Below are 123,254 nucleotides of genomic sequence, written 5' to 3' on the forward strand. Positions count from 1 at the left end.
TGGAGGGGGAGGGGAGGACTGGTGGTGGGTGGAGGGGGGGAGAGGGGGGAGGGTGGGGGGGGAGAGGGGGAGGGTGGGGGGGGAGAGGGGGAGGGTGGGTGGGGGGAGAGGGGGAGGGTGGGTGGGGGGGGAGAGGGGGAGGGTGGGGGGGGGTGGGGGAGGGGGAGACTGGGGGAGGGGGAGAGACTGTTGGGGGGGGAGAGACTGTGGGGGGCGGAGACTGTGGGGGGGGAGGGGGGAGACTGTGGGGGGGAGACTGTGGTGGGAGGAGAATGTGGGGGGGAGGGGGAGACTGGGTGGGGGGAGGGGGAGACTGGGTGGGGGGAGGGGGAGACGGGGGGTGGAGAGACGGGGGGGACTGGGGGGGGAGGGAGAGACTGGGGTGGGGGAGACTGGGTGGGGGGGATGGGGGAGACGAAGGGGGGAGACTGGGGCAGGGGAGTCTGGGGGGGAGGGGGAGGAGAGGGGAGACTGGGGGGAGGGGGAAGAGTGGGGAGAGGGGAGACTCGGGGAGGAGAGGAGAGGAGAGGTGGGGAGGGATGTGGAGTGAGAGACGGGCTAGAAATTGAGGAGAAGTGGGGAGAGACTGGGATGGGGAGAGGGTGAGAATCAGGAGGCAGCGGGGGGGTGGGGGGGAGGGGCGAGAGGCTGGGAGGAGTGGGAGAGACTCGGAGAGGGGGGAGGCTTGGGGGGGATTGGGGGAGGGGGGAGATATTGGGGTAGAGGAGGGGAGAGACTGGGGAAGGGGTTGAGATTGGTGGAGAGACACTCAGGAGCCGGGGGGAGACTGAGGAGCTCGGTGTTTTGTGGATTATTTTTATAGGGTTTGGTGTTTTGGGGGATTATTTTTATGGGGTTTGGTGTTTTGGGGGATTATTTTTATGGGGTTTGGTGTTTTGGGGATTATTTTTATGGGGTTTGGTGTTTTGGGGCATTATTTTTATGGGGTTTGGTGTTTTGGGGATTATTTTTATGGGGTTCGGTGTTTTGCGGATTATTTTTATGGATTCGGTGTTTTGGGGATTATTTTTATGGGGTTTGGTGTTTTGGGGATTATTTTTATGGGGTTTGGTGTTTTGGGGATTATTTTTATGGATTCGGTGTTTTGGGGATTTTTATGGGGTTTGGTGTTTTTGGGGATTATTTTTATGGGGTTTGGTGTTTTGGGGATTATTTTTATGGATTCGGTGTTTTGGGGATTTTTATGGGGTTTGGTGTTTTTGGGGATTATTTTTATGGGGTTTGGTGTTTTGGGGGCTATTTTTATGGATTCGGTGTTTTGGGGATTAATTTTATGGGGTTTGGTGTTTTGGGGATTATTTTTATGGGGTTTGGTGTTTTGGGGTTTATTTTTATGGGGTTTGGTGTTTTGGGGTTTATTTTTATGGGGTTTGGTGGTTTGGGGTTTATTTTTATGGGGTTCAGTGTTTTGGGGATTATTTTTATGGATTTGGTGTTTTGGGGATTATTTTTATGGGGCTCGGTGTTTTGGGGATTATTTTTATGGGGTTTGGTGTTTTGGGGTTATTTTTATGGGGTTCGGTGTTTTGTGGATTGTTTGACAGGGTGTGAGGGTTGTCCATGTGGAGATAGTTAGTGACTCTCCGACAAACCGGTTGTGAAGTGTGTGGTTCTGTGACAGGAGCTCAGCGATGTGTTTCTGCTTGAACACTGACTGGGCAGAACTCTCTCTCTCTCTCTCTCTCTCTCTCACAGTTAACCTTTCATCAAACAATTGTTTTGCAACCCGCCCCTGTGTCCTGTGTTGGACCTGTGACCCCTGTGTGATGTAACATGATTGTGCAATCGGCTCTCCAAGCCGTGCCCTGTGGTAAAGTCAATCTAGCCTGATATCAGGATGAGCATATCAGCAGCGATGTGAGATAGGGCTGGAGATTTAATCCAGTAAAGCTGATCAGTTGGAGGCTGGCACTGCAATAAATTGCTTCACTCGTTCCCTTCTGAGCTGCCCTCCACGTTAGAGCAGCCCCACAGGACGTGCTTCATTGTCATGCACCCTGCACTCTTGTCAGGAAAGCAGTCACTGGCGACCTTTCCCAGTACCATCACCGCAGGACCACTTGCTTTGGGCCGCAACAGCTCTGCCAACAATTGTTATTAAAGCATTTAAACAGGACCGTGTTAAAGGGCTCCTTTAAAACCCATGCTGTCCTATTTGAAGTTGGAGAGAGCGGGAAGGAGAATGGAGGGTGATCCTGTGCCAACCTGGGCAGATCAGGGAAACATTGGTGCGTCTCGATATGTACAGTGTGAGATCCATGAGCTTGCCCCTCAGGACTATCCATGGCGTGTGCTGCTTCTCCTGTCGCTGGCCAATGAGGAGGTGGGTCACAGCCATTTATGGGTAGATAGCAGAGTCATCGCTGAGCTGCAGCTGCTCAGTGAGTGGTCCTGGGTGTGAATCAGTCTTTCTCACAGACACAAACTGCTTTGGATTTCTAAAATTCAACAGCAGCAACTTGCATTTATATAGCGCCTTTACTACCATAAAGCGTCTCAGGGTTCTTCATGGGAGCATAATTGAACTGAATTTGACCCTGAGCCACATCAGGAGATATTCGGGACAGGTGACCAACAGCTCAGACAAAGAGGTCGGTTTTAAGGAGCGTCTTAAAGGAGGAGAGATGGGTGGGGGGGAATTCCAGAGTTTAGGACTCAGGCCTGGCCGCCATTGGCGGTGAAATGAGAATCAAGAATGCTCAAGAGGCCAGAATTACAGAGAATATATGGCTCAGAAACAGGCCATTCGGCCCATCAATTCATGTTGGTGTTTATGCTCCACTGCACTCTCCCATCTTTTTTCCTCTAAATCTATCACCATCATATCTATTCCCTTCTCCACCAGATGCTTGTCTAGTTTCCCCTTCAATGTATCTATACTATTGGCTTCATCCACTCACTGTGGTAGCCAGTTCCACATTCTCACCACTCTCTGGGTGAAGAAGTTTCTCCTGAATTCCCTATTGGATTTCTTGGTGACCATCTTATATTGATGGCCTCTAGTTCTGCTCTTCCCAACGAGAGGAACCATTCTCTCTCTATCCACTCAATCAAAACCTTTCAGAATTTTAACGGTCTCTATTAGGTCACCCCTCAGCCTTCCTTTATCAAGAGAAAGGAGAGCCAGCCTGTCAATCCTTTCCTGAAACATATACCCATGTATTTCTGGTATCGCTCTTGTAACTCTGCACCTTCTCCAGTGCCTCGACATCCTTTTTACAATACGGTGACCAGAACTGCATATGCAATATTCCAAGTGCAGTCTAACCAAGGTTTGATACAGGTCTAACATTAACTTTCCTACTTTTCAATTCCACCTGTCTTATCAACAGAGCCTAATGCTTGAGTTGTTTCTTCATGGCCTTGCCTAACCTGTGGTACAATTTTTAGTGATTGGTGTATTTGTACTCCGAAATCCCTTTGTTCTTCTACCCCATCGAGATTTTTATTTTCTAAGAAATATGCGACCTCGTTTTTTTTAACCAAAGTGTAAAATCCCACATTTATCTTTGTTGCAGTTCATTTGCCAATTATTTGCATGTTTTGCAAGTTTGTTAATGTCCTCCTGTAATTATTGCAGCCCTCCCCTGAATTGACTATCTCGCCCTGCCGTCCTCCTCCAGCTGACTCTTACCTGGAAATGTAGAGCTTGTGTTTTTGATTAGATTACGTTAATTGAGGCGTTGCTGGACCAGGAGCCAGTGTAGGTCAGTGAGCAGAGCAGGTGATACATGAACAGTCCTAGCTTCTCCAATCTCTCCATGTAACTGAAATCCCTGGTACCATTCTAGTAAATCAAATCGAGTAAACCTTTAAGGGAGTGATTGCAGCACCCTTGCTGGGGCCTCCCGGTGTTTTATAAAGGTTTAGCATAACCGGACAAAGCCAAGTTCGGGCAACACTCGACATGGGTCTCTCTCTCTTAAATCCACCCTCTCTTGCAGCCAATCTTGCTCACACCCCCTTTTAAAGAAGCATGCCCTGCAGAGAGAGCCCCATGTATAGGCCTTGCTATAAGCTGTCCTGGTGGGGTTTGTGCTATAAATCGGGGGGCGTGTGAATGTGAGGGGCCCGCGATGGACAGACGGTTATCACTCTGTTCAGGGTTCCTGTCACGCCACTGATTTCATTATCTCTAATATATTTTTCTCTCTCTCCTCCTCCCTCCTGCTTGGCTCCTTTGCGTTGTGTGCAGTTGGCCATGTCTCCATCAGGTAAGAGTCATTCATCACCCATCAGCTCTGTGCTTCTGCCTGCTTTGAGTTTAGCTGCATTCGATTGGGAGACAGCTCCCCACGAGGTCCCCAGTCCCTGGATCTCTTTGCCCTGACACAGCGACAGCAGCCCTTGAGTTGCTGCTGGGGAACCCCGACACTACCTCACCACACTGCCCCTGCTTAAGGTGGCAGCGGGCGGTCACATTTCACTGTGCTCAGACTGAGGGCTCCTTTAGTTGACGTGTAAGTCAGTGCCTTTGGGGGAAAATTGACAGTGGAGGTGATCTCAAAGCCAGGGTCTGACACAGCATCAAACCCCTGACCAAACCCCTGTGGCACATTCGATTAGTTTCTGGATTGCACAACCATTCGGTGAATGTACCGAGCCTTTCTCGACTCTGACAAGGTTTTAATGCAACATTCACGCCACACAAGTGTCAGGCGATGACCATCTCCAACAAGGGAGAATCCAACCATCTCCCTTTGACATTCAATGGCATTTCCATCGCTGAATCCCCCACTATCAACATCCTGGGGGTTACTATTGACCAGAAACTGAACTGGACCAGCCATGTAAATACTGTGGCTACAAGAGCAGGTCAGAGGCTAGGAATCCTGCAGTGAGTAACTCACCTCCTGACTCCCCAAAGCCTGTCCACCATCTACAAGGCACAAGACAGGAGTGTGATGGAATGCACTCCACTTGCCTGGATGAGTGTAGCTCCCACAACACTCAAGAAGCTCGACACCGTCCAGGACAAAGCAGCCCCGCTTAATTGGCACCCCATCCACAAACATTCACTCCCTCCACCACCGACGCACAGAAGCAGCAGCGTGTACCATCTACAAGATGCACTGCAGCAACTCACCAAGGCTCCTTCGACAGCACCTTCCAAACCCACGACTGCTACCATCCAGGAGGACAAGGACAGCAGATAGATGGGAACACCACCACCTGGAAGTTCCCCTCCAAGTCACTCACCATCCTGACTTGGAAATATATCGCCGTTCCTTCACTGTCGCTGGGTCAAAATTCTTGAACTCCCTCCCTAACAGCACTGTGGGTGTACCTACACCACATGGACTGCAGCGGTTCAAGAAGGCAGCTCACCACCACCTTCTCAAGGGCAATTAGGGATGGGCAATAAATGCTCACAGCTCAGTCATGAATAAAGAGTTCAGGACTGTCTCTTGGTGAAGCTCAGTGTTTGCTACATTATGCAAATATAAGAGGCATCACTGAGAAATAGCACCCGTTCCAGGTTGAGTCATTGTGGATATTCCCCCCGTGGCCCCGAGTGAGTGTATGAGGTTTGCTGTTCACTGTGAACCTCCAGATTGCAGCATTGTTATTGATGAGTGAGGCTAGAGGTCACTGGGCGAGTGTGGAGTGCTGGAACCCCCTCAGCCAGTGTGTGTGTACTGTTTTAAAACACTTACAGGTGGGAACAGTGTGCTGGGGGTTTCAAACATACTGTCCATTGGAACCCAGAGCTGTAGGTATCAGACGCACTGATCTAGGGAGTGCTGTACCCTTACTGAGAGAAGCTGTGTCGCTCCAGATGTCCCAAGCTCTCTTCACCTGTTCAGTTTTCCAACAGATGGAACACAGGGTCTGTCAGACTTTCTGGACTGATTTTGATTATCCGAGAGGTTGGAGAGGAATTTTCCAGAGGGGTTTTTCCCATTTATTGGCCCTGGGTTTCTTTCTCCCCTCCCAAGAGTTTGATGAGAGGGTGGGTGGGTGAGTGAGTGAGTGGTGTTAAGTGTGTGTGTTTGTGTTATAAAAGTTTAAAATGAGGATGCTCCAGCCATCCCGAGTGTGACAGACGGACACGATGGAGCAGATTTCCCTGCCCACAGCTGTGCTGCTTATGAGGTTAATTGGGTTATTGAATCATAGAATAGTTCCAGCACAGAATGAGGCCATTCAGCCCGTCGTATATGTGCTGGCTCCCTGCAAGAGCAACTCAGCTAGTCCCGATCTCCTACTTTTTCCCCATGGGCCCGCTAATTTCCTTCCCTTCAGATAATGGCACAATTTCCTTTTCAAAGCGACGATTAAACCTGCTTCCACCACACTCTCAGGCAGTGCATTCCACATCCTAACCACTCGATTGACCCTGTCTCCACCACACTCTCAGGCAGTGCATTCCACATCCTAACCACTCGATTGATCCTGTCTCCACCACACTCTCAGGCAGTGTATTCCAGACCCTAACCACTAGATTGACCCTGTCCCCACCACACTCTCAGACAGTGCTTTCCAGATCCTAACCACTCAATTGACCCTGTCTCCACCACACTCTCAGGCAGTGCATTCCAGACCCTAACCACTCGATTGACCCTGTCTCCACCACACTCTCAGACCGTGCATTCCAGACCCTAACCACTCGATTGACCCTGTCCCCACCACACTCTCAGGCAGTGCATTCCAGATCCTAACCACTCAATTGAACGTGTCCCCACCACACTCTCAGACAGTGCTTTCCAGATCCTAACCACTCGATTGACCCTGTCTCCACCACACTCTCAGACAGTGCTTTCCAGATCCTAACCACTCATTTGACCGTGTCTCCGCCACACTCTCAGGCAGTGCATTCCAGACCCTAACCACTCGATTGACCCTGTCTCCACCACACTCTCAGGCAGTGCATTCCAGATCCTAACCACACAATTGAACCTGTCTCCACCACACTCTCAGACAGTGCATTCCAGATCCTAACCACTCGATTGACCCTGTCTCCCCCACACTCTCAGACCTTGCATTCCAGATCCTAACCACTCGATTGACCCTGTCCCCACCACACTCTCAGGCAGTGCATTCCAGATCCTAACCACTCAATTGAACCTGTCCCCACCACACTCTCAGGCAGTGCTTTCCAGATCCTAACCACTCGATTGACCCTGTCTCCACCACACTCTCAGACAGTGCTTTCCAGATCCTAACCACTCAATTGACCCTGTCTCCACCACACTCTCAGGCAGTGCATTCCAGATCCTAACCACTCAATTGAACCTGTCCCCACCACACTCTCAGGCAGTGCTTTCCAGATCCTAACCACTCGATTGACCCTGTCTCCCCAACACTCTCAGGCAGTGTTTTCCAGATCCTAACCACTCGATTGACCCTGTCTCCACCACACTCTCAAGACAGTGCATTCCAGATCCTAACCACTCGATTGACCCTGTCCCCACCACACTCTCAGACAGTGCATTCCAGATCCTAACCGCTCGATTGACCCTGTCTCCCCCACACTCTCAGACCGTGCATTCCAGATCCTAACCACTTGATTGACCCTGTCTCCCCCACACTCTAAGGCAGTGCTTTCCAGATCCTAACCACTCGATTGACCCTGTCCCCACCACACTCTCAGGCAGTGCATTCCAGACCCTAACCACTCGATTGACCCTGGCTCCACCACACTCTCAGACAGTGCATTCCAGATCCTAACGACTCGATTGACCCTGTCTCCACCACACTCTCAGACAGTGCATTCCAGATCCTAACCACACAATTGAACCTGTCTCCACCACACTCTCAGATAGTGCATTCCAGATCCTAACCACTCAATTGAACCTGTCCCCACCACACTCTCAGGCAGTGCATTCCAGACCCTAACCACTCGATTGACCCTGTCTCCCCCACACTCTCAGGCAGTGCTTTCCAGATCCTAACCACTCGATTGACCCTGTCCCCACCACACTCTCAGACAGTGCATTCCAGATCCTAACCACTCAATTGACCCTGTCTCCCCCACACTCTCAGGCAGTGCTTTCCAGATCCTAACCACTCGATTGACCCTGTCTCCACCACACTCTCAGGCAGTGCATTCCAGACCCTAACCACTCGATTGACCCTGTCTCCACCACACTCTCAGGCAGTGCATTCCAGACCCTAACCACTCGATTGACCCTGTCTCCACCACACTCTCAGACAGTGCATTCCAGATCCTAACCACTCGATTGACCCTGTCTCCACCACACTCTCAGACAGTGCATTCCAGATCCTAACCACACAATTGACCCTGTCTCCCCCACGCTCTCAGACCGTGCATTCCAGATCCTAACCACTCGATTGACCCTGTCCCCACCACACTCTCAGGCAGTGCATTCCAGATCCTAACCACTCGATTGACCCTGTCTCCACCACACTCTCAGGCAGTGCTTTCCAGATCCTAACCACTCGATTGACCCTGTCTCCACCACACACTCAGGCAGTGCATTCCAGATCCTAACCGCTCAATTGAACCTGTCCCCACCACACCCTCAGGCAGTGCTTTCCAGATCCTAACCACTCGATTGACCCTGTCTCCCCAACACTCTCAGGCAGTGCTTTCCAGATCCTAACCACTCGATTGACCCTGTCTCCCCAACACTCTCAGGCAGTGCTTTCCAGATCCTAACCACTCGATTGACCCTGTCTCCACCACACTCTCAGACAGTGCATTCCAGATCCTAACCACACAATTGAACCTGTCTCCACCACACTCTCAGACAGTGCATTCCAGATCCTAACCACTCGATTGACCCTGTCTCCCCCACACTCTCAGACCGTGCATTCTAGATCCTAACCACTTGATTGACCCTGTCCCCACCACACTCTCAGGCAGTGCATTCCAGACCCTAACCACTCGATTGACCCTGTCTCCCCCACACTCTCAGGCAGTGCTTTCCAGATCCTAACCACTCGATTGACCCTGTCCCCACCACACTCTCAGACAGTGCATTCCAGATCCTAACCACTCAATTGACCCTGTCTCCCCCACACTCTCAGGCAGTGCTTTCCAGATCCTAACCACTCGATTGACCCTGTCTCCCCCACACTCTCAGGCAGTGCTTTCCAGATCCTAACCACTCGATTGACCCTGTCCCCACCACACTCTCAGACAGTGCATTCCAGATCCTAACCACTCAATTGACCCTGTCTCCCCCACACTCTCAGGCAGTGCTTTCCAGATCCTAACCACTCGATTGACCCTGTCTCCACCACACTCTCAGGCAGTGCATTCCAGACCCTAACCACTCGATTGACCCTGTCTCCACCACACTCTCAGGCAGTGCATTCCAGACCCTAACCACTCGATTGACCCTGTCTCCACCACACTCTCAGACAGTGCATTCCAGATCCTAACGACTCGATTGACCCTGTCTCCACCACACTCTCAGACAGTGCATTCCAGATCCTAACCACACAATTGAACCTGTCTCCACCACACTCTCAGACAGTGCATTCCAGATCCTAACCACTCGATTGACCCTGTCTCCACCACACTCTCAGACAGTGCATTCCAGATCCTAACCACTCGATTGACCCTGTCTCCCCCACACTCTCAGACCGTGCATTCTAGATCCTAACCACTTGATTGACCCTGTCCCCACCACACTCTCAGGCAGTGCATTCCAGACCCTAACCACTCGATTGACCCTGTCTCCCCCACACTCTCAGGCAGTGCTTTCCAGATCCTAACCACTCGATTGACCCTGTCCCCACCACACTCTCAGACAGTGCATTCCAGATCCTAACCACTCAATTGACCCTGTCTCCCCCACACTCTCAGGCAGTGCTTTCCAGATCCTAACCACTCGATTGACTCTGTCTCCCCCACACTCTCAGGCAGTGCTTTCCAGATCCTAACCACTCGATTGACCCTGTCCCCACCACACTCTCAGACAGTGCATTCCAGATCCTAACCACTCAATTGACCCTGTCTCCCCCACACTCTCAGGCAGTGCTTTCCAGATCCTAACCACTCGATTGACCCTGTCTCCACCACACTCTCAGGCAGTGCATTCCAGACCCTAACCACTCGATTGACCCTGTCTCCACCACACTCTCAGGCAGTGCATTCCAGACCCTAACCACTCGATTGACCCTGTCTCCACCACACTCTCAGACAGTGCATTCCAGATCCTAACGACTCGATTGACCCTGTCTCCACCACACTCTCAGACAGTGCATTCCAGATCCTAACCACACAATTGACCCTGTCTCCCCCACACTCTCAGACCGTGCATTCCAGATCCTAACCACTCGATTGACCCTGTCCCCACCACACTCTCAGGCAGTGCATTCCAGATCCTAACCACTCGATTGACCCTGTCTCCACCACACTCTCAGGCAGTGCTTTCCAGATCCTAACCACTCGATTGACCCTGTCTCCCCAACACTCTCAGGCAGTGCTTTCCAGATCCTAACCACTCGATTGACCCTGTCTCCCCAACACTCTCAGGCAGTGCTTTCCAGATCCTAACCACTCGATTGACCCTGTCTCCCCCACACTCTCAGACCGTGCATTCCAGATCCTAACCACTCGATTGACCCTGTCCCCACCACACTCTCAGGCAGTGCATTCCAGATCCTAACCACTCAATTGAACCTGTCCCCACCACACTCTCAGACAGTGCATTCCAGATCCTAACCACTCGATTGACCCTGTCTCCCCCACACACTCAGACCGTGCATTCCAGATCCTAACCACTCGATTGACCCTGTCCCCACCACACTCTCAGGCAGTGCATTCCAGATCCTAACCACTCGATTGACCCTGTCCCCACCACACTCTCAGGCAGTGCATTCCAGATCCTAACCACTCAATTGACCCTGTCTCCCCCACACTCTCAGGCAGTGCTTTCCAGATCCTAACCACTCGATTGACCCTGTCTCCCCCACACTCTCAGGCAGTGCTTTCCAGATCCTAACCACTCGATTGACCCTGTCTCCCCCACACTCTCAGGCAGTGCTTTCCAGATCCTAACCACTCGATTGACCCTGTCCCCACCACACTCTCAGACAGTGCATTCCAGATCATAACCACTCGATTGACCCTGTCTCCCCAACACTCTCAGACAGTGCATTCCAGATCCTAACCACTCAATTGACCCTGTCTCCCCCACACTCTCAGGCAGTGCTTTCCAGATCCTAACCACTCGATTGACCCTGTCTCCACCACACACTCAGGCAGTGCATTCCAGATCCTAACCACTCAATTGAACCTGTCCCCACCACACTCTCAGGCAGTGCTTTCCAGATCCCAACCACTCGATTGACCCTGTCTCCCCAACACTCTCAGGCAGTGCTTTCCAGATCCTAACCACTCGATTGACCCTGTCTCCCCAACACTCTCAGGCAGTGCTTTACAGATCCTAACCACTCGATTGACCCTGTCTCCCCCACACTCTCAGACCGTGCATTCCAGATCCTAACCACTCGATTGACCCTGTCCCCACCACACTCTCAGGCAGTGCATTCCAGATCCTAACCACTCAATTGAACCTGTCCCCACCACACTCTCAGACAGTGCATTCCAGATCCTAACCACTCGATTGACCCTGTCTCCCCCACACTCTCAGACCGTGCATTCCAGATCCTAACCACTCGATTGACCCTGTCCCCACCACACTCTCAGACAGTGCATTCCAGATCCTAACCACTCGATTGACCCTGTCCCCACCACACTCTCAGACAGTGCATTCCAGATCCTAACCACTCGATTGACCCTGTCCCCACCACACTCTCAGACCGTGCATTCCAGATCCTAACCACTCGATTGACCCTGTCCCCACCACACTCTCAGGCAGTGCATTCCAGATCCTAACCACTCAATTGAACCTGTCCCCACCACACTCTCAGACAGTGCATTCCAGATCCTAACCACTCGATTGACCCTGTGTCCACCACACTCTCAGGCAGTGCATTCCAGATCCTAACCACTCGATTGACCCTGTCCCCACCACACTCTCAGGCAGTGCATTCCAGATCCTAACCACTCAATTGACCCTGTCTCCCCCACACTCTCAGGCAGTGCTTTCCAGATCCTAACCACTCGATTGACCCTGTCTCCCCCACACTCTCAGACCGTGCATTCCAGATCCTAACCACTCGATTGACCCTGTCCCCACCACACTCTCAGGCAGTGCATTCCAGATCCTAACCACTCAATTGAACCTGTCCCCACCACACTCTCAGACAGTGCATTCCAGATCCTAACCACTCGATTGACCCTGTCTCCCCCACACTCTCAGACCGTGCATTCCAGATCCTAACCACTCGATTGACCCTGTCCCCACCACACTCTCAGGCAGTGCATTCCAGATCCTAACCACTCGATTGACCCTGTCCCCACCACACTCTCAGGCAGTGCATTCCAGATCCTAACCACTCAATTGACCCTGTCTCCCCCACACTCTCAGGCAGTGCTTTCCAGATCCTAACCACTCGATTGACCCTGTCTCCCCCACACTCTCAGGCAGTGCTTTCCAGATCCTAACCACTCGATTGACCCTGTCCCCACCACACTCTCAGACAGTGCATTCCAGATCCTAACCACTCAATTGACCCTGTCTCCCCCACACTCTCAGGCAGTGCTTTCCAGATCCTAACCACTCGATTGACCCTGTCTCCCCCACACTCTCAGGCAGTGCTTTCCAGATCCTAACCACTCGATTGACCCTGTCTCCCCCACACTCTCAGGCAGTGCTTTCCAGATCTGAACCACACCCTCCACTTATCTAGCCTATCTACACAACTGAAGCCCTTCATCCCAGCATGAAACTCAAAGATTTATAGAACAGGATGAGGGCCGTTCAGCCCATTGTGTCAATCCTTGCTGAAAGAGCTATCTAGTCTAATCACACCTTACAGCTCCTGCTCCCCGTGGTCCTGCAGGTTAAAGCATTTCAAGTGCATATCCAAGTAATTGTTCAATGTGATGAGGGTTTCTGCCTCTCCCACCCTTTCAGACAGAGAGCTCCAGATCCCCACCAGCCTCTGGGTGAAAATAATTACTCCTGAACTCATTTCTAATCCACCAAATACTTTCAATCTCTACCCGCTTGTTGCTGACCCTCTGCTCAGGGAAATAGGTCCCTCTTATCCAATCTACCTAAGCTCCTCATAATGTTATACACTTCAATTAAATCTCCCCTCAGCCACCTCTTTTCTAAGGAAAACAACCCCAGCGTCTCCAATCTTTCCTCATCGCTAAAATTCTCTAGTCCTGTCAACATCCTGTGTAAATCTCCTCTACCCTCTCAAGTGATCACATCCTTTCTGTACTGTAGTCCTGACCCGTACACAGCACTCTAACTGTGGTCTAACTAGGGTTTTATACAGACCTAGCATAACCTGCCTGCTCTTATATCCTGTTCCTTGGCCAGTCAAACAAAATATCCCACATTCCTTCCCTTCATTAAAGGAAGATCATGTTTAACTAACTTGTTGGGGATTTTTGAGGAGGTAACAGAGAAGGTTGATTTGGATTTCCAAAAGGCATTTGATACGGTGCCACACAACAGACTTATAAGCAAAATTCTAGGTCATGTAATAAAAGAGAAAGTGGGCACTTGGATAAGAAATTGGCTGTGTGACAGGAAACAGAGAGCAGTGATAAATGGTTGTTTTTCAGATTGGAGGAAGGTTTGTAGTGGAGTTCCTCAGGGGTCAGTGTTGGGATCCTTGCTCTTCCTGATATATATTTATGACCTAGACTGGTGGGCAGGGCATGGTTTCCAAATTTGCAGATGATACGAAGATTGGAAACGTTGTCAACTGTGATAGGGAGATAGACATATTGTTGGATTGGGCAGACAAGTGGCAGATGAAGTTCAATGCAGAGAAGTGTGAGGTTATTCGTTTTGGCAGGAAATATATGGCGAGACGGTATAAAATAAAGGGAGACTCTCTAAAGGAGGAACAGAGGGACCTCAGTGTATATGTACATAGGTCATTGAAGATGGCAGGGCATGTTGAGAGAGTAGTTAATAAAGCATATAGTACCTTAGTTAGGCTTTATTAATAGGGGCATTGAGTACAAGAGTAAGGAGGTCATGTTGAACTTGTAGTTAGGCCTCATCTGGAGTACTGTGTCCAGTTCTGGGCGCCATACTTGAGGAAGGATGTGAAGGCAATGGAGTGAGTACAGAGGAGATTCACAAGAATGATTCCCAGGATGAAGAACTGTAGCTATGAGAATAGATTGGAGAGGTTGTGACTGTTTTCCTTGGAGAAAAGGCTGAGAGGCGACTTGATGGAGGTATTCAAGATCCTGAGGGGTATGGACAGGGTAAATAGTGAGAAACTGTTCTCACTCAAGAGAACATCAAGAACTAGAGAGCACAGATTCAGAATAATTGGCAAAAGGGGTAAATGTGATGTGAGGAAAGGTTTTATTCACCCAGAGGGTGGTTGGAGTCTAGAACAAACTTCCTGAAAGGGTGGTGGAGGCAGGTTTGATCAAGGTATTGAAAAGGGAATTGGATTGCTACCTGAAAAGAGAGAATGTGCCAGGTTACGGGGATAAGGCAGTGGAGTGGGACCAGGTGGAATGTTCTTTCAGAGGGCCAGTCCAGACTCGATGGTCCGAATTGCCACCTCCTACACTGTAGAGATACTGTGATTTAACCACCTTATCTACCTGTCCTGCAACCTTCCGGGATCTGTGGACATACACTCCAAGGTCGCCCTATTCCTCTACACCTCTCAGTATCCTCCCATTTATTGGGTATTCCCTTGTCTTGTTTGTCCTCCCCAAATACATGCCCTCACACTTCTGCAGATTGAATTCCACCCGACCAATCCATCAATATCATCCTGCTGCCTTACAGCTGCCTCCCGCGACACCAGCCACTGAAAACTTCTTAATCATGCCCCTAACGTTTAAATCTAAATCATTGAACCAAGAACAACAAGGGACCCACACTGCAAACCTTTTCTGCACCATCTCTGAACTCTTCATGTCCTTCCTAAAAATGCAGTGCTCAGAATTGGACACAATGCTGGGGCTGAGGCCAAGCCAGTGTTATAAAGGTTCACCATAATAATTCCTTGCTGCTACTTATATTGCCTTTTCAACCACTTTCTCAACCTGTCCCTTCGCCTTCAATGATTAAGGGGAGTCGGTGGCACGGTGGTAATGTGACTGGACTAGTAATCCAGAAGCCCAGGCTAATACTCTGGGATGCGGGTTCAAATCCCACTGACAGCTGGTAGAATTTTAATTCAATGAATAAAAATGTGGATTATAAAGCTAGTCATACAAATTGGGGGCTCGAGTCGGCCCCTCGAGGCTGTTCAATAAGATCATGGCCTGAACTGATTGTAACCTCAACTCCTCGTTTCACTCCTCTACCCCCGTTCACTCTCTTGTTATCAGGAATCTATCTCGCTCTGCCTTAAAAAATATTCAAAGACCCTGTTCCTCAAAAGGTGGTGGAAGCAGAGTTCCAAAGGCTCACAACCCTCTTGAGAGAAAAAATTTCTCCCCATCTCTCTCTTAAATGAGTGACCCCTTATTTTTAAACGGTGACCCCCTAGTTCTAGAGGAAATATCCTTTCCACATCCTGTCAAAACCCCTCAGGGGTTATAGTTATAGGGGTTATATGTTATAGTCTCAGTCATGGTGACCATGAAACTATCATCGATTGTTGTAAAAACCCATCTGATTCACTAACGCCCTTTAGAGAAGGAAATCTGCCCTCCTTACCCAGTCTGGCCTACATGTGACTCCAGACCCATAGCAATCACAGAATCACACAGTGCAGAAGAGGCCCTTCGGCCCATCGAGTCTGCACCGACACATGAGAAACGCCTGACCTACCTACCTAATCCCATTTACCAGCACTTGGCCCGTAGCCTTGAATGTGGTTGACTCTTAACTGTCCTCTGAAATGGCCGAGCAAACCACTCTGTTGAAGGGCAATTAGGGACGGGCAACAGATGCTGGCCTTGCCAGCGACGCCCACATCCCATGAAAGAATGAAAAAAAACTGTATGCACATATACCCCCAGCTTTAGAATTGTGACCTTTATTTTCTATTGCTTCTCCTTGCTCTTCCTCTCAAAATGAATCATTTCACATTTCTCTGCATAAAATTTCATCTGCCACTTGTCCACCCGTTCCACCGACCTGTCGACCTCCCCCTGAATCGATCACTTTCCTCCTCACAATTCACAAAGTTTCTTCATTTGCAAATTTTGAAATTGTGCCCTGTGCTCCCAAGTCTGGATCAAGAAGAGCACTGACCCTCGTTCCAACCCCTGGGAAAGCCCACTATATACCTTCCTTCAGTTCGACAAACAACCATTCGCCACTACTCCCTTGTTCCTGTCACTCAGCTAACTTGGTATCCAGGCTGCTACCGTCCCTTTTATTCCATAGGCTTCAACTTCGTTTAGCAAGTGTTTGGAAGTCCATATACACCACATCAACTACATTACCCGCATCAACCCCTCTGTTACCTCATCAGAAAAACTCAAGTTAGTTAGACATGATTTGCCTTTAACAAATCCATGTTGGTTTTCCTCAATTAATCCACACTTGTCCGAGTGGATGTTAATTTTGTTCCAGCTTATTGTTTCTAGAAGCTTCCCAACCACCGAGGGAACTAACTGGAGCGTAGTCACTGGGCTGATCTTTATGTTCTTTTTTTTTGTGAATATGGGTGTAACATTTGCAATTCTCTAGCACCATCGCTGTACCTAAGGAGAACTGAGAGGTTTTGGTCAGCGCTTCTGCAAATTTCCATCCTTCCCTCAGTATGCTTGGATACATCTGAGCTGGTCCTGGTGATTTATTAACAGCCAGCCTTTCTAATAACTCCTCTTTATCAATTCTAACTCATCCAGTATCAAAACAGCCTCCTCTTTCACCACAACCTGTGCAGCAGCATCTTCCAAGATAAAGACAGATGTAAAGTATTCATTTAGCACCTCAGCCATGCCCCCTGCCTCCATGTGCAGATCCCATTTTTGGTCCCTAATCGGCCCTACTCCTCCTTTTACCACCCTTTTACTATTCATATGCCCATAGAAGACTTGTAAGATTCCCTTTTGTGTTGGCTGCCAGTCTCTTCTCATACTCTCTCTTTGCTTCTCTTACTTCTTTTCACTTTCCCCTGAACTTTCTATCTTCAGCTTGGTGTCCACTCGTATTACCAACCTGACATTTGTCATGTGACCATTTTCTGCTTCATCTTACTCTCTGTCTCCTCCTTCATCCAGGCAGTTCTGGATTTGCCTATTCTACCTTTCTCCTTCATGAGAATTGACTCTACCCGAGCCATCTGCTCTTCTTGATTCCAATATATCTGGGCCAGATCCGCCCTCACCCCACTGAAATTGGCTCTCCTGTAATTAATTATTCTTCCTTTGGATTGCTCCTTATCCTTTCCCATAGCCACCCTAAACCTTTGACACAATGATCACTGACCCCAAAATGTTCTCTCACTGACACTTGCTCCACTTGGCCCACCTCATTCCAAGAACCAGGTCTAGCAGTGGCCCTTGTTGGACTGGAAACATACAGTTGTAGAAAAACTTCCTGACTACATTACAGGAACTCTTGCCCCTTTCTTTCCTTTACAATACCACTATCCCAGTCCACATTCAGATAATTAAAGTCCCCCATTATGACTGCTCTCTGTAATTTCCCTGTGAATTAGCTTCTCTATATCTTTCCCACTAGTTGATGGCCTGTAGAATGCACCCCATAGTGTAATGCCAGCTCTATTGTTCCTTGGCTTTATAAATAGATTCTGCCCTTGACCCCTCTGGGACATCCTTTCTCTAGCACTGCAATATTCTCCTTATTCAATACCCCTAGCACCATCGCTGTACCTAAGGAGAACTGAAAGGTTTTGGTCAGCGCTTCTGCAATTTCCATCCTCCCCCTTTCCTGAACACCTTGCATCCAGGAATATTTAATACCCAGTCCTGCCCTTCTTTGAGTCAGGTCTCTGTTATCGCCACAACATTGTATTTGCCTAGGGCTACCTGTGCCTGTAACTCCCCAGTTTTATTTATCACACTCCACACATTCGCATACATCCACAGTGACCCTGGTTACACTGACCCAACTAATGCCTCACTATTTCTTACTGCCTCTCCCGGTCCTCTGGGCATCTTGTTTCTCCTCTCTTAATGTTACCCCCTGGCTCCCACACCCCTGCCAAATGTGGGTAGGGAAAGGGGATAACTCTGATGGGTGTGTGGAAATGCTCAGAGTCTATCGGACACCACATGTTCAGGTGTTCACCCCCAGCGCTGGGTCGAGCCTCGCACTGTCTGCAAGAGTCCGAGTCTACATTGAGTGGAGGGAGTAGGAAAGTGGAAGCAGCAAACTTGGCAGTGAATGCATAAGCCTCATAAACTGTATCTCTTAATCTTCCCAATGTGTGTTTTCAGTGGCTGGAGATGAGACCCAATCGACAAGAATGTCCTGTCTGCAAAGCCGGCATTAGTCAAGAGAAGGTCATCCCCCTCTATGGGCGAGGCAGCAGCAGTCAGCAAGATCCCAGGTAAATGCTCACTGCCTCCCTGCCCTTCATCATCTGCAGCTGGACGATGTAACATAGCGAAGGAACGTAAAGCAGAGCGTGACCCAGGCCTTAAAGAGACAGCTGCTGTCTGTCGGTGGTGAAGCCAGGCGTAGTGATTGGGCTGCAGGGATTTTGCGTGTGAGGGCCACGAGCTATTAGACTCTGCGAAACCCTGAGTTTGAGGTGAAGGCATTTCAGTAAGCATTAGATTTAGCGCATTGAGATAGGAGGAGGGTGAAGAATAAAGCACTAGAGAAGCTGGGGTTGTTATCCTTAGAACAGAGAGGGTTAAGGGGGAGATTTGATCGAAGCATTAAAAATCGTGAAGGGATTTGGTAGAAGCTGTTCCCGCTGGCAGGAGGGTCTGTAACCGGAGGGACACGGACTGAAAGTAATTGAGGGAATAAAAACGAGTCTCTTTTTTTACACAGCAAGTTGTTGTGATCTGGAAGGCGCTGCCTGAAAGGGCGATGGAAGCAGATTCAACAGGAACTTTCCAAATTGAATTGGATAAATACTGGAGGGGCTGTGGGGGGGCTGGTGGAGAGAGCAGGGGGAGTGGGACTAATTGGTTATTTCTTTCAAAGAGCCAGCACGTGCATGAGGGGCTGAATGGCCTCCGCCTGTGCTGTATAAGAGTTGGTGAGAGGATGAGAGTGCCGCTGGGTTCAGGAGGGGTGGGAGGCAGTTTCAATGCTGGGAGAGATGGAGGGGGGTGAGGGTTCCACGGAAGATCAGAGGAGGAACTGTGGAATCATCTGTTGGTTGGACTTTGGAAGAAATTAGTTAGAAGGTGACACTGAAGGAATCCAGATGTAATAAGATGAGTTTTAAGATTGAAGAAAGTGATTATCCTGTGAGGTAGGGAATAAAAATTAAAAGCAGAGTTCATCTGCTGGACAAGGGTTCAGAAGTTCATAAACGTGCTTGGGCATAATTATGTGCTCGAGGACACCGACTTCCTGTGGCATAGGATATGGTAGGTGATCTGACACAAGAATAACCTTGACTTTTAAGGATGCCCCCCACACCAATCGCTTGTCAGCTGGAACCCGGGAAACTGAGCTCTAATCTCGAGACGATTGTATAGCAAGGACGCTGACACCATCTGCATCACTCAGTACCCTGTTTGCCAAAGGATGTTGACTAGAACAAAGGATGTTGTCCAGCGTTAGCGCTCACGAGATGGCTCAGCTGTTTCACAGTATAAAAATTGAACACAGTAGGATTTTTGGAGTTGTTGGATTCACTCCAGTGTGTCTCTCTCTACTGTAGTGTAACGACAATAATGACCCCCTTAATTGGGATCAAGGTATCTCACTAGACTCTGTAGCTTTCTACTTGGGGATTTATGGTAAATGCTACTTTAAATGTTGGTGGCTATCTTAAATATCTCTCTGTAACATTAATAAGAAATTGTCAGAATTTCTAACAATTCTGTTAGAAACAAGAATATACTTTCTCTTCCTACAACTGTCAATGTTGTGATTGAATTACCATCAGATGTAAATTGCATGAATGGTTCTTTAATCAACTCATATAATTTAGAAAATATTTTCTCTCATACAATCTTCTGTATGAAGAACCCACCTCTGTACACTGTTCAGTGGAGAGGTACATGGTTGAGGAGAGATGTCTGGAGTCTTGTAATATCTTGGTTGTTATAATCTAGCTAACACGTGTTAAAAAGGCTGTCGGGAGGATGGTAAAGTTCTCTGGTGGTTCCTTTCCTTTGTTAGATCCGTTCTTCAGACCCATTTAAGTGACTGTGGAGCCTGTCTTTCCCAACCTTAGTGAGGGTGGTCATCCGAGGAATACACCTGATCTCAAAAAAGGGACTAGGATTATAAGCCACTTCAGCACATGGTCATGTTAGAGAGAAGGTGCAAACCGAGTGATGGTTTGCTCCCCAAGCTTGCCTGACTCTCCTTGCAGGGTTGGGTGGGTTTGCTATTGGAGAACCGTGTCTCTGTGCTCCACTTGTACCCTTGCACTGCTACATGCGGAGTGGTTCCCATTATAAAATTACCTTCTCTTCACTTTCACAGATTGAAGACTCCACCCAGACCACAGGGACAGAGAACAGAGCCAGAGAGTAGAGGGGTAACACAACAACTGACTCCTTTTATGCTGTTCTTGTTGTTAAGTGACTTCTTACATAAACTATATATTCACATTGCCTCATTTACTGAAAATGGCTTTGATTTTTTGATTAACCATCGTGTATATCCTTCTGTTACCTGTGTCTAAACTCGCACTAAGTCCCACTCCCCTATCACCCCTGTGCTTGCTGACCTCCATCGGTCCAGCAATGTCTCGATTTTACAACCCTCCTCCTTGTTTTCCAAATGCCTCCATGTCCCCTCCCTACCTCTGGAATCTCCTCCTGACCCACAGCCCTCCGAGACCTCGGTGCTGCTCTAACTCTGGCCTCTTGTGCAGCCCTGGTTTTAATCTTGGATCGTGTGGAAATTGAGAGGGAAGGAGCCACGAGAAAAACTGGCTCGGCATCGAATGGACAAGTCGCCTGGTCCAGGTGGCTTACGTCCAGGCTGCTGAAGGACGTGGGGCGTGGAGGTAGCCGAAGGGCTTTCCATAATCTTCCAACTTTCCCCAGATAATGGGAGAAGGTGCCAGAGGGATTGGAGAGTGGCAGATGTGACATTCCAATTCGAGAAAGGACGTAAGGACAGTCCTAGTAACTCCAGGCCAGTCAGTTTAACACCAGGTTTCAGAAACAATAATCGAGGTAAAAATCAACAGGCACTTGGAGAGGTTTGTGTTAACTAAGCAGAGCCAGCATGAATTTGTCCAAGGCAGGTCAGGTCACGCGTGACTAATCGTGTTGAATTTTTGATGAAGTAAAAGAGAAGGTTGATGAAGGGAATGCAGTTGATGTTGTCTGTGTGGATTTTGAGAGAGCTTTCAACAAAGCACCACATAAAAGGATGGTTAACAAAATTGGAATAGGCGGGTCAGCTTAGATAAAAAGAATTGGCTTAAGGACAGAAAACCGAGTTGTGGCAAATGGAAATGGCTATTTTCAGACTGGAGGGTGGTAGACAGTGGTGTTCCCCAAGGGTCAGTGCCAGGACCACTGATTAAAGACACGATGTATTATTAGTTTATATATTATATTTTATATAGGTATATTATACAATTTGGATATTGGAATCCAATATCAATCCAAGCACAAGGAGACAGTGGTGTAGTGGTAATGTGACTGGGCGAGTAATCCAGGCTAATGTTCTGGGACGTAAGTTCAAATCCCATGGAATTTAAATTCAATTAATAAATATGGAATATAAAACTAGCCTCGTTAATGGTGACCGTGACGACTATCATTGATGTTGTAAAAACTTTTCTGGTTCACCAACGCCCTTTAGGGAAGGAAATCTGCCGTCCTTACCTGGTCTGGCCTACACATGACTCCAGACCCACAGCAACGTGGTGGGGGGGGGAAAGGAAGTAAAATTTCACAATTTGCAGATGATACCAAATAGTGAGGATGATGCGAATCACCTTCAACAGGACATAGGCTAGAAGAACCAACAGTCAAACAGCAGCAGGAATTCAGGACAGAGAAGTGTAAAGTGATGCATTTTGACAGAAGGGATAGGAAGAAGCGATAGAGACTGAATGTCACAATTCTAAAGTGTGTGCAGGGACCTGGAGGTGTGTGTGCATCGGTCTTTGGTGGCAAGACATATCGAGGGAGTGGTTAGCAAAGTGTAGGGGGTCTTAGACTTTATAAACTGAATATTGAGCACAAAAGCAGGGAAGTTCTGCTGAATGTTTACAAAGCCCTGGTTAGGCCCCAACTAGAATATTGTGTCCAGTTCTGATCACCACCATTTAGGAAGGTTGTGAGGGTCCTTGGGAGGGTGCGGAGGAGATTTCCCAGAATGATTCCAGGGATGGGGGGATTTTAGTTACAAGGTTGGGCTGGAGAAGCTGGGATTGTTCTCCTCGGAGCGAAGGAGATTGAGGGGAGGTTTGATTGAGGTGGACAAGATGGGACAGGTTTAGACAAGGTAGACAAAGAAAAACTGTTAGAATTAGCAATGGTACAAGGCCTGGGGGACACAGATTGAAGGTTTTGGACAAGAGGTACAGGGGGATGTGAGGGTGGGGGGAGTGGAGACGATGAAAGGTTTCTAAAGGAAATTGGACGGGTGCTCGAGGGAAATAAACCTGCAGGATTAGGGGGATCGAGCAGGGGAATGGGACTGACTGGACTGCTCTACAGGGAGACAGCATGGACTGGATGGGCTGAATGGTTTCCTTCTGTGCTGTAAATTGACTATGTATGTACGATTGTACTGTGTCCCCTCTCCCCCTGGGCGTTGTCCTTTATCCATAGTTACTTCCCTGGGGGCTGTGCTCTGTTCCCTGTTCCCCCACTGCCCAACCCATGTAGACTGTCAACCCAGTGTCGGTTAATCCCCCCTCTGTGCTCCCCAGGTAACTGTGGGTTTCCTGTGGGCCCCAGCAGAATGAACTTGGTGTGATTTCTTCTCCTTGGCTCCGACAGGGTTTCCAGGGATTTGGAGACACCGGATTCCATATGTCTTTTGGGATCGGAGCTTTTCCATTCGGATTCTTCACCACGGTCTTCAACTCGAGTGAGAACAGACAAAGAGCGGGTGAGTGGGTGGGAGAGAGAGAGAGAGAGATAGAGAGAGGGGGGGTGCATTTAACCTCGAGAGTGATGGGGTTGGGGAAATGCTGACGAAGCGATCTGTTAAAACGCCTGGGAAGCCACGACCTACCCCTCTGTCCGATCTCCATGGTGTTTCCAGTCCGATTGATGCTGGCTACATCAGATAGCCATTCAGTTCTATTCACCGCTAATCCTGCAGTGTTAGATTGAAACAAATGCACAAAATGGAACCGACCTGTTCAGATAGGGTTAGAAAGCACCCCCGCCCCCCTCACCCTCTCCTCCCACACGTATTTTGCAACCTCAAAGGTGGAGAGGTTTTCCTGATATAGATGAAACAATGGGCGACTAAATTACACTTCTTCATGGAGCACCAGTCAATCTCTTTGATCCTGGTATGTTTTTATCAAAAATGTCACCCCACGACCGAGCGATAGATTCTATCAACAGAATTCCAGTCATTGGAGCACATCTGCTGAATGAAATGTAGGTGATTATCCAGAACTCCGTAGGTCAGGTGATAAAGGGTTATTAGAGTCCTGGAGAAGGAGAGAGGGGGAGATGGTCACCGCCCGGGGAGGGAGAGGGGGAGACGTTCACTGCCCGGGGAGGGAGAGATGGTCACCGCCCGGGGATGGAGAGAGAGGGAGACGGTCACTGCCCGGGGATGGAGAGAGAGGGAGATGGTCACCGCCCAGGGATGGAGAGAGAGGGAGATGGTCACTGCCCGGGGACAGAGAGAGGGAGACGGTCATCGCCTGGGGAGGGAGAGATGGTCATCGCCCGGGGACGGAGAGAGGGAGACGGTCATCGCCCGGGGAGGGAGAGATGGTCATCGCCCGGGGAGGGAGAGATGGTCACCGCCCGGGGAGGGAGAGATGGTCACCGCCCGGGGAGGGAGAGATGGTCACCGCCCGGGGAGGGAGAGATGGTCATCGCCCGGGGATGGAGAGAGGGAGAGATGTTCATCGACCAGGGAGGGAGAGATGGTCATCGCCCGGGGAGGGAGAGATGGTCATCGCCTGGGGACAGAGAGAGAGGGAGATAGTCATCGCCCAGGGAGGGAGAGAGGGAGACGGTCATCGCCCGGGGAGGGAGAGATGGTCATCGACCGGGGAGGGAGAGAGGGAGACGGTCATCGCCCGGGGAGGGAGAGATGGTCATCGCCCGGGGAGGGAGAGAGGGAGTCGGTCACCGCCCGGGGACGGAGAGATGGTCACCACCCGGGGACGGAGAGATGGTCACCGCCCGGGGACGGAGAGATGGTCACCGCCCGGGGACGGAGAGATGGTCACCGCCCGGGGACGGAGAGATGGTCACCGCCCGGGGACAGAGAGATGGTCACCGCCCGGGGACGGAGAGATGGTCACCGCCCGGGAAGGGAGAGATGGTCACCGCCCGGAGAGGGAGAGAGGGAGTCAGTCACTGCCCGGGGACGGAGAGATGGTCACCGCCCGGGGGCGGAGAGAGGGAGAGATGGTCACCGCCCGGGGAGGGAGAGAGGGAGACGGTCACCGCCCGGAGAGGGAGAGAGAGGGAGACGGTCATCGCCCGGGGAGGGAGAGATGGTCATCGCCCGGGGGCGGAGAGATGGTCACCGCCCGGGGAGGGAGAGAGGAAGAGAGGGAGACGGTCACCGCCCGGGGAGGGAGAGAGAGGGAGATGGTCATCGCCCGGGGAGGGAGAGATGGTCATCGCCCGGGGACAGAGAGAGATGGAGATAGTCACTGCCCGGGGATGGAGAGAGGGAGACGGTCACCACCCGGGGTCGGAGAGAGAGAGAGATGGTCATCGCCGGGGATGGAGAGAGGGAGACGGTCACCGCCCGGGGACGGAGAGAGAGGGAGATGGTCACTGCCCAGGGAGGGAGAGAGGGAGACGGTCACCGCCTGGGGAGGGAGAGAGAGGGAGACGGTCACCGCCCGGGGAGGGAGAGAGAGGGAGACGGTCACCGCCTGGGGAGGGAGAGATGGTCATCGCCGGGGACAGAGAGAGAGGGAGACGGTCACCGCCCGGGGACGGAGAGAGAGGGAGACGGTCATCGCCGGGGGAGGGAGAGAGAGGGAGACGGTCACCGCCTGGGGAGGGAGAGATGGTCATCGCCGGGGACAGAGAGAGAGGGAGACGGTCACCGCCCGGGGACGGAGAGAGAGGGAGACGGTCATCGCCGGGGACGGAGAGAGAGGGAGACGGTCACCGCCCGGGGACGGAGAGAGAGGGAGACGGTCACCGCCCGGGGAGGGAGAGAGAGGGAGACGGTCACCGCCCGGGGAGGGAGAGAGAGGGAGACGGTCACCGCCTGGGGAGGGAGAGATGGTCATCGCCGGGGACGGAGAGAGAGGGAGACGGTCACTGCCCGGGGATGGAGAGAGAGGGAGACGGTCATCGCCGGGGACGGAGAGAGAGGGAGACGGTCACCGCCCGGGGACAGAGAGAGAGGGAGACTGTCATCGCCGGGGATGGAGAGAGAGGGAGACGGTCACCGCCTGGGGATGGAGAGAGAGAGGGAGACGGTCACCGCCGGGGACGGAGAGAGGGAGACGGTCAACGCCCGGGGATGGAGAGAGGGAGACGGTCATCGCCCGGGGACGGAGAGAGAGGGAGAGACGGTCACCGCCCAGGGATGGGGCTGGCAGCTCTCGTTGAGTTGCAGAGCTGAGACTCGGAGCTCAGGGAGAAATATTGTGTGATTTCTGCCCTTTTCTCCACTTTATTCTCAGATAATGACCGACAACATCCCACCAATGGCGGCGTGGACTGGGAGAGCTTCTTCGGGGCAAACCGGGACAACAACAGCAACAACTGGGACTCCCTCTTCCTCTTTGTTGCCATTTTCTTCTTCTTCTGGCTCCTCAGTGTGTGACTGGCTGAGACGATCTGCGTATAAATGTGGGCAGTGATTTCGTGCACTCAATTGGGGGTTCATACTGATCAATAAATGCCTAAAGCCAACCAGAAAGATCCCTCCCACCCACACCCCCCACTCTGTCTCTTTCCTGTCACACTCTGGTCTCGGCTAAAGAGTTTCACTTGTACATACTTTAATAAATGCTACTCTACACTCCGGTTCCTGAGCAGATACACTGTCACAGGTGCCTGGTGACGCACAGCTTGCAGGAGTTAGAGCCTTGATTTCTGTGCGTTGCTGGTGCCAGTAAATGAAGCAGTCTCCTCTCTGGGAATGTATTTTATTGGTTCATTCGCACTCTGCTCTCCCTCTCCTGCTCACCTCCAGTGCAAGCCAATCAGCAAATGCCGTCCCAGCTTCATTTCAGGAATTCCCGATGATGTGTGGGAGACGGGAAGCGGGGAGTCCATGCAAAATGGCAGGATGCTCCTCCATCCGTTAAATGTCCTTCCCAAAAACAGCTTGTCTCTCTCTCTGCCTTGCGCTCTCCCTCCTCCTCGCACTCTGCCTCGCATCACGCTGTGCCTCGCCCTCCCTTCCCCCCCCCCCCCCCTCCCCCCTCGCTCTGCCTCGCGCAATCCATAAGAAAAGTCAAAAGATACAATGGAATTGCAGCCCATTGGCTTCGGTTGGCTGTGAAGAGGTGGGAAAATAGAGTAATGCAACATTCCCAATGCCGGGAGTGGCATTCCTTAACTGTGCATGTGAGTGAGTGTGCATTAGTGACTGTTGGGGGATATTCCCTAACTGTGCGTGTGAGTGAGTGTACGTGCGTGTGTGAGTGAGTGTACGTGCGTGTGTGAGTGAGTGTACGTGCGTGTGTGAGTGAGTGTACGTGTGTGTGTGAGTGAGTGTACGTGTGTGTGTGTGTACGTGTGTGTGAGTGAGTGTACGTGTGTGAGTGTACACGTGTGTGAGTGAGTGTACGTGTGTGTGAGTGTACATGTGTGTGAGTGTACGTGTGTGTGAGTGTACGTGTGTGAGTGTACGTGTGAGTGAGTGTACGTGTGTGAGTGAGTGTACATGTGTGTGTGTACGTGTGTGTGTGTGAGAGTGTACGTGTGTGTGTGTGTACGTGTGAGAGAGTGAGTGTACGTGTGTGCGAGTGAGTGTACGTGTGTGCGAGTGTACGTGTGTGAGAGTGAGTGTACGTGTGTGTGTGTGTGAGTGTACGTGTGTGTGTGAGTGTACGTGTGTGTGTGTGTACGTGTGTGAGTGAGTGTACGTGTGTGTGTGAGTGTACGTGTGTGAGTGAGTGTACGTGTGTGTGAGTGTACGTGTGTGTGTGTGTACGTGTGTGTGTGAGTGTACGTGTGTGTGTGTGTGAGTGTACGTGTGTGAGTGAGTGTACGTGTGTGAGTGAGTGTACGTGTGTGTGTGTGTACGTGTGTGTGAGTGAGTGTACGTGTGTGTGTGAGTGTACGTGTGTGAGAGTGAGTGTACGTGTGTGTGAGTGAGTGTACGTGTGTGTGTGAGTGTACGTGTGTGAGAGTGAGTGTACGTGTGTGTGAGTGAGTGTACGTGTGTGTGAGTGTACGTGTGTGTGTGAGTGTACGTGTGTGTGAGTGAGTGTACGTGTGTACGTGTGTGTGTGTGTACGTGTGTGTGTGAGTACGTGTGTGTGACTGCACGTGTGTGTGTACGTGTGTGAGTGAGTGTACGTGTGTGAGTGAGTGAGTGTACGTGTGTGTGTGAGTGTACGTGTGTGTGTGAGTGTACGTGTGAGAGAGTGAGTGTACGTGTGTATGAGAGTGTACGTGTGTGTGTGAGAGTGTACGTGTGTGTGTGAGAGAGTGTACGTGTGTGTGTGAGAGTGAGTGTGCATGTGTGACTGTGGGGGGGATATTCCCTAACTGCATGTGAGTGTGCGCGCATGTGTGACTGGAGGAGGGGGGGTGTTTCCTAACTGTACATGTGTGAGTGTGACTGTGGGGGGGGATATTCCCTAACTGCATGTGTGAGTGAGTGTGCACGTGTTACTGTGGGTGGTGGGGGGGCATCTCAGATACAAAGTGAGACCTGATTCATTTGATTGAATCTGTAACTGCTGATGAATCTTGCTCTGTGATCAATCTGTTTCTAAGCTGTCAATGATTGACTTGTACCCCACCCCTGCTCTGTCTTCAACACTTCCCAGTCAAGAGCCCAGTGTGATGGGCTCAGGTCCCTCTGTCCCATTTAACCATGGCCTTGCATCTCCCTGAATTGGCTGAGACAAGAATTGAATTGAATTGTGTTTGAATCAAGGCTGATCTTTTGAGGGGCATTAAAGAGAAATGCATTGTTTCCGGCTGGGTCAGATATAACCTCTGGAATTCCTCTGGGCTGTGTGCAGAGCTGTTAGCCCACTTAATTTAAAAGGGCGAGGGAGTTGGCGGGGGGAGCGCCACTGTTGCCCAGACAGCAGGACCTGAAATGTGATTTAGAGGGGGAATTAGCCAGTGTCACTCTTATTGTGTTTAGTAATAGTGTTCTGGTATCACTAGTACTGCCTTTGTACGTGTCCTACTGGAGTCTGGCATTTACACCGTACTAACACTGGGACTAGCCCATTATGCAAATGCAGTAACTTCCTTATTTAAAAACTTGGTTAAAAATCTCCCATTCTGTGAAGATAGCCACTGAGGGTCCCCTAATAATTGTGAGAGAGAGAGAAAAGCAAAGGAATTATTTGGAGTAAGACTTTTCACACATTCCAGTAAAATCTTACAGAACATCAGGGGGGAGAAGATGAAATAATACCCAGCTTCACAAATTTAAGAGTCTGATATTATCATTCGGCCCATCTGTACACACCGAGTGTCTCCTCCAATTTGCTAAATCATTCCAGATTCTTGTCCTCACTGCTGCATCTCTTATTGGCCTGTCTCCCTTACTCACTTAGCAGGTACGATAGTGGTGTTTAAGAGGCAGCTTGACAAATACATGAATAGGATGGGAATAGAGGGATACGGACCCCGGAAGTGCATAATGTTTTAGTTTGACAGGCAGTATGATCGGCGCAGGCTTGGAGGGCCGAAGGGCCTGTTCCCGTGCTGCACTTTTCTTTGTTCTTTGTCTTGCAGCAGCATATACAAAACAACCAGGTCACCTCTCAGTTACTCCCTCTCAAGACCATCAAGTCCAAATGCCTCCAGTCTTCTGCCAACTGCTAAATGATATTTCACTCCTGTTATCACAGGAGCGCGGAGCCTATCACAGCATTCGGATCCCATTTTGTTTCAAACGGTATCTAACACAGAATTCTCGTAGCGCCGAATGAGGTTACGCGGCAGAGGGTTCTTCTGATTTCTTTGACCTGAGACCCGTGGAAAGAAATTTTTATGGGGGGGGGTTCAGTCCATTGCCCCTTCATACCTGTGGTTCAAGCGTTGACCAGAGGGGCAGGATGAAGGCTTTCCTGCTTTCCCCCACGACTCAAACCAGTTTTAATTGAGATTGTTCAGTGTTCACAGCGGCTGTGTCCCTCTGATGGGGTGGGGTGGGGTGGGGTGGGGTAGAAGGCCACAGTGTTGGTGCAGTAACATTTACATTTGCAATATCTGAACTGGAAAAATGCACAATGTCCCACATCTGAAAAACACTAAGCTGCAGGAAATGGAATGGAGTCCTGACTGGGTCAGCACTTGGAAAGCAGATATTATCAATGGTTATTTTTGAAAAGAGGCAAAATGCTGATTGGCCTGTTCTGAAGTTGTTGACGTCCTTGATTTACCCCCCTACCCGCCCCAAAGGGATTCATGTGCATGTTACCCAAATCTGGAAGAGGGCTGGACAGTAACCATTCCTGTAATGAGTAGCATATCCCCACCTTCAGCAGATGATGTGATCCCAAGGGGGGAAGAGTCATACCCTGAGCAATGTCCCTTCATTAAAACCATGTGTCTGCAGTGTGAATAGGGAGTGATTAGGGGTTTGCAGAACATCTTGTTGAGCGATTTTGCAGAGTGAGTTTTTTTATTCTACCAGATTGTTGAAAGTGAGCAAAGATATTCCCCAATCCACATACTCTCTCGGTGAAAGGTGTAACATTGTCAGCCTTCAAAAGCTGTCTTAGAGCGTTTAAAATAGATATAATCCAGTAGTTGTATCTGGTGGTTGCTAGCTATTCAATCATTAACCAGCATTCTCTGCAGAGGGTCACAGTCTGATCTCTCAGGGTCCCTGTATTGAATTAAGCATTAATCTATTCTAACAAGAGTTGACGTATTATATTTATTGCTAATAGAAAACCATGTTAGGGAAGAAGGAATGAAACAGGAAAAGAAACTCAAACCACAACCCCCAGGAGTTGGCTGCTATGTTGCCATCTCTTGTTCCAGGATCTTCTGAGCAGTTAGGCAGTCACAGAGTCTGAGAGAGGGGCCTGTGCTCTCTTCCAAATGATTGTGCACCTTTTCCCAGCTTTGTAACTGGGGATTAAGAAGGCTTCCTATAAACCACCACCACAATTTGGAATAGTTTGTAAAGCAGCAGAGATATATTCCATCCAGAACAGTCACTTCCAAGTATACGACACAGAAACAGACCACAGCCGGTCTATTCAGGGGTTCTTACTCCAGACAAACCTCTTCGCACCCTGCATTCATATCCCTCTGTCCCCTCCTGTCGTGTATGCACAGGCCTCCCCTTAAACGAATCCAGGCTCTTATTCAATCACACCGTGTGGCTGAGTGTTCCTTATTCCCACTATCTCTGAAAATCAATTCCGTCTAAATTTTGTAACCTGTTGGTTATGTTTATATTTATGCCCCTTGGTTCTCGACTCTCCCACATCTATCAAAAGCCCTTCATAATTTTATAGGCTCTATACCTGGTGACTTCTGCCTTCTCTTTTCTAAAGAATCCCAGCTTGTTCAGCCTTTGTCCTGGTCTGCACTTTCTCCATTACATCTCTATCCTTTTTGTAATATGGACACTCAGACTGCACACACAGTAAGTGTTCCATATGAATTTAACATTAACTCCCTGCCTCAGTATTCTGTTCCTCCTGAACAAACACCAGTACCGTTGGCACTTTTTATTTATACATCTGTCGTCCCCAGACTGGTTTGTCCACTGGACTGAAGGTCATGAACTGTCCTGACCACCCCCGGATAAGGTGAGTTGATCTCAGCCAGACTTTCTCCAGATGATTAGGGTCTTCCCCTGCCGCATACCCTCTTCCCCCTCCCTCACTCCAGCTGTCAGACACAGAACAAATCCTGCCTCTCAAGGAGCTGCGGGGGAGGGGGGTTTGACGGGCTGGAAGGGTAAATGACCAGTCTTGCGAGGGGAGGGGAGACATGCACTGGACAGCGGGGTAGTTTCTGCCCCAGGTGTGCTCTACTTGTAGGGTATGCACCATGACTGCATTCTGATGCTGCTCAACACTTTGGGGCACATTAAATGGGGAATAAAAATGCCTAAACTGCAAAAGATTCCTGTACATTATTGTAATTTGAGTTGATTTAACTAACTATAGCTAATACTGATCTATTTAGTATTTGAATGTAGCACATTGTGGCATCCGAAATAAATGGATCTTGATGATTATGAAACTGAGATACTCAATGGGCCATATTTTTTCCCTACAGATTATGGGTAGTGGCAGGATTTGATCCTGCATGGTCCACTCTCTCTTGCATCAATCCCGTTCGAAGGGTTCCCTAGACAGACAGGAGTGGGGGGAGGCGCTCTGCTTCTGTCCCTGACCTCCCGAACAAGGTAATCTGCAGAGCTCCTTCTCCACTCTAGCCAGGGCTGTGCACTGTGTTCCACCACCCACAAGTGAGGAACAGTTCTGGGGCAGAACTTGATCAGAAGGACCCAGATGCGAGGCAAAGTCCCTCTGCCTCCAGGATGAATTGCAGCCTCACAATCACAGAATTGTTACGGTGCAGGAGGCAGCCATTCGGCCCATCCTGTCTGTACTTGCTCTGAATGACCAACTCCCCCTCGTACTTCCCCCATGCACATCACTGCTCTTTGTTCTGAGCTGCAGGGTGAGATGTTGAATAGTTGGGCTCCGAGTTTATTGAGTGATGATTTATCATGGTGGTTCTCGAGCTCTTTTTATCAAACTGTCTCCTCTAGAAATGGATTAGAAGTCACAGCCGAGCCCCTCACCCATCTAAATAAGTACAGCACATGACGAGAGTTTCATCATGCTTAAAGAAAACTGGTGCTTACAGATATCAGTGAGATGGATGTGCGCACAAAGCCGAGTTAAATACCTTGAACCCTCTCTGGAACAAAACTGAACTTACCTGATGCCCACCACCAGCCTCGGGAACAGATGGTGTGTGTGTGCTGCTCTCACCACTCCCCTCCTAGAGGAGTGAGCCAGCCCACTCTGCACTATGTGGTATCTGTCCTCTGCTCCTGCCTCCAGCCACCCAATTACTTTGCAGGTCCAGATTTTGTGAAGCACTGAGCTCTCCTTAACCAACACAGATTTGAGTATTCATTTTATTCATCATTAAAGTCAATTTACAGAAAATATGTGTACAGAACACATCTCGAAGCACTGATCAAAACTATTCAATTCTTGGGCTTGCTAAATCGTCAAGATTGAACAAATCAATTCCAAGATCAGCACTGTTGTTCAAAAGAAGGGGAATGGAAATTCCGCCAAAGGATATTACTGATAGCTTTGGGAAGCTGAACAGTTGGGCTGAGTTTTAATCTAACAATTCCCACAGGGTGAAGTGGAGTGGGGTCTGTTTTACTGCACGCTGAAGTGATATTAAAAAGGATGAACCGCTCAGAGATCGAATACCAGAGGCTGGTGTTCAACTCACCTCCGAGACGAATCAGCTCATGTTTTCAGATATTCGGACACAACCAAGACCAGGGATTTTCCTGGCAACAGATCGCTTCTACCTCAGGAGGGAAAGTCGTGTCCCTCCTCGATCAGACGAGCACAATCCTTACTCTGACCTCTCATTAGAAAACAAACTACAGGTATCAATACAGTACAGGCATCACACGGAGCCCAGTGGGGGCACTGGCAGCTGACTCATTGGGTTTATAAAGGCATGGGGAGGGGCTGTGGACAGGAGAGAGACACAGCAGTACAATGGGGAAATTGGAGATGGTAGGCAAATGCCCCACATTACAGGGATATGACCAAGAATGGAGGAGGGGGTGGGAGAAAGGGGTGAGGAGGAAAAGGATAAAGAAAAAGAGCCAGCAAGAGAAGATTCTATGCAGACATATTTTCAAGAGACTCAGATTTAGCTTTAAATGTTAACAGGTTCTCCAGATTTGAAGATTTCAGGTTTCACTCAGTTGACGAGGTCTGAAAGCCCTGATAGTGGATAGACTCTCTTATGATAAACTAGCTGTACAGCAATATCACAACTCAAACCAGCAAAACTCAAAATCAGATGAAGGAATTTGCTCTTTTACAGTTCTGGCTCTGCAGTGCAGTCAGCAGTTGAAATGAGCAGGTGAAGTGGAGAAGGCGGACATACACACACTGTCCCTCAGCCCTGATCTAGCTGGCGATACAGTTTAATGGTTATTAACTGCACTTCAGGATCCCCACTCCAGAGATCCAGAGCTTGGAGCATACTGTTCAATGCTGCCTTCAATTCTCCTTGCTCCATCTGCACTTTGCCACGTTTCACCAGCCTCTCATATTCACCCAGTGTAGGCTCTGCCTCTTCACCTGCTGCACGTGTATCGATCACAGTCAGTTGTGCTGGAACCTTTGTGAAGGTCTCCAGCTGTTCATCAGAGCCAAGTTCTGGATCGAACGTTCCAGATTGATCTTCGCTGCTCCCAGCCTCTTCATTGCTCCCTGTCACCATTGAGCTGCTCGACTCAGAGACTCCCTCATCACTGCTGGCCACTCCCAGCTCCAAGCTCTGCCTTTCAGGCGTTGCTTCTTCCACAGATCTACCGTCCGCTTGACTTTGGCTAGGCTCAGCGTTCTGCTCACCTGTGCTTTCCTCTCCATCGCTCTGGCTGCTTACATTATCATCTGTATCACCACCATCATCATCAACACGCAGGGCACCCATACTGCCAGGGGGGGCCTCATCCATGTCCTCCACATCGTCAAGAACCTGGCAGATTAACGAACGCCTGGAAGCCACTGAGTGATTTCCACTTCTGTTCAGGAAAGCTGGAAGGGGTGAGTTTAACTCTTTAGGGGTGGAAGTAGCAGCTACATTGAAAGCTTTCAGAATCGGACTGGTCACAAACTGACGTGGGGAATTCTCTGGGGCACTGGGAGGGTCGAGGTCACCCTCAGTTTCCTCCTCGCTGTCACTGCCAATCATTCTACCTTGGCATTTCTTCCAGGGCTGGAAAACTTCGGAGCAATCCCCTTCCACGCTGCTGGGAGACTCGGTGCCCGGAGACACAGGGACCTTACCAGGCTGCTCGACAGGCCAAGCTGCTTCCATGTTGCCTGGCTGGATCTCTATTAAAGAACTGGAAGAGTCTTCCATCAGGAGTTTGGCTTCAGCCGGCTTGTCAGAATCCAGATTCTCCCCCTCTTCCATAGTCTCTTCCAACACCAGATTGAAATCAGCTTTAAACAGGGCTTTGGAGCCAGGAGAATTAACCTCAGAGGTAGACAGCTCTGCATCGGACTCATCACCTTGGCCCTCGGTGGAAAGCTGCTGCTGCTGCTCTAGGCTATTTTGAAGAGCCAGGGAGAGTTTGCCACTCGAGTCGGGTAACTGGCACACAGCAGATCCGAGGTCTGCAGTAAGAGAGTCACCTCCACCACCACCATCCTCATCCCTGGTAGTATGGGTGTCACTAGGTGACACGGAGCTGTCCAACATCACCACGCTGTCACTTTGCTCCTCTGACTCTATCGGCAGCTCAGCTAACCTGCAGCTCAGGTTAAGCACCTCATCAGCCATCTCTTGGTCGACTGGCTGTGTTAAATCCACCATGACTGGAGGGTAGGGAGGAATGCAGTTTTCAGTCAATACTGGGAACATGCTGCTGGTAGAATCTGGCTGTGGTCTTGTGGTTCCTTCTCCTCTGCCTGCAAGAGCAAAAACAACAAACCCCCCCCCAAGGTGGTTGAATTAAAAACAAACACACATTTTAAACAAACTGCTCACAGGTTTCTCTTGGTAACATAGCTACTGAGAGAATGAATACTGTTGCTTTGGGATTCTTCCTTTTAAGAAAAAGAAAACAAGTTTGCATTTCTGTAGCACCTTTCCTGACTGCAGGACATCCCAAAGCTCTTTACAGCCAATGAAGTACGTCTGAAATGTAGTCACTGTTGGAATTTCCCACAAAACAGCAATAACTGGATAATCTGAGCGGTGGCAGTAGAGGGATAAATATTAGCTCAGGAAACATCTTAATCAAATCTCCTCTCAACCTTCTCCAAGGAAAACAGTCCCAACTTTTCCAATCTATCCTCATAACTATAGTCCCTCATCCCTGGAACCATTCCCATGAATCTTTTCTACATTCTCTCCAATGCCCTCACAGCCTTCCTAAAGTGCGGTGCCCAGAACTGGACACCATACTCCAGCAGGGGCTGAACCAGTGTTTTATAATACAGGTTTAACATACTTGCCATGTTTTTTTACTCTATGCCCCTATTAATAAAGCCTAGGATATTATATGCTTTATTATCTCTCTCTCAACCCTGTCCTGCCACCCTCAATGATCTATGCACATATACACCTAGGTCCCTCTGTTCCCCCCTTTAGTATTGTACCCTTTATATTGTCTCTCCTCTATCTTTTCCTGCTCAGAACTGTTCAATCGGATCTTTTACATAAGAAATAGGGCCAGGAGTCGACCCTCGAGCCGGCTCCACCATTCAATAAGATCACGGCTGATCTTGTGTTGCGATTTCCACATTCCCATCTAACCCCGATAACCTTTGATCCCCCTGCCTAACAAGAATCTATCTACCTCCACCTTAAAAATAGTGACCCCGCCTCCACCACCCTCTGAGGCAGAGAGTTCCAAAGTCTCTGTCCTAAAAGGGTGACCCCTAATTTTAAAACCGTGCCCCCTAGTTTTGGACTCACCCACAAGAGGAAACATCCTTTCCACATCCACCTTGTCAAGGCCGTTCAGGATCTTACGTCAATCAAGTCACCCCTCACTCTTAAACTCCAGTGGAAACAAGCCCAGTCTGTCCAACCTTTCCTCATAAGACAACCCACTCATTCCAGGTATCAATCTAGCAAACCTCCTCTGAACCGCCTCCAAGGCATTTACCTCCTTGGCTGGCAGATTCCCCCTGGTTGGGAGAAAATGATTTAGCAAACAGGAGTTCCATGACCAGGGCTTTAGTTGGGAGCTGCAGTGCAGACCAAGTGGCATGTGTAACTGTTCCTGTCATCTGGCCAGTCAGAGTCAGGAGTTAGTGTTTATGAGTGTGTATTTACAGGGAGCTGCTTCTGCATTGGTTGTGTCTGCATCACAGACTGACACCCATATTGTGCCAAAATTTTTGAACGTGTGATGATGGTCAGATAAATCTGTGTCGATTGAGGGATAGATATTGGCCAAGACACCAAGGATAACTCCCCTACACCCACCTGCGAGGGCAGATGGGGACCTGATTTAATGTCACATCCTGTGACTCCCTCAGTACTGGCACTGTAATAGTGCACTATTCCCTCAACGCTGCCTCCGACAGCACATCACTCCTTCAGTGCTGCATTGGGAGCGTCAGCCTGCACTTTGTACTCAAGTCTCTGCAACAGGGCATGAACACATGAGTTCTGACTTGAAGGTGAGAGTGCTACCCACTGTGACTATATATTGGTCAGTAAGGTGCGCAGAGTCAGGAGACTACGCCTGAGTGAGACAGAGACTGAGTGAGTAGCAAACTAGGTACATGTGGGAATTCAGTGCACGGAGTAAAGAGATGCTTTAAGTAAGCTTTATTGCAACTCATAAAATGTGTTAAATATTAGTCAGATTTATCAGTACTAGTAAGGTTTATCAATAGCTGTAAGGTTTAGATAGTTAAGGCCAAGTAAAATAAAGTTAATATAAGTAAACCAAAGTAAAATAAAATGAATGTAAGTGAATTAAAATTAAGACATGGCAGGGCAGCTCAGTCACGTGGAATGCGTGTCCTGTAGTATGTGAAAGTCGTGGACCTAGATGGCCACATGTACAGGAAGCATCACCAGCTGCAGAAACTGGAACTCCGGGTTTCGGAGCTTGAGCAGCAGCTGGAGTCACTGTGGCACATGGATACACGTTCAGAGAGGTGGTCACGCCTCAGGCTAGGAACATGCAGGCAGACAAGGAATGAGTGATCACCAAACAGTCCAAGAGAACCAGGTAGGTAGTGCAGGAGTCCCCCAAGATCCCACCCACTAATCAGTTTTCTGTTTTGGATACTGGTTGGTTCCTTGGAGGAGTGCAGTCAGAGCCAAGTTCGTGGCACCAGCTGTGGTGTTTGAATCATCTCTCTCAAGACCAAAGTTTTCTTTTACAAAATGGAAGGACCTGGCATGATCTGGACATCTGGACGTTAACCTGAGTTTTCTTTTTAAAAAAAGGTCATAAGTTCACCTGAGAACTGTCAACAAGCAGGCCTCTTCCGAGAAATCACCTGACCAATTTGGTACTTGAGTTGTTTGTTTTGAACTGCAAAGTACTTTAATTGATGAAGCTGGGAGACAAAAGAGGCAATCACATGGGAGAGGGGGAAATAAATTTAAATTGTGAATCTGCTTTTTTTGGAGGCAGTCTTATTGGAAAACAAGCTGAGAAAGGAAGGCTCCTTCTCTCTACCTTGTCTAAAACTGTGTGTGGCTATCAACCTGCAGCCAGAGAACCCTGAATGTAACTAGTCTGCATTTGGACCTGAGAAGCCGAGACCAGCGATGAGAACTTCCAGACGTCCACCGGGACCAGCGTCTCCACACGAGACAACTCCAGGGCGACAGCGTCGAGACCCTGTGGCCTTTATCCTTCATTTTATAATGCCTATCCTCCAAAGCCCATCTCTGCAGAGAGACTCTGTCCCTTGTTTGTCTGCATGTGTGCTGGGGGAATTCTTTAGGAAGAAATGGACAGTTATACTTCCCGATTACAGTTGTGTTTTAACCGGTACAGGCAACTTGTTTAGAGAAGTTGTGTTTTAAAATAAATGAATCATTCGGAGTTTTTTGAAAGAAGCCTGGTCAGAGTCTCTTTTCTTCTTGGTACTAGAGGTATAGGTAAACAATTGGCCATCCCAGTGAGAAAATTAAACATTTAAATTAATGGTATGGCCTGTGGAGTAGTGGGGCTGGATAATTTACACACTCCTTCCATTCCGGACTTAACAACAGGAGGGGAGGAGGAAGAGGGGAAGAGCAGTAGCGATGGTGGATTTGTTAGAGGTATAGATAGGCATTTCTGTGGCCGTAGATGTGACTCCAGGATGGTTTGTTGCCTCCCTGGTGCCAGGGTCAAGATGTCACGGTGTGGCTGCAGGACATTCTTCTGGGGGAGAGTGAACAGCCAGAAGTTGTGGTCCACGTTGGTACCAATGACTTAGGTAGGAAGGGGGAGGAGGTCTTGAAAGGGTAGGAAGGGGGAGGAGGTCTTGAAAGCTGATTCCAGGGAGCTAGCAAGGAGACTGAAAAGCAGGACCCCTAATGCAGTAATCTCACGATTACTTCCAGACCCACCTGCTAATGAGCATAGAAACAAGAGAATTGAGTGATGGAACACATGGCCAGAGAACTGGTGTAGTAAGGTAGGGCAGATTTCTGAGGCATTGGGACCGGTTCTGGGGCAGGTGGGACCTGTAAAAGATGGACGGGCTGCATCTTAGCAGGACCCAGATTAACATCCTCACAGGGAGATTCGCTAGTGCTATTGGGGAGGGTTGGGAACCTGAGAGGGAGCTCAGATTCAAGGGAAGCAAAACTGGTAAAATGAAGTAGAAAAGTAGAAAGCAAAAATAGAAATAAAAATAGCTGGAAAAACTTAGCAGGTCTGACAGCATCTGTGGAGAGGAAGACAGAGATAACGTTTCGAGTCCGTGTGATTCTTCATCAGTTTACTGCCAGACCTGCTGAGTTTTTCCAGCAATTTTTGTTTTTGTTTCAGATTTCCAGCATCTGCAGTATTTTGCTTTTATTTAAGCAAAAAATAGAAGACTGACAAAGTATAGATAAGCATCAAATAGGATCAGAACAGAGAACAATGTTAAAAAAACTTGATGCCTTGAATTCACAAATTGAGGTAAATGAGTACGATTTAATTGCCATTACAGAGACGTGGCTACAGGGTGACCAAGATTGGGAACTGAAAATCCAAAAGGATATTCTGCATTTAGGAGGTATAGACAAAAAAAGGGGAAAGGGGCGGGGCAGAACTCTTAATAAGGGACGAGATCAGTACATTAGTGAGAGAGGATCTTAGATCAAAGGATCAAGATGTAGAATCAGTTTGGGTGGAGCTAAGAAACAGCAAGGGGCAGCAAACATTGGTGGTAGTTGTTTATAAGCCAAACTGTAGTGGGAGTTTGGACACGGTATAAAGCAGGAAATCAGAGTTGCATGTAACATGGGTAATGCAGTAATAATGGGCAACTTCAACTTACACAGACTAGGTTAGCCAAATCAGCACTAATGCTGTGGAGGAGGAATTCCTGGAAAGTGTACGAGATGGGTTTCTGGAGCAGTACATTGAGGGGCCAATTAGGGATCGGGTTATGTTGGATTTAATGTGTAAAGAGAAAGGGCTAATTAATAACAAATAGTGACCCTAATATGATAGAATTTCACATTAAGTTGAATGCGATATAGTTCATTATGAAAGCAGGGTCTTAAATCTGAATCATGAAGGTATGAGGGGTAAGTTGGCTACGATGGATTGGGAAAATACACAAAGATTTGACAGTTGACAGACAATGGCTAGTATTTAAAGAAATACTACACAGTCTACAGCAGATATTCTTCCCTCAAAGGCACAAACACCCAAAGGGAAAGGTAAATCAACCATGACTAACGAAAGAAGTTAAAAGATTGCATTCGATCAAAGGAAGTGGCTTATAAGGGTCCCAGAAAAAGTGGCAAGTCTGAGGATTGGGAGCAATTTAGAACCCAGCAAAGAAACTGGGAAAAAGAGAATGTAAATGCAAACCAGTGAGGAGCATTAAGGCAGACTGTAAAGGTTTCTTGGTGAGACCTCACCTGGAGTATTGTGCACAGTTCTGGTCTCCTTATCTCAGGAAGGATGTACTTGCCATAGAGGGAGAGTGACAGAGGTTCACCAGACTAATGCCTGGGATGGTGGGATTGTTTTATGAGGAGACTGGGTTTGTATTCCCTCGAGTTTCGAAGAATGAGGGGTACCCTCACTGAAACTTACAAAATTCTTACAGGGCGTGACAAGGTGGATGTGGTAAGATGTTTCCCCTGGCTGGTGAGTCTAAAACCAGGATATGGGGTAGGCCATTTAAGACTGAGATCAGGAGGAATTATCACTCAGCGGATGGTGAATCTTTGGAATTCTCCACCCCAGAGGACTGTGGAAGCTCAATCATTGAGCATGTTCAAGACAGAAATTGATAGATTTCTGGAGACTAAAGACATCAAGGGACATGGGGATAGCGCAGGAAAGTGGCGTTGAGGTAGATGATCAGCCATGATCGTATTGAATGGCAAAGCAGGCTTGAGGGGACGAATGACATACTACTGCTCCTAAGTTCCTGTAGCAGGGCGCAGCCTTCAACTTGCAGGTTACCCAGACGGCCAACTGGGAGCACAAACCAGTGTAGCACAAGGGACGTAGGCTTTTCCCCACCAGAAACATCACGCCCAACTGAATAATAACCAGCTGGTACAAGTCTGCAACACTCTCCCACAAAACGTCGATCCTAGCTCAATTAGTTACCTTGATAAAGCTCAGATAGATCAATGTTTGCTAGCTAAGGGTATAAAGAGATATGGAGACAAGGCAGGTAGGATGGATCAGCCATGATCTCACTGAATGACAGAACAGGCTTGAGGGGCTGAATGGTCTCCTCTATTGTAGCATTTTTTTTTATTCATTCACGGGATGTGGGCTTCGCTGGCTGGGCCAGCATTTAGCATCCCTAGTTGCCCCTGAGAAGGTGGTGGTGAGCTGCCTTCTCAAACCACTGCAGTCCATGTGGTGTAGGTACACCCACAGTGCTGTTAGGGAAAGAGCGCCAGGATTTTGACCCAGCAACAGTGAGAAAGGACGATTCGGAGTGGGGGCTGGGGTAAGGAGAGGATACAGCTCGGTGTCCTGTTCCAATCCATTGAGTGATGTTTGCTGCAGACAAGGACAGGAGCAGTCTCAGGTGTGACACACGCTGCAGGTGAATAGCCAGCTCAGAAGGAAAGCCACATGATGGTAACAGAGTGCTTACATCACAGAATTTTAATAGCACAGGAGGAGGCCATTCGGCCCATTGTGTCTGCGCCAGCTTTCCAAATGAGCATTATGACCTTGTGCCATTGCCCTGCCTTTTCCCCGTACCCCTGCACATTAGATGATTATTTGAATAGAAACAATGTCCTCTTGAATGCCTCGATTGAACCTGCCTCCACCACACTTCCAGGCAGCGCATTCCAGACCCGAGCCACTCGCTGTGGGAAAAAGATTTTTCTCACCTCACATTTGCTTCCTTTGCAAATCATTAAATCTGTGCCCTCTCGTTCCTTGATCCTTTTACAATTAAGAACAGCTTCTCCCTATCTACTCTGTCCAGCCCCCTCATAATTTTGAACATCTCTATCAAATCTCCTCTCCAAGGAGAACTGTCCCAGCCTCTCAAATCTAGCTTTGTATCTGAAGTTTCTCATTCCTGGAACCATTCTTGTAAATCTCTTCTGCACTCTCTCCAATGTGTTCACATCCTTCCTATAATGTGGCGCCCAGAACTGTACACAATACTCCAATTGAGGTCTAACAAGTGTCTTATATAAATTCGGCATAACCTCCCTGCTCTTGTACTCTATGCCCATATTAATAAAGCCCAGAATACTATTTGCTTTATTAACTGCTCTCTCCACCTGTCCTGCCACCTTCAATGGTCTATACACATAGATACCCAAGTCTTTTACTCCCGCACCCCCTTCAAAATTTCACCCCTTATTTTATATTATCTGTCCATGTTCTTCCTACCAAAATGCATCACATCACACTTCTCCACATTGAACTTCATCTGCCACCTATCTGCCCACTCCACCAACTTGTCTATGTCCTTTTGAAGTCCTACACTGCCCTCCTTACAGTTTACAACACTCCCAATCCTAATCACTGGACTGGTAATCCACACAACGTGAGCCACCAGTGAACAAATTCTTAAAAAGCACCATCAAGTCCAAGAGAGGAGAACATTACCTGTAATTGTCGGAGGCTCTCGAGGTCCGTGCAGCCAGCCTGGTTCAGTATCCGTCTGGATATGCTGTGCTAGCTGCTGTTGGAGTTGTGACTCAGCTGCCACCAGCTCCTGGGCTTTCTGCACACGTTGCTGGATGTAATGCCTCGATTCGGGATCATTAACTGAGTTCTCCTCATCGGGGGCAACATCCTGGGAGAAAATGAGGTCATGGTCTGTCACTCCGAACATCTCGAGGGTGTGCAGGAAGGCAATATGCTGGTCCAGCGTGCTGTCTGTCCGTCTCTGGCTGGAGTGCATGGACTGCAGCTGCCTCTGTGTGCTCGAGGTCCGGGGGTCCTCCAGTATGAACAGTTTCCTCAGCTCCTGTCTGCTGAAGTAGCGAAAGGGATTCTTCTGCTCTCCAACTGACTGGCGAACCAGCGAGTCTACCAGAATAAAGAGACAGAGCATTAATCACATTCCTTTCAAAGTTAGTGCCCATAATCTCATTTCCATTAAAGGCTGCTCTTGGGGGTGTGGTTGAAGGGGAATTGGATAAATACTTGGGGAAAAAAATTGCAGAGATATGGGAACGAGCAGGGAACTCCAACTGTCCAGGCATTGGGGAGGCCGTGTACAGTTTTGGTCATCGTACTTAAAGAGGGACATACTCGCTTTGGAAGCAGTTCAGAGAAGGTTCATTCGGCTGATTCCTGGGATGAAGGAGTTGTCTTATGAGGAAAGGTTGAGCAGGTTGGACCTACAGGAGAATGAGAGGTGACCTTATTGAAGCATATCTGAGGGGGCTTGAGAGGGTAGATGCTGAAAGAATGTTTCCCCCCTCATGGGGAAAGCTAGAACGAGGGGGCACAGTTTTAAAATGAGGGGTTTCTCATTTAAGATGGAGATGAGGAGGAATTTCTTCTCTGAGGGCCGTTAGTCTGTGGAATTCTTTTCCCCAGAGAGCAGTGGAGGCTGGGTCATTGAATATATTCAAGACTGGGTTAAGATTTTTGATTGACAAGGGAGTCAAAGGTTATGGGTGACATGGGGTAAGTGCAGTTAAGACTGCTGATCAGCCACGATCTTACTGACTGGCAGTGCAGGCTCAAGGGGCCGAATGGCCTACTCCTGCTCCAATTTCTTGTGATCCAAGTTCTTATGACTAACTTGATCACTTTTCACAGATTTGATGGGCTGAATGGCCTCCTTCTGTCCTGGATGATTCTTTCCAAGATTGTGTTCCGTAACGACACAATCTCCCAATTCAAGATAGACATTTAACACGGCACAAACACTACATGCTTTTAATCCCAACTCCCTCCCCAACCAGTGTACCTACACCACAGCAGTTCCACAAAGTCTCTCACTTTCTCAAGAGCAAACTCATAAAACAAAAAATGCTGGAAATGCTCAGCAGGTCTGGTAGCATCTGCAAAGAGAGCGAGAGAGAGAAACAGCTAATGTCCCAGTTCAGAACTGGACGCAGACCTGTTTCTCTCCATTGTAGCTGTCCGGGTATTCCCAGCTTTAACTTTCTACTTTGTTCCCTGTCGGTACTCTACACTGAGGGGCAAAGTGCAATGAACCACATGAGAAATAGGAGCACAAGTAGGCCATTCAGCTCCTCTGCTGCTCAGCAAGATCCTGGCTGACCAGCAACCTCCACCCCACCTTCCTGTCCTATTCCCACACTTCCTACTTCCTTTAGTAATTCCCAGGAAATCCATCGACCTTAGTCTTGGAGATGTTCAACGAGGGAGAATCCACAATCCTCTGGAGTGGAAAGCTCCAGAAGATTCACAACCCTCAGTGAAGACTCCACAGCTGAAAGTCATACCTTTGAAGATCTGCCGCCTGTAAATCTTCTCCTCCACACTGCCACAGGTCACCAGCCTGTAGATGACGACATTGTCGGTCTGTCCGATCCTGTAGGCTCTGTCCACAGCCTGCGCGTCCGTGGCAGGATTCCAGCTGGGGTCAAAGACCACCACACGGTTAGCCGCTGTGAGGGTGAGGCCAACACCACCAACCTGGGTGGTGAGGAGGAAGACACAGTAGTCGGCCCAGCGCTGGAAGGCCTCGATCTGCTTCTGCCGTTCAGGCAGTGCCATGGTGCCATCTAGGCGCATGCACTTGAAGCCCCTGTTGGTCAGGATGCGCTGGATGATGTCCAGCATCTTCCTCGATTGCGAGAAGACCAGCGTGCGTTTGCCCTCTTCCCTCAGCTTCCCCAACAAGGCCAGCAGGAAGACCAGCTTGCCCGACTCCTGAATCAGATCCTCATCGGACACGCGGCTGATGTCACTCGAGGCGCTGCCCTCTATGGCCCCGCCCTCTTCTGCGCAGCCGTCCAGGCCGAGCTCCTGGCAGATCCTGCGGGACAGGAGTCTTGGGTGGTCGCACAGTTTCTTCAGGTTGGTTAGCTGCACCAGGGGCGAGCGCTTGGTCAGCAGCGCCTCCTGAACCTCCTCCGACGACACAAAGTTGTTGTAGATTTCCTCCTGGACCCGGCTCAGATAAACCCAGACAATCAGATCGTTCTTCCTGGTCAAGCTGGGCATCTGGGCCCCGGTGGGCGAGCTCGGCCTCTCCACCTCACCCCCGTTCATCTGCGAAAGCTCGGGCGTTGAATGAACGTTCTCCTTAGTGCGCCGCAGGAAGTAGGGTTGGATGGTCTTCATGAGGTTCTCAGAGATGCGCAGCCCCAGGGCCTTCTCTGCGGGCGTGGCATCTTTCTCCCTGGCCCGCGTAATGGGGTTCTCATACTCCATCTTAAACGTCTTGACGGTGCCCAGCAGGGAGCCCTGGCAGGCAAAGTCGAAGATCGCCCACATCTCCTGCAGGTTGTTCTGGACTGGTGTTCCTGTGAGCAGGACACGGTGCTTGGCTGGGATAGCGCTGGCACACTTGGTGGTCTTGGTTGACTTGGTCTTGATCTTGTGAGCCTCGTCGAGCACCAAGTAGTCCCAGGTGAACTCCCGGCCATCCAGGCTGGAGAGCTGCTGCCAGTTGTTAATCAGCATGTGGTAGCTGGTCAGCACCACACCACCTCTTCGCTGCACCCGCTCCAGGTTTTTGGTCCGCTCGTTCTTGGCGCCGTGGAACTCTAGAAACAACAAGAACATGTCAATGGGGATCTGCTCGAGTCAGGAGCTCGAGAACTCAAAGCCCACTCCAGACACAAACACAAAATTCTGGGCACACGCTCGAGGGTCGGTACCGAGGGAGCGCCGCGCCACTGGGGGGGTCGGTACCGAGGGAGCGCCGCGCCGCCGGGGGATCGGTACCGAGGGAGCACCGCGCCGTCGGGACCGAGGGAGCGCCGCACTGTCGGAGGGTCGGTACCGAGGGAGCGCCGCACTGTCGGAGGGTCAGTACCGAGGAAGTGCCGCACTGTCAGAGGGTCAGTACTGAGGGAGCGCCGCACTGTCAGAGGGTCAGTACTGAGGGAGCGCCGCACTGTCAGAGGGTCAGTACTGAGGGAGTGCCGCACTGTCAGAGGGTCAGTACTGAGGGAGTGCCGCACTGTCAGAGGGTCAGTACTGAGGGAGTGCCGCACTGTCAGAGGGTCAGTGCTGAGGGAGTGCCGCACTGTCGGAGGGTCAGTACTGAGGGAGTGCCGCACTGTCAGAGGGTCAGTACTGAGGGAGTGCCGCACTGTCGGAGGGTCAGTACTGAGGGAGTGCCGCACTGTCGGAGGGTCAGTACTGAGGGAGTGCCGCACTGTCGGAGGGTCAGTACTGAGGGAGTGCCGCACTGTCGGAGGGTCAGTACTGAGGGAGTGCCGCACTGTCGGAGGGTCAGTACTGAGGGAGTGCCGCACTGTCGGAGGGTCAGTACTGAGGGAGTGCCGCACTGTCGGAGGGTCAGTACTGAGGGAGTGCCGCACTGTCGGAGGGTCAGTACTGAGGGAGTGCCGCACTGTCGGAGGGTCAGTACTGAGGGAGTGCCGCACTGTCGGAGGGTCAGTACTGAGGGAGTGCCGCACTGTCGGAGGGTCAGTACTGAGGGAGTGCCGCACTGTCGGAGGGTCAGTACTGAGGGAGTGCCGCACTGTCGGAGGGTCAGTACTGAGGGAGTGCCGCACTGTCGGAGGGTCAGTACTGAGGGAGTGCCGCACTGTCAGAGGGTCAGTACTGAGGGAGTGCCGCACTGTCAGAGGGTCAGTACTGAGGGAGTGCCGCACTGTCAGAGGGTCAGTACTGAGGGAGTGCCGCACTGTCAGAGGGTCAGTACTGAGGGAGTGCCGCACTGTCAGAGGGTCAGTACTGAGGGAGTGCCGCACTGTCAGAGGGTCAGTACTGAGGGAGTGCCGCACTGTCAGAGGGTCAGTACTGAGGGAGTGCCGCACTGTCAGAGGGTCAGTACTGAGGGAGTGCCGCACTGTCAGAGGGTCAGTACTGAGGGAGTGCCGCACTGTCAGAGGGTCAGTACTGAGGGAGTGCCGCACTGTCAGAGGGTCAGTACTGAGGGAGAGCTGCACTGTCGGAGGGTCAGTACTGAGGGAGTGCCGCACTGTCAGAGGGTCAGTACTGAGGGAGTGCCGCACTGTCAGAGGGTCAGTACTGAGGGAGTGCCGCACTGTCAGAGGGTCAGTACTGAGGGAGTGCTGCACTGTCAGAGGGTCAGTACTGAGGGAGTGCTGCACTGTCAGAGGGTCAGTACTGAGGGAGTGCCGCACTGTCAGAGGGTCAGTACTGAGGGAGTGCCGCACTGTCAGAGGGTCAGTACTGAGGGAGTGCCGCACTGTCAGAGGGTCAGTACTGAGGGAGTGCCGCACTGTCAGAGGGTCAGTACTGAGGGAGTGCCGCACTGTCAGAGGGTCAGTACTGAGGGAGTGCCGCACTGTCAGAGGGTCAGTACTGAGGGAGTGCCGCACTGTCAGAGGGTCAGTACTGAGGGAGTGCTGCACTGTCGGTATTGCGGAAGCCCCGCCCCCACCCACCTCTGACTCTCATGCCCGGGGTCCACTTGCTGAACTCGGCCGCCCAGTTGTGGAGGAGGCCGCTGGGCAGGAGCAGGAGGCAGGAGTGGATCAGCTCCGAGTCGAACATGCCGGACAGGAAGGCGATCAGCTGCACCGTCTTCCCCAGGCCCATGTCATCGGCCAGGATCCCGCCGGGCCCCCCGCCGCTGTGCAGCCGGTGGAGGAAGGCCACCCCCTGGCGCTGGTGCGGGTACAGGCGCTCGTACAGCTCCCGGTACAGGGAGAGGCCGCAGCCGGGCACGGCCACGAACTCATCCCCGTCCTCCCCGTCCCCGGCCTCGGCCTCCAGCTCCCCCAGTGCCCGCTCCAGCCGCTCCAGCCGCCGGCTCAGCTTCCCGCTCGGGCACATGGCCTGAGCCGCCCCCAGCAGCTCCAGGGCCCGCCTCAGCTCGCCGGCCCGGGCCGCCTCCTTCCCCCGGCCGATCAGCGCCTGGTACCGCTGGAGCTCCCCGGCCGAGAGGGGCGGCGGCGGCCGGCCGGGCGGGATCCCCGCCGCCGCCGGCTCGGGGCTGCTGCCGCTGCCGCCGCTGCTGCTGCCCAGGGGTCTCTCGGCCGCCATTGCAGGGGCTGAGAGGATCACGGGACGAGCGGCCGTTCAAAAAAAGAAACCGTTAAACCGCCTTTGGCGCCAGAATTTCAAATGAGGCCCGCGCGGCCTTTGTGGGGGTGGTTTGGTGGAGGGAGAGGGAGAGGGGATGGCCGACCGACCGCTTGCCCGGGAAAGAATCGCCAGGAGGAAACCCAAAGCACATTCTCAACCCAACCCCACACTCATGGCAGATGCTGGAAACCTGGAAATTCAAAACAAATGAAGGGGCAAGAGGGAAAAACAACAACAACAAGAACAACAAACCTGAAACCTTCAAGATCAAGACAATAGCACAGCGGGTGCTGGAAATCTGAAATTAGAAGACGTTGGTCTGGCAGCATCTGGTTGGGTTGGGTTGGGTTGGGTTGGGTGGAGAGAAACAACGTTAACGTTTCGGGTCCAATGTTGACTTGTTGGGGGAAGAGTTGAAGAAGAGTCGTCTTCGATATTCTCCCCACGGCCACGGCGAAGGACTCCTGCGCCTTGGGGAAGACGATGGGCGGCGCTGAGCCCATTCCTCATTGCGAGATCCTTCGCCATCGCTCCGCTCCGACTCGCTCCATCACGGCCATAGCGGCACAGGCTCGGCACAAACCCCCCATCACAGAAACATTGGACTGAGGAGCAGGAGGAGGCCATTCAGCCCTTCGAGCCCGCTCCGCCACTCAATGAGATTATGGCTGATCGGGTTGGCTCAACCCCATTTCCCAGTCTGTTCCCCATTACCCTGGACTCCCTGGTCAATCAAAAACCCATCTTAACTCAGCCTTGAATATATTCAATGACCCAGCTCTCTGGGGAAGAGAATTCCACAGACTAACACTCTTTGACACAAACATATTCTCCTCATCTCCATCTTAAACGGTAGACCTCTACCCCCTAGATCTATCCCCACGAGCGGAACCATCCTCCAAGTATCTGCCCTGTCAAGTCCCCTTCAGTAAGATCACCTCTCATTCTTCTAAACTCCAGTGGGTACAGACCCATCCTGTTTGACCTTCCTGCATAAGGCCACCCCTTCATCCCAGGAATGAGACAAGTGAACCTTCTTAAATAAGTGTTGGTGCAGACTCGATGGGCCGAAGGGCCTCTTATGCACTGTGATTCTGTGAAACCTTAAGCCTTCACAAACTTAAATATACTCACTGTGCCAGCTACTCAACCCAAAATGTAAACCATTTTTTTTTCTCTTACTGAACACTCATCCATCGAAGTGATGGGAGGCTCCATCAGCTATCCACAAACACATGGTATTGCCCTAACCACTCGATTGACCCTGTCTCCACCACACTCTCAGACAGTGCATTCCAGACCCTAACCACTCGATTGACCGTGTCTCCACCACACTATCAGAAAGTGCATTCCAGATCCTAACCACTCGATTGACCCTGTCTCCCCAACACTCTCAGACAGTGCATTCCAGATCCTAACCACTCGATTGACCCTGTCTCCACCACACTCTCAGACAGTGCATTCCAGACCCTAACCACTCGATTGATCCTGTCTCCACCACACTCTCAGACAGTGCATTCCAGACCCTAACCACTCGATTGACCCTGTCTCCACCACACTCTCAGACAGTGCATTCCAGATCCTAACCACTCGCTGTGTGAAAGTTTCTCCTCACGTCTCCATTGCTTAAATCTTTGTCCTCTGGATCTCGATCCTTCCACCAATGGGAACAGTTTCTCTCTATCTACCCTGCCCAGACCCCTCATGATTTTGAAAACCTCTATCAAATCTCCTCTCAACCTTCTCTTCTCCAAGGAAAACAGTCCCAACTTCTCCAATCTATCCTCATAACTGAAATTCCTCATCCCTGGAACCATTCCCGTGAATCTTCTCTGTATAATAATATTTTATTGCACCATCGATGGACACTTGGTCCTTGTATATTTATATATTTCTGTGTGTGTGTTCATGTCTGTTCGATAATATAATTATTGATTTAAAGTCCAGCCCAATCTCATACCAAAGCCAGCAAGGGTCTGGCAGGTGGTTGAAACTCCAGGAAAATTTTCGTTTGGCCATCGGTACCAGGCGATAGCAGCCAATCAGAGAGCGAAGCCCGCCTCTGCGTGACGTTGCCCGGGGGCGGGGCCGGGCCTCCGTTGCCAGGCAACAGGTATGCATTGACAAGCTTGGGCCACTGAGCCCAAAACAGGCGTAAAACGCGCTTGAAGTCGGCGGAACTGACCCAGAAACAGGCGCTAACTGTACGTGGTGAGAGGATTGAGCCCAAAACAGGCCTGAGGGGGGGGGAGGGGGGGAACTGAGCCAGAGACAGACGCTAATTGTACCTGATGGGAAAATTGAGCCCAAAACAGGCGTAAATCAGGCCTGAGGGGGGAACTGAGGCAGGAGGAGGATGGGCTGCGTTTCCTGCCAACGCCGGGCATAACGCAGTTGCCTGGTGACAGAGTGGACAGCCGCCCAGTTAAGCGGCTGAAATCATCAGGCCCGGGCGGCAGGGTCCATTTAACCTACAAACCAACATGTGAACTAGGGGCAGGAGAGGCCACTCGGCCCCTCGAGCCTGCTCCGTGCCTGATCTGATTGTCACCCGGACCCCACATTCCTGCCGACCCCCGATAACCTTTCACCCCCGATAACCTTTCACCCCCTCGTCCATTGAGAATCTACCCAGCTCGGCCTTCAAAATATTCACAGACTCTGTTTCCACCGACTGTTGGGGAAGAGAATCCAAAGACTCTCCACCCTCTGAAAAAATGTCTCCTCATCTCTGTCTTAAATGGGTGACCCCTTATTTTTAAACACTGACCCCTAGTTCTAGATTCTCCCACAAGAGGAAACATCGTCTCCACATCCCCCCTGTCAAGACTCCTCAGGATCTTTTATGTTTCAGTCAAGTTGCCTCTTACTCTTCTAAACTCCAGTGGATACAAGCCTAACCTGTCCAACCTTCCCTCATAAGCCCATTCCCAGTATTAGTGTAGTAAGCCGCCTTTGAATTGCTTCCGACGCATTCTGCTTCCGGCACTTGGAGTAGAATTGTGAAATGTATGGATTTGTAATCATCCACTGGAGGTTAATTCCGGGCTCAAGTGATGTAGCAGCTGAAAACGTGGCTGCCAACTTAGGTGCAATGAAGAATGCTAAAGAGGGCAGAATTGTAGTAACACGCAAATCACTGTGCATGGTCGTGAGGGTCGCAGGGATTGGAGATTGCAGTGGTAGGGAAGGGTGTGGGGTCTGGGGCAGGTTAGTGGGGTTTGTAGAGGCTGGAGAAAGTATCAGAGATAAATAACATTTGTGCCACACAAGTGTCAGGCAATGACCATCTCCAACAAGAGAGAATCTAACCATTGCCCCCTTGACATTCAATGGCATTGACATCACTGAATCCCCCACTATCAACACCCTGGGGGTTACCATTGACCAGAAACTGAACTGGACCAGCCATATAAATACTGTGGCTACAAGAGCAGGTCAGAGGCTGGGAATCCTGTAGTGAGTAACTCACCTCCTGACTCCCCAAAGTCTATCCACCATCTACAAGGCACAAGTCAGGAGTGTGATGGAATACTCCCCACTTGCCTGGATGAGTGCAGCTCCCATAACACTCAAGAAGCTGGACACCATCCAGGACAAAGGAGGTTCAAGAAGTCAGCTCCCCACCACCTTCTCAAGGACAATTAGGGTTGGGCAATTCAAATCACAGAATTGTTACAGTACACAGAAGGAGGCCATTCGGCCCATTATGTCTGCACTGGCTCTCTGAATGAGCATTATGACTTAGTGCCATTATCCTGCCTTTTCTCCATACCCTTGCACATTGTTTCTATTTAAATAATCATTTAATGCCCTCTTGAATGTCTCGACTGAACTTGCCTCCACCGCACTTCTATGCAGTATATCCAGACCCGAACCACTTGCTGTGTGAAAAAGTTTTTTCTTTCATTGCATTTGATTCTTTTGCAAATCACTTTAAATCTGTGCCCTCTCATTCTCGATCCTTTTACGAACAGGAACAGCTTCTCCCTATCTACTCTGTCCAGCCCCCTCATGATTTTGAACATCTCTATCAAACCTCCTCTTAGCTAGCGATGCCCACATCCCATGGTATCCTTGGATGCAAGTCGTCTGGTCCAGATAACTTACCAGCCGGAATCCTGTGGAGGTGTTGGGGGACTCGGCCGCTGGATGGAGAGCAGGTGAGACCTCTGCGCCACCTCTTTTTGGGATGGCTCGTTGCATCATGTACCACTCAGACACTTTACTGACTCTCAAGTCAGCAGCGGGCCTTCCCAGATCAAGGCCCCCCCCCAGGCACACAAGTCCTGCACGCTGAGAGCTGCCGGCCAGTCAGAGGCCAGCAGCTCTATTGAACAGCAGGGCCACTGGGGAGGCCCAGGATCAGTGCTGGATCCCAAGCCAGAGTGAGTGATGGCAAGGTGGGGTTCTTGGGGTGAGTGTCACATGCGAAGTGGGTCGACAGCAAGGGCAGGGGTTGGCTTTCAGTGCCCCCCACCCCACCCACTGCCTTCCCAATGCTGGGCCCCTCGATCAGGGCACTGAGTGCCTGAGAGTGAAGTACCCCACCCTTCCCCCAACCCCTGGGAGCCGGCATGCAACCCTGCACGGATTTGCTTGTTGGAGCCCCCGCCTGCCACAGAGTTAATACCAGCGGCAGCGGGATGAGGCCCTTAAGTCGGCATTAATTGCCCATTTAAGGGCCTCAATTGACAGCAGAGCAGAAAGGACGCCATGGGCCTCCTCACCACAGATTTAATCTGGGTGTAGGTGGGTAAGTGGCCCACCCACCAAATTCACCACAGTGGGGAGGACACAAGATTCCGCCCATCAACTTTCAGTACAACCAACCTATCTGTTACCTCCTCTTTATAAATTTTAGCCCATCCAGTGTCTCAACTACCACCTCTTTCACTATGACTTCAACAGCATCTTCTTTCTTGGTTGAGGCAGAAGCAAAGCACTGCTACAATCCCTGTAGAGACAGATAACTTTTAAAAAGAGAGAGGAAATTCCCAGTGTCCAAAAATCACACAAGATTTCACGTTTTAAGACTTTTATTGTAACAAAGAAGCTAAAATCAATAATGATTAAACATTACTTCATAGGCATCTAATCTACCAAACTACAGAAAAGGTCCTTCCCATTGACTTATTAACTCAACCAAAAATACTTTATGACCCGTTTATACATTCTGCCACCCTCTCAGCAGATATGTAGCCTTGTAGATTAAATGCCAAAATCGTCCTGCCTTTCTATCAGGTTCCCTTCTCCCTGACACATCAGGGTGAGTATTCCAGTGTCCTTTGAAATTGCCTTCACTCAGTTCTTTGACTATCTACAAGAGCAGGTCAGAGGCTGGGCAAGTAACTCCTGACTCCCCAAAGTCTGAGCACCATCTACAAGGCACAAGCCAGCAGTGTGGTAGAATACCCTTCGCTTGGTTGGATCAGTACAGCTCCAACAACACTCGAGCTCAACATCAGGATAAAATAGCCCGCTTGATCGACACCCCATTCACCACCTTAAACATTCACTCCCTCCACCACCTACGCACAGTAGCAGCAGTGTGTACCATCTACAAGATGCACTGCAAGAATTCACCAAGGCTCCTTCAACAGCATCTTCCAAACCTGCAACCACTACCACCTGGAAGGACAAGAGCAGTAAACACATGGGAACACCACCACCTGGAAGTTCCCCTCCAAGTCACTCACCATCCTGACTTGGAAATATATTGCTGTTCCTTCACTGTCGCTGGGACAAAATCCTGGAACTCCCTCTCTAACAGCACTGTGGATGTACCTACACCACATGGACTGCAGCGGCTCAGGAAGGCAGCTCACCCACCACCTTCTCAAGGGGCAATTAGGGATGGGCAATAAATACTGGCCTAGCCAGTAAAATCCACATCCCGTGAATGAATAACGAAAATCCTTGAACTGACTTCTAGCCGCAAGGTCCTCTCTGGCAACTCCTTGGTTCTTAAATCTCTAAAAGTCCCATCTATTCCATCTTTTTTCCGAAGTGAAAACCAACTCTTATGAGCATCCTGCTCTCACAGTGTGGTTTCCCCGCTTTTTCACCCAGCAGCTTTGCTCTCTCCAGCTCTCTGAGAGGCTGTGTCCAGAAAGACCAGCTGCCCCTCTTTTGTGTCAAAGTGTGAAAACTGGCACTTGATTTCCTATAGGTTTCGACTTGGGCCTCAATGACTTGGGCCAGTCTCCAGGCAAAGATTAGGATGATCAAGTGGCCTCTTCAGGGCAATCTGCTTTACCTCAAATTAAAGGAAACATCTTAAAACATAACCACCTTGTAAAGTCTTACTTCATAACAGTTTTGATTTAGTACCTCAGCCATGACCTCACTTCTGTGCTCAAATCCTTTTTTAGGTCCATAATGGCCCCCCCTCCTCCTTTACCACTCTTTTAGTATTTATATGCCTATAGAGGACTTATGGCCTTCCTTTTAGGTTAACTGCCAGTTTCTCCTCATACTCTCTCTTTGCTTCTCATGTGTTTTTTTTAATTCCCCTTTATTCAGCTTGAATGTCAATTGGATTATCCACCTGACATCTGTCATTTGCAGCCATTTTCTGCCTTATCATACTCACTCTCTCTCTTTCCTCAGCCAACGAGCTCTAGATTTGTTTTCTCCACCTTCCCCTCTTGTGGGAATGTTCCTTGACTGTATTGACTGTACTCAAACTATTTCTTCTTCAAAGACATCCCATTGTTCAGTTGTAGCTTTTCCGGCTTCGTGGGGTTGTATTCTCTGGAGATTTCAAATGGGCAACGTAGGTGAGTGTATAATGTACTTGGTGGTAGTAATGTACCAGCAGCAGGTGGATAATATACCTAGGGGCTAATGTGCTACATCACGGAGTGGGATTAGTTTGGGATTAATACAGGGCAATGGGGAGAGCGGGGGGCAGTGGGATTAGTTTGGGATTGATACAAGGCTTTTTGGAGAGAGCGGGGCAGGGGGGTTAGTTTGGGATTGATACAGGGCTATGGGGAGAGAGCGGGGCAGTGGGATTAGTTTGGGGATTGATACAGGGCTATGGGGAGAGAGCGGAGCAGTGGGATTAGTTTGGGATTGATACAGGGCTATGGACAGAGGGTGGGGCAGTGGGATTAGTTTGGGATTGTTACAGGGCTTTGTGGAGAGAGCGGGATAGTGGGATTAGCGTGGGTTTGATACAGGGCTATGGGGAGAGAGCAGAGCAGTGGGATTAGTTTGGGATTGATACAGGGCTATGGGGAGAGAGTGGGGCAGTGGGATTAGTTTGGGATTAATACGGGGCTATGAGGAGAGAGCGGGGCAGTGGGATTAGTTTAGGATTGATACAGGGCTATGGGCAGAGAGCGGGGACAGTGGGATTAGTTTGGGATTGATACAGGGCTATGGGGAGAGAGTGGGGCAGTGGGATTAGTTTGGGATTGATACAGGGCTATGGGGAGAGAGTGGGGCAGTGGGATTAGTTTGGGATTGGTACAGGGCTATGGGGAGAGAGTGGGGCAGTGGGATTAGTTTGGGGATTGATGCAGGGCTATGGGGAGAGAGCGGGGCAGTGGGATTAGTTTGGGATTGATACAGGGCTATGGGGAGAGAGTGGGGCAGTGGGATTAGTTTGGGATTGGTACAGGGCTAGGGGGAGAGAGCAGGCAGTGGGATTAGTTTGGGGATTGATACAGGGCTATGGGGAGAGAGTGGGGCAGTGGGATTAGTTTGGGATTGATACAGGGCTATGGGGAGAGAGCGGGGCAGTGGGATTAGTTTGGGGATTGATACAGGGCTATGGGGAGAGAGTGGGGCAGTGGGATTAGTTTGGGGATTGATACGGGGCTAGGGGGAGAGAGTGGGGCAGTGGGATTAGTGTAGGATTGATACAGGGCTATGGGGAGAGAGCGGGGCAGTGGGATTAGTTTGGGATTGATACAGGGCCATGGGGAGAGAGCGGGGCAGTGGGATTAGTTTGGGATTGATACAGGGCTATGGGCAGAGAGCAGTGGATTAATTCTAGACTAGAAAACAGCCAGTTGAGAAGTGAAGGGCTGAATGGCCTCTTCCTCTGCTGTAAACACCAATAGTTGTAAGTTTGTGTTGTGAAAGATTTAACAAGGTCCTTCCTGTTCCCTCTGCAGGGATTCCCAATGTCCGTCTATGCCTGAAATAGCAAATTGTTCCATTTTCACTGCACTACCTCCCCTCTGCTTGAAGATTGCAAACCCATTGAAATGAACTCCTAATATGATTAAATTTCTGTTTTAGCCTCAACATTAACCATACAAGACAAACGTTCAGTCCTTCGTAAGGTGTAACATCTTTCAGAGGAGCCCTACTGAGCATCAAGATGAAGAGCGCTCGGATTTTTGTAGAGAGCACATTGGCGATAATCAAACCAGATGCTTTTGACAAAGAGATAGAAATTGAGGAGATCATCCTTCAGTCTGGGTTCACCATAGTCCAGGTATAGGGGTATATTAAGTATATAAACTTTCATTTATAAAGCTTCTGCCAGGACTCCAGGAACTCCCAAAGCACTTTACAGCCAATGAACTACTTTTGAAATAAGGTACTGACTGACATTAATGAAGATACTGGACATTGGACAATGCAGAAATCCTTTAGTTCTGACCCTCTGACAGTTCAGCACTCCCCCAGTGCTAATCCTCCAACAGTGCAGCACTCCCTCAGTACTGACCCTCCAACAGTGCAGCACTCCCTCAGTACTGACCCTCTGACAGTGCAGCACTCCCTCAGTACTGACCCTCTGACAGTGCAGCACTCCCTCAGTACTGACCCTCTGACAGTGCAGCACTCCCTCAGTACTGACCCTCCAACAGTGCAACACTGCCTCAGTACTGATCATCCAACAGTGCATTACTCCCTCAGTACTGACCCTCCAACAGTGCAGCACTCCCTCAGTACTGACCCTCTGACAGTGCAGCACTCCCTCAGTACTGACCTTCTGACAGTGCAGCACTCCCTCAGTACTGATCCTCTGACAGTACAGCACTCCCTCAGTACTGACCCTCTGACAGTGTAGCACTCCCTCAGTACTGACCCTCTGACAGTGCAGCACTCCCTCAGTACTGACCCTCCAACAGTGCAGCACTCCCTCAGTACTGACCCTCCAACAGTGCAGCACTCCCTCAAGTCCCTGCAGTGGAACCGAAACCCACAACCCTCTAGCTCAGAGGTTGAAATGGTACCCCCTAACGCTGGTGTGCGAGAGGAGCGAGCTACCAACTAATGTTTAGTTTAAAAATAAAATTCACACTTTTTTCATTGGCTCATCCAACCTTCTCCATTCGTCAGTTGATGTGGCTGTCCGATGCTCAGTTGACACCAGGAAAAGGCTTATTTTAAACCATCACACCTGCTCGAAATCTTAGCTTTACAGACCTGTAATGGCGACAAAATTTGGTGAGAGCAGTTGACTGGTTTATGTTCCTTCGATCTGCTTGATCTGTAGGTCAGAATGAGAGTTGGGGGAGTTCTGGCGTGTATGTGTTATGGATATGTTTTGTTAGTCATGCTCCAGAAGATGGTCATTTCAATGGCCGTCTGTAAAACAGGCTCCCAACTCTGTATCACCCATTTCTCGCTGCTACTCCAGACCAGTTTCACCCCCACCCTCCGCCACGTCCCCTCCGATATCTGAGTTTGTTACAGGTACAAAAAGATCTTATATTTTTTAAAAGAGAAGGAAACACCAAAGTAGAAACTGAACAATAAACTGAAATGAATGAACAATCCCCAACCGTGCACCAATTGAACTCTGACTGACCTTGGAGCAGTGTTCACTTAACCGCAGTTTGAATCTGTGGCTTTAAGTGAACACAGTTTCACGTCAGCAGTATAATAATGTCCATTGGTGTGGTAGATATGGAGGGGGTGTACATACATGGTGCAAGAGCACCGCCCTTGATTTACTGCACGCAGTGCCTCTGGTGATCTTATCGAACTAAGACAGCTTTCTTACCCAGAAAAGGAAAATGCTCCTGAGTCCGGAGCAGGCCAGTGAGTTCTACGCCACACACAGTGGGAAGATGTTCTACCCCAGCCTGATGGCACATCTTTGCTCTGGCCCATTGGTTGCTATGATGCTCACCAGACAGTCTGCAATTAAACAATGGAACGACCTGCTGGGCCCTTCAGATAGTGAAAAGGCAAAGGAGACACATCCCAAAAGGTGAGTGACCTCGGAAGGAGTAGGGTAGATAGAGAGGGGGTGTTCAGGCGGGACAGTATTTGGAAAGGGTGGGGTAGATAGGGAGGGGGTGTACACAGCCCAGGGTGGGACAGTACCTGGAAAGGGTGGGGTAGATAGGGAGGGGTGCACACAGCCTAGGGACAGTATTTGGAAGGGGTGGGGCAGATACAGAAGGGTGTACACAGCCCAGGATGGGACAGTATTGGAAGGGATGGGTAGATACAGAGGGGTGTACACAGCCCAGGGTGGGACAGTATTTGGAAGGGGTGGGTAGATACAGAGGGATGTACACAGCCCAAGGACAGTATTTGGAAGGGGTGGGTAGATACAGAGGGATGTACACAGCCCAAGGACAGTATTTGGAAGGGGTGGGTAGATACAGAGGGGTGTACACAGCCCAGGGACAGTATTTGGAAGGGTTGGGTAGATACAGAGGTGTGTACACAGCCCAGGGACAGTATTTGGAAGGGGTGGGTAGATACAGAGGGGTGTACACAGCCCAGGGACAGTATTTGGAAGGGTTGGGTAGATACAGAGGTGTGTACACAGCCCAGGGACAGTGTTTGGAAGGGGTGGGTAGATACAGAGGTGTGTACACAGCCCAGGGACAGTATTTGGAAGGGGTGGGTAGATACGGAGGTGTGTACACAGTCCAGGGACAGTATTTGGAAGGGTTGGGTAGACACAAAGGGGTGTACACAGTCTAGGGACAGTGTTTGGAAGGGTTGGGTAGATACAGAGGTGTGTACACAGCCCAGGGACAGTATTTGGAAGGGTTGGGTAGATACAGAGGTGTGTACACAGCCCAGGGACAGTATTTGGAAGGGTTGGGTAGATACAGAGGTGTGTACACAGCCCAGGGACAGTATTTGGAAGGGTTGGGTAGATACAGAGGTGTGTACACAGCCCAGGGACAGTATTTGGAAGGGTTGGGTAGATACAGAGGTGTGTACACAGCCCAGGGACAGTATTTGGAAGGGTTGGGTAGATACAGAGGTGTGTACACAGCCCAGGGACAGTATTTGGAAGGGTTGGGAAGATACACAGGGGTGTACAGGGTGGGACCATATTTGGAAGGGTCAATTTGAGATGCAGAGCCATGTGTCAGTGCCTCCTCAGTCCTATGGGTTACAGTCTCAGGTATTCAATATGTAGAAGGAGCTGATTACTGTCATCAATCTGATTCTAATAATATCTATTGCTTCTAGTTTAAGGGCAATATATGGAACAGATAAAATTAAGAATGCATTACATGGTAGCGACTGCTTTAACACGGCAGAGAGGGAGATTAACTTTATGTTCCCAAACGGTGAGTCTCTTGAGAGAAAAAATAAATGATTTATATGTTAATAATTGTAGATGGCAGGGTGATAGTGGAGATAAAGTCATTGTTCACTCCATACCCCTCTCATTGTAAAGCTGCTGAGTCCAGGCTGATACAAACAATGACCAATTGTACTGTGTGTGAATGATGGGAAGGGGAGGCGATCGTGGGGCCAGCCCACTCCTCACCTGAAGTAGGCTGTCATCGTCAGCTGCCCCTCGATTGGAGAGAGGGGAGGTTGGGGAGGGTTTAAACTAGATTGGCAGGGGGATGGGAACCTGAGAGGATATTCAGAGTGGAGAGGAGAAAAACTGGTAGTGGGAAGTAGTGAAGTATCAATTGATAATCAGAGAGTTGTATCAAGGTAGATAGAATACTTGGAGAGTTTGATAGAATTAGAATAGATAATAGTAAGTCAGTAAATGGGGTCAGATTAAGCAGGAAAGTAAAAAAGCCTAAATCAGGAATAATGTGCATGTGTGTGAATGCACGGAGTGTGATTAATAAGATTGGTGAACTGCAGGCACAGGTTGACAAATGGAATTATGATATTATTGCTATAACAGAGACCTGGCTCAAAGAAGGGCAGGACTGGGTGTTAAATATTCCTGGGTACAAGGTGTTTAGGAGAGGCAGGAAAGGAAGAAAAGGTGGTGGCAGTAGCAGTATTGGTTAAAGATGGCATCTGGAGAGAGAGGATGTTCCAGAGGGGTCAAGGACAGAATCTCTCTGGCTAGAGGTGAGGAATGGGAAAGGTGCAATAACATTGATTGGTGTAGTATATAGACCACCAGCTAGTGGAAGCGATGTGGAGAAATAAATTTGCAAAGAAATTACGGAGAGGTGCAAGAATTATAGAGTAATCTTAATTATCCAAATATAGACTGGGATAGGAATAGTAAAAAAGGACAAGAGGGTTGAGAGTTTCTGCAATGTATTCAAGATAATTTTCTACAGCAGTATGTTTCTATGTCCAACGCGAGGACATGCACTTTTGGACCTGGATCTGGGGAATGAGTTGCCCCAATTGAACCAAATATCGTTGGGAGAGCCTCTAGGGGACAGTGACCATTGTATCATAAGGTTTATGTTAATCATGGAAGAGGACAGAGAACAATCCAGAGCAGGGATAATTAATTGGGGGAAAGCCAACTTCGATGGGATGAGAATGTACCTGAGTCGAATGAGTTGGAGTCAAATGTTGGCAGAAAAGACAGTGGCTAAACAACGGGCCACCTTAAAAGAAAAGGTATTGCAGGCAATGTCAAGGTATATTCCCTTGAAGGGAAAAGATAGGAGAATTAAATCCAGAGGGCTCTGGATGACGAGAGAGATAGAGGTGAAGATGAAAAGGAAGAAGTGCACATACAACAGAAGACAGGCAGAAAATACAATGGGGAATCAGGCTGAATATAGAGGACCAGAGGGAAAGTGAAGAAACTAATAAGAAAAGCAAGGAGAGAGCATGAAAAGAGACTAGCAGCCAACATAAAAGAGAATCCCAAGGCCTTCTAGAAGCATGTAAATAATAAAAGGGTAGTAAAAGAAAGTAGGGCTGATTAAGGACAAAAAAGGGGACTTGCATGTGGAGACTGGAGAAATAGCGGAGATGTTGAGTGAATACTTTGCATCTGTCTTTACAAAGGAAGAATTTGCTACCCTGGCCGAGGCGAGAGAGGAGGTAACTGGTACACTAGAAGAACTTACAATCGACAGGAAGGAGGTGTTGGAAAGGTACCAGCACAAGATGAGATGCATCCAAGGGTACTGAGGGAAGTGAGAGTGGAAATTGTAGAGGCATTAGTGATAATCTTCCAGTCTTCCTTAGACACAGGGGAGGTGCCAGAGGACTGGAGAACTGCCAATGTTACACCTTTGTTTGAAAAGGGGTGCCAGGATAAAGCTGGCAACTATAGGCCAGCCAGTTTGACCTCAATGATAGGGAAACTTCTGGAAACTATAGTACGGAATAAAATCAATAATCGCTTAGACAAGTGCATGATAATTAAGGAAAGCCAGTATGGGTTCATCAAGGGAAAATCATGTTTAACTAACTTGCTGGAGTTTTTTTAATGAGGTAACATGAAAGGTTGATAGAGGAAACACTGTTGATGTGGTGTATATGGATTTTCAAAAGGCATTTGACACAGTGCCATACAAGAGACCTGTGAGAAAAATTCTAGGTTGTGGAATAAAAGGGAAAGTGGGCATTTGGATAAGAAATTGGCTGAGTGACAGGAAACAGAGAATAGTGATAAATAGTTGTTTTTCAGATTGGAGGAAGGTTTGTAGTGGAGTTCCTCAGGGGCCAGTGTTAGGATCTTTGCTCTTCCTGATATATATTAATGACCTAGACTGTGTTGGGCAGGGCATGATTTCAAAATTTGCAGATGATACGAAGATTGGAAATGTTGTCAACTGTGATGGAATAGTCTTGAACTTCGAAAGGACATAGACATGTTGCTGGATTGGGCAGACAAGTGGCAGATGAAGTTTAATGCAGAGAAGTGTGAGGTTATTCGTTTTGGCAGGAAATATATGGCGAGACGGTATAAAATAAAGGGAGACCCTCTAAAGGAGGAACAGAGGGACCTCTGTATATGTACATAGGTCATTGAAGATGGCAGGGCATGTTGAGAGAGCAGTTAATAAAGCATATAGTACCTTAGTTAGGCTTTATTAATAGGGGCATTGAGTACAAGAGTAAGGTCATGTTGAACTTAAATAAGACACTAGTTAAGTCTCATCTGGAGTACTGTGTCCAGTTCTGGGTGCCATACTTGAGGAAGGATGTGAAGGCAATGGAGTGAGTACAGAGGAGATTCACAAGAATTATTCCCAGGATGAAGCACTGTAGCTATGAGGATAGATTGGAGAGGTTGGGACTGTTTTCCTTGGAGAAAAGAAGGCTGAGAGGAGACTTGATAGAGGTATTTAAGACCCTGAGGGGTATGGACAGGGTAAATAGTGAGAAACTGTTCCCACTCAAGAGAACATCAAAAACAAGTGGGCACAGCTTCAAAATAATTGGCAAAAGGAGTAAATGTGATGTGAGGAAAGGTTTTATTCACCCAGAGGGTGGTTGGAGTCTGGAACAAACTTCCTGAAAGGGTGGTGGAGGCAGGTTCGATCAAGGTATTGAAAAGGGAATTGGATTGCTATCTGAAAAGAGAGAATGTGCAAGGTTATGGGGATAAGGCAGTGGAGTGGGACCAGGTGGAATGTTCTTTCAGAGAGCCAGTGCAGATTCGATGGGCTGAATGGCCTCCTTCTGCACTGTAAAGATACTGTGATAGTGTGATACCGTGAAGAATGACATCTACTCAGGTTCGCAAGTTTCTGCCAAGGGTCTTCTTGATGAGGCCGATTCTCGACCCACAGATCTTTAGGCACATGGGGCAGGACATCCCACGAGGCAGTGGAATCCGGAGTGCAGGTTTTTATTTCCTCTGCTGCCCCTCTGTCTCATCATTAAGACGTAAGAGGGACTCAAAGCGTGATGCAGCTTGACAGGCAAGTTGTGGCATTTTGAACGATCGTTAAAAACCTCCACCCAGTCATTAATGTCAGAGTTTCAGAGTGTTTTTGAAGGGTTTTCTTAGTCCTCTCCTGGAGCACTGGCTATTTGCGAGCTGAGAGAACTGGACCTAGCAGGGGAGATGGTGTCCAGCCATCCGGGCAGGGGGTCCGGTCCATCCAAGTTGATTTTGCAGGAGCTTTGCTTGCACCAGATTTGAAGCCTCCCTCGATGTCTTCAATTCTCCGTAGCTGAAATGCATTGCAGATGTCACTGGATTGGGAGAAGGAACACTGTTTTATTTCTTTCTTCACATCCAAAGGCAGTTGAGAGCAATTGAAATGTTGCTGCCACTGCTCTGGTTAAGCTCAGCTAGCTGAGTGTCAAACCAGGGGTTGAACCATTGGGGATCACTTGAATTCTGCATGATGGTGTGAAATGGGCTATATCAGATTGGCTATCCATGATAATTGATACATCCGCTCTCTCTACACCCCACCCTCTAAATGCCTGCTAAAGGCCCTAGCCATTCTACCAGGAGGGATAACACAAAATAGGATTGAATTTCCTGGAATTGAGAGGGCTAAGGGGTGGATTTGATCAAAGTTTTCGAGGTATTTCGAGGTACAGGGAGAGAAACTATTTCTCCTAGTTGAACTCTAGTTCTAGGGGGCAGAGTCTAAAAATTGGAGCCAGACCTTTCTTCACATAAATGGTGGTAGAAGTTTGGAACTTTGATCTGCAAGCAGCAATCGTTGCAGGATCAATTCTTACTTTTGAATCTGAGATTGGTAGATTTTTGTTAGCCAAAGGTATTAAAGGATATGGGGCAAAGGCAGGTATACAGACTTGGATCAGCCATGATCTCATTGAATGGCAGGATAGGCTCAAGGGGCTGAATGGCCTGCTCCTGCTCTGATGTTCCTATGCCCTCCAATTATAGACTATTATAAGTCCTGGCACACTGCACCCTGCCCACTCTACAGCAACCCACTATACACCGCAATCCCTATACCCCACATGTTACTCCAAGCCTAAACCAGTTGGTGAAGAATGAAACTAGACAGTAATACTTTTGTTGATAATAAGTTTATTCTCAGAATGCAGCATTTATTATGTCGGCTTCCTACCTACCAATCCAGTGTCCCAGCGGTCTCCCTTTGTAAGTACCCTATGTACTTAATTAAACAATAACCTTTACCCGTGTATCTTAACAATATAATTAGCATACCATTAGCACCTCATCCAGCCTGGTGGGGGCAGTCTTGCCGACTAGCTGGTATAACACTGCGTCTATTTTTGAAGAGATGATTAAATGTGGTAAATGCTAATATTTGCCACTTGTTTTCCAAACACCCACAGTTACCATTGAGCCATTTCCAGCTGACCAAGCTGCAGAAGATTACCTCAGCAAGTTTGTAAACCCCACACTGCTGATCGGGCTCACTGAAATGTGCAAGCTGAAACCTGCCAAGCCAACTGTAAGTAGCTGTCTGGGGGAGTAATGGAGTGGGTGTGGCGGGGGGTGTAGGGAACAGAAGAAATAGGAGCAGGAGTAGACCATAGACCCTATGAGCCTGCTCCACCATTCAACATGATTATAGCTGATGTTGGGCTCCAACTCCACTCTGCCGCCCACTCCCCTTATCCCTTAATTCCCTGAGAGACCAAGGGCAGAATTTTATGTCTCCCCATCAGCGGGTTTGTAAAATTTCTTGGGTGACCCTCCCAGTGGCCTCCCATGCACCCTGACCTCTCTTAGGCCAATACATTACCATTTAAAGGCCATTTCGCTCACAGCCTCATTTTTCAGGCTGGCATGAGGAGTGCAACAACACAGGGGGGAGCCAGAAAAGTGACCCAGCTCAGCCCTCCATCATCAGCCTCCTTTCACCATCGGGCATCCCCACCACCACCCCTACACAAGGTCCGCGCCCACCACCCCCACTCCGGGTGCTCACCCCCTCCCCCGGCATCTCCAACACCCCCGGCCCCTCCCCGCCCAGAGATCTCCCACGCTTACCTGATCCTGGACTCCCGGGAGTTAAGCTCTGGCCTCTGCTAGAAATCCCAGTCTTGCCCACTGCAGCTTCTGGCCATACTGGGACTGGAGAGCTGCCGGCCAATCAGATTGTCCAGCAGCTCACGGAGGAGGGACTTCCTCCCGAGGGAGGGCTGAAAATCCCATCTCCAACCAATTAACACGTTGCGGTGAATTAAATGGCTGCAGGGCAGCCGGTATCGGCAGCGACGCATTCTCCCAACTCCTCAGGTGGGAGGCAAGGGAATCCGAAAAATCCTGGCCCCAAAATCTGTCTATCCCGGCCTTAAATGTATTCACTGATGGAGCTTCCACAACCCTCTGGGGTGGAGAATTCCAAAGATTCACAAACCCCTTGAGTGAAGAAATTTCTCCTCATCTCAGTCCTAAATGATTTGTCCCTTATCCTGAGACCGTGTCCCTGTGTTAACAACCTCTCAGTATCCACCCTGTCAAACCTCTTCAGAATCTTGTGTGTTTGAGTGAGACCACCTCTCATTCTTCCAAACTCCAGAGGTCTTAGACCCAATTTACTAAGCAGGGTGGCTGCAATGATGCTTGTTAAATGCTTTCCTAAATGGAGGGTGATGAATGCCTTTGTTTTATTGAATGATAAAATGATGTAGCACAGAAGGAGGCCATTTGGCCCATTGCTCCTGTTGTAGAGCTGTGGCTGGTCCAATTAGTCTCACTCCCTGCTCCAACCCCACAGACCTGTAAATGTAGTAGTTATCCAGTTCCCCCTTTTGAAAGTTCCTATTGACTCGGCTTCCGCCGCCCCTTTCATGCAGTGAATTCCAGATCACTGTGTAAAAAGAGAGCTCCACAGTCTTCAAAAAGGAGAAAGGCTTTGCCTTTATAAAGCGCCTTTCACAACCATAGGCTGTGCCAAAGTGCATCGCAGCCAATGAAGCACCTTTTGAAGAGTTGTCATTGATGCGATAACAACCAGATAATCAGTTTTTCATGATGTTGATTGAAGGATAAATATTGTCCAGGACACCTGGGAGAACCCCCTCCAGCTCTTCTTCGCAATAGTGCCATGGGATCTTTAACATCCACGTGAAGAACAGACAGGGCCTCAGGATAATGTCTCATCTGACAGCTAAAAACATAAGAATTTTTAAAAATTTATTCATTCACGGGATGTGGGCATCGCTGGCTAGGCCAGCATTTATTGCCCATCCCTAATTGCCCTTGAGAAGGGCTGACATCCCATGAACGAATAAATATATTTTAAAAATCTTGTGTTCTCATGTCATTCTAGCCACAACAGTAGGCCTTTCAGCCCCTCGAGGCTGCTCTACCATTCAATAAGATCACGGCTGATCTGATTGTGGCCTTAAGTCCACTTTCCTGCCTGTCCATCATAACCCTTGATCCCTTGTAGATCAAAAATGTCCAACTCAGCCTTGAATATGTTCAGTGACCCAGCCTCCACTGCTCTTCTGGGGGAGAGAATTCCAAACACTAATGACCCCCTGAGAGAAAAAAAATCCTCCTCATCTCTGTGTTAAGTGGGAGACTCCTGATTCTGAAACTGTGCCCCCTAGTTCTAGACTCCCCCATCCTCTCAGCATCCACCCTGTCAAGCCCCACCTCAGCACCGCTCAGGCTCGACAAATGTGCTCGAATCTCTGAGGTGGGACTTGATCCCACGATTTTCTGAGGATTCCACTCAGGTGAAGCCTGGAGGCTTTCTGTGTTTTCAATCAGCAGGCAGAGAGACGAAGGCACACGTCCCCAGCCCCACCCTCACCCCGCTCCGATAACTGTTCTCCTCATGCTGAGGCCCAGTTCCGTAGGTGCCTACAACACTCTGCCACTTCATCCAAGGGACCTGTCTTCATGGCCAGTGAACCCAGACCATGAGGGCCGACAAGCCACCCAGCTGTGGAGGACTTCACAACTGAGCCTAATCCCACCCTGACTTCACGCGTAGGCTCTCCACCAGGGTCTGAGAAGGTGATTGGGGGCAGAAACCTAGACTGATTTTCCTCAGATTTCACAGGAACTTTGAAGAGGCAATCGGTCATGTGCTTGAAAAGGACTAATTTTCAGGGCTGTGGAGAAAAAGCTGGGCTATGGGACTAAATTGGACAGCACTCTTAAAGAGCCAGTACAGGCATGATGGGCTGAATGGCTGGAAGATTCTATGATTCTACTCCAAGAAGGAATTGAGGCTAGTTAAAGCTGAAATAAGAGAATTCAGCTGGGACCATTGGATTGATGCCCCGCTCTGCAATGCTTAGACTCCTCGGCCATGATACGCGAGGTACTCGGTGGAGGGAGGAGGCTTTAGAGGACTAACTGGTTTACTCTCTGTTGTAGATCTGGCTGGCAGACTGGCTACTGGCACACAATCCCAATAGCCCCGCGGTTAATGAGGGCAAAGTGAAGAAACCTGCTGAATGCAACTTCTGACCCTGCAAATTCAGACTCTCAGTGGGGCCTGCTACTGACTGGAGCATGTGGTTTGTTTCCAGCTGAGACATTTCCAGTTGTTCAAAGTTATTTTTGCTATTAAATTTCTGCTGTCAGTTGACTCACGCTTGGTTGAATTATTCACACCACAATGATAATGGCGTATCCATTAACCCCTAATCCTAACCCTAACCCCAACCCCTAACCCATTCCCATGAGATTTCCTGGGTTACACATGGAAATCAAGAGCTTGAATTTATATAGCACCTTCTTAGGCCTCCGGGTATCACAAAGCACTTCAGAACCAATGAGGTACTTTTGAAGGGAAACAAGGCCGGCAATCTGTGTACCTCAGGGTCCCACACATGACCATGACCAGGGGAGCACTGCACTGTTGGAGGTGTTGCCTTTGAAGAAAGGACTTTAAACTAAGGCCCGGTCTGCCCTCTGAGGTGGCCATAGAAGATCACATGGCCACTATTTCAAAGCAGAGCAAGACATTTTTCCCAGGCCTGCAGGTCAAAATCACTAAAAACTTGCTGTGCAGATTGGCTGCTGTATTTCATATATTATAATGGTGACTGTATTTCAAAAGTACTTCTTTGGCTTTGACTTGTTATCTGATGTCCTGACGTTGTGAAAGATGCTATATAAATTGAAGTTTCCAGTTGTCAGAAGCATGAACTCGTTTCTCCCTCCTCGACAGGATTTGCAGACCACTCGAACTGTATTCTTCTTCTTCTTCTATTCTTCTTGGGTGTCACCGGCAAGGTCGGTATTTGTTGCCCATCCTTAATTGCTCTTGAACTGAGGGCTTTGCTATAACATTTCAGAGACCAGTTAAGAGTCAACCACATTCCTGTGGGTTTGGAGTCGCATGTAGGTCAGACCGGGTAAGGGCCTCCCATAAAGGGCATTAGTGAACCAGATGGGTTTCTACAACAATCACCATTACTGAACTAGCTTTATATTCTGGATTTATTAATTTAATTTAAATTTAACAACTGCTGTGGTGGGATTTGAACTCATGTCCCCAGACCATTAGTTTGGGCCTCTGAAGTACTTGTCCAGTGACATTTACACCACCATTTCCCTAGTAACAACATGTTGGACCTGGTAACTTTATAAATAGACATCCATGTGTTCATACTGATTTAAAGTATATAAGAAATTGACAATTGATTCAGTCTTTAATTTCATACAGATTGCATATAAACTGTGTTTGGTACCTTTTTGTTTATCCAATGGACTGAATTATTTCCAAACCATATCACCCCCAAATGGTTGATTTGAGATACCTCATCTAAATTCAGTTGAAATGATAGATTTAAAATCTATCAACCATTTCATTGGATTACATAGGATATAAAGCATAGAAACAGGCCATTTGGCCCAAACATGCCAGTGTTTGTGCCCCCATATGCTCTCCTAGCCTCCTCTTAAATGCATCTACACTATTGACTTCAACCACTCCCTGAGGTATTGAGTTCCGCATTCTCTGCGTCCATCCTCTCCGCATTCTCACCACTCTCTGGTTGAAGCGTTTTTATTTCATTAAAAAGATTGTAAGGTGGGCCAGAAATGTACTACTTCAATCATCATACACCACCTGGGTTTGCCAACTGCTACAGCTGGCACCAGGGTAGCGACAGGAGTGGGCTGAATGGACTCCTCCTGTGATGTATCATCCTATGTCATAGTTGATATATTTTAAATCTGTACACAAAAGAAACATTGCTAATGAATTTAAATGACGTATCCTACCTGCATCCAGTTCACAATTTAAATTTTGCTGTTGGTAAAACTAAAAGACATTGATAGTGGTTTGTTGGTACAGAACTTGAGTATTGCTGAAGAAAGACACATTTCGTCTTGCACTCATGAGGACAATTCGCAAGCATTCAAATTCGGGCTATCAACAACATAGTTCGACTCAAAGGTAAGTTAAGAGCAAGTAAGCTATCTACCGAATTTCTCCGAGAGTGTATTAGACCCAAGGTTGTGCTAGTTTTCATTTCCAAGCATATCGATAATGCTAAAGTGAGACACAGTCCCACGATTGAGCGAGTGTTTATGTGAGATGAGATTGAACAGATTAGTAATCTACTAACTTACGCTGTGCCCTGCACTGCGCTTGGTCTGAGGTGCACAAATTTCTTTCCTTTTTTGATTTGATCCGTTTATGCCGCTATATTACCTCAATAGATGACTGTACCATAAACAAATCTGAAACACGCCCGCGCTGTCAACTCACTTAAGCAGAAGCGGTTTGGCAGTGCAATTAATGATGTGAATGTCTGGTAGCATGGCAGGGCCTCAAGGTCAACCCCGGTATACATACCCGTAAACCTGACAAAGGGACTGGATAGCCATCCTTAACAAGTGTGAATATATCAACAAAATGCACACCATTTTTATCCATTGGACCTGTCGTTCAGCATGACCGGAGAGCCTTGCTGGAAAGAAAGCTAAAAACACACTTGTTGGACTTGAGAAAGAGTAACGAGCTGCCGGGTGATATATATGATAGGATTAGTCCTCATGGTTCACTGTGCCATATATGTACGGCTTGTCCAAGACACACAAAAGTGATGTCCCTTTACACTCTATCTTATCTATGACCGGTTCTGCACAACTGAATTGGCCAAATGGTTGGTTGAGTTGTTACGACCAGTTATGAGCAAGTATTCCACATACACGGTGAAGGATTCCTCCACATTTGTGAAGACCACACAGGACTTACATATCAATAGCAATGCTGTGTCCATGTGCTCAATTGACATTGCTAACCTATTCACCAATGTACCATTCAAGAAAGCCAGATATTTGCACTGCAGCACTATATCATGGCGATATAGACTTGTCGCCATTGTGTGAATAATATTCATTGAGCTTATGAACTCAGCAATTCATGCAATTGAGTTCAGTTTTAACGACACCATATATACCCAAATAGATAGTGTTGCTGTGGGATCCCCTCTAGGCCCAGCTCTTGCAAGCATCTTTGTTGGTTTCCACGAGAAACTCATTTTCGATGGAATGACACCTTACCTCCTCCCCCTTGCATATTTTCGATCTGTAGATGATGCATTTGCTATATTTGAATCTGCAGCTGCATGTAAGAATTTCCTTACGCACCTCAATGGGCTCCATCCTGTGCTTAAATTCACCTTTGAAATGGACCAGTCAAATAAGCTCCCTGGCCTTGACATGCTAGTTGAGAAATCTGCCAATGGGTTCTCTACTACTGTCTATGTAAGCATATATTCACTGGTCAATATATGCATTGGGATTCCTACAGTTCCATGTGCTATAAGATTGGCCTTATCAGCAACTTTGTAAATAGGACCTGAAACATTCGCTCACCGCAAAAGCTTGATGTTGAAATAGGGCGTATCAAAGCCACCCTGCAAGATAATGGCTACTCTGATCAGATCATTGCTTGCTGTATATCACATACTCTCATGAATGGGCCTAGGCCACCACTTTCAGTCCATAAAGTGCCCAGTCTACCTCAGATTACCCTGGAAGGTCAAGATATCTCAAAAATTTGAGCAACAGGTGAAGCTAGCTGTTTCACGCAGCTACTATGCGGTAGCAACATGAGTGGGTATTCGCCACTAAGAGGATGCTGCCGTCAAGCCAAAAAGATGTTCTGCCTATCACTCAAATGAGTAACGTGGCGTATGAATTTCAGTGCCGGTGTGATGCTGGGTATGTAAGCCATATTTCCCAAAACCTAGCAGATCACATCAAACAGCATGTCCCTTTGGCTGTTCGCTACAGGCAACATACTGAACATACCCAACTAGCCCATGTTTGCAAAACTCAAAATGTAGTGTCCAACATTAGATGTGATTCTGCGATTGGACAAGATTTACTAAATAATCCTGAATGTGCTAAGAATTACACTGACAGCCAATTTAAGGTTATCAGTTGGGCTCGCAGTGTGGCTAACTTATGCATACAAGAAGCTACATACATTAACACAACTTCAACACCGCTTTGTCCTTTTGTCTGTGACATCTTCTGGTTATCTCCACCTACCACTGGCTGCTTGTCCCAACAAACCACCCCCCCTTAAACCAGCTTATATTTCACCCCTTTCCTATTTCTACTGAGTTCTGTTGAAGGGTCATGAGGTCAGATGCTGCCAGACCTGCTGAGTTTTTCCAGGTATTTCTGTTCCTGTTTTTGTCCCCAGACACACTGGCCCCACTCACTGGTACGCATGCGCCATCAACCACAGACGGCGCTGCCGGCAGTGCGCATGCGTCCATGGTTCGCCCCGCCTCCCCGAGGCGCATGCGCTTTTGTTAACGGTCGGTTGCTGGGGACGCGGGGGCCGAGGAGACCGGAGAGACTGTCACTCAGGCCGGGCCCGGAAGGTGGGTATTTGGGGGGAAAAGTCGGGCTCCTTATTGGGACCACTAGACAGGGGACCTCCTGTTAGCCAATCAGAGATAAAGGCTCGTTATCTCTGACCCCCCAGGGCACTCAGCCCATTGGTCACTCACTGGTCACTCTACACCCCCTCACTGGTCACTCACTGGTCACTCTACACCCCCTCACTGGTCACTCACTGGACACTCTACACCCCCTCACTGGTCACTCTACACCCCCTCACTGGTCACTCACTGGACACTCTACACCCCCTCACTGGTCACTCACTGGACACTCTACACCCCCTCACTGGTCACTCTACACCCCCTCACTGGTCACTCACTGGACACTCTACACCCCCTCACTGGTCACTCACTGAACACTCTACACCCCCTCACTGGTCCCTTACTGGATACTCCACCCCCTCACTGGTCACTCTTACACCCCCTCACTGGACACTCTACACCCCCTCACTGGTCACTCTACACCCATTCACTGGTCACTCACTGGACACTCTACACCCTCTCACTGGTCACTCACTGGACACTCTGCACCCTCTCACTGGTCACTCACTGGACACTCTACATCCTCTCACTGGTCACTCACTGAACACTCTACACCCCCTCACTGGACACTCTACACCTCCTCACTGGTCACTCACAGAACACTCCACCCCCTCACTGGTCACTCAGGGACACTCTACACCCCCTCACTGGTCACTCTACACCCCCTCACAGGTCACTCACTGGTTACTCTACACCTCCTCACTGGTCACTCACTGGACACTACACCCCTTCATTGATCACTCACCTGACGCTCTACACCTCCTCACTGGTCACTTATTGGACACTCTACACCCTCTCACTGGACACTCTACACCCTCTCACTGGACACTCTACACCCTCTCACTGGACACTCTAAACCCTCTCACTGGTCACTCACTGGACACTCTACACCCCCTCACTGGTCACTCTACACCCCCTCACAGGTCAGTCACTGGTTACTCTACACCTCCTCACTGGTCACTCTACACCCTGTCACTGGTCACTCTATACTCCCTCACTGGACACTACACCCCCTCACTGATCACTCACTGGACACTCTACACCCCCTCACTGGACACTCTACACCCCCCCCACTGGTCACTCACTGGATATTCTACACCTCCTCACTGGTCACCCACTGGACACTCTACACCCCCTCACTTGTCATTCTATTGCCCCTCACTGGTCACTCACCAGACACTCTACACCCCCTCACTGGACACTCCAGCCCCCTCACTGGACACTCTACCCCCCTCACTGCTCACTCTACACCCCCTCCCTGGTCAAAAGATCATAAGATGTAGGAGCAGGAGTAGGCCATTCGGCCCATCGAGTCTGCTCTGCCATTCAATGAGATTATGGCTGATCTGATAATCCTCAACTCCACTATCCTGCCTTTTCCCCATAACCCTTGATTCCCTGACTGATTAAAAATCTGTCTATCTCAGCCTTGAATATACTTAACAACCCAGCCTCTACAACCCTCTGCGGTAAAGAATTCCACAGATTCACTACCCTCTGAGGGAAGAAATTCCTCCTCATCTCTGTCTTAAATGGGTGCCTCCTTACTCTGAGATTATGCCCTCTGGTCCTAGACTCTCCCACAAGGGTAAACAACCTCTCAGCATCTACCCTGTCAAGCCCCATAAGAATCTTATATGTTTCAATAAGGTTGTCTCTCATTCTTCTAAACTCCAATGAGTACAGGCCCAACCTACTCAACCTCTCCTCATACGAAAATCCCTCCATCCTCGGGATCAACCTAGTGAACCTTCTCTGGACTGCCTCCAATGCCAGTATATCTTTCCTTAGATAAGGGGACCAAAACTGTTCACAGTATTCTAGATGTGGTCTAACTAGCGCCTTGTATAGTTTTAGCAAGACTTCCCTATTTTATACTCCATTCCCTTTGAAATAAAGGCCAACATTCCATTTGCCTTCCCTATTACCTGTTGAGCTTGTATGTTAGCTTTTTAGGATTCATGCACAAGGACCCCCAAATCCCTCTGCGCTGCAGCTTTCTGCAGCCTTTCTCCACTTAAATAATATTCAGCTCCTCTATTCTTCATGCCAAAGTGCATAACCTCACATTTCCCCACATTATATTCCATCTGCCAAGTTTTTGCCCACTCACTTAACCTGTCTATATCCCTCTGTAGACTCTTTGGGTTATCCTCACCACTTGCCTTCCCACCTATTTTTGTGTCATCCGCAAACTTGGTGATAGTACATTCACTTCCCTCATCCAAGTCATTAATATATATTGTAAATAATTGTGGCCCCAGCACTGATCCCTATGACAGTCCACTAGTTACAGGTTGCCATTCTGTCTGTCTTCTATTAGTTAGCCAATCCTCTATCCATGCTAATATACTACCCCCAACATCATGGGCTCTTTTCTTATGAAGTAGCCTTATGTGTGGTACCTTATCGAAAGCCTTTTGGAAATCCAAATATATTACATCGACTGGTTCCCCTTTATCTATTATCTGCTTGTTACCTCCTCAAAGAATTCTAATAAATTTGTCAGGCATGATTTCCCCTTCCTGAAGCCATGCTGACTCTGCTTGATTATATGTATTTCTAAATGCTCTGCTATTACATCCTTTATAATAGACTCCAACATTTTCCCATTGAAGAATGTCAAGTTAACTGGCCTATTTTTTGTCTCCCTCCCTTTTTGAAGAAGGGTGTTACTTTGGCAGTTTTCCAATCCTCTGGGACTTTTCCAGAATCTAAGGATTCTTGGAAGATTACTACCAGTGCATCCACTATCTCTGTAGCTACTTCCTTTAATGTCCTAGGATGTAACCCATCAGGTCCAGGAGACTTACCGGCCTTTGGCCCCATTAGTTTCCCTAGTGCTTTTTTTCTAGTGATAATTATTGTATTTATTACCTCCCCCAATGTGCCCCATGATTATTTAGTATTTTTGGAATGCTATTAGTAACTTCTACCGTGAAGACTGATGCAAAGTATTTATTCAACTCCTCTGCCATTTCCTGATTCCCCATTATTATTTCCCCAGCCTCATTCTTCAAAGGGCTTAAGTTCTCTTTGGCCTCTCTCTTACTTTTTATATATTTAAAGAAGCTCTTACTATCCCTTTTTATATTACTTGCTAGTTTACCCTCAAAGTTTATTTTCTCCCTCTTTATTACTTTTTTGGTCATCTTTTGTTGGTTTTTAAAACTTTCCCAATCCTCTGCCTTACCACTAATCTTTGTAACATTGTTTTTTCTTTCAATTGATACTATCCTTAACTTCCTTGGTTAACTATGGTTGGTTTATCCCCTTCCTAGAACCCTCCTTCCTCGCTGGGATATATCTTTGTTGTGAGTCATGAACTATTTTCTTAAACGTCTGCCATTGTTCATCAACTGTCTTTTCTGCTAAACTCCTTTCCCAGTTTCCCAGAGCCACCTCTGCCCTCAGTCCTTTGTAATTACCCTTATTTAAGTTTAGCACAGTTGTTTCTGACCCAAGTTTCTCACTCTCAAACTGAATGCTAAATTCTACCATGTTATGGTCACTGTTTCCGAGGGAATCTTTTACTCTGAGATCATTTATTAAACCTGCCTCATTACACATTACCAGATCCAAAATAGGCTGATCTCTGGTTGGATCAACAACATATTGTTCTAGAAAACTGTCCTGAATACACTTCTTGCTTGTGTCTACCTCTGCCAATTTGATTTTCCCAAAATACATGAAGATTAAAGTCACCCATGATTAATGTACTGTCTTTTTTACACACCCTCATTAACTTCTACAGTATAGCTACTGTTAGGGGGCCTATAGACTACTCCCACCAGTGTCTTCTTCCCCTTGTTATTTCTCACCTCCACCCATATGGATTCTACCTATTCCGATCCAAGATCATTTCTTGTTATCGTACATTTCTAGCTATTGTACTGGTCAGTCACTGGACACTACAGACCCTCACTGGTCACTCTACACACCCTCACAGGTCACTCACAAGACACTCTACACTCCCTCACAGGTCACTCACTGGACACTCTACACCTTCTCACTGGTCACTCACTGAACTGTACACCCCCTCACTGGTCACTCTACACACCCTCACTGGTCACTCACTGCACACTCTATACCCGCTCACTGGACACTCTACACTCCCTCACTGGTCACTCTACATTTCCTAACTGGTCATTCACTGGACACTCTACATTCCTTTACTGGTCCCCCACTGAACACTCTACACTCCCTCACAGGTCACTCACTGGACATTCTACACTCCCCCACTGCTCACTCTACACCACCTCACTGGTCACTCACTGGACACTACACCCCCTGACTGGTCACTCTACACACTCACACTGGACATTCTACACTCCCTCACGTCACTCACTGGACACTCTACATTCCCCCACTGGTCACTGTACACCCCCTCACAGTCACTCACTGGACACTCTACACTCCCCTCACTGGTCACTCTACACGCCCTCACTGGCCACTCACTGGGCACCCTACACTCCCTCATTGGTCATTCTACACTTCTTAACTGGTCACTCACTGGACATTCTACACTCCCCCACTGGTCACTCTACACAACCTCACTGGACACTCGATGCCCACTCACTGGTCACTCTACACTTCTTAACTGGTCACTCACTGGGCACTCCACACCCCCTCACTGGTCAGTCACTGGACACTAAACAATCCCTCACTGGTCACTCACTAAACACATTACACTGCCTAACTGGTCACTCTACACCTCCCCTCGCTGGTCATTCACTGGACAGTCACCACCGCATCACTGGTCACTCGCTGGACACGCTAGACCCCCTCACTGGTCACTCACTGGACAATCTACAGCCTGTCACTGGTCACTCACTGGACACTCTATACCCCCTCACTGGATCCTCTGTACCCACAGAATGGACTTGCTACACCCTCTCACTGGACACTCTACACCCTCTCACTGGTCACTCACTGGACACTCTACACTCCCTCACAGAACACTCATTGGATACTCTCCACCCTCTCACTGGTCCCTCTACACATCCTAACTGGTCACTCACTGGACACTCTATACCCACTCACTGGACACTCTATACCCACTCACTGGACACTCTACACTTCCTCACTGGACACTCTAAACGCCATCACAGATCACTCATTGGGCATTCTACACTCCCCCACTGCTCACTGTACAACCTCTTACTGGTCACTCCCAGGACACTACACCCCCTCACTGGTCACTCCCTGGACACTACAGCCTCTCACTGGTCAGTCTACACCCCCTCACTGGTCACTCGCTGGTTACTCTACACACCCTCACTGTCACTCACTCTGCACACCTGTGTTGGACACTCTACATCCACTCATTGGACACTCTATGCCCCTCACTGGTCACTCAATGGACGCTCCACACCCCCTCACTGGTCACTCTACATACCCTCACTGGTCACACTAAAATCCCTCACTGGTCACTCTACATTCCCTCACTGGTCACTGTACAACCCCTTACTGGTCACTCGCTGGACACTACACCCTCCTCACTGGTCACTCTACACCCCCTTACTGGTCATTCACTGGACACTACACTCCTTCACTGGTCACTCGCTGGTTACTCTATACACCCTCACTGGTCACTCACTCTACACACCCGTGTTGGACAGTCTACATCCACTCATTGGACACTCTATGCCCCACACTGGTCACTCACTGGAGACTCTACACCTCCTCACTGGTCACTCAATGGACACTCCACACCCCCTCACTGGTCACAATAAAATCCCTCACTGGTCACTCTACACTCCCTCACTGGTCACTCCCTGGACACACTAAACTCCCTCACTGGTCACCCTACACCCCCTCACTGGTCATTCCCTGGACACTCTGCAGTCCCTCACTGGACACTCTAAACTCCCTCACTGGACACTACACTCCTTCACTGGTCACGCTACACTCCCTCACTGAACAGTTTACAGTCACTCACCTGACTGTCTACAGCCCCTCACTGGTCACTCAATGGATACTCTACACCCCCTCACAGGTCACTCACTGGACACTACACCCCCTCACTGGTCACTCACCGGACATTCTACAGCCTGTCACTGGTAACTTGTAATAAGTACAAATTGCAAAAGCATTATGATAGCGTGGCCAAGTTTCCCTTGTGGATTTGGTCAGCCTGGCAAATACCACCTGCCATATAACAAGCGGGTCGGGATTCTGCTCCATGACCCTGCCTCTAAGCGCAGTTGGATTCTGCCCATGAAGGAAGGATATTCCAGGATTAAAATCTCTGCTCCCAGGCTGCCTGTAACCAGCGAGGGACAGCTCAGGGGAATGGAGAAGTGGAAAACCACTATTCTCGAGTTTCTCCTTCAGCAACTCCTTTCATGTCTGTCAGGAGGAGATGGGAGCGTATAAATACAGTTTATGGCATTAATGTTGCTATCACAACGATTTTGCAATTTGTATTTATTACGAGAAGGCTTGTGCACTGAGAAGTAATGAGTCCACTACCACCGTTAGAGATTTTAAATATTAAATTAAAACATTTATTAACAAAAGAAAAACAAACTTACACACACACAAGATTACAGTTACACAGTTATAACAGTTCCTAAAATCTCTGCTTAACCAGACTCCCAACTACACACCCCCTTTAAGGCAACAATCCAAATAGATTCCAAATTTATAAAGTCATCCAGCAATATTACCACAAGCACCCACTGGACAATGGACTTTCAAAGGCTTTTTACACAGCTTTGGTTAGACTGTTTGATGTCTTCCACCCACACTAGGCCTGCCCGATGCAGAGAATAATTGTGAGATGGCCCGTCGGAAGCTGCAGGAAGCCATTTTGGCAGCTGAAGGGTTGCGGGTCAGCGAGGAGAACAGTAAAGGTCGGGATGTTTACACGGAGTTGTGTGTGCGACAGCGTGTCTTTCTCAGCAAGGACTCGTCCGGAATCTACAGCATCCAGTTCTCTCCTGATGCACAGCAATTAGCTGTTGGATTTGGAAACGGAGCTGTTCAGGTATGGCCTGCATGTATGTACAAGGACTGTGGGGGGGAGATGGTGGCGTAGGGTAATGTCACTGGACTAGTAATGCAGAGGCTCAGGCTAATGCTCTGGGGACATGGGACATGGGTTCAAATCTCACCAGAGCAGCTGGTAGAATTTGGAATATAAAGCTCGCCCCAGTAATGGTGACCATGAAACTATCATCGATTGTTGTAAAAACCTATCTGGTTCACTAATGTCCTTTAGGGAAGGAAATCTGCCCTCCTTACCTGGTCTGGCCTACATGTGACTCCAGACCCACAGCGATGTGTTTGACTCCTAACTGCCCTCTGAAGCCACTCAGTTCAAGGACAATTAGGGATGGGCAACAAATGCTGGCCCTGCCAGCGACGCCCACATTGCATGAATAAAGAAAAGAGCAATTACAGTGGAAACTGGATAGGGAATGAGAACGGAACAAAGTGACAGTGACAGATTTCTTACACTGGTCAGGCTGACAAGAGCCAGTGCTTTTAGGGAATGGAGCTGGGGAGTTGGCAACCGCTAAACCCCCTGCAGGTCAATCAATGGTGTGACCTTGGTCTCTGCCATGTTGATGTTGGGTAGCGGTCTCACCACCTGGGTCAGAGGGTACAGACCTGAGCTGATAATCCAGGCTGGTGTTCCCAGTGCAGTACTGAGGGAACACGGCAATGCCAGAGGTGCCGTCTACAGGAGACCCCAGCTTGACCGGTTGGGTGAGTGTAAGAGATACAAGGGCACTGAAAGAAGAGTGGGGGTGGGGAAGTTCATCTGGTGTCTTCGGCCAATGGTAATCCTCAATGGACATCACGAGCTGGAGAGGAGATCTGGTCATGAATCATGTTGCTGTTTGTGGGATCTTGCTGGATAAAAGAATGAATACACTGCAAAACTCAGAGACTGTGAAATACTTGGGATGTCCGAAGGGGTTGATAGGGGATTCAGGACATTGTGGGGGCGGGGGTGGTGAAAGGGGATTCGGGATGTTGAGGGGGTGAAAGGGGATTCGGGACGTTGAGGGGGTGAAAGAGGATTCGGGGCGTTGAGGGGGTGAAAGGGGATTCGGGACGTTGAGGGGGTGAAAGGGGATTCGGGGTCTTGAGGGGGTGAAAGGGGATTTGGGAGGTTGAGGGGGTGAAAGGGGATTCGGGGTGTTGAGGGGGTGAAAGGGGATTCGGGACGTTGAGGGGGTGAAAGAGGATTCGGGGCGTTGAGGGGGTGAAAGGGGATTCGGGACGTTGAGGGGGTGAAAGGGGATTCGGGGTCTTGAGGGGGTGAAAGGGGATTTGGGAGGTTGAGGGGGTGAAAGGGGATTCGGGAGGTTGAGGGTGTGAAAGGGGATTCGGGGCGTTGAGGGTGGTGAAAGGGGATTCGGGGTGTTGAGGGGGTGAAAGGGGATTCGGGACGTTGAGGTGGTGAAAGGGGATTCGGGGCGTTGAGGGGGTGAAAGGGGATTCGGGACGTTGAGGGGGTGAAAGGGGATTTGGGACATTGAGGGGGTGAAAGGGGATTCGGGGTGTTGAGGGGGTGAAAGGGGATTCGGGACGTTGAGGGGGTGAAAGGGGATTCGGGGTGTTGAGGGGGTGAAAGGGGATTCGGGACGTTGAGGGGGTGAAAGGGGATTCGGGGCGTTGAGGGGGTGAAAGGGGATTCGGGACGTTGAGGGGGTGAAAGGGAATTCGGGGTGTTGAGGGGGTGAAAGGGGATTCGGGACGTTGAGGGGGTGAAAGGGGATTCGGGGTGTTGAGGGGGTGAAAGGGGATTCGGGACGTTGAGGGGGTGAAAGGGGATTCGGGGCGTTGAGGGGGTGAAAGGGGATTCGGGACGTTGAGGGGGTGAAAGGGAATTCGGGAGGTTGAGGGGGTGAAAGGGGATTCGGGGTGTTGAGGGGGTGAAAGGGGATTCGGGACGTTGAGGTGGTGAAAGGGGATTCGGGGTGGTGAAAGGGGATTCGGGGTGTTGAGGGGGTGAAAGGGGATTCGGGAGGTTGACGGGGTGAAAGGGGATTCGGGACGTTGAGGTGGTGAAAGGGGATTCGGGGTGTTGAGGGGGTGAAAGGGGATTCGGGACGTTGAGGGGGTGAAAGGGAATTCGGGAGGTTGAGGGGGTGAAAGGGGATTCGGGGTGTTGAGGGGGTGAAAGGGGATTCGGGGCGTTGAGGGGGTGAAAGGAGATTCTGGACGTTGAGGGGGTGAAGTGGGATTCGGGACGTTGAGGGGGTGAAAGGGGATTCGGGAGGTTGAGGGGGTGAAAGGGGATTCGGGGTGTTGAGGGGGTGAAAGGGAATTCGGGAGGTTGAGGGGGTGAAAGGGGATTCGGGAGGTTGAGGTGGTGAAAGGGGATTCGGGGCGTTGAGGGGGTGAAAGGAGATTCTGGACGTTGAGGGGGTGAAGTGGGATTCGGGACGTTGAGGGGGTGAAAGGGGATTCGGGAGGTTGAGGGGGTGAAAGGGGATTCGGGGTGTTGAGGGGGTGAAAGGGAATTCGGGAGGTTGAGGGGGTGAAAGGGGATTCGGGAGGTTGAGGTGGTGAAAGGGGATTCGGGACATTGAGGGGGTGAAAGGGGATTTGGGGTGTTGAGGGGGTGAAGTGGGATTTGGGACATTGAGGGGGTGAAAGGGGATTCGGGATGTTGAGGGGGTGAAAGGGGATTCGGAATGTTGAGGGGGTGAAAGGGGATTCGGGGTGTTGAGGGGGTGAAAGGGGATTCGGGACGTTGAGGGGGTGAAAGGGGATTCGGGACGTTGAGGGGGTGAAAGGGGATTCGGAATGTTGAGGGGGTGAAAGGGGATTCGGGACGTTGAGGGGGTGAAAGGGGATTCGGGACATTGAGGGGGTGAAAGGGGATTCGGGACGTTGAGGGGGTGAAAGGGGATTCGGGGTGTTGAGGGGGTGAAAGGGGATTCGGGACGTTGAGGGGGTGAAAGGGGATTCGGGACGTTGAGGGTGTGAAAGGGGATTCGGGGTGTTGAGGGTGTGAAAGGGGATTCGGGGTGTTGAGGGGGTGAAAGGGGATTCGGGGCGTTGAGGGGGTGAAAGGGGATTCGGGACGTTGAGGGGGTGAAAGGGAATTCGGGACGTTGAGGGGGTGAAAGGGGATTCGGGATGTTGAGGGGGTGAAAGGGGATTCGGGACGTTGAGGGGGTGAAAGGGGATTCGGGGTGTTGAGGGGGTGAAGTGGGATTCGGGACGTTGAGGGGGTGAAAGGGGATTCGGGACGTTGAGGGGGTGAAAGGGGATTCGGGACATTGAGGGGGTAAAGTGGGATTCGGGACGTTGAGGGGGTGAAAGGGGATTCGGGGAGTTGAGGGGGTGAAAGGGGATTCAGGGTGTTGAGGGGGTGAAAGGGGATTCGGGGTGTTGAGGGGGTGAAAGGGGATTCGGGGTGTTGAGGGGGTGAAAGGGGATTCGGGGTGTTGAGGGGGTGAAAGGGAATTCGGGACGTTGAGGGGGTGAAAGGGGATTCGGGGCGTTGAGTGGGTGAAAGGGGATTCGGGACATTGAGGGGGTGAAAGGGGATTCGGGGCGTTGAGGGGGTGAAAGGGGATTCGGGACATTGAGGGGGTGAAAGGGGATTCGGGATGTTGAGGGGGTGAAAGGGGATTCGGGGTGTTGAGGGGGTGAAAGGGGATTCGGGGTGTTGAGGGGGTGAAAGGGGATTCGGGGTGTTGAGGGGGTGAAAGGGGATTCGGGACGTTGAGGTGGTGAAAGGGGATTTGGGGTGTTGAGGGGGTGAAAGGGGATTTGGGGTGTTGAGGGGGTGAAAGGGGATTTGGGGTGTTGAGGGGGTGAAAGGGGATTCGGGAGGTTGAGGGGGTGAAAGGGGATTCGGGACGTTGAGGGGGTGAAAGGGGATTCGGGACGTTGAGGGGGTGAAAGGGGATTCAGGGTGTTGAGGGGGTGAAAGGGGATTCGGGACGTTGAGGGGGTGAAAGGGGATTTGGGACGTTGAGGGGGTGAAAGGGGATTCGGGATGTTGAGGGGGTGAAAGGGGATTCAGGGTGTTGAGGGGGTGAAAGGGAATTCGGGACGTTGAGGGGGTGAAGTGGGATTCGGGATGTTGAGGGGGCGAAAGGGAATTTGGGATGTTGAGGGGGTGAAAGGGGATTTGGGGTGTTGAGGGGGTGAAAGGGGATTCGGGAGGTTGAGGGGGTGAAAGGGGATTCGGGACGTTGAGGGGGTGAAAGGGGATTCGGGATGTTGAGGGGGTGAAAGGGGATTCAGGGTGTTGAGGGGGTGAAAGGGGATTCGGGACGTTGAGGGGGTGAAAGGGGATTTGGGACGTTGAGGGGGTGAAAGGGGATTCGGGATGTTGAGGGGGTGAAAGGGGATTCAGGGTGTTGAGGGGGTGAAAGGGAATTCGGGACGTTGAGGGGGTGAAGTGGGATTCGGGATGTTGAGGGGGCGAAAGGGAATTTGGGATGTTGAGGGGGTGAAAGGGGATTCGGGGTGTTGAGGGGGTGAAAGGGGATTCGGGACGTTGAGGGGGTGAAGTGGGATTCGGGGTGTTGATGGGGTGAAAGGGGATTCGGGATGTTGAGGGGGTGAAAGGGGATTCGGGGTGTTGAGGGGGTGAAAGGGAATTCGGGACGTTGAGGGGGTGAAGTGGGATTCGGGATGTTGAGGGGGCGAAAGGGAATTTGGGATGTTGAGGGGGTGAAAGGGAATTCGGGGTGTTGAGGGGGTGAAAGGGGATTTGGGGTGTTGAGCGGGTGAAAGGGGATTTGGAGTGTTGAGCGGGTGAAAGGGGATTTGGGGTGTTGAGCGGGTGAAAGGGGATTTGGGGTGTTGAGTGGGTGAAAGGGAATTCGGGGAGTCCTGACTGGGGATACTGTATAAACTGAAGTTTTTCTTTTGTCCGATATACTGACGGAGACTATGACAAGAAATGACGCAAATTGTTCGAGTCTGGATACATTTGACATTGTTTTTGAAATTGTTTTGATGGTGTCAGAATTGAGAAGTTCCCAGGTAAAGGAGCCCAGTTTCATTCTGTGATTTACCCCCTTTGTTAATTTACTCCCTTACTTTGTTATCTACAATTAGTTGACAGACTCTCGTGTAAATATTTGTTTTTACGATCTGCTTAATTTCCCTCGCCCTTCACCTTACCTCCCATCTCATCCCAGGTCCTGAATGCAGCGACAGGTATAGTTGCTTCCGAACTGTTTCCCGGACACCGGACACGACAAGCTGTCACTGCCATGAGATACTACCCGAAACACATCAACATCCTCATGACTGCCGGAGCTGATGGGATCATATCCATATATAACACGGAGACGGGATGGCAAGTCGTTGAGATGAAGGGTATAGTGTGATACTGCTTGTCAGTAACATTCACCACTGGGATTAGTGGTCCCATGGTTGAATGAAAGTATTTCAGCCTGTGTTGCGATTCCCGCTGATGTTAATACTGCACGAGTCAGATCCCAAAGTGAAACCTGGCTTGACAGGAGCTAACATTGGGGAAAGTTACTGAACAAATTCACAGGAATCTGCTGATGTATTTTTAACGCAAAGGATAAAATATTTATTAAACAAGAAAAATGAACTATATCACACCAGACAAAAAGGTTGGAAAGATCTCAATACAAACACAAGAAAACGTTTCAAACTCCCACTATCCCTTTACCCAGCAATATCTTCACAGCCACATAAACCAGTGAAGAGCTACCAGGCGAGGCGATGGCATAGTGGTATTGTCACTGGACTAGTAATCCAGAGACCCAGGGTAATGTTCGGGGACCCAGGTTCGAATCCAATTTGAAACCATTGTCGATTGTTGTAAAATCCCAGCTGGTTCCCTTTCCACGTGACTCCAGACCCTGGCAAGCCCCTCAGGGCTCAAAAAAAATTGAAACCGGATGGACCACCCAACATCGACATAGGCACCGGAAACAACCCTAACACCTGGGGGCTAGTGTCTCACAGACTAGTCAAGCAACAGCCTGACATAGTCAACCTCACGGAATCATATCCCACTGGCAGGACAGACCCAGCAGAGGTAGCGGGACAGTGATATATAGTTGGCATCAGGTCAAACATGGGCAAGGAAACCTCCTGCAGATTAGCACATACCGCCCTCCCTCCATGTTGAACAGCTCCACGTTGATCACCGCCAAAGGCACAGAATGTGCTCTGGGTGGGGAACTTCAATGTCCATGCCTTGGTAGCACCAGTATTGACCAAGTTGGCTGAGTCCTAAAGGATATAGCTGCTAGACTGGGTCTGTGGTCCAACAAAAGGGACAAACATACTTGACCTCATCCTCACCAACCTGTCCGCACAGCTACCACTGCACAGTCATTGTGAAGACAAAGTCCCGCCTTCACATTGAGGATACCTTCCATCATGTGTGGCTCTACCACTGTGCTAAATGGGATTTTGAGCAGATCTACCAACTCGACTGGGCATCCATGAGGCGCTGTGGGGCAGCAGAATTCTACTCAACCACGTTCTGTAACCTTATGGCCTGGCATACCCCTCCCACTCCACCATTACCATCAAGCCAGGGGATCAACTCTGGTTCAATGAAGAGTGCGGGAGGGCATGCCAGGAGCAGCACCAGGCATACCTAAAAATGAGGTGTCAACCTGGTGAAGCTACGGCTCAGGACCACTTGCGTGCCAAACAGCATAAGCAGCAAGTGATAGACAGAACTAAGCGATCCCACCGCCAACGGATCAGATCTAAGCTCTGCAGTCCTGCCACATCCAGTCATGAATGGTGGTGGACAATTAAACAACTTACTGGAGGAGGAGGCTCCACAAATATCCCCATCCCCCCCATGATGATGGGGGAGCCCAGCACATCGGTGCGAAAGATAAGGCTGAAGCATTTGCAACAATCTTCAGCCAGAAGTGCCGAGTGGATGATCCATCTCGGCCTCCTCCGGAAGTCCCCAGCATCACAGATGCCAGGTTCAGCCAATTCAATTCACTCCACGTGATATCAAGAAAGGGTTGCACTGGATACCGCAAAAACTATGGGCCTTGACAATATTCCGGCAATAGTACTGAAGACTTGTGCTCCAGAACTTGCCGTGCCCCTAGCCAAGCTGTTCCAGTGCAGCTACAACACTGGCATCTACCCGGCTGTGTGGAAAATTGCCCAGGTATGTCCTGTACACAAAAAGCAGGACAAATCCAACCCGGCCAGTTACCGCCCCATCAGTCTACTCTCGATCTTCAGTAAAGTAATGGAAGGGGTCATTAACAGTGCTATCAAGTGGCACTTGCTCAGCAATAACCTGCACACTGACGCCCAGTTTGGGTTCCGCCAGGGCCACTCAGCTCCTGACCTCATTACAGCCTTGGTTCAAACATGGACAAAAGAGCTGAACTCCCAAGGTGAGGTGACAGTGACTGCCCTTGACATCAAGGCTGCGTTTGACCGAGTGTGGCATCAAGGAGACCTAGCAAAACTGGAGTCAATGGGAATCAGGGGGAAAACTCTCCGCTGTTTGGAGTCATACCTAGCACAAAGGAAAATGGTTGTGGTTGTTGGAGGTCAGTCATCTCAGCTCCAGGACATCACTGCAGGAGTTCCTCAGGGTAGTGTCCTCAGCTCAACCATCTTCAGCTGCTTCATCAATGACCTTCCTTCCATCATAAGGTCAGAAGTGGGGATGTTTGCTGATAGCACAATGTTCAGCACCATTCGCAACTCCTCAGATACTGAAGCAGTCCATGTCCAAATGCAGCAAGTCCTGGACAATATCCAGGCTTGGGCTGACAAGTGGCAAGTAACATTCACGTAACACAAGTGCCAGGCAATAACCATCTCCAGCAAGAGAGAATCTAACCATCGCCCCTTGACATTCAATGGCATTATCATCCCTGGATCCCCACTATCAACATCCTGGGGATTATCATTGACTAGAAACTAAACTGGACTAGCCAGACAAGAGCAGGTCAGAGGCTAGGAATCCTGTGGTGAGTAACTCACCTCCTGACTCCCCAAAGCCTGTCCACCATCTACAAGGCACAAGTCAGGAGTGTGATGGAATACTCTCCACTTGCCTGGATGAGTGCAGCTCCCACAACACTGAAAAAGCTTGACACCATCCAGGACAAAGCAGCCCCGCTTGATTGGCACCCCATCCACAAACATTCACTCCCTCCACCACCGACACACAGTAGCAGCAGTGTGTACCATCTACACGATGCACTGCAGGAACTCACCAAGGCTCCTTCGACAGCACCATCCAAACCCATGACCACTACCACCTAGAAGGACAAGGGCAGCAGATAGATGGGAACACCACCACCTGGAAATTCCCACCAAGTCACTCACCATCCTGACTTGGAAATATATCGCCGTTCCTTCATTGTCGCTGGGTCAAAATCCTGGAACTCCCTCCCTAACAGCACTGTGGGTGTACCTACACCACATGGACTGCAACGGTTCAAGAAGGGAGCTCACCACCACCTTCTCAAGGGCAACTAGGGATGGGCAATAAATGCTGGCCCAGCCAGCGAAGCCCACATCCTGTGAATGAATAAAAAGAAACTAGCTTGACAAGAAAGGCTTCTGGCTTGGGAACTGGCACAGTGGCAAACGGTTCTCTTCTGGGGAATTCCTGAGCCTTCTCTTCTGGGGAATTCCTGAGCCTTTACTCGATGCCTTTCACCCAACTCATATTTCTCCCAAGACACCCAAAAACCGTATTCCAAACTCACTATTGCTTCAACTACAGAGCAAACAGATGAGTTTCCTAAACTCAGTCCTCCAGTAGCACCTCTGCTAAACTGATCGCTTTACTGACTTCTAACTGACTATTACTGACTACCTGACTATTCAGTCAACTACTGTCCCAATAGCCTTGTAATGGTTTCTTCTCAGAGAGCTGGAAATCCCTGTCTTCACTCTCTGATACACACTGAACCCTATCTTCTGTTTTTTTCTCTGTGTCTCTCTGGACCAATGTCACGAGGCAACAGTCAAGTTTTTTCTATGTAAGTGTTTTTAGTTTCCAAAATCACTGAACTTTTAACCTCTTGTGACCCATCTCTTTAACCTGTTAGCCAGGAATCTATCCAGGCTTCCAGGTACCAAGATTCACAAACAACCTAACTGAAACTGAAACCATTTTACCTTTCCTAACACACAAATACACAGTATATATTTTCAACTTAAAAGTTATATATTGTTCATGACACCTGCTTTTCCCTCCTTTTCACCCATTTTTATGCTGCTCATAAGTTTATATGTATCCCTGGTTTGGGTGGTCACCACAGACTACAGGTTCTAACCTGGTACCTTCCCCCCTCTGATTCAGGAACATACTGGGGGCTGCCTCAGCTTCAGCACAAGTGCCGAATATACACCTTCCCCTTTGGCGTTTTTGCCTGCCTTCTGCGGTTTACATTGTGCGATAAATGCATTGTGTTCACACTGTTCTGCTACATCTTTCCACAGAGGAGGAGAATGAGATTCACGCCCTGGATTTCTGCTCTGATGGGAATGTCTACGCTACAGCTGGCAAGGATCGTCACATCCGACTGTATGACAGCAGAACCAGCCAGGTGAGACCCCACTCGCTGCCAGAACCCAGGGGTTGGCAAATTCGGATGTTCCGTGTGCTTCCACTTCAGAGCTGTTCCCATCTTTCCCATCCGAGGGAAATATATCAGGAGGATCGAGGGCCGTAAAGAGGCTGGTCCGGTAATGGTTCAGCCTGTGGATCTCTGGGTTGGGGGAAACGTTTTCTTTAAGAGGTCCATTCTCTGCTGATAGAGAGGGTGACAGAGGTCAAGGCTATGGGATAGAATGTGTGGTCACGGGGAAAGAGCAGGGGCGTGGAACAGGTGGGACAGCTGTACCAGAAATCCAGTACAGGCGTGATGGGTCGAATGGCCCATTTCTATATTGTATGATCCTGTGATTTCAGGTACAGTGGCAGTGTTGAGCACTCCCCGACTGAGTGCAGCAGATCCAATTGTAAAGTCAATCGCTCCCCTCCTGTGGTCATCCCACATAAGCAATATCTATCAATAAGCTTTCTTGCACAGAGGGATCACTGCTCACCAGGACTAGAAAGCAGTGGGAACCGAAATCAGATACTTTGCCCCCCCCCTCCCCCACCCACCCGCGGACTCCTGGTACAGGTACTGAATTAAATTATAGTCCCTTGAGATTGCCTAATTTAGCAGGGAGTGCAATGGGAAGCTGTGAGCTGCATTCTGGCACTGCCCAGTTCACTGTTGACCATAGCATTCGGGGAGCTTACAATATCATCTTCGCACTATATTTGGGAAATATAGTGATTTATTCTGAGCTTAGTGTGTTTCTGTTCTGTGTGATCGGGAAGTTGGCAAAGTGTGTTAATCTCTTACACCTCCATTCCTCTACACCTCCATCCTCCACCGGGATGGTCTGAGGGCTCTCCGCTTCTTCCTCGAACAGAGGCCCGAACAATCCCCATCCACCACTACTCTCCTCCGTCTGGCTGAACTTGTTCTCTCACTGAACAATTTCTCCTTAAACTCCTCTCACTTCCTCCAAATAAAAGATGTGGCTATGGGTACCCGCATGGGCCCCAGCTATGCCTGTCTCTTTATGGGGTATGTGGAACATTCCTTGTTCCAGTCCTACTCCGGCCCCCTCCCACAGCTCTTTTTTCGGTACCTCAGACTGTGTTAATCTCTTATCTAGAAGGTGCTCGTCCCACTTTGGATCAGAGAGCTTAATTCCACGTTGGAATAATCATTATTTGCTCTCGAAATGGATGGAGGATTCTCAGATTAAATCTAAGGAAGGACTCCCATTGTTGCTGGTTTCAGCGAGTTAACATTGATGGTTACAGGTAAAGTGTTGGCTCGGGACTGAAGGGCAAAGGAGAAATTAATGACCAAGTCTCCCCTAACTCCACTGTATAATTGTTGTCAGTTGGAGCGATGAATGAATCTGAAACTGAACAGAATGGAGATTTTCCACCCAATACAGTGAAGGGTTGGGGAGGTAGGGGTAACAGAAACCCCTGGCTGGGTTTTATTCCCCACTCTGCTGTAGCTCCCAGCCTGATCCTGTCTTCCATGTTGTTTCCCGGCAGATAGTGAAAGTATTTGAAGCTCCCGACTTCAAGAGCAGTGACAATCTCACACTGATGAGTGGTCACTCACGCCGAATCTTTGCTCTGCGATTCCACCCAGATGAGTGCCACATCTTCCTGACCGGAGGCTGGGACAACTCCATCAAGGTACAGTTAAACACACTCCAATAACAGGAAGACAAGCTCCCAGGGAATAGCTGAACACATCAATAACAGCGGCGCTATTCATGGAATAAAATATCCTGCAAGAACATTATCAGGCACCGAGACATGTGAGGAGCTATTAGGACAGCAAATAAAGCTCAGTCAAAGAAGTAGGTTATAAGGAGCATCTTAAGGTAGAGAGGCAGAGAGGGTTAAGGAGGGAATTCCAGAACCTGGGACCCAGAAAACTGAAGGCACACCACTGATAATGGAGCAATTAAAATCGGGAATGCTCAAGAGGTCAGAATTAGGGAGCGCAGATATCTCTGAGGGTTGTGGGGCTGGAGGAAATTACAAAGATAGGGAGGGGGGGTGTGAGGCCATAGAGGGATTTAAAACTAAAGATGCGTATTTTAAAATCAAGACATTGCTGGACCGAGAACCAGTGTAGATCAGTGAGCAGAAGGAAGATCAGAGGCTCTCCTGTAACTGTAGTTCCCAAACTCGTCTCATCCACCTTATATATATATGTTAACGTTATATCTCCATTGAGATGGTTTCTTAGAGCAGCACATTCTGGAACCAAAATAGAGAACAGGTTATATTAGACTTGGTATTGCGTAACGTGACAGGATTAATAAATGATCTCAGAGTAAAGGTACCCCTAGGTAGCAGAGACCACAATATGATTGAATTTGACATCCGGCTTGAAAGGTTAGATAGTGGGCCTAAGACTAGTATTTTAAACTTCAGTAAGAGCAACTATGTGGGCATGAAAGCTGAGCTAGCTGAAGTGAACTGGGACATTAGGCTAGAGGATAGATCAATAAAGAACCAGTGGCAGACATTTAAGGGGATATTTCAGAATAAGTATATTATCACTAAAGAAAAATTCTAAGGGGAGGACCCACTATCGTGGTTAACTAAAGAAATTAAGGAAAGCATCAAACATAAGGAAAAGGCATATAACTGCGCAAAGAGTGGCAGGTCAGATGATTGGTCAGAATATAAAGAATGGCAGAGAATAACTAAAAGGTTAATCAGGAGAAAGAAATTAGAGTATGAGAGGAATCTAGCTAGAAAGGTAAAATGGAGTTTCTACAGGTATTTTAAAAAGGAAAAGAGTAAGTAAGGTGAGTGTTGGTCCTCTAGAGAGTGAGAATGGGGAGTTAATAGTAGAAAGTAAGGAAATGGTGGATGAAGTGAACAAATATTTTGCTTCTCTCTTCACCATCGAGGATACAAAAAACATTCCAGTAATGGCTGTAAATCAAGAGGTGGAAGGGAGAAGGGAACTTGGTGAAATTACAATCACTGGGGAAGTGGTACTGAGCAAACTGATGGAGCTGTGGGCTGACAAATCTCCGGGTCCAGATGGACTTCATCCTAGTGTCTTAAAAGAGGTGGCTAATGAGGGAGTAGATTTGTTGGTGTTAATTTTCCAAAATTCCCTAGATTCTGGAAAGGTTCCATCAGACTAGAAAGTAGCAAATATAAACCCTCTATTCAAGAAGGGAGGGAGGCAGGAAAGAGGAAACTATAGGCCAGTTAGCTTGACATCTGTCATGGGAAAGGTGTTAGAATCTGTCATTAAGGAGGTTATAGCTGGGCACTTAGAAAAGTTCAAGGTCATCAGGAAGAGCCAACATGGTTTTGTGAAAGGGAAATCATGTTTAACCAATTTATTAGAGTTCTTTGAAGGAGTAACTTAGACTGTGGTTAAAGGGAGCCTGTAGATGTTCTGCACTTGGATTTCCAGAATGCATTTGATAAGGTGCCACAGCAAAGGTTATTGCGGAAAATAAAAGCTCCTGGTGTAGGGGGTAACATATTAGCCTGGATAGAGGATTGGCTGGCAGAAAGCAGCGAGTATGCATAAATGGGTCTTTTTCTGATTGGCAGGATGTGACGAGTGGAATCCTGCAGGGCTCTGTGCTGGGGCCTCAACTTTTTACAATTTACATCAATGACTTAGATGAGGGGACCGAATGCATGGTAACTAAATTTGCAGATGACACAAAGATAAGTAGAAAAGTATGTTGTGAAGAGGACATGAGGAGGTTGCAGACAGATAGAGATAGGTTGAGTGAGTGGACAAAAATCTGGCAGATGGAGTATAATGTGGGAAATGTGAAGTTGTTCACTTTGGCAGGAAGAATAAAAAGCAGAGAATTACTTAAATGGAGAACGGCTGTGGAGTTGCAGAGGGATCTAGTGCATGAGTCACAAAAAGTTAGTATGCAGGTACAGCAAGTAATTGAGGAGGCCAATGGAATGCTATCGTTATTATGGAAGGAAGTTATGCTTTAGTTATACAGGACATTGATGAGACCGCATCTCGAAAACTGTGCAGTTTTGCCCTCCTTCTTTAAGGAAGGATGTGTTGGAGGAGTTTTACTAGATTGATACCTGGAATGAGTGGGTTGTCTTATGAGGAAAGGTTGGGCAGACTGGGCTTGTTTCCACTGGAGTTTAGAAGAGTGAGGGGTGATTTGATTGAAGTATACAAGATCCTGAATGGTCTTGACAAGGTGGACGTGGAAAGGATGTTTCCTCTTGTGGGTGAGTCCAGAACTAGGGGATACTGTTTAAAGATTAGGAGTCACCCTTTTAGGACAGAGATGAGGAGAATTTTTTCCTGTCAGAGGATTGTGCGACTTTGGAACTCTCTGCCTCAGAGGGTGGTGGAGGTGGGGTCATTGAATATTTTTAAGGCAGAGGTAGATAGATTCTTGCTAGGCAAGGGAATCAAAGGTTATCGGGGCTAGATGGGACTGTGGAATTTGAAACACAGGCAGATCAGCCATAATCTTAACGAATGGCGGGGCAGGCTCGAGGGGCCGAATGGCCTACTTCTGTTCTTATTTTGTATGTTTGTATGTTCAGGTTATATCTCCCCACCCCGCCCCATTCTTCCCATATACACCCACAGTATTCCTGCTCCAAACCCAGTGTCCATCTCTCCCCATAGTGCGAAACCTGACAGTTACAGATCACTTTTCTCCCGCTCCAGATATGGGACAAGCGAATGGAAAAGGAAGCTCGCAGGTTCATCAATGGCCCCCACATCTGTGGCCATGGCATTGACATCAGGGTAAGTAGCCAATATTAAAGGGGTCAACGCGTATTAGTGACTCCGTGTTTTGACATCTTGTTGTGACTTTTCACTGCTCTGCTAAATTTAACTCCTCACCAGGATTGAATTCCCTGGGAGCTAACAGCTACTCAAATGAGCTGCAGAATGAGCTTTACCAGGGCCGTCAACTATGGAGGGGGGTGGGTGGGTGGGATGGTGAAATGGTGAGCAGATGCTGTTCACATCAAACATTCACACATCACACACAGCCATCCAGCAGCTCTCAGTGATAGGGAGCCCTGGCGGGTGTTCCAGTGAGGCCAATTATTGAGCTCCTAATTCTGGCTGCAATACTCTAAAAACAGAAAATGCTGCAGAACTCTCATTGGGTCTGGTCAGGTGTAGAGAGACATAGCGAGAGAGAGAGAGAGAGAGACAGAGAAGTTCATGTTTCAGGCAGTGACTGCTGGCCAGAACTCACTGAGTTTTGCTTTCGACCATTCAGCTGTTTTCTCCAGCTTCTCAGTAAACACAGCCTGGTGCCTGAAGATGGGATGTGTGCGTCGCTCTCCCTCTCTTTTCCTCCCAGGGCCTGTCTCTGCAGGTTTGAAGGCAGCTCAGGGCTGTCAGTGCTCAGACACTCTCTAGCTAGCCTGGTGGATAAACCCAGTGACTCAGAGGGCCCACAAGGCTCTAGTCTGTGATGCTATTACAATCAAACACCTATTCACCTGTGAAGTGCATCTCTCAGTCAGTTTAGTTTTTTTAATTTATTGGTTCATGGGATGCGGGGATCACTGGCTGGGACAGCATTTATTACCCATCCCTAATTTCCCTTGAGAAGGTGGTGGTGAGTTGCCTTCTTGAACTGTTGCAGTCCATGTGGTGTAGTTACACCCACAGTGCTGTTAGGGAGGGAGTTCCAGGATTTTGACCCAGTGACAGTGAAGGAACGGCGATATATTTCCAAGTCAGGATGGTGAGTGACTTGGAGGGGAACTAGCAAGTAGTGGTGTCCCCATGGGTCTGCTGCCTTGTCCTTCTAGGTGGTAGGAAGTCATGAGTTTGGAAGGTGCTGCAGTGCATCTTGTAGATGATACACACTGCTGCTACTGTGCATCAGTGGTGGAGGGAGTGAATGTTTGTGGATGGGGTGCCAATCAAGCGGGGCTGCTTTGTCCTGGATGGTGTCGAGCTTCTTGAGTGTTGTGGGAGCTGCACTCATCCAGGCAAGTGGGGAGTATTCCATCACACTCCTGACTTGTGCTTTCTCGATGATGGTCAGGCTTTGGGGAGTCAGGAAGTGAGTTACTCGTCGCTGGATTCCTAGCCTCTGACCTGTTCTTGTAGCCACAGTATTTATATGGCTGGTCCAGTTCAGTTTCTGGTCAATGGTAACCCCCAGGATGTTGATAGTGGGGGATTCAGTGATGGTAATGCCATTGAATGTCAAGGGGCGATGGTTGGATTCTCTCTTGTTGGAGATGGTCATTGACTGACACTTGTGTGGTGTGAATGTTACTTGCCACTTGTCAGCTCAGGCCTGGATATTGTCCAGGTCTTGCTGCATTTGGACATGGGCTGCTTCAGTATCTGAGGAGTTGTGAATGGTGCTGAATATTGTGCAATCATCAGTGAACATCCCCACTTCTGACCTTATGATGGAAGGAAGGTCATTGATGAAGCAGCTGAAGATGGTTGGGCCGAGGACACTATCCTGAGGAGGTATTAGAGAAGCAGCAAGAGAGAGAGATGGAGAGGGACTGGAAAGGAAGAGAATGTGAGGTCAGGACAGTTTGAAAACCTGGTGTTATCAAATAGAACTAGAAGGTTTAATGCAATCCTGTGTGCACTTTCAGGATAACCAGATACTTACGGGGTCTTGGGCGGCTCATAACGCACTGAAACTCTGGGATTACCGAAGCCTGAGGCTGGAGAAGACAATTCCCTTTCCCCTCAGAAAGGGACAGAGCGAGTTTCTGTACACAGCAAAGTTCTGTAACAGTGAGGTTGTCATCGGAGGAGGGAGTGGTACCCACAGTGCACACGCCATCAACTACAAAAACAATCAGGTAAAGAACACAGTGATCGCAGATACCGGGCTCTGGCCCAGTGATCGCAGATACCAGGCTCTGGTCCAGTGATCGCAGATACCAGGCACTGGCCCAGTGATCGCAGATACCGGGCTCTGGCCCAGTGATCGCAGATACCAGGCTCTGGTCCAGTGATCGCAGATACCGGGCACTGGCCCAGTGATCGCAGATACCGGGCTCTGGCCCAGCGATCGCAGATACCGGGCTCTGGCCCAGTGATCGCAGATACCAGGCTCTGGTCCAGTGATCGCAGATACCGGGCACTGGCCCAGCGATCGCAGATACCGGGCCCTGGCCCAGTGAACACAGATACCGGGCCCTGGCCCAGTGAACACAGATACCGGGCACTGGCCCAGTGAACACAGATACCGGGCCCTGGTCCAGTGATCGCGGAGACCGGGCCCTGGCGCATTGAACACAGATACCGGGCCCTGGCCCAGTGATCGCAGATACCGGGCCCTGGCCCAGTGAACGTAGATACCGGACCCTGGCCCAGTGAACGCAGATACCGGGCACTGGCCCAGTGAACACAGATACCGGGCACTGGCCCAGTGAACGTAGATACCGGGCCCTGGCCCAGTGAACACAGATACCGGGCCCTGGCCCAGTGAACACAGATACCGGGCACTGGCCCAGTGATCGCAGATACCGGGCACTGGCCCAGTGATCGCAGATACCGGGCCCTGGCCCAGTGATCGCAGATACCGGGCCCTGGCCCAGTGATCGCAGATACCGGGCCCTGGCCCAGTGAACACAGATACCGGGCCCTGGCCCAGTGAACACAGATACCGGGCACTGGCACGGTGACCGCGGACTCAGCCTCAAAGGGACACAGCCAGAGACATGATCCACCACCTGGGGGACATTGCCAGAGGCACATGGCACTCCCAGAGGGGCACCGCATGGGTAACCCCTGGGGTAGCCTTTCCCTCCCAGAATGGGAGATCATTCTGGAGGTGCAGGTGACTCCTGGAAGATAACAATCTGGGCAGGATCAGCAAGGAGACAAAATGGGGGAAGGAGGGAGGACAGAACCTGAGGAGCAATACCCTTTAAATTAAATCTATCATCAGTATGTAAGTGCCAGTATAACGGGGTTAATCTGGTACTTCTCCTCCACAGGACCTTGGTGGGATCGCACTAGGCAGGAACACTGTACAGGCTGTGGATACTGTGCTTGATGGGCAGCTGATTGCAGTGGCTGGAATCAGTGGAAACCTGCACATGGCTACTCTCTATTAGTCTGGTGAATCCGGGTAGGTTTTCCACTTGTCTACTTCTACCTGCTGAACCCTGTCTACCCATGGTGAGTGTTAGGGTGGGGGCTGTGTGGAGTGACCAACTGACAGTTCATTACCAGGAGCCACAGAATTTCCTGAAGACCTGGTCCAGGGCACCTGATCCTGATCCTGCACTGCAAGAGTGGAAAATGTCCCTGCACCTTTCAAGAAGGCTGCAATAGTTGGAATTCTACTTTGCAGGATTCGCCTTCAGAAATTGAGGTGCGTCTCCGCCCTGTCCAGTCCCACAGCCTCTGGGGAAACAGTGCTGTAATCTGTTGATGTAACATTGTCAGTGTGAATTCAGCAAATACCTTAAAATTTGGCACAATAACCATTACCAGACTTGGTGACGGAAAGAGCTATTAAAGCACAGGAGAAATTGTTTTTACAGATTAGAACTCGTCTATGTCCAAGTCATGGATAGTGATGTACTGAAGAAGTGATGGCATCATGTTAAAAAACTGAAATGGGGTTTTCACATTATTCATGGGAACTTTCACTGAACTTAATATGGCCTCCCCCACCATAACTGGCCCCCCCACCCACAATACGGCCACTCCCACTCGCAATACGGTCACTTCCAGCCACAACCAATACGGTCACTCCCACCCACAACCAATACGGTCACTCCCACCCACAATACGGCCACTCCCACCCACAACCAATAGGGTCACTCCCACCCACAACCAATACGGCCACTCCCACACACAACCAATACGGCCACTCCCACCCGCAACCAATACGGTCACTCCCACCCACAATACAGCCACTCCCAGCCACAACCAATACAGTCACTCCCACCCGCAACCAATACGGCCGCTCCCACCCACAGCCAATACGGTCGCTCCCACCCACAACCAATATGGTCACTCCCACCCACAATACGGTCACTTCCACCCACAACCAATACGGTCACTCCCACCCACAATACAGCCACTCCCAGCCACAACCAATACAGTCACTCCCACCCGCAACCAATATGGCCGCTCCCACCCACAGCCAATACGGTCGCTCCCACCCACAACCAATATGGTCACTCCCACCCACAATACGGTCACTTCCACCCACAACCAATACGGCCACTCCCACCCACAATACGGTCACTTCCACCCACAACCAATACGGTCACTCCCACCCGCAACCAATACGGTCACTCCCACCCACAATACCGCCACTCCCACCCACAGCCAATACGGTCACTCCCACCCACAACCAATACGGCCACTCCCACCCACAACCAATACGGTCACTCCCACCCGCAACCAATACGGTCACTCCCACCCACAATACAGCCACTCCCACCCACAACCAATAAAGTCACTCCCACCCGCAACCAATATGGCCACTCACACCCACAACCAATACGGTCACTCCCACCCACAACCAATACGGTCACTCCCACCCACAACCAATACGGTCACTCCCACCCACAACCAATACGGTCACTCCCACCCACAACCAATACGGTCACTCCCACCCACAACCAATACAGCCACTCCCACCCACAACCAATAGGGTCACTCCCACCCACAACCAATACGGTCACTCCCACCCACAACCAATACGGTCACTCCCACCCACAACCAATACAGCCACTCCCACCCACAACCAATAGGGTCACTCCCACCCACAACCAATACAGTCACTCCCACCCACAACCAATGCAGTCACTCCCACCCGCAACCAATACGGCCGCTCCCACCCACAGCCAATACGGTCACTCCCACCCACAACCAATATGGTCACTCCCACCCACAACCAATACGGCCACTCCCACCCACAACCAATACGGCCACTCCCAGCCACAATACGGCCACTCCCACCCACAACCAATACAGTCACTCCCACCCACAACCAATACGACCACTCACACCCACAACCAATACGGTCACTCCCACCCACAACCAATACGGTCACACCCACCCACAACCAATATGGTCACTCCCACCCACAACCAATACGGTCACTCCCACCCACAACCAATATGGCCACTCCCACCCACAACCAATATGGTCACTCCCACCCACAATACAGCCACTCCCACCCACAACCAATACAGTCACTCCCACCCGCAACCAATATGGCCACTCCCACCCACAGCCAATACGGTCACTCCCACCCACAGCCAATACGGTCACTCCCACCCACAACCAATACGGCCACTCCCACCCACAATACGGTCACTTCCACCCACAACCAATACAGTCACTCCCACCCGCAACCCATACGGTCACTCCCACCCACAATACAGCCACTCCCACCCACAGCCAATACGGTCACTCCCACCCACAACCAATACGGTCACTCCCACCCACAACCAACACAGCCACTCCCACCCACAACCAATATGGTCACTCCCACCCACAACCAATACAGCCACTCCCACCCACAACCAGTACAGTCACTCCCACCCGCAACCAATACGGCCGCTCCCACCCACAGCCAATACGGTCACTCCCACCCACAACCAATACGGTCACTCCCACCCACAACCAATACGGTCACTCCCACCCACAACCAATACAGCCACTCCCACCCACAACCAATACGGTCACTCCCACCCACAACCAATACAGCCACTCCCACCCACAACCAATACGGCCGCTCCCACCCACAGCCAATACGGTCACTCCCACCCACAACCAATACGGTCACTCCCACCCACAACCAATACGGCCACTCCCACCCACAACCAATACGGCCACTCCCAGCCACAATACGGCCACTCCCACTCACAACCAATACGGTCACTCCCAGCCACAACCAATACGGTCACTCCCAGCCACAACCAATACGGTCACTCCCAGCCACAATATGGCCACTCCCACCCACAACCAATACGGTCACTCCCAGCCACAACAAATACGGTCACTCCCAGCCACAATATGGCCACTCTCACCCACAACCAATACGGTCACTCCCAGCCACAACCAATACGGCCACTCCCAGCCACAATACGGCCACTCCCACCCACAACCAATACAGTCACTCCCACCCACAGCCAATACGGTCACTCCCACCCACAACCAATACGGCCACTCCCACCCACAGCCAATACGGTCACTCCCACCCACAACCAATACAGTCACTCCCACCCACAGCCAATACGGTCACTCCTACCCACAGCCAATACGGTCACTCCCACCCACAACCAATACAGTCACTCCCACCCACAACCAATACAGTCACTCCCACCCACAACCAATACGGTCACTCCCAGCCACAATATGGCCACTCCCACCCACAACCAATACGGTCACTCCCAGCCACAACCAATACGGTCACTCCCAGCCACAATATGGCCACTCTCACCCACAACCAATACGGTCACTCCCAGCCACAACCAATACGGCCACTCCCAGCCACAATACGGCCACTCCCACCCACAACCAATACAGTCACTCCCACCCACAGCCAATACGGTCACTCCCACCCACAACCAATACGGCCACTCCCACCCACAGCCAATATGGTCACTCCCACCCACAACCAATACAGTCACTCCCACCCACAGCCAATATGGTCACTCCCACCCACAACCAATACGGTCACTCCCACCCACAACCAATACAGTCACTCCCACCCACAACCAATACAGTCACTCCCACCCACAACCAATACGGTCACTCCAAGCCACAATATGGCCACTCCCACCCACAACCAATACGGTCACTCCCAGCCACAACCAATACGGTCACTCCCAGCCACAATATGGCCACTCTCACCCACAACCAATACGGTCACTCCCAGCCACAACCAATACGGCCACTCCCAGCCACAATACGGCCACTCCCACCCACAACCAATACAGTCACTCCCACCCACAGCCAATACGGTCACTCCCACCCACAACCAATACGGCCACCCCCACCCACAGCCAATATGGTCACTCCCACCCACAACCAATACAGTCACTCCCACCCACAGCCAATACGGTCACTCCCACCCACAACCAATACAGTCACTCCCACCCACAGCCAATACGGTCACTCCCACCCACAACCAAGTCACTCCCACCCACAACCAATACAGTCACTCCCACCCACAACCAATACGGTCACTCCCAGCCTCAACCACACAACCAACATGGTCCCCTGGCCCTCGCCAAACAATGTTTTCATAGTATCTGACCTAGGACTCCCCATAGCTTTTAGTATTTCATAGTTAAATTGCTACTTGTACATATTTTTGCAAGCAGTACTTTTAGTTTGTATTGATCAGAAATGAGGCTATGCATTTTACCTTCCTACATTCCCACTATCCCCATGCACAATACAGAACCAAAGGCTTTGTTCTTCCCCAACCCAGTATTTTCTCTGTCACTTGATACAGTCCATTTACCAGTACAGACTGATTGCAAAATGGCTCGAGGGGCTCTAGGTCAAAATCACGGAGTTTCTGAGGAAAGCTTTTAGAATGGGATAGAGGCAAAATTGGAAACATCGCTTTATGTCTATGCGTAAAGAGAGATGCAAGACTAACACTGGCTACTGGAATGGGGAGACCATTCCTCTATCACTGTTTAATATGATCAGAATCTAGCCAAAACTGTGCAGCTTGTAATGTTTCTAATAAAATTGCTGTTATGTTACAAACTCTCTGCGTTGCAGTCATCCTTCAGTATTTTCATTGCAGCTGACCTAGGAGTGACCATCAGTTTGGCGGCACTGACCAGTCTTAACTTAAGCACAGTGCTTGCAGAGTTTCACATGCAAAGCTTTCATATTTTCAAAAGCAAAGCAAGTGTTGAAACAGGACCCCTTCAGTTGAAAATACAAAGACTCATTTTAATACAATATTTACATCTTCAAATTGAAGGCTGATATTGAAAAGGACCAGTTCAAGAACACGGCAACAAGCGCTCCCTAATTGGGCCAATACACTCACACACACCTACAAACAGAGGCACACACACACACACAGTTACACACACACAGGCGTGCACACACATAGATATACACACACACAGGCACACACACATGCTCACCCTTCACACACACACACACACACACACACCCCACAGACACACATACAGACACACACTCACCCTTCACATACACACACACCCCACAGACACACACACTCACCCTTCACATACACACAGACACACACACCCCACAGACACACATACAGACACACACACTCACCCTTCACATACAGACACACACACACACACCCCACAGACACACATACAGACACACACACTCACCCTTCACATACACACACACCCCACAGACACACATACATACACATACAGACACACACACAACCACAGACACACACATACACCCAGACACATACGATACACACACACGCCATACACATACGTGCCACAGACAGACGTACAGACACATGCATATACACACACACACACTACACACAGATGTTCACACACAGACACATGCGCGCACACACACACAGCCACATACACACACGATAACTCACACAAACCGACACACACACATACACAAACAATTTAAATGAAGCCCCGAAGTTGATAGTGAGGAAGAAAGGTGTCACCCGCAGGAAGATATTGATGGACTGGTTAGGTGGGCAGTAAAGTGCCAAATGGAGTTCAATCTGGAAAAGTGTCTGGTCATGCATTTGGGGAGGATAAACAACACGAGGGAGTACACAATAAATGGGAAGATACTGAGAAGTGTCAGAGGGAACAGTGGGACCTTGGAGTGCATGTCCACAGATCCCTGAAGGTAGCAGGACAGATAGATAGAGCAGTCAAGAAGACATTCGGGATACTTGCCTTTATTATCCGAGGCATACAGTATAAGAGCTGGTAGGATATGCTGGAACTTTATAAAACACTTGTTAGGCCACAGCTAGAATTTTTTATTCTTCCACAGGATGTGGGCTTCGCTGGCTAGGCCAACAATTGTTGCCCATCCCTAATTGCCCCTTGAGAAGGTGGTGGTGAGCTGCCTTCTTGAACCACTGCAGTACATGTGGTGTAGGTACACCCACAGTGCTGTTAGGGAGGGATATTGACCCAGCGACAGTGAAGGAACGGCGATATATTTCCAAGTCAGGATGGATCATTGCTTGGAGGGGAGCTTGCAGGTGGTGGTGTTCCCATGTGGCTGCTGCCCTTGTCCTCCTATGTGGTAGAGGTCACAGTTTGTAAGGAGCCTTGGTGAGTTGCTGCAGTGCACCTTGTATATAGTACAAACTATTGCCACTGTGCATGGTGGAAGGAGTGAATGTTTAAAGTAGTGGTTGGGGTGCCAATCAAGTGGGCAACTTTGTCCTGGATGGTGTCAAGCTTCTAGAGTGTTGTGGGAGCTGCACTTATCCAGGCAAGTGGGGAGTATTCCATCACACTCCTGACTTGTGTCTTGTAGATGGTGGACAGGCTTTGAGGAGTCAGGAGGTGAGTTACTCACTGCAGGATTCCCAGTCTATGATCTGCTCTTGTAGCCACAGTATTTATATGGCTGGTCCAGTTCAGTTTCTGGTCAATGGTAGCCTCCAGGATGCTGATAGTGGGGTATTCAGTGATGGTAATGCCATTGACTGTCAAGGGGAAATGGGTAGATTTTCTCTTATTGGAGATAGTCATTGTCTGGCACTTGTGTGGCACAAATGTTACTTGCCAGTTGCCAGTCTAAGCCTGAATGTTTTCCAGGTCTTGCTGCAAATGGACAGGGACTGCTTCAGTATCTGAGGAGTTGTGAATGGTGCTGAACATTGTGCAATCATCAGCGAACATCCCCACTTCTGACCTTATGATGGAAGGAAGGTCATTGATGAAGCAGCTGAAGATGGTTGGGTGCAGGACACTACCCGAAGGAACTCCTGCAGCATATTATCCTCAACTCCGCGAGGCCTTATCTTACCTATAAACCTTTTGTGTGACACCTTATTGAATACCTTTTGGAGAGCTAGGTACACTACATCTACTGGTGCGTCTCTATCTATCCTACCAGTTACATCTTCAAAAACTCCAATAAATTTGTCAAACAGGATTTTCTTTTATTAAAACCATGTTGACTTGTTCTAATCATACAATGCTTATCTAAGTGCATTTTTAAAACTTCCTTAATAATGGATTCCAGCATATTCCCAACAACTGCTGTTAGTCTTACTGGCCTGTGGTTCACTGTTTTCTCTCTCCCTCCTTTCTTGAAAAGCGGTGCAGAAAGAGGTCATTCGGCCCATGTATCTATATTTGCTGAATATTTGGAATTGTTTCTTTAAATGTTTCCCACTGTTCATTTACCTTCATAATTTTTAGTCTATTTACCTAATTAACTGTGGCCTATTCTCTCCTCATACCTATGTAATTGGCTTTGTTTAAGTTCAAGATTCTTATTTGTGAGGGAGCTGTCATAACATTTAAATTTCCTGTTCTTTAAATATTTGAAAAAAAAACCTCTGTAGTGTTTTTAAAAAATCAGTGCCTACTATTTCAGTGTTGACTTAAGCCTGAAGGTTATCATTATAGGATTAGTGCTGCATGACTGACTTCACAACCTCTCATTATCACAGTGGGGTGCCTGTCAGTTCACAGTTTGATTGACAGCTCCAAGTTCTTATTAAATCTTTGAAGTGGACTATGCATACACATGTGTGTTATTATGAGGGATTAAGTGGTTGAAGGAATTCAAATGTGAATGAGTTTTTATCAATGGGATTTAAAAAAAATAGTGAATTCATCGATAGTCATCATTAATCTTTCCTTGGGTCCTGATGTCTGTCCATGGTGAATACTGGGTGAGTTGGCATGGAGGGTGTAAGGTAAAATGGCAGTGGGGTGGGTGGGTGCTGGATTGGCAATAAGTTGGCATATGGGCTATAAAGGGCCATGAGGGGGAGGGGGCATAGGTTGGCATGGAGGTTATGAGGGGCCATTGGCAGCCTGAATGGGCCTTGGGATGTGTGTGAGGAGGTGAGAGTTAGAGGGCTGTTTTTTGTCTTTTTTTTTTGCAGTTGAGATAAAGTGCCTGATCACTGAGGCTGGCATTTCCCTACCAGACTGACCAAACTGTTTCTGGGGCCAGCAGGCACAACTCCCATTACACCACCCCCTCCTCCCACCCGAAATCAAAATTGGATCATCCAGGGCTGTTTCTCAGGAGTCGGGTTCGCAAACTCTGCGTTCTCAACCCAAGAACCAAAATTTAGGTCAAAGCTAACGTTTCAAATTGAATATAACTCTTCTTCGGAATTGAGTTATAGTCAACTCGAAACGTTGGGCTCTGTTTCTGTCTCCACAGATACTGCCAGACCTGAGTATTTCCAGCACTTTCTGTTTTTATTTCAGACTTCCAACATCTGCAGTATTTTGCTTTATATTATCATGAGGTGAGAGTGACTGCCTCTGACATCAAGGCAGCATTTAACCGAGTGTGGCATCAAGGAGCCCTAGCAGAACCGGAGTCAATAAGAATCAGGGTAAAACTCTCCACTGGTAAGAGTCGTACCTAGCCCAAAGGAAGACGGCTGTGGTTGTTGGAGGCATTTCACCTCAGCCTCGACACATTCCTGTTGCAGTTTCTTAGGGTACTGTCCTAGGCCCAGACATCTTTAATCAATGACCTTCCTTCCAACATAAGGTCAGAAGTGGGGGTGCTCGCAGATGATTGCAGTATTCAGTACTATCCACAACTCCTTAGGCCCACATGCAGCAAGACCTGGACCTGGATTCAATGAGATCAAGGCTGATCTGAATTCCATATACCCACCTTTGCCCCATATCCCTGCCTTAGCACCATGTCCCTTCATACTTTTGGATAACAAAAATCTAGGCTTTTCCCAGAAGAGAAATTATCATGGGGAATAAGGAAATGGCAGTGACATTGAACAAATATTTTGTGATTGTCTTACAGCAGAAGACACAAAATAAGTACCAAAATAAAGGGTAACCAAACGGCTAATAAGAATGAGGGACTTAAGGTAATTAATATCAGCAGAGAATATGTATTGGAAAAACTTAAAGCACTAAAATCTGACAAATCCCCAGGACCTGATAGCCTACATCCTCTGGTCTAAACAAGGTAGCTGCAGAGATATGGATGCTCTGGTTATGATTTTCCAAAATTCCCTAGATTCTAGAATGTCCCAGCAGATTGGAAGTTAGCAATTCAAGAAAGGAGGAAATAGAGGCCAGTTAGCTTGATGTCAGTCACAGAGAAAATACTGGAACCTATTATAAAGGAAGTCTTAACAATGCACTTAGAAAATCATAATATGATCAACATGGTTTTATGAAAGAGAAACCATGTTTTTAAAAATGTATTAGAGTTTTTTTGAGGATTTAACTAGTAGGGTAGATAAAGGGGAACCAGTAGTTGTAGTATACTTGGATTTTCAAAGAGCATTCAATAAGATGTCACACAATACGTTAATACACAATATGAGGACTCATGGAGTTGGGGTGATAAATTAGCATGGATGGAGAAACAGTTAACAGATTGGAAGCAGAAATTAGGAATAAATGGGGCATTTTCAAGTTGTCAGGCTGTAACTAGTGGAGTGCCACAAGGATCAGTGCTGGGGCCTCAGCTATTTACAATCTATACTAATGGCTTAGATGAAGAGATGGAGAGTAATGCATATAAAGGTAGATGGGAATGTAAGCTGTGAGGAGGACACAAAGAGGCTGTAAAGCGATACAGGCAGGTTAAGTGAGTGGGCAAGAAGGTGACAGATGCAGTATAATGTGGGGAAGTGTGAAGCTATTCACTTTAGTGGCAAGAATGGAAAAACAAACTTTTTTTTAAAGGGTGTGAAACTTCTAAATGCTGATGCTCAGTAAAACCTGAGTCTACTCATACAAGGAACACAGAAAGTTAGCATGCAGCTATAGCAAGCAATTAGAAGGCAAATGACATGTTAGTCTTTATTGCAAGGGGATTGGAGTACATGAATAAAGAAGCTTTTCTGCAAATATATAGGACTTTGGGGTGAGACCACATCTAGAATACCGTGTGCTGGTAGTGTTCTAGAAAATCTCTTTTTTTGCATCTTCTCCAATGTCTCTATTTCCTTTTTATAATATGGAACTGTTCATAGTAGCACATAGTGTGATCTAACCAAGGTTCAATACAAATTCAACAGAACCTCTCTGCCTTTCAATTTGACCCCATTTGAAATGGACCCCAGAGCTTTGTTTGCTTTTTAAAAAATGACCTTATTAACCCGCGTCCCTGCTTTTGTGATACTGTACCTCCAGATCCTTGCTCTTCACCTGCTGTCTAATAGTCCCATTGAAAATAAATCCTGAAAATTAGATACGCACCAAGATACATAACAAGTAATGATGCTGCTTCCTGATAGTAAAATCAAATTTAATTAAATATTGTACTGAACCATTCCTTAATTAAACCACCCGCGTCATTAGGGTTCCATTATCTGAATGCATTAACTGAGTATAAACTTGCTGTGTTTTCACTAGATTAGTATGATTTTTTTTAACGATATATTGGAACCAATTTTAATCTAAAGTACTTGATGGAATCAGGCACACCACTTGTTTCACACCTGGCCCTCCACTACACTCGACAGTGAGTTAGCGCTGGGCAGGACATAAAACCAACCTTCCCAACATTTTTACAACTGAAGTGTTCAAAGAACTTGCTTTGAAATTTTTTAAAAATTTATTCTGTTACGGGATTTGGCCGTCACTGGCATTTGTTGCCCATCCCTAACTGCCCTTGAACTTAGTGTCTTACTAGGTCATTTCAGAGACCAGTTAAGAGGCAACCACATTACTGGAGTCACATATAGACCAGACCGGGTAGGAATGGCAGATTTTCTCCCCTGAAGGGCACTCATGAACCAGATGGGTCTTTGCGACAATCGATGATAGTCACCATTACCAGACTCACTTTTCAATTCAAATTTTATTCATGGAATTTAAATTCCACCAGCTGTCGTGGTGGGATTTGCGCCCCAGAGCATTAGCCTGGGCCTCAGGATTATTAGTCCAGTAACATTAACACAATGCTACCATCTCCCCCAAGTTGTCCCGGTGTTTTTTCTTCCGGGGTTGCTGGAAGCAGTGTCCTGGACATTAAACTTTACTCTTCATTTCCTGAAGATTCCAGGGTAACCCCAGATGCATTTGTGATCAGCCTTAAACTGGCTTAACATCGCTGAACAATCTCACACACTTCCTGATAGCAGGACTGGTATTTTATTCTTGTGCAAGAGTGAAGGAGTCAGCACAACATTGGGCAAACACACACATTCTGAACGTCTCTGTTCACGGACTGAGATAAGAGTGGTGAGGGTGGTGGGAGGGCGGCCCTATCCTGTATGCAACAGGAATGACCTCACTGCTTGTCTGCGACCCAAGTGAAACCACATGGAAGAGAAGATAAAAGGTTCTGGTTCAAATTCGAAGACGGTGACACCAGTTAATCTCTACAACAGTCTGAGGATCGGGTTGCTTGAAGATGGAGTACAAGGCTTGTGTTGCCTGCAATATACGTTTCACCTTGGGTCTCACTCTGCAACATGTGGTCAGAATGTCATGGAGAAAGCCAGCTGAAGAGGAAACAAAGGTCACAACAGTATTTAAACAAAGGTAAAACTTCCTCCCAACTCACTCCACACTGTGGTCAAGCAAAACCCCCCCTGCCCCCCTCCACAGACTATTTCACAGTCTCTTGAACACACATGCACACAAAGACACACACACACAATCTGGTGCCTGAACTAACACAGTCAGAAAGATACAGCAATACGCACACACACACTCAATCTGGTACCTGAACCAACACAGTCAGAAAGATACAGCAATACAAGGGGGTGAAGGGTTATCGGGGGTAGGTGGGATGCAGTTTTCAGGTTACTATCAGACCAGCCACGATCTTATTAAATGGCGGAGCTGGCTCGAGGGGCTGAATGGCCCACTCCTCCTTTTTCGTATGTTTGTACACACAATCTGGTGCCTGAACTAACAGTCAGAAAGGTACAGCAGTACACACAATTCTACATGATCTTTCTTACTCAGTGACCAAATTACACAGCAACATATACACATAAAAACACATACATGCAGCTACATACAGGAGCACCCACGCGTAAAACACACACACACACACACACACGAATCACTTGCCCGTTGACATTTAGCTATACATGGAATGATCTCACCAATCTAAGTACACGATATCCTCTCCAGTCCAGAAATGTATTGTTCAGAAACTCCAGTTGTCTGGAAATTTTCTGAACAGACCCAAGCGACTCACAGCATCATTTTAATACAGTAATTTGGGAGCGGAAACAGGGAAGCTACAGTATTGAATAAGTTAAACCAGCTTTTGGGCAGAATTTTAAGGCCTGGTCGTGGTGGGGGCAGGGTCAGAAAATGTGGAGAGCCGTTCAAAAAGCCCATTGGCTTCAGCAGGGCCACCGGAAGGGGCTGTAAAATTCTGCCCTCTATTACTGCTTTATAATATTTTATCCCTGTTTTAGGCTTCCGGTGAGTATTCACATCCGTGGTATTTTCTGGTTCCCATGCTCATGGTTAGGCTTTCTAAAGTCATTCTCTAATCCAGACAATGATTTGGTCCCGAGTATTCCGGACTGCAGTGTTTACAGTGTAATACCTGAAAGGTTCACAACCTGCTCAGAAAGGGAGGGGAGGAGAAGTTGATAGTTTGAATATTACAGGAGACATAATTAAAACGGCTTCTCTGAATAGGGCAGTAGCTTTTCAAATCCTTGTCCATCTAGTGCTGCCACTAACTCAGTTGGAAGAGCTCAATAACATCCGTTTTGAGAAAATAAACCCCAGTACAAATGGATGGTGAAGGATGATAAGATTAATGCTGTAATAAAAATAGAAAATGCTGGAAACACTCAGCACATCTGACAATATCTGTGAAGAGAGAAACAGAGTTAATGTCCCGAATCCATACGACTCTTCTTCAGCTCTGTTCTCTCACTTTCTCTTTTTATTTCAGAGCCAAAGAGAAGTAGAAATCTGATGGATTTAGGTCTGAAGGAGAGTCTCACGGACTTGAAATGTTAACTCTGTTTCTCTCTCCACAGATGCTGCCAGACCTGCTGAGTTTTTCCAGTCTTTATTTCAGATTTCCAGCATTCGCAAGTATTTTGCTTTTAAAGTTAATGCTGACGGTCTGAATGTGGTTGAAGGTGAAACTCTCCCTTTAACCCGCTGACTTGGGTATGAGGTTGGAAGACCTACCTTGACTGGAGAGCTGAATCACAGCTCTGTCATCTCCTCCTCCTCTTCCTGAGTTGTTAGCCATCTTGCCAGATTCCTGAAGAAATTGAAGATTGCTGTCCAGTTGGTGACGTACCAGATTTTATAGATAACCTCGAGTGAGAGCACTACAAACAGCAGCACCATGAAGCAGAAGAAGACACGGTCTGCATAGTATATGATTTTTTGTTTGAGGGTCAAGTTCTCAGGTGCAAGGGTAGGTGCAAGGGTGGGGTCAGGGCATGTGTCTGGGCTGGTTTTACTAAAGACTAACTCCTCATTGTCCTCCAACTCCTCCGAAACTGGCTCTTCCACGTTCTTTTCCATGTTCCGGTTCTTGCCTTTTAATTTGCGTTTTAATTCAGCCGCGATTTGGGATTTCTCCAATTTGACAATGCAAAGCAACACAATGGAATCTAAGTGCTGCCTCTCAACGCTCAGAGAGTCCCAGCTTCTGGCTGAGATGGGATTGTGACGTTGGTTTTAAGTTCAGCCTGCTGTCCATGTGTCAGCTTGTTTAAAGCCTGCTTAAATCACCTTTGCATTAACTGGGATCATCTGCAGCTGACAGAAGCAGCCCTTCCTGTTGAAGGTAGTGGGGACTCGAGCTGTAGGGAGGACCGGGGGAGGGGACGGGGCCCTGGTATTCCCGGGTAAAGGCCAAACTTCTTTCAATGGGACTTTGACAATTTTTCACATGCTGTTAAAGGTCTCACCATCTTCAAATCCTTCTACAGCCTTGTCCCTCCACATCCCTATAAGCTGCTCCAGTCCTTCAAGTCTCCAACATCTCCACACTCCTCTAATTTGCTCCTCCAGTGGCGGCCACGTCTTCCCCTGCTGAGGACCTGAGGGGTCTCCCTAAACCTTTAAGATGTTCCTTAAAGCCTCCTTCTTTGACCATGCTTTGGTCTACTGTACAAATACAGGCAACTTCATACTCAACAGCGAGGGGGCATTATCGTGGAGCTAACAGTGCAGAAGCCATAACATTTGGATCTTTGTGTTTAACCATTTAACTTTATCTCTCCTGAATTTGTGTATAAATTACAGTGAGCGCCATTGGTCTCAATGTAATTTTGACCGTAGATTCTGTCTCAAAATAATCACTAGAAGTCCTGTTCTCTAAGCAACTATTGACATCTTGCATTTAGGTTTTAAGGTTTAGGGTTTAAGTCAGTTGCCATCTCTCATTTGATGTATTCCTGGAGATTTGACCATGTGCCATTTGAGGTGGCATTCAGTCACGTGACACCACTCATGATACTTCTCATGTGACATTTGTCGACTGTTTGCAAACAGTTGCTTTTACATTAGTTGAGTGTTTTAGCACTGCCAGTCTCCAAAATACTTGACATTTTTTCTGCTGTAATAACAATTTGGAAATCAAAAAGCACATAAGACTAGAAGATTTAAGGATAAGTATTGTTTAAGTAAGAAAATGCTTGTGATGTTTCAACAGTGTTGACAGCAATAAACACCAAGTGAATACAAACTGATTAAGCAGAGTCATTGATAAAAATATCAGATACTGAAGCAGTCCGTGTCCAAATGCAGCAAGACCTGGACAATATCCAGGCTTAGGCTGACAAGCGGCAAGTAACATTCGCGCCACACAAGTGCCAGGCAATGACCATCTCCAACAAGAGAGAATCTCACCACCGTCCCTTGACATTTAATGGCATTACCATCACTGAATCCCCCACTATCAACATCCTGGGGGTTACCATTGACCAGAAACTGAACTGAAACGACACATAAATAAAATGGCTAAAAGAGTGGTCAGAGGCCAGGAATTCTGCATTGAGTAACTCACTTCTTAACTCCACAAAGCTTGTCCATACTCTACAGGAGTGTGATGGAATACTCCCCGCTTATCTGGATGAGTGTGACTCCAATGACACTCAAGAAGCTTGACACCATCCAGGACAAAGCAGCCCGCTTGACTGGCACCCAATCCTGCATTTTAAACATTCACTCCCTCCACCATCGGTGCACGTGGCCGCAGCTTGTATCATCTAAAACAGTGGTATTCACTTTGTGGCTCACTCTTGTCTTTCCTGTGGCCTGCTCACTGGCCCTCCTGCTTGCCGTCTCCCTCCCATTTACCACCCTTAAAACTTGCTGATTCCCTCCCCAAGCCTCCCATTTGCAGCCTCTCTTGCTCCCTCACTTGCTTCCTTCCTCTTGCCGCCCCCACCCCTTTCCTGAGCCCTCACTCAGACCGAGGGTTCTGGAGAAGGAAGAGGCAAGCGGGAGTAAGGGTCAGTGAGTGGGAGGGTGAGGGAGAGAAGCGGTGAGTGGAAGGGTTGGTGAGTGAGAGGATCAGCGAGCAGGAGGGAGAAGGCGAGTGGGAGAGTCAGAGAGGGAAGCTCTCTTTCTCCTCCAGTTTGTTTTTCCCTCTCTCTCTCTCCCAGTATGTACTTCTCTCTCCCTCCCAGTTTGTGTTTTTCTCTCTCCCAGCTTGTGTTTCTCTCAGTTTTTCCCTCTCCCTCAGTTTGTGTATCTCTCTCCCATTTTCTCTTTCCCCCACGCCCTCCCCATTTTCTCTCCCACCCCACACATCCCCATTTTCTCTCCCTCCACCACACTTCCCCAATTTCTCTCCCATTAGACTATAAGACGTAGGAGCAGGAGTAGGCCGTTCAGCCCATCGTGTTTGCTCCGCCATTCAATCGGATCATAGCTGATCTGATAATTCTCAACTCCACACCCCTGCCTTTCCCCCATAACCCTTGGGGCAGAATTATCTGCTCGACATGTGGGCCCCGCATGTCAAGCAGAAAATGACGTGCGGTGACATCGGGCGAGCGTCCCAACATCACCGCGCGCCATTGCGATATGTCACTGGACAGGCACGCGATGAAGTTCGACGCGCACCCACCATTAATTAACGGGCTAGTTAAGGCCCTTAAGTCGTCATCAACGGCGATTTTCAGGCGCCCATACGATCTTCAGGTTAGTGCAGAGGCGCAACGGGCAGGCGGGTAAGAGACTTTTTAATGAAACCCATCCACGGGGGGTGATAAGAGGGCTCAGTGGGATTGTCAATCTGGTCTGTGAGTCTTTATTGAAGAAAGTGTTTTAAACTTGCCTGTGTGATCTGTAGCAGTTCAGAATAAATTCCAGCCGCTTTCTCTGTACTTTGAACCTTCAGCTCAGCACTCTGCAGTCAGGAATCTTTATCGGGCCTGCAGCTTTCCAGAGGCCTCCCTTTAGCCTGGGTACGGGTTCTGACATGTCCACTGGAGGCAGCTCCTCTGAGGAGGAAGGGAGGGATAGAATAAGGAGGAGGAGGCACAATCAGCCTCCAGCGGAGCCACCTTTGGGAGTAAAGGTGCATGCACAAGGGGCGTAGGGCCAAGAGGTTGTCCAAGGTGGAAGGGGCAGCAGAAGATGCCACTATCCTGCTGCCAGGGTATACAGGCGGCGAAGCAGCTACCTCAATATGACTGAGGGACAGTGCCGAAGGAGGCTCCGACTGTCAAGGGAGACAGTCAACTACATCTGTCAGATGATTGGCCCTGAGATCTCCCCTAACTGTGTGGGAGGACACCCCATGCCAGCGGCTCTGAAACTCACAGTTGCCCTCCACTTCTATGCCTCTGGCTCCTTCCAGGGCTCGGTGGGTGATCTTTGCGGTGTCTCCCAATCAGCTGTCCACACTTGTGTCAGTAGGTCACAGACGCTCTGTTCAGATGGGCATTGACCTTCATCCATTTCTGCTGTGACCAGGCAAGTCAGACACAGCGAGCCAGAGGCTTCGCAGCCATTGCTGGCTTCCCCCGTGTCCAGGGTGCTATAGACTGTACACGTGGCCATCAAGGCACCAGCAGGTGAGCCCGGGGCCTTTGTCAACAGGAAGGGCTTCCACTCCATGAACGTGCAGATAGTGTGTGATCACAGGATGCTGATTCTGCAAGTCTGTGCAAGGTACCCAGGCAGCTCCCACGATGCCTACATCCTCAGACACTCCCAGGTGCCGGGGCTCTTCAGTGCTCCAGCCCGGCTAGATGGTTGGCTGCTGGGTGACAAGGGCTATCCCCTCAGAAGGTGGCTCATGACGCCTCTCCGTTATTCAAGAACAGAAGCTGAGCAGCAGTACAATAGGAGCCAGGGCTCCACAAGGGCTGTGGTGGAGAGAGCCATCGGTCTTCTTAAGATGCGCTTCCGATGCCTGGACCACTCAGGTGCGCACTCCAGTACCCCCCAGATCATGTCTCGGTGATAGTGGTTGCATGCTGTGCTCTCCACAGTCCTGTGCTGGAAAGGGGGGACGCAGTGGACGATGAAGACGTTGATACTGGATGCGGCTGCACACGATGAGTCCAGCAGTGATTCTGAGGATGAGGAAGCACAGGGTAATGATGAGGGACTGAACGCTGACCCGGGACTACACCAAGGAGGCAGGGCCACCCGGGAGACTTTGATCCAATGAACCTTCAGCTAGCTCCACACAAATGGGTCAGCAGGACCAGCCTTGCCTGGCGCTTCCATATGTGGCAGTTAAATGCTACACGTGCCACGTCATCAGCTGCAACTAAGGGCTTTGGACATAAACCTCAATGTTCACTCAAACACTCATGACATGTCTGTAAAACATACAAATGCAGCACAAGGGAGCCCCAGTCATGGTAACACATCTGGATTTTATTTTATCCATCATATAGTCCAACAAAATGAAAGCAAAACGTTTTTCAAACATCAAGAAATATAATTCCTTAATCTAGGACCAACACAAAAGCACCAATGAGAAACCCGTGGCGTGCCTAAGGTGCCTTATGCTTACATTTCCGGGTGCTACGTTTTGGTGCTGCCCCATCACTCGGAGTGGCACCTGAGCCAGCCTGCTGACTCTGCTGTCCCGTTGGCCTCGATGACCTTGGCGGTTGTCCTCTGGCCCGTGGAGCCTGTGCTGGCCCCGCCTGGGAGGGAGCTGCCAGTTCCACAGCTGGCATCTCCCCAGTCGTCGCAGCCTCACCCGATGAAGCGGTCACTGGGAGAGAGGCGGAGGAGCTGGTGCCCTCATCCGGAGCGCCGGGAGAGGAACCTGCAGATACAACAGGCAGCTGCTCCGCTGACGTGAGGTCGCCCCGGACCTCCCTGCTCACCCCAGATGGATGGGCACCGAGCTGGGACACCTGAGACCATCTCCCACATTGGCAATGACCAGCTGTGAGGGCTTGCAGGTCCGAGCGTAACCCCAGGAGAACCTGCTTGTTCTCCTGGAAGCCCCTCTCCACGAGAGTCGCCACTCTCTCCATGGAGGAAGCATGATGCTCTGCTATGAGGCTCATGGCATCACTCATGCTCCGCGTGGACTCCTCCACCACGGACACCAAGCGAAGCATAGCCTCATGTATCATTCCCAGATGTTCCCGCACATCCGGCCGCATTTCCTGCAGCTGTTGCGTCGCGGACGACTCCAGAGGCACATCATCACACCCCGACTCAGCATATGGCTGGTCCCCTGCAGTTCTCCGACTGCTGGTGCCATCGACACTCTCTGTCTCTGCCAGCTCTTCCAGTGACTGTGAAGTGCCCTCTCCACTGTGCCCCGGGACACTAGCCGATGTTGCAATGCCCACCGAGGTACCAGTATCTGCGCTGGTGCCTGCCTCACAGAAATGGTGTGACGCAGGTGTGAGATTTGAGGGCCCTCAGGTGTGAGAGGGGGCATCTGGAATTGATCCTGGCGGCCAGGCTCTGATGATGCTGAAAATAACAACAAGGACAGTGGATCAGTTAGCGTCCCCCTGGCTCATAATGCGCTCAACCTTACAGAACCTATGGACACGAATATTGGTGGGGTGACAAATAGTGAGGAGGAGGCCCAGACATTACAGACAGATATAGACGGGCTGGTCAGATGGCCTATGGAATACCAAATGGAATGTTATGTGGATAAGTGTGAGGTGATGCACTTGGGCAGGACAAACAAGGTACGGGAATACACTGGGAATGGTAGGACCGTGGAGAGTAAGGAGGATCAGAGGGACCTTGCTGTGCATGTCGACAGGCCCGTTAAGGTAGCGGGACAGGTACATAAGGCGTTTAAGAAGGTAAATGCCATACTTACCTTCATTAGCCGAGGAATCGAATATAGGAACAGGTAAGACATGTTCCAAGTGCAGAAAACACTGCCTAGGCCACAGCTATAGTTCTCCGTGCAGTTGTGAAATGCGCTTCACGGGAGGGATGTGATTGGAGTGGAGAGAGTGCAGAGGACGCTGACCAGGGTGCTGGCTGGGCTGGAGAGTTTGACTTATGATAAGACATAGCATAGACTGGGGTTATTTCCCCTGGAGCAGAGGAGATTGAGTGATGACATTATTGAGCTTTATAACATTATGAGGGACATAGATAGGGTCAACAGAAAATAACTTTTCCCCTTGGCGGAGGGATCAGTAACCAGGTGGCAAAGATTTAAGGTAAGGGGCATGAGATTGACAGGTGATGTGACGAACAACTTTTGCACACAGAGTGTGTTGGGAATGTGGAACACACTGCCTGGATGGGGTGGTGGATGCAGAAACCCTCCTAACATGTATCAAGTATTTGGATGCGCAGTAGCGATGCCGTGGCATACAAGGCCATGGGGATAGTGCTGGGAAATGGGATAAGGTGACATTGGAAGGTGCTTGACACGCACATCTTCGAAGGGCCGAGGGACCTTTGTCTATGACCCACACGTCTGACTCTATCAGTCTGTGAATGAGCAATGTTGCAACAATAACGATTCAAACATTCATCAGTGCTATGGATGGTGGGAAGACAGAGCGGATGTCACTGTTGGCCTCAAATACCTGGCTGCTCCACCCCAGCCTCACCGATACCAGTGGGCCTGGGCGCATGGCGCCTCTCAAGCTCCAGGGCCTCCTACTCGAAGCAGCTTAACATCATGAGCTGGGCCTGGCCGCCTCCAGTCCTCGCAAGCTCAGACGCATTGTGAGCATTCTTCTCCTGAAAAACAGAGAAGACCATTCATTGCAGTAATTTGCACATGGACTCTGCACGCGTACACCGCACCCCAACCACTGTGGCCTCCAGTGCCTCCTCTCCCTGCTACTGCTGATCAGTCACACAAGGATAGTACGCCTGCTCCCAACCACCCCCAATGGCCACCTTGGACACATTCTGCGTCCATCACTTTCAGAAACACGTGGTCTTAGCTCCCATGGCAAGGAGGCGTAACTAGGTGCGGCGCCGAGGGCACCAGATGGCTCTTGGCCACGAGACCTTGAGGCTCCCCTTCCACAATCTCATTGCTGTGAATAGGACATGTGCTGGAGTTCTGAGTATGCGCCTAGCTGCATCTCCTGCAGGTTGCCCCCAGACTAGTCATGTGCGACTAAGACCAACACATGGTTCGGGGGAGAACTCATCTCCTCATGAACCACTCAGGCTGATGTAAGCATGGGCACTATCTGCTTGCCCACCCAGCGTATGAGAAATGCCCAACATGATTCAATGCAGTCACCACAGTAAGACTTGGAGGGGGAGCCCAGAAAGGCTAAGGCTACCTGCTGGGTTAAATGCCCAATGCCAACATGGTGCTCACCCTTCCAGAGCGCAACAGATTGTTGAAGCGCTTACGACACTGGATCCAAGTGCACCGCACCACATCGCGGGAGCTCACCACCTCCTCCTAGGCACATTTGGGCAGGTGAGGGGGCCTCCTCCTCCCATCCTGGGGGACCAATACCTCCCGCCGTGCGGCCACCTCCTCGAGAAGGGCAGCAAGGCAGTCATCAGAAAAGTGAGGGGCGCATTGGACCCCCCGTTGGCCTACCCTCCAGCCTGCCCTGCTCTTGTGACAGACCCTCCAGCCTGCCCTGCTCCTGGGACTGACCCTGCAGCCTGGCCCTGCACCTGGGGCTGACCTTGCAGCCTGGCCCTGCTCCTGGGGCAGACCCTGCAGCCTGACCCTGCTCCTGTGACAGACCCTCCAGCCTGGCCTGCTCTTGTGGCAGACCCTCCAGCCTGCCCTGCTCCTGGGGCTGACCCTGCAGCCTGGCCCTGCTCCTGTGACAGACCCTCCAGCCTGGCCTGCTCTTGTGGCAGACCCTGCAGCCTGGCCCTGCTCCTGGGGCTGACCCTGCAGCCTGGTCCTGCTCCTGGGGCTGACCCTGCAGCCTGGCCCTGCTCCTGGGGCTGACCCTGCACCTGGGGTTGACCCTGCAGCCTGGCCCTGCTCCTGGGGCTGACCCTGCAGCCTGACCCTGCTCCTGGGGCTGACCCTGCAGCCTGGCCCTGCTCCTGGGGCTGACCCTGCAGCCTGGCCCTGCTCCTGGGGCTGACCCTGCAGCCTGGCCCTGCTCCTGGGGCTGACCCTGCAGCCTGGCCCTGCTCCTGGGGCTGACCCTGCAGTCTGGCCTGCTCCTGGGGCAGACCCTGCAGCCTGGCCCTGCTCCTGGGGCAGACCCTGCAGCCTGGCCCTGCTCCTGGGGCTGACCCTGCAGCCTGGCCTGCTCTTGTGGCAGACCCTGCAGCCTGGCCCTGCTCCTGTGGCAGACCCTGCAGCCTGGCCCTGCTCCTGGGCAGACCCTGCAGCCTGGCCCTGCTCCTGGGGCAGACCCTGCAGCCTGGCCCTGCTCCTGGGACAGACCCTGCAGCTTGGCCCTGCTCCTGGGGCAGACCCTGCAGCCTGGCCCTGCTCCTGGGACAGACCCTGCAGCCTGCCCTGCTCCTGGGGCAGACCCTGCAGCCTGCCCTGCTCCTGGGACAGACCCTGCAGCCTGCCCTGCTCCTGGGGCAGACCCTGCAGCCTGGCACTGCTCCTGGGGCTGACCCTGCCCTGCTCCTGGGGCAGACCCTGCAGCCCGGCCTTCTCCTGGGGCTGACCCTGCCCTGCTCCTGGGGCTGACCCTGCAGCCTGCCCTGCTCCTGGGGCTGACCCTGCAGCCTGCCCTGCTCCTGGGGCTGACCCTGCAGCCTGCCCTGCTCCTGGGGCTGACCCTGCAGCCTGGCCTGCTCCTGGGGCTGACCCTGCAGCCTGGCCTGCTCCTGGGGCTGACCCTGCAGCCTGGCCTGCTCCTGGGGCTGACCCTGCAGCCTGGCCTGCTCCTGGGGCTGACCCTGCAGCCTGGCCTGCTCCTGGGGCAGACCCTGCAGCCTGGCCTGCTCCTGGGGCTGACCCTGCAGCCTGGCCTGCTCCTGGGGCAGACCCTGCAGCCTGGCCTGCTCCTGGGGCAGACCCTGCAGCCTGCCCCGCTCCTGGGGCTGACCCACCCACACCCCCACCCCCACCAATTTTCACTCCCACAACACGCCCCTATTTTCACTCCCCCAACACGCCCCCATTTTCACTCCCCCAACAAGCCCCCATTTTCACTCCCCTAACACGCCCCCATTTTCACTCCCCCAACACGCCCCCATTTTCACTCCCCCAACACGCCCCCATTTTCACTCCCCTAACACGCCCCCATTTTCACTCCCCCAACACGCCCCCATTTTCACTCCCCCAACACGCCCCCATTTTCACTCCCCTAACACGCCCCCATTTTCACTCCCCCAACACGCCCCCATTTTCACTCCCCCAACACGCCCCCATTTTCACTCCCCCAACACGCCCCCATTTTCACTCCCCCAACAAGCCCCCATTTTCACTCTCCCAACACGCCCACATTTTCACTCTCCCAACACGCCCCCATTTTCACTCTCCCAACACGCCCACATTTTCACTCTCCCAACACGCCCACATTTTCACTCCCTCAACAAGCCCCCATTTTCTCGCCTTCCCAATTTACTCTCTCACCCAATTTACTGTCCCTGTAAATTTTCTCCCCAACCCCAATTTTCTTTCCCACCCACCGTCCCCCATTTCCCACTCGCCCATTTCCCCCCTCCCTGATTTCACCCCCCTTTGCCCCTCCCCAATGTCCCCCACCCCCATTTCCCCCCCTCCCCAGCCCAGTTTCCCCCTCCCCCGATCACTTCCCCCCACACCACTTCCCCCGTCCCCCGCTTCCCTCTCCCACACCCCCATTTTCTCCCCTCCCCCATTTTCTCCCACCCCTCCCCCATTTTCCCCCACCCCATTTTCTCTCCCTCCCCTCTCCCATTTTCCCCTTCCCCATTTGCCCCCTCCTCTACCCCATTTCCCCCCTCCGCCTATCCCATTTCCCCTTTCCCATTTTCCCATCCCCTCCTCTCCCCATTTCCCCACCCTCCCGCTCCCCCATTCCCCCCACCTGCTCCCCCATTCCCCCTGCTCCCGCTCCCCCATTTCCCCCCCTCCCGCTCCCCCCATTTCCCCCCTCCACCATTTCCCCCCCTCCCGCTCCCCCCATTTCCCCCCCACCCCCCTCCCGCTCCCCCCATTTCCCCTGCCCTCCCGATTTCCCCCTCCCCCATTTCCCCCCCCCGCTCCCCCCATTTCCCCCCACCCCCCTCCCGCTCCCCCCATTTCCCCCCCGCTCCCCCATTCCCCCCCCACCCGCTCCCCCCATTCCCCCCCCACCCGCTCCCCCATTTCCCCCTCCCCCATTCCCCCCCTCCCGCTCCCCCCATTTCCCCCCTCCCGCTCCCCCCATTCCCCCTCACCCGCTCCCCCCATTCCCCCCCCACCCGCTCCCCCCATTCCCCCCCCACCCGCTCCCCCCATTCCCCCCCACCCGCTCCCCCATTTCCCCCCTCCCGCTGCCCCCATTTCCCCCCCCCTCCCGCTCCCCGCATTTCCCCCCCACCCGCTCCCCCCTCCCCATTCCCCCCCTCCCGCTCCCATTTCCACCGCTCCCGCTCCCCCCATTTCCCCCTCCCCCATTTCCCCCCTCCCGCTCCCCCTATTCCCCCCCTCCGCTCCCCCCATTTCCCCCCCTCCCACATTTCCCCCTCCCGCTCCCCCCATCCCACATTTCCCCCCTCCCGCTCCCCCTATTCCCCCCCTCCGCTCCCCCCATTTCCCCCCCTCCCACATTTCCCCCCTCCCGCTCCCCCCATTTCCCCCCCCCTCCCGCTCCCCCCATTTCCCCCCCCCTCCCGCTCCCCCCATTTCCCCCCCCCCTCCCGCTCCCCCCATTTCCCCCCCCCTCCCGCTCCCCCCATTTCCCCCCCCCTCCCGCTCCCCCCATTTCCCCCCCCCTCCCGCTCCCCCATTTCCCCCCCCCCGCTCCCCCCATTTCCCCCCCCTCCCGCTCCCCCCATTTCCCACCCCCCTCCCGCTCCCCCCATTTCCCCCCCCCTCCCGCTCCCCCCATTTCCCCCCCCCCTCCCGCTCCCCCCATTTCCCCCCCTCCCGCTCCCCCCATTTCCCCCCCCTCCCGCTCCCCCCATTTCCCCCCCCTCCCGCTCCCCCCATTTCCCCCCCTCCCGCTCCCCCCATTTCCCCCCCCCTCCCGCTCCCCCCATTTCCCCCCTCCCCCCCATTTCCCCCTCCCCCATTTCCCCCCTCCCGCTCCCCCTATTCCCCCCCTCCGCTCCCCCCATTTCCCCCCCTCCCACATTTCCCCCCTCCCGCTCCCCCCATTTCCCCCCCTCCCACATTTCCCCCCTCCCGCTCCCCCCATTTCCCCCCTCCCGCTCCCCCTATTCCCCCCCTCCGCTCCCCCCATTTCCCCCCTCCCGCTCCCCCCATTTTCCCCCTCCCGCTCCCCCCATTTTCCCCCCCTCCCGCTCCCCCCATTTCCCCCCCCTCCCGCTCCCCCCATTTCCCCCCCCCTCCCGCTCCCCCCATTTCCCCCCCCCTCCCGCTCCCCCCATTTCCCCCCCTCCCGCTCCCCCCATTTCCCCCCCTCCCGCTCCCCCCATTTCCCCCCCCTCCCGCTCCCCCCATTTCCCCCCCTCCCGCTCCCCCCCCTCCCGCTCCCCCCATTTCCCCCCCCTCCCGCTCCCCCCATTTCCCCCCCCCCTCCCCCCATTTCCCCCAGGGTTGGGTGAGGGTGGTGTGGGGTTGGGGGTGAGCTTGGGATCGGGGTGGGGGTTGGGGATGATGGTGGGGTAGGGGGGATGGTGGGGTGTGGGTTGGGGTGAGGGTGGTGTGGGAGTTGGGGTGAGGGGGTAGGAGGATGGGAATGAGTGTGGCGGTGGGGGGGATGGGGGTGAGGGTGGGTTTGGGGTTGGGGGGGATGGGGTGGGGATGAGGCTGGGGTGGGGATGAGGGTGGGGGTGAGGGGGATGGGGTGGGGTAGGGGGGGTGGGGGTGGTTTGGGGGGATGGGGGTGAGGGTGAGGTAGGGTGTGTGGGGGGATGGGGTATGGGGAGTAGGGGGTGGGGGTGTTGGGGGTGGGGGATGGGTGGGTGAGGGAAGGGGGTGGGGCTTGTGGATGCGGGTGGTGGAAATGGGGGGGGTGGGCGATTGGGGTAGGGGTGGGGATGGTGGGGGTGAGGGTGAGGTAGGGTGGGTTGTCCCACCTCTTGACTCCCTTCTCTTTCCCATTGTCCAGTCCCTTCCCACCTTCATCCGTGATTCCTCTGACACCTTACGTCACATCAACAATTTCCAGTTCCCTGGCCCCAATCGCCTCCTCTTCACCATGGATGTCCAATCCCTCTACACCTCCATCCCCCACCGGGATGGTCTGAGGGCCCTTAGCTTCTTCCTCAAACAGAGGCCCCAACAATCCCCATCCACCACTACTCTCCTCCGTCTGGCTGAACTTGTTCTCACACTGAACAATTTCTCCTTTAACTCCTCTCACTTCCTCCAAATAAAAGGTGTGGCTATGGGTACCCGCATGGGCCCCAGCTATGCTTGTCTCTTTAAGGGGTATGTGGAACATTCCTTGTTCCAGTCCTACTCCGGCCCCCTCCCACAACTCTTTCTCCGGTTCATCGATGATTACTTCGGTGCTGCTTCATGCTCTCGTCTGGACCTGGAAAAATTTATTAATTTTGCTTCCAATCTCCACCCCTCCATCATTTTCACATGGTCCATCTCTGACACTTCCCTTCCCTTCCTTGACCTCTCTGTCTCAATTTTTGGTGATAGACTGTCCACCAATATTCATTACAAGCCTACCGACTCCCACAGCTATCTCGACTACAGCTCCTCACACCCCGCTTCCTGTAAGGACTCCATCCCATTCTCTCAGTTCCTTCGCCTCCGTCGCATCTGTTCTGATGATGCTACCTTCAAAAACAGTTCCTCTGACATGTCCTCCTTCTTCCTTAACCGAGGTTTTCCACCCACGGTAGTTGACAGGGCCCTCAACCGTGTCCGGCCCATCTCCCGCGCATTCGCCCTCTCTCCCAGAAACATGATAGGGTCCCCCTTGTCCTCACTTATCACCACACCAGCCTCTGCATTCAAAGGATCATCCTCCGCCATTTCCGCCAACTCCAGCATGATGCCACCACCAAACACATCTTCCCTTCACCCCTCCCGGTGGCATTCCGTAGGGATCGTTCCCTCCGTGACACCCCGATCCACTCCTCCATCACCCCCTACTCCTCAGCCCCCTCCTATGGCACCTCCCCATGCAAACGCAGAATATGCAATACCTGCC

At 49.9% G+C, this 123,254-nt stretch overlaps 4 protein-coding genes across 4 annotated transcripts; 3 read left to right on the plus strand and 1 right to left on the minus strand.

The window, feature by feature from the left end:
- Positions 1-3,321: 3,321 nt before the first annotated feature.
- On the plus strand, positions 3,322-26,170 carry LOC144695556 (E3 ubiquitin-protein ligase RNF5-like). Its single transcript, XM_078566433.1, has 5 exons — positions 3,322-4,235; positions 18,422-18,534; positions 20,604-20,658; positions 23,090-23,201; positions 25,939-26,170. The coding sequence occupies exons 2-5, from the start codon at positions 18,431-18,433 to the stop codon at positions 26,079-26,081; spliced, it is 414 nt and encodes a 137-aa protein (XP_078422559.1). The 5' UTR covers positions 3,322-4,235; positions 18,422-18,430; the 3' UTR covers positions 26,082-26,170.
- A 6,392-nt stretch (positions 26,171-32,562) lies between these two features.
- On the minus strand, positions 32,563-47,868 carry ercc6l (excision repair cross-complementation group 6-like). Its single transcript, XM_078566431.1, has 4 exons — positions 47,366-47,868; positions 44,258-45,526; positions 42,438-42,863; positions 32,563-35,118 (listed from the first exon to the last, which is right to left on the minus strand). The coding sequence occupies exons 1-4, from the start codon at positions 47,754-47,756 to the stop codon at positions 33,596-33,598; spliced, it is 3,609 nt and encodes a 1,202-aa protein (XP_078422557.1). The 5' UTR covers positions 47,757-47,868; the 3' UTR covers positions 32,563-33,595.
- Positions 47,869-55,953: 8,085 nt separating this feature from the next.
- Positions 55,954-67,638, plus strand: LOC144695555 (nucleoside diphosphate kinase homolog 5-like). Its single transcript, XM_078566432.1, has 5 exons — positions 55,954-56,463; positions 57,986-58,191; positions 59,421-59,521; positions 64,416-64,534; positions 67,426-67,638. Exons 1-5 carry the CDS (start codon positions 56,347-56,349, stop codon positions 67,516-67,518), a joined length of 636 nt encoding a protein of 211 aa, XP_078422558.1. The 5' UTR covers positions 55,954-56,346; the 3' UTR covers positions 67,519-67,638.
- A 1,760-nt stretch (positions 67,639-69,398) lies between these two features.
- On the plus strand, positions 69,399-106,940 carry LOC144695487 (uncharacterized). Its single transcript, XM_078566366.1, has 10 exons — positions 69,399-69,457; positions 71,723-71,910; positions 78,722-78,957; positions 84,095-84,275; positions 88,389-88,495; positions 90,022-90,168; positions 93,179-93,259; positions 95,101-95,313; positions 96,457-96,590; positions 103,258-106,940. The coding sequence occupies exons 1-9, from the start codon at positions 69,399-69,401 to the stop codon at positions 96,574-96,576; spliced, it is 1,332 nt and encodes a 443-aa protein (XP_078422492.1). The 3' UTR covers positions 96,577-96,590; positions 103,258-106,940.
- Positions 106,941-123,254: the final 16,314 nt, after the last annotated feature.

The sequence above is a fragment of the Cetorhinus maximus genome, chromosome 21 (assembly GCF_964194155.1).
Source record: "Cetorhinus maximus chromosome 21, sCetMax3.hap1.1, whole genome shotgun sequence".
NCBI classification, from domain to species: Eukaryota; Metazoa; Chordata; class Chondrichthyes; order Lamniformes; family Cetorhinidae; genus Cetorhinus; species Cetorhinus maximus.

Bases quoted from the DNA above. Each gene is read 5' to 3' on its own strand.
- LOC144695487 (XM_078566366.1), top strand. From the start codon at position 69,399: ATGAGGACAATTCGCAAGCATTCAAATTCGGGCTATCAACAACATAGT. The intron at 69,458-71,722 runs GTAAGTTAAGAG...TTTTGTCCCCAG, and splicing joins CAACATAGTTCGACTCAAAG to ACACACTGGCCCCACTCACT. The intron at 95,314-96,456 runs GTAAAGAACACA...TCTCCTCCACAG, and splicing joins TCAACTACAAAAACAATCAG to GACCTTGGTGGGATCGCACT.
- LOC144695555 (XM_078566432.1), top strand. From the start codon at position 56,347: ATGAAGAGCGCTCGGATTTTTGTAGAGAGCACATTGGCGATAATCAAA. The intron at 58,192-59,420 runs GTGAGTGACCTC...TATTGCTTCTAG, and splicing joins AAGGAGACACATCCCAAAAG to TTTAAGGGCAATATATGGAA. The intron at 59,522-64,415 runs GTGAGTCTCTTG...AAACACCCACAG, and splicing joins TAACTTTATGTTCCCAAACG to TTACCATTGAGCCATTTCCA.
- ercc6l (XM_078566431.1), bottom strand. From the start codon at position 47,756: ATGTGCCCGAGCGGGAAGCTGAGCCGGCGGCTGGAGCGGCTGGAGCGG. The intron at 42,864-44,257 runs GTATGACTTTCA...TTATTCTGGTAG, and splicing joins CAGGCGGCAGATCTTCAAAG to ACTCGCTGGTTCGCCAGTCA. The intron at 35,119-42,437 runs GTAATGTTCTCC...TTGCTCTTGCAG, and splicing joins AGAGCCTCCGACAATTACAG to GCAGAGGAGAAGGAACCACA.
- LOC144695556 (XM_078566433.1), top strand. From the start codon at position 18,431: ATGAGACCCAATCGACAAGAATGTCCTGTCTGCAAAGCCGGCATTAGT. The intron at 20,659-23,089 runs GTAACACAACAA...TGGCTCCGACAG, and splicing joins CAGAGCCAGAGAGTAGAGGG to GGTTTCCAGGGATTTGGAGA. The intron at 23,202-25,938 runs GTGAGTGGGTGG...CTTTATTCTCAG, and splicing joins TGAGAACAGACAAAGAGCGG to ATAATGACCGACAACATCCC.